Below are 143,236 nucleotides of genomic sequence, written 5' to 3'. Positions count from 1 at the left end.
GATTTGGTTAGAATTTCTTTCAGCCTGGTGTTGGTAGTTCACACCTGTAATCCTAGCTACTTAGGAGACTGAGATCTGAGTATCACAGTTCGAAGTCAGCCTGGGCAGGAAAGACTAAGATTCTTACCTTACACACAAAAACAGCCTCTCTCTCTCTCTCTCTCTCTCTCTCTCTCTTTCTCACTCTTTTTTTTCTTCCCCTTCCTTCACCCCCTCCTTTCCTCCTTGCTAGGGATTGAATCCACAACCTTATAAACACTAAAACTCTACCATGAGCTACATCCTTAGCTCCTGGCAGTTTAATCTTGGCCAAGCTTTTGCTGTGGATGAGTGAATAAGGGGGTGAATGGGGTGATGGCCTCAGGAAGAAAATTCTGTCTTCAGAACCCTTTTCTGGATCATATGAGGTAGAGACGGGGCCTGTAGAGCTTTGTATGTCAGTCTGCCCAGGTGTGCCTATCAGACATAACTTAAAGATGTGTTTTTATACCTTCCTTCCTCTTACCCACAGTAAAGGCTGTTTTAAAAAGTCTTCTTATGGGATAGGAATATGGCTTAGTGGTAGAGTGTTTGCCTTGCATGCATAAAGCCCTGGGTTCGATTCCTCAGCACCACATAACACAGGAAAAGCCAGAAGTGGCACTGTGGCTCAAGTGGTAGAGTGCTAGCCTTGAGCAAAAGAAGCCAGGGATAGTACCCAGGCCTTAAGTCTAAGCCCCAGGACTGGAAAAAAAAAAAAGTCTTATATACATGGGAGAAAGTGAGACAAAAAGAAAACAGGTGAAAGTCCTTCATTTAATTCTTTATAGTCTCCATATTTTTTCCAGGTACAGAGGAAGCATATACTCTATGATCATGTTTTGGACTGTAATCATAATTCTGTCACTTATGCTTACTTTTTCTTCTTTTTTATTTTTACCAGTCATGGGGTTTGAACTTAGGGCCTGGGCACTGTTCTTGAGCTTTTTTTGCTCAAGGCTAGCATTTTACCACTTGAGCTGCAGTGTCACTTGCAGTTTCTTCTGTGTATGTGGTGCTGAGGAATTGAACCCAGGGCTTCATGCATGCTAGGCATGGACTCTACCGCTAAGCCACATTCCCAGCCCCTTGCTTGGCATTCTTGCTCACAGCTAGTACTTTACCACTTGAGCCACCCCTTTAGCCAAGCTTTTTTTTTTCCTTTGCTGTTTAATTGAATATGGAGCCTCATGCACTTTTCTGCCTGGGCTGGCTTTGAACTGAGATCCTCTAGGTCTGAGCTTCCTGAGTAGCTAGGATTACAGACGTGAGCCACTGGTGTCTGATTTGTATGGAGTTTCTTGAAGACAGGACTATTGTTTAGCCTTTTTTTTCCAACCAGAGGCAAGAGAGACAGAAGGGAAAGACATGTTAAAACTGATAGCCACCACTGTTTCCTGGCATGAGCTGAATGCTGGGCTCTCAGCTAAGCCTTTCCACATGTTACTTCATTCAATCCCTAACATCCAGGTATGAGACAGGCTTTACTATGAATCCTAATGGGAAATGAGGTGCAGAGGCTTGAAAATCCAAGGGTACAGTAATTGGTAAGTGATGATTCCTGATCTGTCCTGTGCCAAATCATTTGCTGTCAATGATGAGTAAGTGGTGTGTTGTTATATGTCTCAGGGAGAAAGTTCTACCTTTAGATTCTCCTCTGTGTATGCTGAGTTCTCTCTTGACAGGGTTTACAGTGCTTGGAGTTCACATGAACAGAGGAAAGGGACTCAGGTGAGGGCTTCCCCCGCCCCCCTTCCTTTGGCCAGTTGTGGGGCTTGAACTCAGGGCCTGGGCGCTGTCCCTCAGCTCTTTTGCTCAATGCTAGCGCTCTACCACTTTCAACCATAGTGCCACTTCCGCTTTTCTGGTGGTTATTTGGAGATAAGATCTCCAGGGGCTTCTTTTTTTTTTTTTTCTCCTGCACTGGCTTTGAACTGCGATCCTCAGCTCTCAGTCTCCTGAGTAGCTAGGAGTACAGGCGCAAGCCATGGGCGCCCAGCTGAGAGGGCCTTTCTGTGCTTGCAGAAATCCTGTGGCCACATTTCCTTCTCATAGGGAGAAGCATTTTTGACTGGCCTATTTTAAAAATAAGCCACAATTTGTTAGGCCCTTGAGGACTAGCCCAGGCATTTCAGGACAGAGATTTGCCTGTCCACAGCACAGGAAATTAATCAGAACCCCAAAGCCCTTCTCCTCTTCCCACAGGCTGGCCGCTTTGCTGCAGTTCTCTTGGAGGCCAGCGGAGATGCCAAGGGCAGCTCAACACAGATCCATCTCTCTGTAAGGAAAGAGAGGAGGAAGGCACACGGCAGAAATGGGTCAGCTTTGCCGCAAAGAACTTGCAGGCAGAACTCGCAGCTGAACTCGCAGCTGTCTCCAACTTGGAGGGGTGCCTCGTGACAGGGATGCCCTGGGGCCTTGGACTTGACTGCAGAATCCACCTGGGGTCTGGAATTGAGAGTGCTGGTTCTTGTTTCAATGGCAATGCTTTGCAGGGCCATTTTCAGGGCCTTCTCCTAAGGTCCTTAATGTTTGCCGCTGTGAAATAACTGGGAGGATTATCACAGGATTATTGTGTGGTGTTAGGAGCAGGAAATAGGTTCAACAGTACAATGTTGAAGATAAGAATGACAACCACATTGCTTGTGAAACACTGGGCCTGGTGAGTTCCATACAAGAGTACATGTAATTGTGAAACAAACACTACAAGGACCATATTATTATCCAAGTTTTATAGAGGAGGAGACTGAGGCTCAAGGAGAATTAGTAGTAGGTAGAACATGGGTCTTTTGGTATCAGAACTTGAGCTCTACACAGTGGGTATGTTCTAGCCATCAGAAAGTGCTAGGAAGCTTTTTTTTTTTTTTGGTGCCAATCCTGGGGCTTGAACTCAGACCCTTATGCTCTAGTTCAGCTTTTTGCCTCAAGACTAGTGCTCTTATCACTTGAGCCATCTCCAGTTTTAGCTTTGTGTTGGTTAATTGGATCTAAGAGTATTCAGATTTTTCTGCCTAGCTGATTTTTTCTTTTGGTGAGGGGAGTGGGGAAGGCAGTCCTGAGGCTTGAACTCAGGATCTGGGCATTGTCCATAAGCTCCGCCCCACATTGGCGTCATTGCCACACCCCATTGCAGAGTGTAAAAAAGGATCCTGCCCCAGGTTGAGGGGACTAGAACCGCCACTGGAGGCAGCTGGGGTATATAAGAGGGTGGGATTTCCAGAGAAGGGGAAGAGAGATGGGGAGGCCTGCTGAGAGCCGAGGCTGGAGGAGACCTGGAGGCCCGAGGAGAGCAGACAGAGGAGCAGAGCAGAGCCAAGCCCAGAAGAGCCTGAGGCCTGTGGAGGGGCCCAGAGCCTGAGACCTGTGGGAAAGTCCAAAGCCTGGTGCCTGGCGAGGCCAGAGCAGACGCAGAGAGCCCAGTGGACACAGAGCAGAGTGGAGCGGAGACAGAGTCTGAGGCCTGCGGTGGAGCTAAGAGCCTGAGGCTTGTGGAGAGGTTTGAAGTCTGATGTCTGAGGAGAGGCCCTAAGGCCTGCTGCCGAGAGGTCTTAAGGCCTGTGGGTAGCCGTGAGGCCATAGAGGTGAGGCCTGCAGGAAGGAGGAATAGAAAGAAGCTCCCTCCTTTGGAGGTTTGGGAGTTTGAAGGTTAAGGATTTTGGAGGTTCGGCGGTCAGGTCAGGTCTCAGTTCTAGGTGTCTAGCCCGGGACAGGCCAGCATTTGGAGGTGGAGGGCTGTTTTGGTTCTGCATTTTAGGTAGTAAATAAAACCCTTGCCCACCTTAGGTTGTGCCTCCATGGATTATTCTTGCCCGCAGAATACAACAGGCTAGTGCTCTACCACTTGAGCCATAGTTCCACCTCTGGCTTTTTTGGTGCTTAAGAATCTCATGGACTTTTCTGTGTGGGGTGGCTTCAAACTGAGATCCCAAGCTCTCAGCTTCTTGAGTAGTTAGGATTAAAAGGGCAAGCCACTGGTGACCAGCTTTTTTTCCCCCAATATTTTTATTGTTATTATAAAGGTGATGTACAGGAGGTTTACAGTTACATAAGTTTTTCTTTTTTAGTTACAAAACCCCCAACAACACATAGTCTTACTATATATATATAGGCCAGACTGGCCTAGAACTCACTATGTAACCAGCTGGCTAGCCTGCAACTCTAGATCCTCCTGTCTCCGCCTCCTGAGTGCTGGGATTACAGGTGTGCATAACCCTGTCAGGCTGGAGGTCATCTTGATGCAAGTTGTAATATGTCTACTATAATACCATTTTTTCGACTCAGTGCTCCTGGGCATTGAGAACAGGCAGGTTGGCTTTTGGCTAGGAAGCCTTGTGCATGGAGATGAGAGCAAGGGAAGAGCATGAGCCAAAGGGGCAGATGTGGGAAAGCAGTGGGTGTCCTGAGGAAAAGTTTGGATAAACTTTAGAGCATGTGTATACGAAGGTAGGAAGTGATCATACCAGGCCAGGGCTTTGGCCTTTGTTCCATAGGCAATAAAGAGCTTGCACAAGAGATGTCTCAAGAGACCAACCATGCTGCTGCAGTCTGAAAGGAAGCAGCCCTTAGCCCATCTGTGTCCCGGCTTGTGGATACTGCTGGATGCCAGCGCGTGGGAGGGCATCCGCAGGGAAAGTGTGTCAGACTGTGGCCTGTACTGTGAGGTGTGGGTCTTTTGCTCTGGTTCTCTCAAAGCCTTTCTTTTTCTCCTTATTGGGCCCTAATAGGCCCATAGCACGAATGTCATAACTCACTGGTGGTGGTGGGGCTTTTGAGATAATCTGGCCATTGCACTTTTCATTTTAAAGAAAGTGAAAGTGGGGACATAATTGGGAAATGTCTTTCCTAAGATATTATATGACAAATTAACAGAAGGGCTGAGGACTGGAACTCATGTCTTCTAATTCCAAGTCAAGAGTTACTTCTACACATTTGCTGAGTATTTGTTAAGTGATACCACGTGGTGAATTCAGGAAGTCTTTCTTGCCTTCTCCTTTGATTTCCCACGGCGCCTGCACTAGGCCTTGGTGATCTAGCTGGGGATGCAATAAAAACTTGAGTTCAAACCTTGGGCCTGGGGAGGGCGGAGAAAAGACGCAAGGGGCGGAGCCTGAAGACCAACCACGCCCACGTTCACAAGCCCCGCCTGTCGGAACGCTGACGCAACATTAGCCCCGCCCCTCATTGTCAGTCCCGGGGAGCCGGAGGAGGCGCCGGCCGCTGGGAGCCGAGCGCCGGATCCTGAGGCGGCTGGAGCGCGGGCCGGAGCCGCCAAGGTGAGGGCGGGGTGGGGGGGGTCCTCGAGGGGACGGCGGGGGTGCGGCGTGGAGTCCGGGGCGGGGGCGAGGAGGGCGGCCGGCCCGCGGAGGCATCGGGGCAGCCGGGGGCGGCGGGGCAGAACCGGCGGGCACAGCCGGGAGGGATGGGTTGTGAGGCGGAGGAGAGTTTGGGTGGTTTTGGGGAGACGAGCTCAGGAGGGGCGGCTTGTTTTTGGGGGGGTCGAGACCTTGGGAGTGTTTTGGAGTTGAGAGGACACGCTGAGGAGATTCTTCGCTCCGGAGGGGGAGGGACGGCGCTGAGGAGGCGCCCCGGTGGGAGCGCGGTCCAGCGGGGAGGGTCGGGGCCGCGGCGCCGGGCGGCGCTTCCGGGGGGCGGGGGTCCACGGGGCGCGGGCCGGTGGGGGCGGGGCGCGCGGGCGGCCGGGCGCGCGGGGGGCCGGGCCGGGGAGGGGGCTGCGCGGGGCCCGCGGGCACCGGGAGGAAGGAAGTGATCATACAGGAAGAGCCGGAGCCGGGAGCCGGGAACGGGAGGCGGCGGCGGCCGGCGTGCGGGAGCCGGCTCGGAGCGCGGGGCTGGGGTGCGGGGCGCGGGGCGGCGGGCTGAGGAAGGGGGGGCGGCTCGGCAGCTGTCGGGTCTCGCCGGCCCGCGTCTCGGGCGCTGCGGATTTCGCAGCCTGACCGGCGGGCCGGGAAGGAATTCGAGGCATTCGCTTTGTTTAAGTTGCCCGTAGACAGTCCTGAGGACTAATTAATGGTGGAATCTGCAGGGGGACACGCGGGCGAGCCCCCCGCCCCCCGCCGCCGCCGCCGCCTCGAACTTTCCGCAGCGCCGCCGGCCGCCCTGCGCACCCCGCCCCGCCGCCGGGCGGGTGAGGGAGCCATGGCTTCCCGAAGCGCAGGAATGAAGTGCGGTTTTTCAGGGGCCGGTGGCCTTTGGCTGCCGAGGCCTGGCGTGCGGGGAAACCGGAGTCCCGGCGGGTTGTCGGGCTGGGCTGTGCCGCCCGGTGCAGACCTCGGAGCGGCCTGCGGTTTGTGTTAATTACCTCGGAGGAGGCTCTGCGAGCCTGGAAAGACCGCGTTGCTCCGGAGCATCTGTTTCTTCATCACGTCAGCCCCTTTCCTAACGCCGCGGAGCTTGTCGTGGCTTGTTTCGGAAATGCCGAGGCCAGTGCTCACACTGCAGGGTGGGAGAAGGGGAGAGCGAGTGGGCACTCCTGACCGCCCCCCCCCCCCCATCTCTGCAGTGCTTTTTTGCGGAAGGCCGGACGGAGACTGCTTGCAGATTTTCGGTCGCACCTTCACTGACTTGGGAATGACCTTGGGGAAAGGATTGTGTTTCGGAGCGCCTCGTGGTGGCTTATCTGTAGATTGAGGAGAGAATACTCTGGACTGCCCTGCCTTTTTGGGTTATTGTGTGTGTGTGGGGGGGGGTGGTGGAGTTTGTTCAGGATATTTCTTTTACCTACTGCTGTGGTTCTGGCCTAAGCTACTGGACCGGTGACTGAGCCGGGAAGAATTCAGATCACCTAGGAAGATTTAACCACTCCAGATTAAGGGAGGGAGGGGTTTGGATTTTTTAGGAGGATATTTCCTGTCAGAGAATCTGTACAGTATGTTCCAGATTGCCTTCTGTCACTTTGTGTGCCTCTGTGGTGGCATTCGTGTGGTTAAATTGAATAACTCCATAGAAAATTCTTCTCTTGTTAGAAATAATTGTTTTGCTCAGAATTCCCCGTGGGACAGATTAAGGTTTTGCTCAGTTTACTCAGAAGAATTTTCCAGGTTTCTAAAATTAAATCACTTTTCTAAACATAGTAACTCAGATTGAAAAACTGGAAATAGTGGAACGTGGAGGGAATGGATTGGAGTATGAATGAGGCAGCAGTTAGAGATTCAGTGTTGAGGAGCAGTTAATAATATGGGTTGTTAATTAGGCTTCTTTGATTACTTTTTTATTTTAGTAATTTGATACCAAGAGAGAACCATTGTTGAATTGCCTACGGTCCACCCAATACTGCTAGGCGGTGGATGTGTGTGGGTTCCTAGGGCTTGAATTTAAGGTGTGGGCACTGTTTTGAGCTTTTTTTGCCCAAGGCTAGTGTCTAGCACTTGAGCCATAACTCCACTTTTGGCTTGGTGGTTAGTTGGAGATGAGTCTCATGGATTTTTCTGCCAGGGCTGTCATTGAGCCGAGATCCTCAGATCTCAGCCTCCTGAGTAGCTAGGATTACATGAGCACCTAGCTGGTGGATATCTTAAACTGAAGGTCAGAAGCTAAAAGACAAATACAACCAAAAGAAAGTGGAGCTGGTCTGTCTGGCGCCAGTGTCACACACCTGTAATCCTAGCTACTCAGGAGGCTGAGATTTTAGGATTGAAGTTCGAAGCCAATCCCCAGCAGAAAAGTCCCTGAGACACTTATTTCCATTTTGCCACCAAAAAGTTGGAAATGGAACTGTGGCTTTAAGTGGTAGAAGACTAACCTTGAGCTGGAAAAGCTTAGGGACAGTGCCCAAGCCCTGAGTTCAAGCCCCAGAACTGGCATTAGAAAAAAGAAAGAGGGCTAGGTTGTAGCCTAGAGGCAAAGTGGTTGCCTAGCAAATGCAGTGTCCTGGGTTCAATTCTTGGTACCAAAAAAGAAAAGACAAAAAAAAAAACAAACCCAAACAAACAAAAAGCTCTTTAAAGAAAACCAGAAGTGGAAAGTGGTGGACCTCTAGAGAACACCTAGCCCCCGAGTTCAAGTCTGTTTTGAAGGTCCACAATTACTTTACACAGTGCATGCTGCCTTGAGAACCAGGAAACCTAGTTTCTAAGGCCCTTGATTCAGTCCCTGGGTTGGTCTTTTTGGACCCTAGAGTAAATTATTGAAGTTTATTTCATGATAGTTTTGCCTTCTGAGAGTAACATTCTTCTTAGGCTTTTGAGGTGTTCTAGTTTTCTGGTAGACATACAAGGATTGGTCAAGGTATATCCTTTCATGAAATAGGTGTTTAATTCTTTGCTTATGTTAGAAGGATTTATATTAAAATAAAGAGGACCAAGATCATGTATTTCATAGAAAGAGGGTAGGTAGCTAGTGATCCTTCCACTGTAGAGGCCATCATTAAAGTATCACTCATGATCAGAAACTGAACCATTTTTCATGTAACAGTATTTTGGGACAGTGCCAACTCACAGTAAAGCACCAGATAGCCCAGGCTGAAAGATTTGCTATAAATTTAGATACACATATCAAGTGGCTAGTAAATGCTGAATGAGTATATGTATGCATTATTTGGATATAATTTGTTTTTATTTTATTATTATTATTTTTTGCCAGTCCTGGGCCTTGGACTCAAGGCCTGAGCACTGTCTCTGGCTTCCTTTTGCTCAAGGCTAGCACTCTGCCACTTGAGCCACAGCGCCACTTCTGGCCACTTCCATATATGTGGTACTGGGGAATCGAACCCAGGGCTTTGTGCATGCTAGGCACTCTACCGCTAAGCCACATTCCCAGTCCAAAGTCTTAAGCTCTTATAGGCTTTTTCTTGCTCACAGTTGGCTTTCCATCACTTGAACCTTGCTTTCTGTCAGCTTTCTTTTTCTGGTTGACAAAGAATCTTGAGGGTCTTTCTGCTCTTGCTGGTTATGACTCTATCTATCTAGATCATGGTGCCTGAACTCTGTGCCAGGGCGTTGACCCTGAGCTCTTCAGCTCAAGGCTAGCACTCTACCACTTGCCACAGCACCACTTTCCATTTTCTGGTGGTTAATTGGAGACAAGAGTCTCACACACTTTTCCTGCCTGGGTTGGCTTTGAACCTGGCTCCTCAGATCTCAGCCTCCTGAGTAGCTAGGATAACAGACATGAGCCACTAGTACCTGGCTCTTTATTCTTTTAAATTGTTTCTTTTGGGGAATAGGTAGCAGAATGTTAGGAGGGGTCTGGGAATATGGCCTAGTGGCAAGAGCGTTTGCCTCATATACATGAAGCCCTGGGTTCGATTCCTCAGCACCACATATGTAGAAAATGGCCAGAAGTGGCGCTGTGGCTCCTTGAGCAAAAAGAAGCCAGGGACAATGCTCAGGCCCTGAGTCCAAGGCCCAGGACTGGCAAAAAAAACAAAACAAAACAACAAAGACAGAATGATAGGAGGTTCCAGTGCTCTTCTGTAGCATCTTTTTTCTGTATATGTGGTGCTGAGGAATCGAACCCAGGGCTTCATGTATACGAGGAGAGCACTTTACCACTAGGCCATATTCCCATCCTCTTCTGTAACATCAATGGACACTGGAGACTCAATGTGCCAACTTTGTAAGAAACAAGGGAAATTTAGATATTTCATGGTGAAGTGAATTAGGAGAGGGAGAAGCACTTGTGTCATCAAGGGAAAGATAAGTTTGTGAGGAAGTACATTTTAGTTACTTTTAGGCCATAGGATATATGTTTTTGAGGAAAAATTACCAAAGATATATTAAGGAGTTGAACTTCTTTTTGTTTTCATTTCTTTCTTTTTTTTCCCCCCAGTCCTGGAGCTTGAACTCAGGGTCTGAGCACTGTCCCTGGCTTCTTTGTGCTTGCCACAGTACCACTTCCTGGCTTTTTCTGTTTATGTGGTTCTAAGGTATCAGACCCAGGACTTCATGCATGCTAGGGAAGCATTCTATTGCTAAGCTACATTCCCAGCCCCTTTTGTTTTCATTTCTAATGGTAGTTCCTACTTAAGAAGTTATGTGTTATGATTAACATAACATGTCCAAATAATACTTAAAGGTGGGGATGCTGTAAAATGGTTGAAAGTCTTGGTCTACCACCTGTGGTGAAATATCCTTAATGTTAATCTCTGTGTTGTTTTAGCTAACATTCCATAGAAGGAAGAATGTATTAGGTAGAATTTGTGGCTTTCTGAGAGAACACAAGATTATTTTCTTCCTTTTTCTAATTTCTTTAGTCTCTGAACCTGACCCATTTGCTTTAGTTCAAAGTCTCTATTTCTGACTTAGGAAATGCTTGAAACTTCAGCTATTGAGTTTCTAAAAGCCCCATTTCTACTTCTTTGTTTTTCTTCTTTCTATTTGTTTTATTTCTCTATATATGCTTCCTCTCCCATCTACAAATATGAATTCTTGTTTTTATCAAGGGTTGGCTCTTCATATACCATTATAGGAGAGAATAATTAAATTAAAATACCCTCAAGACTACTTACTCAACATTTTGAGTTACTGTAGGGAGAAAATAATAACTCTGTGAGATAGTCATTATCCTTACTTTATCCATGAGGGAGTTGAGCTCATAGCAGTTATTGCCAGTGCTAGTGAGGGGCAGATTATTAGAGCTTAACTAGGTTGATACTCAAATTTTAAGTTATTTATTTATTTATTTATTTTTGTGGTTGTGTGGCTTGAACTCAAGGCCTGGGCCCGCCGCCCCTGAGTTCTTTTGCTCAAGGCTAGCATTCTGCCACTTTGAGCCACAGTGACATTCTATTTTTCTGGTGGTTAATTGGATATAGGAGTCTCATGGCCTTTTCTGCCCGGGCTGGCTTTGAACTGTGACCCTCAGAACTCAGCCTCCTTAGTAGTTAGGATTACAGGTGTGAGCCAACAGCACCTGGCTTTATTTTCTACTTTTTGCTTTACTGTGGTAAGGTGTTGGGATCAAGATTTTATTTTATTTTACTTTATTATTATTATTATTTTTTGGCCAGTCCTGGGCCTTGGACTCAGGGCCTGAGCACTGTCCCTGGCTTCTTCCCGCTCAAGGCTAGCACTCTGCCACCTGAGCCACAGCGCCCCTTCTGGCTGTTTTCCATATATGTGGTGCTGGGGAATCGAACTGAGAGCTTCATGTGTAGGAGGCAGGCACTCTTGCCACTAGGCCATATTCCCAGCCGGGATCAAGATTTTAAATACTAAAGTTTGAGCTGCAATGTAACAGCATTGCTAACCTTTATAAAAATTGTAGTTTTCATCTATTCCTTTGGTTGTTTTTTATTTTTGTTGGTGATATTGGGGCTTGAACTGAGGGTCTCATGCCATGGCTGGTACTCTACCAATTGAGCCATCCACTCAGCCTGGCTTTTTGCTGGTTGATGGAGATAGAATCTCAAACTTTTCTGCTCGGACTGGCTTTGAACTATGGTCCTCCAGATCTCAGTTTCCTGGGTAGCTAGAATTACAGGTGTGAGCCACTAGTACCTATTTTATATTGTATCTAAAAGCTTCCATCAGGTTAGTTTGTTCCCTGGAGCCCTTTTATTTGTATGTGTCCCTATATTCCTGTTTTAGTTGGACAGTCATTTTGAGAATGTGTGTTATTAGAAACTTAAATAAAACTTTAAAAATTACTATACCTAGCCTGGGAATGTGGCCTAGTGATAGACTGCTTGTCTAGCATGCATGAAGCCCTGGGTTCAATTCCTCAGTACCACCTAAACAGAAAAAGCTGGATGTGGTGCTGTGGCTCAAGTGGTAGAGTACTAGCCTTGAGCACAGAGAGGCTCAGGGATAGAGCCCAGGCTCTGAGTTAAAGCCCTAGGACCAGCAAAAAAATAAAAAAAAGAAATAAGTTACTATGGGGCTGGGGATATGGCCTAGTGGCAAGAGTGCTTGCTTCGTATACATGAAGCCCTGGGTTTGAGTCTCCAGCACCACATACATATACAGAAAACGGCCAGAAGTGGCGCTGTGGCTCAAGTGGCAGAGTGTTAGCCTTGAGCAAAAAGAAGCCAGGGATAGTGCTCAGGCCCTGAGTCCAAGTCCCAGGACTGGCCAAAAAAAAAAAAAAAAATTACTATGCCTTTTTAAAGTGTGTGTGTGTGTGTGTGTATGTAAGTAAAAGTATACATATCCTTTGCACTGTTCTTGAGCTTTTTTTGCTCAAGGCTAATACTCTACCACTTGAGCCACAAGTTCACTTCTGGCTTTTTGTGGTTAATTGGAGATAAAAGTCTCATGGATTTTTCTACCTGGACCTGGCTTTGAACTCGCTCCTCAAATTGCTGCTTCCTAAGTAGCTAGGATTACAAGTGTGAGCCACTGCTACCCAATCTTGAAGTTTTAAATATTGAATAATTTAGCCTTATTACGAAACTGTATGCTGGGTGCTGGTAGCCTACACCTGTAATTCTAGCTACTCAAGAGGCTGAGATTTAGTGTAGAGTGACTAAGAAGTCTGTTTTACTTCTAATTTATGTGAGAATTGCTGTGTAGTTTACTGAGATTAGTCTGGGCTGAAGTTGGTGAGGGCTCCAGGGAGGCAGTTTGACTGGAATTTTTATTTATTTGTTTCATTTATTATTATTTTTTTGGCCAGTCCTGGGCCTTGGACTCAGGGCCTGAGCACTGTCCCTGGCTTCCTTTTGCTCAAGGCTAGCACTCTGTCACTTGAGCCACAGCGCCACTTCTGGCCGTTTTCTATATATGTGGTGCTGGGGAATTGAACCCAGGGCTTCATGTATATGAGGCAAGCACTCTTGCCACTAGGCCATATCCCCAGCCCCTGACTGGAATTTTTTGTTACTTGTTTTTCTGTTTCTAGGGATTGAACTCTGGGCCTGGGCACTGTCCCTGAGCTCCTTTTTGCAAGGCTAGTGCTGTACTACTTGATCCACAGCACCACTTCTGGCTTTTTCTGTGATTAATTGGAGATGAGAATCTCACAGAGTTTCCTGCTTGGGTTGGCTTGAACTGCTATCCTCAGATGTCACCCTCCTGAGTAGCTAGGATTACAGGAGTGAGCGACCAGTCTAGCCACCTCGGCTAGACTGGAGTTTTACAGTGATGGGTCAGTAGGATTTGAATAGGTAGAAAGAGGACTAGTTTTCCAGGGTAGGGCAAAACAAGGCCAAAGATACTGTGATTGGAGTAAACTTTGATTGATTGGACATGTGTATACTTGTCTGCTTAGGTTATAGACTGGGAGGAGTTAAGACTAATGAGTAATGTTCAGTCAGAATATGAACAGCATCAATAGTCACGCTTGAGAATTGATCTGGCCAACTTTTGGGAACCAGTGAAAGTTTACAAATTCGGCAGTGACTTGATATACTTGGAATCATAAACTGATTGATCAGCTGGAAATCAGTACATTATTGGAAAGGAAGGTAAATGTTTCATTTTATCTGGGCTTTCGTGGCTCATGCCTGTAATCTTCACTACTCAGGAGGCTGGGATCTGAAGATCATGGTTCAAAGCCAGCCTAGGCAGGAAAGCCCATGAGACTCTTATCTCCAACACAGAAAATCACCAAAAAGTAGGGCTGTGGCTCACGTGGTAGGATGTTAGCCTTGAGCAAAATAGTTCCAGGATAGTGCCAGGGTGAGTTCAAGCCCTAGGATTGGCACAAAACTTTTTTTTTTTTTTTTCATTTTAGAAGCTCTTATGATCAGGGCATGAATTTAGGAATTGAAGTGAGAAAAAGATATATTGGAGAGGCTTTGAGAAAGGAAGAGATAGGATATGACGATGACAGAGAAAGTAAAAAATCAAGGTAACTACAAATATGAGCTTGATAGAACTGAGAAATACTTGCATTAGTTAACTAAAGTCAGAGAAGGAAGGGTAGGACATAGTATTATTTTACATCTCTGTGCATTTTATTTTCCTTATATATAGGCTTGCTATATATCTCATGCTGGCCTTCAACTCAGTAGGTAGGTTAGACTGGACTCAAAACTTGTGATCCTCCAACCTCAGCCTCCTAGGTTTAAAATGCTGTGGTTACAGGTGTGCATCACCACACTGTGTGCTTCTGTATTTTGTTTTATAACTCCATGTATTTGAATGGTGATGAGATTCTCTGAAATTGGTCTGGATCTTTTGGAAGTACTTGGAAAAAATAGTACATTTTCAACCACTAAACATTGTGTAAGTTTAGGTATGGAAATTGTACCTAATCAGTACCATCATTGTTAAGTAGATTAATTGTCAAATGGAGAGGAATTTTTGGGATGCATTTGTTACATTAGGATTTTTTTTATTGTGGCATAACAGAATTTATATTAACTGTAGTAGTAGTAATCTGTGGTTCAACTTGGTGGCTTAGTTTATGAGTATTAGTTAAAATAATTTTCTGTCTACTATGAGTAAACAATTACTGTAGACAGTAACACTGTGTATAGGTGGGTACTTGGACATGTATTAACACTTGAACCTTTATTATTCCAGCTTTATAGATAAAATGGGGCTAATAGAGGCTTAAGAAACAACTGCCCCCTGTGAAATAGGTAATATTAATTCAGCTTTATAGACAAAGTGGAGCTCATAGAGACTAAAGAAATGTCTTTGGGGGGACTGGTAGAGTTAGAATTTTCAGTTGCTTCCCAAAGCATGTTTTTTTATGTTACTCTTTCTTTGGGTTAGGCAGCACAAGATTAAGAATAAGAATGGGTCAGTAATTCATGTTGAAGTGCTATCCAAATATTTACTAGTGTTGCCCTATGCTTGTCCAGTCTATCTGTGTGTGAAAAGGGGACTTAAAAGACCAACTATGATTTTAGCTCTAGTTCTAGTCATATGGCATTCATTTATCTTTTGGATAATGTCCCTTCTGTCCTTTGAGAACTCTTAACAAATCCCTATTAAAAACAAATGTCCAATTCAAAAAACAAACAAACTGTTGACACAGTTCAGCAAATTCATTTTTGGCAAATGAAATTAAAGAATGTTTCAGGGGCTGGGGATATGGCCTAGTGGCAAGAGAGCTCGCCTCGTATACATGAAGCCCAGGGTTCAATTCCCAGCACCACATATACAGAAAATGGTCAGAAGTGGCGCTGTGGCTCAAGTGGCAGAGTGCTAGCCTTGAGCAAAAAGAAGCCAGAGACAGTGCTCAGGCCCTGAGTCCAAGGCCCAGGACTGGCAAAAAAAAAAAAAAAAAAAAAGAATGTTTCAGGGTGAAGCTTCTGGGAAAGTAGATTTTTGAAGATCATTCCAGTTAAAAATGGTGGGCTGGTTATTGGTGAAGCCTTTTTTTGTACTGAGGCTTGGAAACTCAGGATCTCCTGCCCTCACAGGTTTTTCATTCAAGGATTGTGCTCTACCACTTGAGCTCAGCCACCACTTCCTTTTTTTGTTGTTGTTGTTCATGGGGCTTGAACTCAGGGCCTGTTCGCTGTCCCTGAGCTTTTTTGCTCAAGGCTAGTGCTCTACCCCTTTGAGCCACAGTTCCACTTCCATTTTCCCCCCCCTCTAGTGATTAATTGGATATACAAGTCTCGGACTTTCCTGCTGCTGGGTTGGCTTTGAACCTTGATCCTTAGATCTTAGCCTCCTGAGTAGTTAGGATTGCAGGTGGGAGCCACCAGCCTCCTAGCACATCCAGGTGGTTGTTGTTGTTTATTCTGGAGATAAGAATCAAGAATTTGTCTATCTTGGCTGGCTTTGAACCTCTGTCTTCAGATTGCAGTACTTAGCATGTTTTTTTTTTTTTGTTTTTTTTGTTTTTGTTTTTTGGGTATGTCCCTGTTGTTCCTTCACCTTGTCCTCTGCGGCCATGTGGTCTTTAGCGTACCTACTCTTCTTCCTTCATCTTTGCCGCTGATAATTACTTCAAAGTTCTCCCTACTGTTATTGCCTCAGTATTATAAAGGTCAGCCCCACCTCCTTCTACTTCATTCTTGATGTTCCTTTACCAGCCATTTGTACTGTGTCTGGTAGGACCTGTGTTCAAGTGTGAGCAAAGTCCTAGGTTGTTAATCTTCCAATACCCTTTATCTCCCAATCCATAACTGAAAGTAAGACTTATTTAGTAATGAATACTATTACTCTATTTTTGCAGAATACTCTGCAACGCCTCAGGCAAGGAAGGGAGCAATCATTTTTTTCTGTTTTTTTTTTTTAATTTTTTTTTTTTTTTTTTTTTTTTTTTTTTTTTTTTTTTTGGCCAGTCCTGGGGCTTGGACTCAGGGCCTGAGCACTGTCCCTGGCTTCTTTGTGCTCAAGGCTAGCACTCTGCCACTTGAGCCACAGCACCACTTCTGGCCGTTTTCTGTATATGTGGTGCTGGGGAATTGAACCCAGGGCCTCATGTATACGAGGCAAGCACTCTTGCCACTAGGCCATATCCCCAGCCCCTTTTTTTTTTTTTTTTTTTTTAATTTTTTATTGTCCCCCTGGACTATTGTTTTTGTCTTCTTTTTGGGCCACTCCCAGGGCTTGAACTTGGGGCCTGGGCACTGTTCTTGAACCTTTTTGCTTAAAGCTAGTGCTCTACTACTTGACACCCACCTCCATTTCCAGCTTTGTAATGATTAATTGGAACTAAGACTAATTGACTTTCTTGCCTAAGCTGGCTTTGAAATGCAGTCCTTAGATCTCAGCCTCCTTCTGCATAGCTAGGATTTATAGGTATGAGCCACCGGCATCTGGTTCTCTGGCTGTTTTTGTCTTTTTTGCATCTAGGTTTTCAGAGTCCTTATCATCTGCTCTCTTTCCATATTTATTGCTTCGGTGACTTCCAGAGTCTACATGGATTAGTTTTCTTTTTAGCATTCCCTAGTTTTTACTTTGCCTAGTACTTCACTAGGATTTCTGACAGGGTCTCACTCTGTAGTTCAGTTTGGCTTCAAATTTGGAAAAACCTTACTGCTTTAGCCTTCCTAGTTCCAAGTTTACAGGTGTGTGCCACTATGTCTAGTTAGCACTTCACTCTTTATCACTCTTATCTGAGTCTTCCCTCTTTGAGACCTTCCTTTCAGGCTGCTAACTCACTGAAGTCTCTTAAAATAAGTCAATAAAAACCATTGTCGGTTGTGGGGCTTGAACTCAAGGCTGGGGCGCTGTTCCTGAGCTCTTCCGCTCAAGGCTGTGGCTCCACCACTTTGAGCTACAGCTCTACTTCCGGTTTTTTAGTGGTTAATTGGAGAATGTCACGGGAACTTGTCTGATCTAGCTGGCTTTGAATGGCGATGCTCAGATATCAGCCTCTTGAGTAGCTATGATTACAGGCGTGAGCCACAGGCACCTGCCTCATTCTGCCCTTAAGAGTACTTTATATACAGCTTTCCTTTTACTCTATCATTTCTCTTGTTAGTATAAATGTACTTTCAGAAGATCCAATGCAGCATGTAACCAGGTGTTTTTCATGGCTTTTGTCTTTCTTAATCTTCTGCTATATTTGAGCTGTCCATCCTCTGTTCTTTGACTAGGCTAAGATAAAAACATGGGTTTGGCATCTAGCCTGGCAAGGTCATTCTGTGTGGTACTTGACTGGCAGTTGGACTCTGGTCTTCCTCTTGTGGCTTATTCTGTCCAGAAGATGGGGGGGTGAAGTGGGTTGGCACTGTGCATCTTACAGGGCTCTGTACCTTGTGGACTTAAGTAAATAATTGATTTGACTTGCCAGTCTTCCTGCTCTTTCTGTTTCTCTTTCATCCTGTTGTAGCTTGAGTATATAAGTAGATGGCCTGCTTCTGATCTTGACTGTGATTAAAACTATAATATAAACAATAATTTTATGTCTTTGTCAGAGCAGATTTTTTGAAAGAGTGATAATGGATTGAATCCTTTGGTTAAAAAACCCCCCAAAATAATACTAATGAATGGCCCAAGGAAAAAAAATATGTTATCTTGTTTTAGTTTGATTTTCACGGGCTACTTTCAGAAGAAAACAACATATCTGATTCTGTCACAGCAAAAATAATTACAATGAGCATTTCAGTGTCAAGGACTTTTCTAGCTTATTTCTAGAGTGTGATAGCAACAGTGTCCTGTGACAGTTCCTTGGTGGAGTCTGTTAAGATATTGACCTGATAAGGTTGGAGGTGTGGCTCAGGTGGTACAGCACCAGCCAGAGAGTGAAAGCAAGTTAAGTGTCAGATACTAAGTTTGAGTCCCCCATCCTGGACCAAAAAAAAGAAAAAAAGATTTTGACCTGAATTTGCTCAGGCCATTTCAGTTGTAGAGATAGCTGGGATGTATTGTAAACAAATGTGGATTAGACTTATACAAATTGAGTGAGATGACATGGGTTTTCAGTTCCTAGTACTGTCCTTCCTCAAAATGTTTGAGATGACATGAAAAATGACTTGTTTAGGGGGAGGAGGGGTGTGCTGGTCCTGGGTCTTGAACTCAAGGCCTAGGCACTATCCCTGAGTTATTTATTTATTTATTTTTAGCACTCTACCACTTGAGCCACCTCGAGCTGTGTGTGTGTGTGTGTGTGTGTGTGTGTGTGTGTGTGTGTGTGTGTGTGTTTAATTGGAGATAAGAATCTTATGGACTTTTCCTGCCCAGTCCAGCTTTGGATTACAATCCTCAGATCTCAGCCTCCTGAATAGCTACTATTAACAGGCATGAACCATGGGTGGCTGGCTTGAGTAAAGCAATTCTTTCTTTCTTTCTTGCTTGCTTGCTTGCTTGCTTGCTTGCCAGCTTGCCAGCCAGTTCTGGGCCTTGGACTCAGGGCCTGAGCACTGCCCCTGGCCTCTTTTTGCTCAAGGCTAGTACTCTGCCACTTGAGCCACAGCGCCACTTCTGGCCATTTTCTATATATGTGGTGCTTGGGAATTGAACCCAGGGCTTCATGTATATGAGGCAAGCACTCTTGCCACTAGGCCTTATTCCCAGCCTGTAAAGCAATTTTTGATTATTGATTTGTTAAAGGATCTTTGAAGACTTGCTTCCTGATGTCTTCCTTAGAGATTTGAATCATTCTCTGTCTTCACATATTCCTGGTCTAGTTAAGAGATTACTCAGTTCAGAGAGGGTAAAGAACTTTGGACTCAATATCATTGCTTGCCTATATGAACTGCATTTCACTCTACCCTTTCAGCTTGAGATTGGATTAAATATAGAATTTTTAAAAATGCAACTATTTGTACTAAGAGGTGAACTTGCAATATTATCATTACCTGGAAGATACTACATAGCTATAGGCTTATAGTGGTAGAACTTAAAGATACTTGTTGACTCAGTGGCAATGTTAAGTGTATTATAAAATTATTGGAAAAATATATTAGAAATATAGCTAGGTATAATGGTGCATAATCCCAGTATCCAGGAGGCTAAGGCTGGAGGATTGTGAGTTTAAGGCCATTCTGGTTTCTATAACAAATTCTAGGTCAGCCTAGACTGAATGGTGAAACTCCTGTCTCAAGAAAAAGGCCAGATGCCTGTGGCTCATGCTTGTAATCCTAGCTATTCAAGAGGCTGAGATCTGAAGACCAGTGTTTGAAGCTAGCCTGGGCAGAAAACTTTGTGAGACTCTTTATTTCTAATTAACTAGCAAAAATCCAGAAGTGGAATGTGGCTCAAGTGTCAAAGCACCAGCCTTGAGCAAAAAAGCCAAGTGAGAGCATGGACAGGCCAAGTTCAAGCCCCAGTATAGCATTTGCACCAATAAACATTTGCATAATATGATGTATTACAATTAATATTTGTGAACTGGTGGGGTGACTTCGAGTATTTGCCTAGCAAGAGTTAGGGCTCTGAGTTCAATTCTCAGCACTTCTTTCTCCCTCACAAAAACTAGAAAACATTGCCAAAAGAGCACAGATAGTAAAATGTGTAACCTAATGGATATGTAGCCCAGTTTCAAGATTACATGATTGCTTTGGAACAAAACTTTCTAGGTGTTTGTTTATGTGGAAAATGGGTGAAATGGCAAAGACTGAAACTAAAAATATTTACTCTGTGCTTACTATGTGCATTGCTTCTGTAAATTATGGCATTGGAAAGCCTGAAGAGTTTGTGAGCAGTAGTAACCTTGTATTGGCCCTAGCATTTCTCCAGTGAGAGTCCCCTTATGTCTAATATATTTTAGGAAGAGTTTCCTCAGAAAATGTGTTGAGATTGTGAGCATAAAGCATATTAGGTGAGATTGAATGATTGAGGCTAGCAATGTGTTTTAGTGGACAAGAGCTTTAGTAGTAGTGGCAGCCTTGGATTTAATCCCAGTTCTGCTTTTTCATACAAATATAACATTGAGAAAATTGCTTAGTTTCCTTGAACCCCTGTTTTCTATCTGTAAAACAAAGATACCGATAATACCTAGTTCTTAGGGCTATTGGGAGGATTAAGTACAATAATAAATTTATAATACTTTACGGGCTACATGGATGTAGTCTTGTGAGCTGTTTTTAACCTCTCTGAAGTTGAAATTCTTATTAAAATTGGGATATTTGTATTTATCTCTGATTTATTATAAAAGTTAAATGAGGATAGATGAGTGGACAGTTCTTTGTACAAGTTTTTATTTGGTGCTCCATTTTTATGGTAAAGAATATATGAAAAAAACCCAGCTGATGTAAATACTTTAAGATAGTAGTTCTTTGGAAGAAATATATGGAAAAGCTACCTGAGTCATACCACACCAGTTACTACTAGTTACCAAATGGAAACTTTGATGCTTTTACTCTGTGTTGATATTTTTCTATTTCCAACTTAGGGATCACTCTGGAGTCTCTGTATGTGTATAAAAAAGAGCCAGATGTGATAGTGTGTGCCTGTAATTCCAGCTACTCAAGAGTGAGGTGGGAGGGTCACTTGAGCTCAGTCAGGAGTTTAAGAGCAACCTGGCAATATTATTACAAGAGTCTATTGAAAAGAAAAAAAAATGTATACACATCTGTGATAAAATTGGAGGGGTTTGAATATAGGGCCTAGAATGTGAAAGGTAGGTCTTTTATCACTTGAACTGCATCGCCAGACTAATAAATTCCCCTCCCTCCCCCACCCTAGGGCTTAAATTCTGGGCCTGTGCACTGTCCCTGAGCTTTTGTGCTGAAGGCTAGCATTCTACTACTTGAGCCACAGCTCCACTTCTGGATTTGTGGTTAGGGGTAAGAGTCTCATAACTTTTCAACTTGGGCTGGCTTCAAACCACAGATCCTCAGATCTCAGCCTACTGAGTAGCTAGGTCTAGTTCAGTACAAGCACCTATACCTGCACCCGGCCCAATTAGTTCACTTTAAAGATGCAATTCTATGAGTGAGTGTGTGTGTGTGTGTGTGTGTGTATATATGTGTATATGTGTTTGTTTGCTTGTGCATGTGTGCATAGCCAGTACTGAGGCTTGAACTGAGGGCGTTGGACTCTTGCTCAAAACCTCTGCTTTTGCAGGGAAATGGATGGAACTAGAACAAATCATGTTAAGTGAGGTAAACCAAGCTCAGAGAGACAAATGGTGTATGTTCTCCCTGGTATGCGGAGGCTAGATCTAAAATGCAATGGGACAGAGCTGGGAATGTGGCCTAGTGGTAGAGTGCTTGCCCAGCATGCATGAAGCCCTGGGTTTGATTCCTCAGCACTACATTAAAAAAAAAAAAAAAAAAGCCAGAAGTGGTGCTGTGGCTCAGAGTGGTAGAGTGCTAGCCTTGAGCAAAAGAAGCTCAGTGACAGTGCCTAGGCCCTGAGTTCAAGCCCCAGAAATGACAAAAACAAAAAGCAATTGGACATGACAAAATACACAAAATTCTAGATACTCATATACAGAGAGGCCAAAAGAGGATAGTCTTAGAAGAAAATCACAAAGATGCAATACCCAGGCACCTCTTCATATGTATATAAAATAATACACATACTGAAACAAACTCCATAGATATGGAAACAAAGGACTTTTTTCTTGTTTTTCCTCTATCAGATGACTCTGTTCTTTACCTTTCATGTGCACATCTGTGAGAAGGTGGAGGGATAGGGCACAGAATCAGAGGGAAAAGGGCGAAAAAGTGCAGCATTGGAGCTCATTGGACATTGATGAAAGTGAACTATGAGACTTGTGGGTGAAGATGAGAGAGGGAGGGAATGGGGGAGAATGAGGGAACAGCTGATACTATGCGAAAGGAAATGTACTTATTACCTGACATATGTGAAGGTAAGCCTGCTGTATATCACCTCTAAAACAATAATGGGGCTGGGAATGTGGCTTAGTGGTAGAGTGCTTGCCTAGCATGCATGAAGCCTGGGTTCCATTCCTCAGTTCCCCATAAACAGAAAGGAAAAAACAAAAAAACAGCAGTGAAGTATATTAGAAAAAAACAACAACTCTACTTTTTTCTACTGATGGCTGGAACTTTACCACTTGAGCCATATCTCCAGTTCTAGCTTTTGCTGATTAATTGGAGATAAGAGTCTCTTGGATCTGTCTACCTGGGATGGCTTTGAACCTTAATTTTCAGATCTCATCCCCCTGAGTAGCTAGGATTATAGAGTGATTTACTGATGCTCGAATCCAGTGGTCTTTTAAAATATATTTGCAGGGTTATATAGAGTGTGATGGTTGTACAATATTGACTGCTCATACCCATTAGCAGTCAGTCTCTGTTTTTCTCTACTTCTGACTGACCCCTGGCAAGCCTCTGCCACATACTCCATGTGGCAGGCTCTGCCTATTCCTGAGACTCTCAGAGAATAGTGACACAAAGGCTCTATCTCCCTGGATCTCACCTGCTGTGAACATCTCTCCTTAGCCCCTGTGGTTTGTATTTGTGTCAGAGGGAGTGAGTTGAGCATCCAGGGAGATACACAAGGAGAGATGAAAATAGTGACTAGTTCACAGTATATCAGGTCAGATGGTTCACACATGATGGGGTCATGAGATAAGCAGATATGTCAAGTCACAGATGTGGATCATGAAAGATAGACAGGGTGGCAGAGTTGAGGAAGCCTGAATCCAAGACCCTGAGGGCTCCAGGGCCTTATTTTTCCATATCATTATAACACCTGTCTTTTAATCACACTGCTGGGTGTGAAGTTGGTTTTGGTTTGCTTTCATCTGTGGCTAAGATATTGAGCACATTTTTGTGTTTTGTCTTGTGGGTTTTGTTTGCTGTTTGAGTCAGGGTTTTGCCATCCTCCTACCTTTTCTCCTGAGTCATCTGGGATTCCAGGTATGAACCACCACTTCTGGCCCTCATTTATTTTGGAATTTTCCAAAACTCAACAGTTGCATCAGTGGCAATATGAGCATCCACAGCCCTTTAGATCAGTCAGTCGTTCTTGAAAGATCATCTGTGGATTCATGGGGGTGGGGTGGGGTGTCCTGAGAACCCTGTAAGGGATCAAAACAATTTCAGTTAATACCAGGACATCATTTGTATCTCCTCTGTGGTAACATTATACTAATGATACAAAAACCGTCAATGGTAGTTCAAGCTGCTGGTGCCTTAACATGAATTGTAGAAGCAATACTAAATTGTATTGGTAGTAATTATACTCGTGCAGTAGATAAAACAAATACTACATTAAAATGATAAATGTGGAAGCAGATGTAAGAGTGCAACGTAGATGCTAGAGAGGCTTGTGGATCTGTAGTAAGACTAGTAAATAAATCTTCCATTACTTTTTTGAAAATAGTTTTATTGTTGTTATTGTTCATGGGACTTGAACTCAAGGCCTGGGCACTGTCCCTGAGCTCTTTTGCTCAAGGCTAGAGCTCTACCACTTTGAGCCACAGCGCCACTTCAGTTTTCTGGTGGTTAATTGGAGGAGGTAAGAGTCTCATGGACTTTCCTGTCCCGGCTGGCTTTGAACTGTGATCCTCAGAGCTCAGCTTCCTGAGTAGCTGGGATACAGGTGTTGAGCCACCTGTGCCTGGCTGAAAATAGTATTATTATTTTTATTTTTGGCCAGTCCTGGGGCTTGAACTCAGGGCCTAAGCATTGTTCCTGGCTTCTTTTTGCTCAAGGTTAGCACTCTACCACTTAAGCCTTAGTGCCACTTCCGGCCTTTTCTGTTTATGTGGTGCGGAGGAATCGAACCCAGGGCTTTATGCATGCTAGGCAAGCACTCTGCTGGTAAGCCACATTCCCAGCCCCGAAAATAATATTTTTCAATTAAAAATTATAACATTAACAGTGGGTTCATTGCTATTCTAAAATCCACATATTAAAATTTTTGTTTTAAATTTCTTCTAATTTTATTATTATTAAATAGTTGTACAAAAGAGTTACAATTCCATAAATCAGGTTATACATACAATGTTTTTGTTTTTTTCTTTTTTGGTTAATGTCATCTCTTCCTTCCTTCTCTCCCATTTTCCCCACACTCAAGTTATCTAGTTCAATTTTTACATAATGCACGTTGGCTGTGATGACTATTTATTCACCTCTCCTCTCTCTATTCATGTCCCTCCCCTTTTTCCCCTTGCAACATGTTTCACATCCTGGTTTAATTTTTTTTTACAGTAAATATAGATAGATATATCTTATTATTATAACCCAAAGTCTTTTAGGTTTTTACTAATGTTTTACCAATGTTAAGTGCTGCAATCCAAAAAGATTGTCTATGTCCCAGACTGTCTTCCAATTTACTGTGTATCCTCAGCTGGTCTTGAATTTGCCATTCTCCTGCTTAGCTTTCTGATCACTGGGATTATATACATGTACAAACATTCCTGGCTTGTTATGTCACTAAATGAAGAGTAGGAGTCAAAAACTTTTAAAATAATGAGTCCAGACAGTTCATATTTTTGGCTTTGTGGACCACACTGTCTCTTGTGAAGAAAAAGCAGTCATAAATAATACATAAATAAATGGACATGACTGTGTTCTAATAAAAGCTTTAGTTTTCAGACCCTTAATCTAGAATAACCTACTCAAACTTTCGTGTGTGTGTGTGTGTATGTGTGTATGTATGACTGCCATAACATTTTCCTTTTGAAGAGTCTAGGCCAGTTACAGTCCCATAAGTTGGGTTTGTTTGTTCCCTTGTGCCTAGATTCAGGGTAAATGTTTTTGGCACAAAATAGTACATCGATGATGCTAAGTGTTTCCCTTGTGTTGTTTTCGAAGGCATGTTGATGGTAAGTTTATCTTTCTATTGTAAAGTTACTTCCTCTCCCTTGTCAGAATCTGTGGGATGACTTTGAGAGAATGAATATCCTGTTCTCTAACCAAATGTTTTCAGTATCCAGCAATGATCTTTGCCTGAGTCAGTGACTATATTTGTAGCTTTGGTCAAAGTTTGTTTTTTTTTAATGCCAGTCCTGGGGCTTGAACTCAGGGCCTGAGCACTGTCACTGGCTTCTTTTTGCTCAAGGCCAACATTTTACCACTTGAGCCACAACACCTCTTCTGGCTTTTTTCTATCTATATGGTGCTGAGGAACCAAACCCAGACCAGAGCTTCATGTATATGAGGCAAGCACTCTACCACTAGGCCATATTCCTAGCCCCTGGTTAAAGTTTTTTTTTTTTTTTTAATAAATTTATTTTTATTTATTTTGCCAGTCCTGGGGCTTGGACTCAGGGCCTGAGCACTGTCCCTGGCTTCTTTTTGCTCAAGGCTAGCACTCTGCCACTTGAGCCCCAGCGCCACTTCTGGCCGTTTTCTGTATATGTGGTGCTAGGGAATTGAACCCAGGGCTTCTTCATGTATGGGAGGCAAGCACTCTTGCCACTAGGCCATAGTCCCAGCCCCTGGTTAAAGTTTTTAACATCCATTTAAGTAACAACAGCAATAATTAACAATCCTCATGATCTTAGAGAGGCCTTTCTATATACATTGTCATAATGATTCTGTGGTTTTTAGTTTCTTGTTATAGATTTCTTTCTATTGAGACCGAAAGATTAGAAAAGGCTGAAAGATTGAGTTTGCATGTATTGTGCTGACATACTTGTACTTTAGAAGCAATGTTAAAAAACATAGTCCCTGGCCTGGGAATATGGCCTAGTGGCAAAAGTGCTTGGCTCCTATAGTGAAGCCCTGGGTTTGATTCCTCAGCACCACATATATAGAAAGGGCCAGAAGTGGTGCTATGGCTCAAGTGGTAGAGTGCTAACCTTGAGCAAAAAGAAGCCAGGGACAGTGCTCAGGCCCTGAGTCCAAGCTCCAGGACTGGCAAAACAAAAACAAAAACATAGTGCCTTTCTCCTCTGAGCCCAAGGCTGTTTAAGAAGAGACCTAGTTGGTCACTGTGACTCAAAACTGTAATCCTAGCTACTTGAGAGGTGGAGGTGGGAGATAGCAATTTGATGTTAGTTTGGGCCTAAAAGTTCATGACACTCTCCATCTCAACCTGTGGCTCGGTATGGTGTGTACCTGTCAGCCCATCTCCATTGGAAGCACAGTGGCTGGGCACAGTAGCACATGCCTGGCCTCTCCAATGATACAGGAAGCACAAGTACGGGTATTGTAGGCTGAGCATTTTGCAGATAACCAATTAAAAAAACCACTAGAAGTGTAGCTGAAGTGGTGGGGTGCCTGTCCTGCAACAGTTGTAAGGCCTTGAGTTCAATCCCCAGTACTGCCAAAATGAAAACTAGAAAGGATTTGGCCTAGGATGGACTGTTTTGTCTTTGGTAGTTTTTTCCTGTTACTATTTCTGAGTATTATTGGTTAATGAGGTTCAGTTTCTGGATTAATTTTGGTTTGATTTACTTGTTAAACCTACAATTGAAAGTCACCCAAGTAGTTACAGTTAGAAAAATACATTAAATAATCCTTTTAAGTGAAGCCTTTTCCTTTACCAACTTCTAATGAAAAAATTTAAATATAGAAAAGTTGATTGACTAGTATATTATTTATACTTTCACTTGGATTTTGTAATTGTCTTATATTTAGGTAGCTATTTTTGTTTTTTCTTTGTCAGCCATGGGGCTTGAACTCAGGGCCTGGGCGCTGTCCCTGAGCTTCTTTTGCTAGCGCTCTACCACTTTGAGCCACATTACCACGTCCAGTTTTCTCATGGTTAATTGGATATCAAAGTCTCACAAACTTTCCTGCCTGGGCTGGCTTTGAACTGCAATCCCCAGATCTCAGCCTCCTGTGTAGTTAGGATGACAGGCATGAGCCATTGACTCATAGACCTAGGTATCTATTGTATTATTAAGTAGTTAAATGAAGATATTTCAATTCCATAAGTCAAGTTATGAGTACAGTGTATCTTGATCATTGTTCTCCCTCATTTTTCTCTCTTCCATTTCTACCCTTAAGTTTGTAGTTCAATTTTTATATAATATAATGACTGCATTTGCTGACCTTCTTTCTTCTATTCCTGTGCCTTCCACCCAAACATGTAGCTACATGTAGATAGCTATTATTAGCTGTATATGTATGTATATGTGTATATATATATATAAATTTTCTTTTTCAGGTGAGGGATGTAGCTGAGTGGTAGAATGCTTGCGTAGCATGTGCTCTGAGACTTTCAGCACTGGGAGAAAAAGGAAATTTATTTTTTCTTCTAAACTATATGATAAGCTACAGATGTGTAACCTCAGGAGGACAATGTACTACCTAACTACTGTAGTATTACCACACCGGAAAAGATTGTTTCTTTTCAGTCCCTAATCACATGCCTCCAGATTTCTCAGGAATGTCTTATAGTTTTTGAGAAATATTCTCTGAAAGCACAATAATAGGGGAGAGATTGACATACAATTGGACAATAAAGTTCTCTGTGTGGTCTCCACATAGAAAATAACTACTATGTTTATATGGTGCCCTGCAGGTCCGGTTGTAACTGGTTGTGTTTCATTGGTTAATAAAATGAAATCACCAGACTGGGATGGGGGAGGAGGGAGATCAGGAATTCTTTTCTTTTATTTTTTTTTTTGCCAGTATCAGAGTTTGAACTCGAGCCTTACTTGTTTTGTTGACACTGTACCATTTGAGCCTTGTCTCCAGGCTTGCTTTTTGCTGGTTATTTTGGAGATGGGGTCTTGTGGACTTTTCTGCCCAGACTGGCTTTGAACCTTGACTGCTCCATGGGTCTCAGCCTCCTGAGTAGCTAAGGTGACAGTTGTGAGTCACCAGTGTCTGGCCAGAAAAGAATTTCTTGTTTTTGATTAATTATGGAGCTTTTTGGAATGTTAGTGATGAGGGCTGGTTGTAGTTCACTGGTAGGTACAAGGTTTGTCTAGCAAAGAGAAGCTGTTTTTTTTTTTTTTTTGCCAGTCCTGGGCCTTGGGCTCAGGGCCTGAGCACTGTCCCTGGCTTCTTTTTGCTCAAGGCTAGCACTCCACCACTTGAGCCACAGCGCCACTTCTGGCCATTTTCTTTTTTTTTTTTTTTTTGTCAGTCCTGGGCCGTGAACTCAGGGCCTGAGCACTGTCCCTGGCTTCTTTTTTGCTCAAGGCTAGCACTCTGCCACTTGAGCCACAGCGCCACTTCTGGCCATTTTCTGTATATGTGGTGCTGAGGAATCCAACCCAGGGCCTCATGTATACGAGGCAAGCACTCTTGCCACTAGGCCATATTCACAGCCCCTAGGTTTGTCTAGCACGTAAGGCCCTGGGTTTGATTCCCATCACCATTATAAATGAAAAAAGAACAAAAAGAAACTTACTATTAGTGGTGAGTGTGATAATGAAAAAGTAAGAAACTAGGAGGACACCTGGCTCCTGATAGTTCTTTAGAGAATATGTGTTGATCTAAAGATGTGACTAGAGATACTTATCTGAAAAGAGTATTTCTCTTACTAGTTGAAAATTTATCTGAGGATTCCAGTATATTTAGTGTTGTAGGTGATGTGGAAAACAAAAATAGAAAATATGTAATGTTCTTGAGAACTTAAGTATTAGCCAAGAGGGAACAGACTCATTCTGGTTTTGGTTAGTATTTACTGCCTTTTTTTTTGTGGGCCTGAAAGTATTCTGGGCAGTAAGATACAGTCAGTGGTAAGTAACCCTGACCAAACTTTTTGCCTTCAGAATGGAGTGTATGCATTAGTTTGGAGAAAATTTCCAATTGTTTTGGATACACTACAAAAAATCGCTTTGATACAGTGGAATAATGGGAGGAAAGGAATGCAGCTTTATTCTGTGGACCAGGTAAGGCATTTCTAGGGAGTTATATTTGGCATGTGATCTGAATTACAAGGAGGTAGTGGCAGCCCTAGGGAGATCTGGGGAAAGATGGAGGAAAGCCAGTAGCAGGAAGATCCTCAGATAGAGCCGGCATGTATAAAGGACCAGAAGGCTAGTGTGTAAGGAGCAGAGATGAGGAAGGATCAAAGAGGGTGATAGAAGATTGTGATAGGTTAAGAGGTAGGAGAGGATTTAGTAGAGGCCTTTTCATTTATTTATTTATTTGTTTGTTTGTTTGTTTGTTTATTTAGTCGGTCTTGGGGCTTGAACTCTGGGCCTGGGTGCTACCCCTGAGCTCTTCAGCTCAAGGCTAGTGCTTTACTACTTGAGCCACAGTGCCACTTCCAGTTTTCTGGTGGGTAATTGGAGTCTCATGGAGTTTCCTGCCCAGGCTGGCTTTGAACTTCGATCCTCAGATCTCAGCTTGCTGAATAGCTAATTACAGGCGTGAGCCCCTGGCTTCTGGCTAGTAGAGTTATTATTTTAAATGATGGGAAACCACTGAGGAATACAAATTGTACTCCATAAAAATCACTGAAGGAAGGATTCAGGCTATTGATGAGAGTGTTTGTGTCTGTCCTTTCTCTCTTTTCCTTTCCCTCTCATTTATCTAATATACTGTCTATCCTATCTATTTTAGACAAGGTCTTGCTATATAGCTCAATCTACCATAGAACTTGAGGTTTTCCTGCTTCAGCCTCCCAAATTCTGGGATTAGATGTATGTGCCACCATGTGGTTAAGAAATGACTTAAGGGGCTGGGAATGTGGCCTAGTGGTAGAGTGCTTGCCAAGCACGCATGGAGTTCTGGGTTCGATTCCTCAGTACCACATACACAGAAAAGGCCAGAAAGTAGCACTGTGGCTCAAGTAGTAGAGTGCTAGCCGTGAGCAAAAGAAGCTCAGGGATAGTGTCCAGGTCCTGAATTCAAGCCCCAGGACTGTCAAAAAAAGAAAAAAAAAAAAAAAGAAATGACTTAAACTTCCACTGGTTGAGAGATTTGCAAGCCAGCTTGAGCTACATAGTAAACGATGCCCCCCACCTTCCCCCCCAAAAGAAACCAAACAAATCCCACAAAATAAACAATGAAAAATCATTAACTTGGTTGAGTCCTTTCCTTTCTTTCCTTTTTCCCCCCCCCTAAATCTTTGCTGGGTAATCATTTTATTTTTTGCAGTATTACACTGGTGGGAATACTAAGGAATGTCTTATTTTACATATTTTCAGGTGTTCTGATATTCTGTTGGGGGGTAGGCAGTAGAGGGAGGGGAGAGGGCTAACAGGGTGAATGAGGATGAATATGGCCCGTGTAATTCATTTGCATGAAAAAAAACCCAATGAAACCTGCTGGATTGTTTTAAGAGGGGGGAGTAATTGGATGGTAGAGAGTAATGGAGGGGTGATGTTGATCAGGGTATGTTGTCTACATGTGTGGAAATGTCACAGTGAAATCCTCCTTGCACAACTAATGTATGCTAATAAAAATGTCAAAATAAGCTGAAAAAGTTCTGTGTTGTAAAAGCCATAAATATAATAAAACACGCACACACCAGGTGTTCACAAGTGTACTAAATAAAAGAGGGGCATGTGTTTGGTAGGCTATCCTTATCTGCTAAATGGTACTAGGTATTCAACAATGGAAAGTTAATAAGCAGTGGGAATGGAAGGGTTCCAGAAAGAAGAGATAGTACTGATTTCTTTCTTAGATTTGATGAGATGGAGAATGGCATCCCAGGCAGGAGAAGTGTCTGAACAAAGGTTTGGTGTGAAGGAATTTGTCCTTGGGAAATAATGAGTAGATAGATCTGTCCTAGGTAGGAAAAAGATATTGCCCAACATGCCCAGAATTAAGTGAGAGACTAAGGAATTTTAACTTTGTAGCTGTTGACACTTTTTTTTTTGCCAGTTCTGGGGCTCAAACTCAGGGCTTGAACCCAGGGCTTCATGCATACTAGGCAAGCACTATACCACTAAGCCACATTTCCAGTCCCAAGACACTTCTTCTTCTTTTTTTTTTTTTTTTGCCAGTCCTGGGCTTGGATTCAGGGCCTGAGCACTGACCCTGGCTTTTTTGCTCAAGGCTGGCATTCTACGTCTTTTTTTTTTTATTATAAATTTTATTGACAAGGTGATGTACAGAGGGGGTACAGTTACATAATAAGGTAGTGAGTACATTTCTTTTCATATGTTACACCCACCCTCATTTTTCTTTCCCTTCCCTAGTTCAGATAAGCATATATACAATATCCAGTTGGCACTCTACCTCTTGAGCCACAGTGCCACTTCCAGCCTTTTCTGTTTATATGGTGCTGAGGAATTGAACCCAGAGCTTCGTGCATGTTAGGCAAGCACTCTACCACTAAGCCATATTCCCAGCCCTTAGGACACTTTTTTTTTTTTGGCCAGTCCTGGGCCTTGGACTCAGGGCCTGAGCACTGTCCCTGGCTTCCTTTTGCTCAAGGCTAGCACTCTGCCACTTGAGCCACAGCACCACTTCTGGCCGTTTTCTGTATATGTGGTGCTGGGGAATTGAACCCAGGGCCTCATGTATACGAAGCAAGCTCTCTTGCCACTAGGCCATATCCCCAGCCCCCCTAGGACACTTCTTGATACTTCATTTTCTTTTTCTTTTTTGTCAGTCATGGGGCTTGAATGTGGGGCCTGGGTGCTGTCCCTGAGCTTTTACGTTTCATTAAGGCTAGTGCTTAGAGACACAACTCCACTTCTGGTTTTCTGGTGGTAATTGGAGTGGAGGTAAGAGTCTCATGGACCTTCCTACCCAGGCTGACTTTGAACTGCAGTCTTCAGATCTCAGCCTCCTGAGTAGCTAGGGTTACAGGTGTGAGGAACAGGTACCTGGTTTTATACTTCTTATTTATGTTAATCCTTTGTGTACTAACTTTGTTTATTCAGCTATTATTACCTACTGTGTGCACTCAAATTCTAATTCTTTTTTTTTGTAATTTATTAATTAAATTTTTTTTGACAAGGTGTTGTGCAAAAAGGGTACAGTTACATAGTAGGGCAGTGTGTACATTTCTTGTGATTTCTTACACCCTATTTTTCTTTCCCTTTTCTAGGTCAGGTAGACATATATATATATATATAATACCATATATATAATACACAATGTACCAAGAACATATACAGTAGCCACATGGCCCACGCCAAAGAAAATTCGCCTAGGGCTTTACATGTAATGTCGACATTAGACAATATGTCGACAATAGTCTTATATGAACGTACAATACATAGCTTTTGAGCTATTGTATTCCACTGAGATGTCAATTTTTGACCTTTATATGTTGAGTAGTTGTTTGGTTTTGGTTACATAATGTTGGGTCACTGACCCAATCCTGTGGGAAATACCATTTGACAAGAAGTTTTTGGTTTCACAGACCTGGTCTCTACTGCCTCCCCATCACCCCATCTTAACAGTCATATATCAGGGAGATCATGCCCCTTTGTTTTCTGTGTTCTAGGCTTGTCTCGCTCAACATTATTTGTTCAAGTTCTGACCAGTTCCCTGCGAATAACAATATTTCACCATTCCTAATTGCTATGTAGTATTCCATTGTGTATAGGTACCATATTTTTTTGATCCATTCATCTGTGGAGGGGCATCTGGGCTGATTCCATATTTTGGCTATTGTGAATTGTGCAGCGATAAACATGGAAGTGCAAATGTCTTTTTGATATCTTGGGACCTGCTGTTCAGGATAGATGCCTAGGAGTGGTATGGCTGGGTCATAGGGTAGGTCTATATTGAGCTTTTTTTTCCCCCCCAGATATATTGAGCTTTTTGAGAAACCTCCATACTGTTCTCCAAAGTGGTTGTACTAATTTGCACTCCCACCAACAATGGAGAAGGGTTCCTTTTTCCCCTCACCCCCTCCAGCATTTGTTGTTGCCTGAGTTCAGAGTATAGGCCATCGAATTCTAATTCTTAACAACTTGATTACTTGCAGATGTAAAATTCAAATTGTGCAAATAGTGTATATATAAATGTAGTAACAGATGTGAAAAATAAAGGAAGCGGGGGCCGATCTTTCCTTAGGAAAGTTTGGTGAAGGGTAATTTGCTGAATAGTTGGAAGGTTTAGTTGTTGATGGGTTAGAGGAAATAATGAATTATAAGAAAGCTGAGTTGTTAAAATCTGTTACAAAACTCTGAAGCATGTTATCATCTTTATAATCTGAATTTTATTAGGGCAAGGGTCATTCATGACCATGGAGTCTATGAGACTCCATTGGAGATAGGATCTTATTGGGCTGGCTTTGAACCTTGATTCTCTAGGGCCCAACCTCCTAACTAATTAGTATTACAGGCATGAGCCATTAGAGGCTGGCTGAATGAGGAGATTTTTAGATTACTTGGTCATTATTTAGAGTACAATTATGTAATATAATCCTAGTAAATCCCGAACAGTTTTTCTTTCACCTACCCCCTGCTGTAATTTTTTTTTATTCCATGCTAATCTAATCGTCATTCTATGTATTCTATGGCATTTAATTAGAACTGATGCTGTCTTTTAAGATGATTGAGTCTTTATATTCTGCCTAACTTTTAAAAATTTATAGAAGACTAACTCCCAGCATATTAATTGGCTTCCCTAATCATATTTATAAGCTTTTTCCCTAAGAAAGAGAGCTGTTATAGCTGTAAGAAATCATCTAGAGGGCTGGGGATATAGCCTAGTGGCAAGAGTGCCTGCCTCGGATACCCGAGGCCCTAGGTTCGATTCCCCAGCACCACATATACAGAAAACGGCCAGAAGCGGCGCTATGGCTCAAGTGGCGGAGTGCTAGCCTTGAGCGGGAAGAAGCCAGGGACAGTGCTTAGGCCCTGAGTCCAAGGCCCAGGACTGGCCAAAAAAAAAAAAAAAGAAATCATCTAGAGCGGTTGCTGGTCCCTCAGGCCTTGTAATGCCAGTTACTTAGGAGGCTGAGATTTGAGGATCTTGATTAGAAGCCAATCTGAAATGGAAAATTCATGAGACTCTTATCTCCGGAAGTGGAGTTGTGGCTCAAGTGGTAGAGCGCTAGCCTTGTGCACAAAAGCTCAGGGACAAAATTCATTCCATCAAATGGAAACAAGGTTTTGTATTTGTTGTTTTCTTTGTCATATCTGTCTTTAGGAGGGTAAGAGGGAAGCACAGAAATAGAGGGACAAAGGGTAAACAAACACAGCATTGGTACTCACTAGCCTCTATGTTGAAAATGATCTATACAACTTATGGATGGGGATGGGAAGGAAAAACTGGGAGAGAGTAAGGGAAGGGATGACATTGTCCAAAAAGAAATGTACTTGTTACCTGACTTATGTAACTGTATCCCCTCTGTGACATCACCTTTATTATATAATTTTTAAAAGTTTGCTTTATATATTGAAAAAGAAGAGAAAAATAGCTAGGTTCTGGGTTTAGGCCTTGGGATTGATGTATACACACTAGCGCGTGCACACACGCACACACACACACACATACGTAGATAAGTGCCATAGCATGAAAGTAGAGAGAGTTATTTAAATATAGAGTAAGGAGCCCAGACCCCATCATCTGCCTTCCTTGGTATGTGGTGAGGATATTGCTATAATCCTTCTCAAAACCAATAGCACATTATTGAGGTATATATTCCAGGTCTCTGCTATTGAGAATAGTGTAGTTGGAGAGATGGCCCTTAGACACAAAAAGGTAGACCACGTCCTTTCTTAAGAATAAACTAACTGGAATTGAAGATGTTTGTTTCAGTGCTTCAGATCCAGTGAGTCTTTTTTTTTTTTTTTTTTTTTGGCCAGTCGTGGGCCTTGGACTCAGGGCCCGAGCACTGTCCCTGGCTTCTTTTTGCTCAAGGCTAGCACTCTACCACTTGAGCCACAGTGCCACCTCTGGCCATTTTCTATATATGTGGTACTGGGGAATCGAACCCAGGGCTTCATGTATATGAGGCAAACGCTCTTGCCACTAGGCCATATTCCCAGCCCCAGATCCACTCAGTCTTTTGATAATGCTGGCAATGATACCATAAGGGTCTGTGTCACTGCTTTTATCTTGCCATTAGTGCACACTAGTAATTATTTTTGTTTAATACTTACAGGGTCTATTACACTTGAACTTTAGGGCACCATTAGATAGGGAACCAAGTACATTTAATCCTATTTCAAGCTGGAACTTAGAGGTTAGTAACTTAAACTCAAGTTTTCCTTCACATCTGCCTTAGTGCACAAAATTAGACCGCTTCTTATGACTTTACCTGCTTTATATCTAGATTTCCAACTGGTGTGGTGGTGGTGGGGTATATTTTGTATCTCAACACACTTGTGTGGGAGTATGGGGTGGCAACATAGCAAGAGATTCTGTCTCATAAAACACATAAAAATAAAACCAGGGAAACAAACCTCTCCCAGTAATTCCCCCAAACTCCCAGAGTAATGAATTGTGTTAGGCTGAATATTTATACATATTAATATATATAAAACATATAAATATTTAGTTAGCTAAGCTGACTTCATTTATAAAAGTATGTATTACATATATTCACCTAAAATTTTATATACATTCCTGAAAAGGCTATTACTATTTTTACTGTTTAAAAGGAGCTAAATGAATTAGAATTTACTTTTGTTTCTGGAACTAAAATTGAAATTAAAGAATTTGATTCTTTAGTTTATGTGTATTTGAGGGGTAAGGAAGGAGCACAAATGGAGGGACAAAGTAAACAAGTGCAGCGGTGGTTACTTACTGTTGAAAATGAACTATACAACTTGTGAGTGGGGTCAAGAGGGAAAAATCTGGCAAAGCCAGGGAAAAAAAGCCATTGTCCAAAAAGAAATGCACTCATCACTTGCATAACTGTAACTCCTCTGTTCATCAGCTTTATAATAACAGTAAAAAAAATTTTTAAAAAAAGGACTAGATGCATGAGTTTGCATTAAAATGCCATATTCAGCCAGGCACTGGTGGCTGCTCATGCCTGTAATTCCAGCTACTCAGGAGGCTGAGATCTGAGGATCATAGTTCGGAGCCAGCCCAGGCAGGAAAGCCCATGAGACTCTTATTTCTAATAAAATACGCAGGAAAAAGCTGGAAGCAGCGCTGTGGCTCCGGTGGTAGAGAGCTAGCCTTGAGCACAAAGAGGCTCAGGGAGAGCGGCCAGGCCCTGATGGCCCTGAGTTCAAGTCCCAGGACTGGAAAAAACAAAATAAATACAATACCACATTCAACTCTCATTCTTTGTGCCAGGAATAGTGAAGAGATTGAGAGATGGGGGGTTGCTTAGAAGTAAGAATTTTGAAGTCAAGTTGATCTGAATACATACCACAGCCTTGTTACTTATTAGTTGCAAATTGTTAGACCTTGGAGCTTTAGTTTACTAATCTCTAAAATTAGTATCATGATTTATATATATTATATGAATTGTTTTGACAAATAGAGTAAAAGACAGAAAAACAGTATAGTATACACTATTTAAGATATTACTAATCATAGGTCTGTTAGCTGAGTATTGACAGGAAATGTCTTATTACAGAATAGAATGGAGTGATTTTTGCCACACTATGCTGTGTTCTGTTTTGGTTGAAACTTGTAGCTCTTCTTTGTGGTCTTCCTACTGTTAGGAAGCCATGTCATTTCTATGGAGTATAAGTCATTGGGAAACTTGCAGACGAAACCTTAACTTTAAGGTTTTGTTGAAATTGAGCTAGAGTAGTGAAAGTATGGTGCAGGGCACTGTTTTGATGTTGTACCTATGTCCAGTTTCCTCAGTGATGTAGCCATTAGAAGCAAGAATGGCCACACAGGGCAAAAAGTCCAGCAGGCAAATGAGTGAAGCCAGTAATCTACAAGAGATGAAAGATACAAATATATATGACATGTACTTACATAAAACATTTATACACTATATATTTATAAATATACACCTATATATAAAAATACATAGTGTATGTGTGTGTATATGTGTGTATTTTTCCTGAAGTAGTGCCGTATTCATTTGTAAAACTATGTAGAGAACCTGTTACAGGCACTGTTTGAGATTCTAGGAATATAGAATTCATGGTGGGTTATAGAGTTGCATTCTAGTAAGGGAGGTGAATACATACAAAACATAATAAGCCTCAGAAAATGCACAGAAACATGAAGAGAAATAAGCAAGTATCAAGTTAGGAGAAGAAGTGTCTGTCTGATTGTTTTCGGAAAAGTCTCACTAACCAAGGCTGAAGCTGGCTACAAATTCATGGTCCTCTTGTCTCAGCTTCATGAGTACTGGGATTACCTGTGTATGTGCCACCACTCCTGGTTAGAGTCCTTATTTTAAATTGGATCTTACTTTGAATAGGATGATATGGAAGTCTTCACTAAGATATAGCAAGCAAACAACCCAGAATGAAGGCAAGGAATGTGACCCTTAAAGAAAAGGAATCTAAGCAGGTGGTGTGTTTCAGTCATCATTTAGAAAGGCTCTTAGTGTGAGGGAGCAGGCTTCAGAAGTTACTTTTACCTTAGGAGGGCTAGTCCCTTGTTAAATCATTGAAACTAGCCATATTCTCAAAAATGTCTATGTAAAGGGAAAGTGGATTTGGTGTCGTTGCAAGTCACCCTATATGCTGTGGAACACACGCACTTTAAATTATAGGCTATACCTCTCCAGGATATTCGGATGTCCAGGGTATCTAGTGAATTTTGCCCCTTTGGTTTTTAAGTCTTTTGACTAGCAGAATGCAAATGCAAAACTATTGGATTGACCACAGAGCCACTTAATAAGACTGTTGGAAGACAGTAGCCTGGGAGCCTGCAATTTGAACAAGAACCCAGGTAATTCTGTATCTGTACTGAGGTTTGAAAATTGCCACTTGTAATCTTGTTGATTGAAATCATCTTTACCCCAGGCTTAGTGGGAGGGCAGGCAAGTACCTGCTTATTTAAGACTCATTATTTTTGCGTAATTTACATTAGAGCTTGTATTAACTTTGCATTGATTTAACTTGGCTTTAATCTCTGGTATGCTTGTATCCTTTATTTTAAGGAGTGTTGATGCGATAGCAGAAAACAAAGTCTTCATCTTTCTTGTGTTTTCACCATCAGCCACATCACTAGGAAATAACAGCCTCAGAATAGAGAAGTCTGAATTGGCTCTAGACTGATAAACTTGCTCCTGTTCACATTGAGCACTTGTGTTTTCTGTTCATTTCTAATTATTTATTTGTGATTATTAAGACAATATGCATATACATAATATGTACCTATAACGTGCAAATACCTTAGTAAGAGAGAAAGACATGAGGTTGCTGAGAAAGTAATAGTAGACACTTAAGAATTATTAAATTTGGGGCTGGGGATATAGCCTAGTGGCAAGAGTGCCTGCCTCGGATACACGAGGCCCTAGGTTCGATTCCCCAGCACCACATATACAGAAAACGGCCAGAAGCGGCGCTGTGGCTCAAGTGGCAGAGTGCTAGCCTTGAGCGGGAAGAAGCCAAGGACAGTGCTCAGGCCCTGAGTCCAAGGCCCAGGACTGGCCAAAAAAAAAAAAAAAAAAAAAAAAAAAAGAATTATTAAATTCGGTTTCAAGGTAAGAGAGGGAAACAGTCATCAAAGTTAAATTTAAACAATCTGTGTGTACTGGTCAAACCAGATCCTTAAAAGCATCATAGGCAACCAACGTATTAGTGGGCACATTGTTGAAGAAACTATGCCCCAGCTTTCACTTTAATGTTTCTGTCAGGTTGTAAGAGCTGAGAAAGAAGCTTTTCTGCTATTGTGGTCAACCTCAAGACTTTATACTTAGCCTTTTGTGTAGTGCTAAGGCTTCTGTTGAAATTGGGCTTTTTAGCATCAGTGAAAGCATATACTTTTTATTCTATCAAAGAAACTAGGATTTAGAGAAGTAAAATTGTATTTCCCTGACTAGAGTTAGAAGTCAGGTAATGTGGCTTCCTTCAGTGGAGTCATCCAGGCTTGTCATTAAAAAAAAAAAAAAAAGTGTTCTGCCAGGTGCAGGTGGCTCACGCCTGTAATCCTAGCTACTCAGGAGGGCTGAGATCTGAGGATCGTGGTTCGGAGCTTGCCCAGGCAAGCTCTAATTAACCACCAGTAAACTGGAAGTGGCCCTGGGGCCCAAAGTAGTAGAGTGCTAGCCTTGAGTTGAAGAGCTCAGGGAGAGTGCCCAGGCCCAGAGTTCAAGCCCCAAGACTGGCCCTGCGCCCGCACCCACCTTCCCCCCCCCCCCCCCGTCCAGTGTCCCTTTCCCCCAAAAGATCTGGTTTTGTTTTAAAGTTGCTGTTAGGTGTTCGTTTTTTTTTTTTTTTTCCTGTTTAGTGATTGGAGAGCCCATTGAAGTATGAGTGGAAGTTTATATCTTCTTAATAAAAATTAAATGATATTTAAGAGAGAAGAGCTCCTTAAATTAAGGCATGTGAGTAGCAACTGGTTTTGAGTCTCATTACAAAAATAGTAGAGCTCCCAAAGGGTGGGCGTCTTTGCCTAGCACCATATACTATATTTATATTCTTTTGCTTGTTACCATTTCCTGTATTTACTTTCTTTCACTCTTTGCTCTGCTACTTGATCCCACAAACTTGTGAAAAAGATAACGGTGTAGCATAAGATGCTTGAGTTTGCAGCAGGCTGGACATTAGCCTCAGCTTTGCTTTAAGCCTCTGTTTCCTCTCTGGGACTTATTTTCTCCATCTTTAAAATGAAAGGATGGACTGGAAAATTGTTTACCAAGGATCTCTTCAGCTGGGATATTGCTTGAGTGTGAATCTAAGGTTTTGGTACTGTTTGATGCTGTTGCACAGCATAGCTTCTGTTTTAGATCTTTACCACAGTGCTTCTTGGATGGACTTAAGCCACGTTTTTATTTTAGGAGAAATGTTTCTGAGACTATAGATTTTCTAGATAACTTTTTTTTTTAAGAGTTACATAAGGAGCTGGTGCCAGTGGTTACTCAGGAATCTGAGCTAGGAGGATGGCATAGCAGTTTGAAGTCAGCTGAGGCAGGAAAGTCTGTGAATCCCTTATTTCCAATTAACCAGCAAAAAGTCAGAAGTGGAACTGTGGTTTATTTAAGTGGTAGAGCACTAGCCTTGAACACAAAACAGAAGCTCAATGACAGTGCCCAGGCCTTGAGTTCAAGTTACAGGACCAAAAAAAAAAGTTGTGAAACGTAAGAGTTAGGGAAGGGTACTTGAATCTGTAGGAAGTAATTAATGTGTATCCCAAGTGAATGTTCTGGAATAACAAATACCTGTTGGAGCCTTAAAGGTGGCATTTTTTCTGATTCTATTGCAAAGAACAAGGAAGTTCAAAGTCCATATTTTTTGCTTTGGGAAGAGGAATGCTGGCTTAACCCCAGGCCTGAGAGCTGGAGGAGCCATCTGGGACAGTTTTCTAGCTTTCTCAAAACTCAATTATTAGTGGTATGAATTGAGTTTTTCTCTTAGCTCTGAAAAGCTGCAATTTGACTTCTTTGGCTTTAAACTATGGGAGTTTATTTCCCCTGTAAAAAGTCACCAGCCCAAGGATAGCTTCATGATTCTTAGAGAGTCCTCAGGGCAGGCTGGATGTCTATGTTCTAAAGTGGTAAAAGCACAATCTGGCTCTGTACTGGACACCATTTGGTCTTAGTCTGTATTCTTCTAGGTGGGTGGGGCTCTTTCCATTCCTGCCTGAATGAAAAGCATTTAGCTGACTTCCTGATCATCATGCCCTATCTTGTCTTTCATTTTTTTCTTTGCTTTTTCATTATCCTTTGCTGCAGCTCACCTCTTGAAGTTGTGACTCTTACACAGGCAGGAGCCAAGGAGCTCTGTATATGCTTGTTTATTGGAAGAGAAACTCTAAACGCATGAGTTAGGAAAGGAGTTTGGATCTCTTTCTCTGTTTACAGGCTGAAGTTAGGATGAGAAGAGGGGAAGACAGGGAGGTACGGAGACGTTGATATAATAAGATACTCTAGACTAGATGAAGGGCTTGAGTAAATAGAATTTTAGGCTGCTGACAGTGCAGAAATACTTAAGGAATGCACCAGTTTTGATAATAGGTTATTTTTAGTTTTCAGAAAAAGAGTGGTTTCATCATCATACTGGAATCTTGCAGTCATGTTTGTAACCTAAACTAATCGGCTTAGGCTGTGCCAGAAAAGTGTCAGGTGGCATGCTTATTTCCTCCTAACTTTTAGTACTGTTTGGCTTAACTCCTGCAATCCTGACGCTGGTGGGAGGAGTGGGTGACGGGTGAGCTGCTGCTGGTTGAGATGCCTGAGGAGGAAATTTGCATGTCAGCATTCACTTGGGCTGTAGATGTACTCCTTAAAACCAGAGTGTGTCTTGTACACCACAAGCATGACTTTTGGTGAAACTTCCTTAGAACCTGATTTGCTGTTTTCCCAGTTAACTTGACGTTTGCTGCCCATCTCTAGGCTTTTAGACTTTTTTGTTGTTAGGGAGGTACTAGGACTTGAACTTCGGCCTTGCTAGGTGTAGGCAAGTACTTTACTTACTACTTGAGCCATGCCTTTGTCATTAGTGGTTTTTGTAAGGTCCACCCCCATGCAGATGCCCTTACCTGTGTAAGTCTGCACCCAGTACCTGAAGTTACCTAGGTAACTGGCACACCTGGAGGCAGTTACCTCCTTTTCTCAGATCCAGTCCACCTGGTCATGTCTCCCACCTTTTCCTATATTATCTGGCTCAACACAGTCCCCACTCTCTTTCCTTTTCTCTCTTACTCTGTCTTTCTGCCTTTCTCTTTCTCTTTTTCCTCCCCCTTTGAATCCCTGCACCTCCATCTTGTGGTGTGGGCTGGTAGTTTGCTTTCTCCCCAATAAACTCCTTTCTCCTGATCCATGTGGTGGGTTTCCTTTCTGGCGAACCTTACAGTTTTTAGTAGACATTAAGCTGTTTTTCATGCAGCACATCTTTATTGAGTGCTATTAAAATGTCCTTTGGATTTGTTTCTTAGAGATTCTAAATTTTATGCATGTTATACCACTGAAGAAATACCAACCTACCTACCTACCTGTCTGTCCTGGAGTTTGAACTCATGGCCTGGGTGCCATCTCTGAGCTTTTGTGCTCAAGACTAGTAGTACTCTAAAATAAAAATAGGTAGTAAGGGGTTGGGAATGTGGCTTAGTAGTAGAGTGCTTGCCTAGCATGCATGAAGCCCTGGGTTTGAATCCTCAGCACCACATAAACAAAAGGCCCAAAGTGGCTCTGTGGCTATAGAGGTAGAGTGCCAGCCTTGAGCAAAAGAAGCCAGGGACAGTGCCCAGGCCCTGAGTCCCAAGCCGTAGGACTGGGGGGAAAAAGGAAGTAAGAAAAAAAGTACACAACGAGGTTAGCTGTGCATTACTGAATACCGAAATGCTGGGGGCTATTGCTCTTTGGCCACTAGTTTACAACTTTTTTCTGGAAAATATTTTACTCTAATATCTTTTTTTTTTTGGCCAGTCCTAGGCCGTGAACTCAGGGCCTGAGCACTGTCCCTGGCTTCTTTTTTGCTCAAGGCTAGCACTCTGCCACTTGAGCCACAGCGCCACTTCTGGCCATTTTCTGTATATGGTGCTGAGGAATCGAACCCAGGGCCTCATGTATACGAGGCAAGCACTCTTGCCACTAGGCCATATTCCCAGCCCCTTACTCTAATATCTTTAACTTCATAATCAAAGATGTAGGCCAGAAGTTTGAGTATGGCTATTCATAACTATTTTTTCTCATCCTCCTTTCCTTCTTCCACTCCTCCCTACCCCTCCTCCCCTTCCCTTCTCTCCCTTTTCTCTTGCCCAGGTTGGTCCTGAACTCCTGGTTTCAGATTATCCTCTTGCCTTGGCCTCCTGAGTAGCTGGGATTGCAGGCATGTGTCACCATGCTTGTGGAAGACCATTCTCAAAGAAGGGGTGGGGGTAGGGGTTAGGATTTGAATATTGTATGGCTAATTGAAACTATCATGATTGATTAGAACATGGGCATCTTTTATAGAAGTGGGATATTGCAGTGGAAATGGTAGTATTTCCCTAGCAAGTATAAGAACTGGTTAGTAAGTTCTCAGTTATTTCCCTATCAGTTTCACTTTATTATGTGACTTTTCTCCTTTAGGAAGAATTTTGAGGGCTGAGGATAGAGATCAGTTCCCCCCTCCCCCCCACACCAACTGAGCCTACCAACACTCTGGGATCAGTCTTCTTTATTTTCCCCCACCCATAAAAGAACTACTAACAGGAACTTCAAAAGTTTGTTCTTCAATTTAAGAATTAGACTAAAGGAAATAACTAGGTATGGTTCCTTTCCTGTTAAAATTTCTTGCTTTGTGTGTAGACCATGACATTTTAAAGATAGGTGAACAAGATTGCAAAATAGGTCATCCTCATCAACTCAGAAGTTTAAAGAATTAAGAAATTAAGCTGTCTTAGGCACCAGTGGTTCATGCTTGTAATCCTAGCTATTTAGGAAGTGGAGATCCAGAGGATTGCTGTTCAAAGCAGAAAAGTACCTAAGCCTTAACCAGCAAAAAGCAGGGCTGGAAGTATGTCTCAAGTGGTAGGTAGAGTGCCACCTGAAGACAGCTCTGAGTTCAAATTCCAGCACCAATTAAAAGAAAAAAGCAGCTATATATAGCATTTGGAGAAAACGTTAAAATATTTATTTAGGCAAGGGGTTTTAGTGTCCTGAGCCAGGCCATAATAAAGTATAACAAGTGATAGTTTGTTGAAGTTCCACGTACTAGGAAGCTGTAGAATGATTCCATCTGGTTTGTGAGGCAGGTAGCCACTCTCCATTCTATATAGCTACTAGGGCCACATTGTCCAAACACTTTTTTTTTTGGCCAGTCCTGGGCCTTGGACTCAGGGCCTGAGCACTGTCCCTGGCTTCTTCCCGCTCAAGGCTAGCACTCTGCCACTTGAGCCACAGCGCCACTTCTGGCCGTTTTCTGTATATGTGGTGCTGGGGAATCGAACCTAGGGCCTCGTGTATCTGAGGCAGGCACTCTTGCCACTAGGCTATATCCCCAGCCCCCAAACACTTATTTTAACTTACCACATGTAAGTTCTCAGCAGTCATGTGGGAAAATGTTGATGCTGGTTACCAGCATAAACTGTAGTGGTATATCAAGTTTAGGAAACCAGGAGAAGGGCAGAGTTGCTGTGTAGCATAAGCTTTGGGATCTCAGATAATCAGAATTGGAAAACACTTGGGCCCTCAAATTTTACCCAGCCTCTCCTCCATTCTACGTGTGTGTGTGTGTGTGTGTGTGTGTGTGTGTGTGTGTGTGTGTTATTGGTGGTATGGTGATTTGAAGTAGGGACTCAGATTGCTAGGCGAAGTGCTCTACAACTTGAGCCATGACTGCTGTCTGGTCTTTCTTTTTTGGGGGGGGCACTACATTATCATTATTATTTTTTTTCCCAGAAAGGATCTTGTGTTTTTGCCCAAGTAGGCTTCAGACTATAATCCCAACACATATGGGAGGTTATAGGTGAGAGGATGACAGTCCTGCCACACCCAGCTTATTTGTTGAGATGAGGTCTCAAGAAACTTTTGCTTGGGCTGGCCTCAAACTGTAATGCTTCAGGTCTCTACTTTCTGAGTAGCTGGCATTACAGGCTTGAGCTACTGCACTTGGTTCCCATTTTTCTTCTTGAAGAACCCTCATGCACCCAGTTTCTCACAATTAGAGACTCATGACCAGTTTTCCTTCTTTTTACTCCCATACATGTAACTCTACCCCTTATCTTCCTCCCCCCGAACCTAGAGCTGCATGCATTCATTCCATCACTGAGCTCTGCCCCCAAAGTCTCACCTTGTATTTTCAAGCAAAATTCTAATACTCTATAATTTATGTATTAGTACATGGGTATGTGTGTATCTGTAGATACACATACATTCTAAGGACTCTTAAGGACCCTCCCAGTATTTAAAAAATAATAAAACTCTATCAATTTAATATATCAGAATGAATAAGAATCCATCAATATCATTAAATGTCAAGTTATTTAAATGTCCTTCCTTCTTCCCTCCCCTCCCTCCCTCCCTCCTCTCCCTCCCTCCCCCCTCCCTTCCCTCTTTCCCTTCCCTCCCTTCCTTTTTTGCCAGTCCTGGGGCTAGGACTCCGGGCCTGAGCACTGTCCCTGGCTTCCTTTTGCTCAAGGCTAGCACTCTGCCACTTGAGCCACAGGGCCACTTCTGGTTGTTTTCTATATATGTGGTGCTGAGGAATCAAACCTAGGGCTTCATGTATACGAGGCAAGTACTCTTGCAGCCTCCTAAACGTTTTTCTGGAGTAAAAATTTTATGGTTTGAATTAGAATCTAAGGTTCACACATTGTGATTGGTTGGTAGGTTTCTTTAGCCATAGGCCCTTTTCCCATTTTTCTCATTTCTCTCCCCTTCTCTCTGTTGCTATTTTCTCTTTTCTTTTTGTACTGGGGTTTGAACTTGGGACTTGGTCAGTATCTCTGAGTTTTTATGCTTAAGGCTAGCACTCTACTACCACTTGAGACACAGCTCCACTTTTGGCTCTTCAGTGGTTAATTGGTGATTGGAGTTTCATGGACTTTTCCTGCTGGGGCAGGCTTTGAACTGTAATCCTCATTTCTCAGCCTCTTGAGTAGGTATGATTACAGGCATGAGCCAGTGATGCCTGGCTCTGTGTGTGTGTGTGTGTGTGTGTGTGTGTGTGTGTGTGTGTGTGTGTGTGTGTGTGTGTGTGTGTGTGCGCGCGCCAGTACTGGGAATTGAACTCAGGGACCAGGTGCTATCCCTGAGCAGAGTTCTTTTGCTCAAGGCTAGCACTCTACCACTTGAGTCACAGCTCCACTTCAGCTTTTTCTGAGTAGTTTATTCAAGATAAGAGTCTCATAGACTTTCCTGCCTGAGCTGACTTTGAACCATGATTCTCAGATCTTAGCCTCCTTGAGTAACTAGGATTGTAGTACAGGTATGAGCCACCACTTCTCTTTAAAAAGAAAAAAATTTTCTTAACATTTCTTAGCTATCGTTATGTAGTAAAATTTCATAGCTTTGTAAAAAGATAAAAAATTATATCACTTTTTTCTGTAAGCTAGAACCTGGGCCTGTAGCTCAAACTTGTAATCCTAGCTACTTGGGAGGCAGAGGTGTAAAGACAGTGGTTTGAGGCCAGCCTGGACCTGTTAAAAAGCAGTTTTTTCTATGACACATTAGTAAATGTTATGTTCATGTATGTCAGCAACAGAATTTAGTTGTCAAGAATCAGGAAGAGGAGCTGGGAATATGGCCTAGTGGCAAGAGTGCTTGCCTCTTACACATGAAGCTCTCGGTTCGATTCCCCAGCACCACATATATAGAAAATGGCCAGAAGGGGCGCTGTGGCTCAGGTGGCAGAGTGCTCGCCTTGAGCGGGAAGAAGCCAGGGACAGTGCTCAGGCCCTGAGTCCAAGGCCCAGGACTGGCAAAAAAAAAAAAAAAAAAAAAAAAAAAAAAAAAAAAAAGAATCAGGGAGAATGGGTTGACTATTTCCAGACTTTGATTAAGAATGACCCAGTCTTTGGGTTCTTACAAGTTATTACTATGGCCATGGTAGGTAAGCCCAGAGCTCAGACCCCAGGACAACCACTGCCAAAATAATAGTAATAGTGATGATAATAATGTATTGATTATATATGTTATACTTTGCTAGGCTTTTGGAAGTACAAAAGGAGTACAAAAGAATAAAATTACGGGGGCTGGGGATATGGCCTAGTGGCAAGAGCGCTTGCCTCGTATACTTGAAGCCCTGGGTTCGATTCCCCAGCACCACATATACAGAAAATGGCCAGAAGTGGCGCTGTGACTCAAGTGGCAGAGTGCTAGCCTTGAGCAAAAAAGAAGCCAGGGACAGTGCTCAGGCCTTGAGCCCAAGGCCCAGGACTGGCAAAAAAAAAAAAAAAAGAATAAGATTACGTTAAAGCCCTAAGCGAATTTTCTTGGGCTTGGCCACGTGGCAACTGTATATGTTCTTGATAAATTGTATATTGTATATATGTCTACCTGACCTAGAGAAGGGAAAGAAAAACAGGGCATAAGATATCACAAGAAATGTATACACTGCCCTACTATGTAACTGTACCCTTTTTGTACAACACCTTGTCAAAAAATTTGTGTTCAATAAATAAATAAATTAAAAAAAGAATAAGATTACATTTTTTGTGGTATGGACACTAAGTACAAAAATGAGAAATTAGCATTAGCATTGCAGCTACTAAATGTTGACTCTCCCAGACCCCTCACCTCTGCTCATAGACATTTTCCTTAGGTGAACTCAGTCCACCTCATTGGTGTTAGTAACCATTAACTATGGACATGACGCATACACATTTACATCTCTAGCTTACATCACTCTTGTGGACTGTAGACCCATCTAACTTATTGTCAGGCAGGCACTGTTCTTGGTACTTGGGATAGAAGGATGAGCTAGAGAGAAGTGGAAATAAGGGGAGAGGCAATAATAAAGAAATAAAATATCAGATAGGGGTAAGTGCTAAAGAGAGCATAAACCACGGTGATATATTAGAGGTTGAGAACAACTTGTTTGTTGATCCAAGCTTTATTAAGTTGGTAAAATTTATGCTGACCTTTGACCAAGAGGAGTCAGCTGCACAAAGGGATGAGGGATCAGCTAGTGGGAAGGCCATAGGGCTGGAGTGAATTCAGGATGTATGCATTTTATATCAAGGACCTACAGGTGGTGTTCTGTGTGCTTGGTAGGATGTTTACTTGTGCTGGTGTGAGTAATCAGTATCCTCACTGGTCTAGATCTTGGTCCAGTTCGCTGGTCGTGTGTTTAGATGCTGCAGCTGTCAGCAAGCCACACAAAATCTAGATGTTTACTCTTATCTCACATGATAACAGTGTATGAGCCAATGAGACAATGCATATACAGATGAGAGGGAATTGGACCCACAGTGTGTCCCTTTCCGTCTGTCCATCTGTTCGTGGCTTAGACTGGACTGGGGCAGAGAAGTCTTGAAACCGGAAGTGAGCTGTGGCTCACAGTGATAGAGCTCTAGTCTAAAGCCACAGGTCTTTTTTTTTTTTTTTTTTTTTTGGTGTGCCAGTCCTGGGGCTTGAACTGAGGGCCTGAGCACTGTCCCTGGCTTCTTTTTGCTCAAGGCTAGCACTCTACTTCTTGAGCCACAGCCCCCACTTCCAGCCTTTTCTGTGTATGTGGTGCTGAGGAATCCAACCCAGGGATTCATGCATGTGAGGCAAGCACTCTTACCTCTAGGCCACATTCCCAGCCCCAAGCCACAGGTCTTTAAAGCCCATGACTAACAACAACAACAACAACAACAAAAAAAAGGATTTTAAATTTATTCATTATGACTGTGAATGTGGCCCAGCATGCACAAAGCCCTGGGTTCAATTCCTCAGTGCCACAGAAAAAGCTAGAAGTGGAGCTGTGGCTCTAGAGGTAGAGAGCTAGCCTTGAGCAAAAAGAAGCTCAAGGATAGTGCCCAGGCCCTGAGTTCAAGCCCCAAGACTGGCAAAAAAAAAAGTTCGTCACTGTTATCTTTTTCTTTCTCCCTCTAAGTAGTTCCTTCATTTGATTCATATTCTGTGTTTATATATGTGTGTGTGTGTGTGTGTGTGTGTGTGTGTGTATGAAAGCCCATGAATATGTATGTCTTTTGGATCTAGCTTCCACATATGAGTGAAAACACTTTTTTTTTGGTCAGTCCTGGGCCTTGAACTCAGGGCCTGAGCACTGTCCCTGGCTTCCTTTTGCTCAAGGCTAGCACTCTGCTGCTATGCCACATTCCCAGCCCCACATTTTGGTTTTACTTTTTTTTTTTTTTGCCAGTCCTGGAGACTGAACTCAGGACCCGGTCCCTGTTCTTGAGCTTCTTTTGCTCTAGGCTAGCACTCTACCACTTGAGACATAGCATCATCTCTGGCCTTTTCTGTTTATGTGGTACTGAGGAATCGAACCCAGGGCTTCGTGCATGCTAGGCAAACACTCTGCCACTCAGCCACATTTGCAGCCCTGTTTTTCTTTTTTTTTTTTTTTAGCTTAGCTTGTCTCAGAACGATGTCCTCCAATTGCATCTTCTTCCCTGCAAATGAGACCATTTCTGTGTGTGTGTGTGTGTGTGTGTGTGTGTGTGTGTAATAGTATGTATTCACATCATATCTTCTTTATTTGTTGGGCAAGTTCTCTGCTCCCATCATGTGTTGTGAATAGTGCTGCAGTGAACACAGGAATACGGTGTCTTCCCAGTGTACCCAGTGTATTGATTTACTCTTCTGGAATCTGTGCCCAACACAGCTTTGGTGGGGAAAGTCTACTTTTTTTTTTTTTTTTTGACAGTCCTGGGCCTTGAACTCAGGGCCTGAGCACTGTCCCTGGCTTCTTTTTGCTCAAGGCTAGCACTCTGCCACTTGAGCCACAGCGCCACTTCTGACCATTTTCTACATATGTGGTGCTGGGGAATTGAACCCAGGGCTTCATGTATATGAGGCAAGCACTCTTGCCAGTAGGCCATATTCCCAGCCCTACTTTTAATCTTTTGATGAACTGCAATACTGATTTCCATAGTGGTTTCTCTGGTTTATAGTCTTACTGACAGTGTATGAGGGTATGTTAATTTCCCCCTAACTCTTCGCCAGCTGTTTTTATTTCCTTATTTCCTTTGGGGCTGTCATTCTTACTGGAGTGACATGGAAACTCAGTGTGGTATTGACTAGCATTTCCTCCCCCCCTCCCTTTCTCTTTTTTTGGTTGTAGGGCTTGAATTCAGGGCCTAGGTGCTATTCTTGATTTTTTTTTTTTTCAAGGCTAGGTTAAGGTCACAGAAAGAAAGTGTGATAGGCTGTGTTCATCTTGGATCTACCACAAAGGAATTTAATTAAGCAGGTAGGGGAAAATTGTTATGACCACTGTTGTCACTGAGATTTTTACCAGTAAACAGTCCACTTATCTCATGTTTGTTTCTTGAGATTCGAGAGAGATTGACTGCCAACTTGGAATGAGAAAGAAATAGAGATAAAAGCTTGCTGGGAGGAGAGTGGAAAGGTTTTCTTATACAGCAGGGCAAAGTGGAAAGATGGGCAAGGTAAGCTTTGCCTCGTAACTAACTGTCTTCTCAGCCTCGGGCCTGGAGTGTTGGCCATTCCAATGCTATGATTACAGGTGTGTATCATCACTGTCCTTAGCTTTGTCCAACTTTCTTAAAACAAGTGAACAACTAACAATTTTAGACATGTGGTTCTATTGCTAACCCTCATAATCATGGGCTAATTGCAAGGAAGCCTAGTTTGAATTACAGACTATTTGTTAGAAGAAAAAGCAGAGCCAATTTTGGTGGTTCTTTGAAAGAAGATGGCCACTTCTCAATTAAATAATACTGATCTCATTTGTCTTATCAATTATTTAACAGTAAGTGATCCCCAAATGCATGAAATTCTTAATCTTTTTCTAGTTGCCCTCCTCCCCTTTTCCACCAGTTATGGATGGGGCTTGACTCCAGGGTCTTCGCACTGGCCCTGATGTCTTTTTTGCTCAAGGTTAGTAGCACTCTTCTACTTTGACCCACAGTGTCACTTCCAGTTTTCTGGTGGTTAATTGGAAATGAAAGTCTCATGGACTTTCCTGCCCCAGCTGGCTTTATTTAAACTGTGATCCACAGATCTCAGACTCCTTAGTAGCAAGGATTAAAGGTGTGAATCATCAGTGCCTGACTTTGTTTTTTGTTGTTTTTTTTTTGGCCAGTCCTGGGGCTTGGACTCAGGGCCTGAGCACTGTCCCTGGCTTCCTTTTGCTCAAGGCTAGCACTCTACCACTTGAGCCACAGCGCCACTTCTGGCCATTTTCTGTATATGTGGTGCTGGGGAATCGAACCCAGGGCCTCATGTATACGAGGCAGGCACTCTTGCCACTAGGCCATATCCCCAGCCCAGTGCCTGGCTTTTTTTTTTTGGCCAGTCCTGGGCCTTGAACTCAGGGCCTGAGCACTGTCCCTGGCTTCTTCCCGCTCAAGGCTAGCACTCTGCCACTTGAGCCACAGCGCCGCTTCTGGCCGTTTTCTGTATATGTGGTGCTGGGGAATCGAACCTCGTGTATCCGAGGCAGGCACTCTTGCCACTAGGCTATATCCCCAGCCCAAGTGCCTGGCTTTTTGTTTGTTTTTAGCAGTATTTTTTTTTTAAACTTTACTTTTTTGGTCCTAGGGATTGAACCCAGGATGTTGTACTTGCTAGGCAAGTGCTTTGCCACTGAGCTACATCCCAGCCTTTGTTCTAATTTTAGAATTGTTTTCACTCTTAGTTCTGTAGCAAGGTACAAAAGAGGCTGATGTACAGAAATGAAGTTGCGAGTCCTATGCTATTTCCAGCTTTCAAAAGGGTCTACAAGTCTCTTCATTATTTTGCTCATGTACCATAGAGGGATAAGCATTTCTATCTTCTCATCTCAGGGATTAAATTTAAAAAATTATCCTGGAAGAGTCAGAAGCACTTTCAAATAAGTATTTTAGTAGTCCTCTGTCATGGAAATCACTGCTATTAACTAACTTCTTTTGATGTGGGAAGGCCAATGCTCTACCACTTGAGCCACAGCTCCACTTGTGGTTTTTTGGTGTTTAATTGGAGATAAGAGTCTCAGGGACTTTCCTTCCCTGGCTGGCTTTGAACTTTGATCCTCAGATCTCAGCCTCCTGGGTAACTAGGATTACAGGCATGAGCCGCCAGCACCTGACCTTAGGGTTTGATTTTTAATTAGAACTTCAGTGGACTCCTTAGACCAGAGCTCCCAAAATAGTGTGGGAGTTATCCCACACCAGTCTTGTCTTTCAGTTTCAAACTTCTCTCCCAAATCTGCCTTTTATTCATTTCAGATAGTTGAGTTTTTTAATTTTATTTTATCCAGTTTATTCATTCTGGAAGTATTTTGGGAACAGAAGGACACAACCATGCCTGTGTATTAACATCTTAGTCGCTGCAGGCAAGTGTTCTCTCTGGGGCTTTCCTTCCTCGGGAAGCAAGAAGTTGGAATCTGTATCTCTAAGGGTTTTTTCAGCTCTGCTTTTAGACACATATACTCACCACCACTCACCACCAACAGTGACAGTCAAGCAGCACCAGAAGAGATGACTGAGGGAAGTGGTATAGGTGGGAAGTGCTATGAAGGGGCTGAGAGCTTGATAGTATCTGCAGTTATCCTTTAGTTTCTGACCCCCACAAAGGCCAGTACACTGAAGATTCAAGAAAGAAATGGCTTTCAGAAGCAAGGGGAAGGAATTCCTTTTTGCTTCCTACCCTTAGAAATTAAGGAGACAATGTAGACAGTTGAAAACAACTCAGGACTGGGAAGGGTTGCAAAGGCCTTCAATCTCAGCACTCAGGAGGCTGAGGCAAGAGGGTCTTTTTGTTTTGGCCAGTCCTGGGCATTGGACTCAGGGGGCCTGAGCACTGTCCCTGGCTTCTTTTTGCTCAAGGCTAGCACTCTGCCACTTGAGCCACAGTGTCACTGCTGGGGAATCGAACCCAGGGCTTCATGTATATGAGGCAAGCACTCTTGCCACTAGGCCATATTCCCAGCCCGGCAAAAAGGTGTTGAAAACAACCCAGTGAGACTCTTGTCCAAAGTAAAAAAGAAAAGATCATCTGGAGTTCTTGTTTGACTTTTGGCACTGCATTTCATCCTATTTTGAAAAGAAAAAGGCCTTAGCAACATGTCAGCAGATTTGGTGGTGGGTCGTGGGTGCTGCGCCTGTTGGAGGGGCATAGCTGCCACCATTACGTCAATAGAGACTTCAGTGGAGATAGACTAGACTCTGTTTTTTTAAAAAGCTGGCAGAGCAGAAACTTTATGACATGCCTCAGATACAAGTGTAGTAGATTCACATAGCCCAAGATTTACATAGCCATTTGTTAGATCTCTAAGAAGACAATAAAAGGAGAGTCAGCATTGTAAAGGAGCCTTTCCAGACATTGTTTTACATCCTGACTGCTGATGACTAAGCTGTAAGATCTTGGGAAAAACCACTTGGCTGGGAATGTGGCCTAGTGGTAGAGAGCTTGCCTAGCATGCATGAAGCCTTGGGTTTGATTCCTTAGTACCACATAAACAGAGAAAGCTGGAAGTGGCGCTGTGGCTCAAGTGGCAGAGTGCTAGCTAGCCTTGAGCAAAAAGAAGCCAGGTACAGTGCTCAGGCCCTGAGTTCAAGCCCCAGGACTGGCCAAAAAAAAAAAAAGTTATATAATTGTTTGAAAGAACTAAGAGAAGGGCTGGGGATATAGCCTAGTGGCAAGAGTGCCTGCCTCGGATACATGAGGCCCTAGGTTCGATTCCCCAGCACCACATATACAGAAAACGGCCAGAAGCGGCGCTGTGGCTCAAGTGGCAGAGTGCTAGCCTTGAGCGGGAAGAAGCCAGGGACCAGTGCTCAGGCCCTGAGTCCAAGGCCCAGGACTGGCCAAAAAAAAAGAAAAAAAAAGAAAGAACTAAGAGAAAGTTTATTACTGGATTGTGAGGGTGGAGGGTGCTTGAAATTTCCAAGCTTCCATGTCTTTTCTTCCCCACTTGGACTTTTGAAATTTAAGTTTTTTTTTTTTTTTTTTTTTTTTTTTTTTTTTTTGCCAGTACTGGGCCTTGGACTCAGGGCCTGAGCACTGTCCCTGGCTTCTTCCCGCTCAAGGCTAGCACTCTGCCACTTGAGCCACAGCGCCGCTTCTGGCCGTTTTCTGTATATGTGGTGCTGGGGAATCAAACCTAGGGCCTCGTGTATCCGAGGCAGGCACTCTTGCCACTAGGCTATATCCCCAGCCCTGTTTTTTTTTTTTTTTAATAGTACTGGGGCTTGCACTCAGGGTTTCACAGAAATGTCCCTTGCCTTTTTTGCTCAAGGCTAGCCCTCTACTACTACTTGACCCACACCTCTACATTTGTCTTTTTTGGTGGCTAATTGGAGATGAGTCTCAAGGACTTTTCTGCCTGGGGTAACATTGAACTGCGATCTTCAGATCTCAGCCTCCTGACTAGTATGAGCCACTGGCATCAGACTGAAATTTAGATTCTTCATCTATAAAACCCTTACATTATGTATTATGTACCTGGGTAGATATTTTACAGATTTGCACGTATATATTATGTATATATATATTTAAAATTAATGTTGTTTGTTTGTTTGTTTTTTTTTTTTGGTGCCAGTCCTGGGGCTTGACTCAGAGCCTGGGCACTGTCCCTGAACCTTTTTACTTAAGGATCATGCTCTATCACTTGAGCCACAGCTCTACTTCTGCCTTTCTGCTAGCTAATTGAAGATAAGTTTCACAGTCTCGCTTGCCTGGGCTGGCTTTGAACCATGATCTTCAGATCTCAGCCTCCACAGTAGTCAGGATTATAGCTGCGTGTCACTGGCACCAGATCTGACTCTCTGTGTATCTGTTCTCTATAAACCTATTTTTCTAGACTGTGGTAACTTTAGTAGAATTCCAGTTGTATCCCTGAGTGATTGTTTGACTCAGCTTCAGTTTTCTTCCTTAAAATAAGAGCACTTACCGAGTTCGTTTCTGAGGTGCTTTTTGGCTTCAAGATACCATATCAGTGTTTGGACTACTGGGGAATATGTGTCCTAATTTAAGGAAAGAATTTCTGGGACCCTGTCATCTGGTAGGGAAGGGGACATCTCTTGGAGCTTCTGTCAGATCCACACTTTGTCTCTTCATTGTATGAGAAGGAAGGCTTTGGTGTGATTCATACTTTACCTGTCTGTTTATTGCTTTTTGTCTTCTGTGTAGGTCAGAGACAACTGCTATAGAAAGATAGTGACTGTTTCTAAGACAACAAACATTGGGGGACCAGGTTGAAGGACTGACAGAGAGCGTCCAACCACCTAAATGGTAAGTCTGCTGCCTGTTGTCCTCCTCCCCCTCCCCCGCCATCTGCACACTAGGGTTGGTGGGTTGGTGGGTATCTACAGCATTTATAATACCCTGGTGCTGCAAGGGTATCTACAGCATTTATAATACCCTGGTGCTGCAAGGGAAGGAGAAAGCTACTAGGTAAGTACTTCATACCTTTGTCAGCCTATATGGTTCTGATATGGGTAAAAATTCTTTTTTTTTTTTTTTTGGCCAGTCCTGGGCCTTGGACTCAGGGCCTGAGCACTGTCCCTGGCTTCCTTTTGCTCAAGGCTAGCACTCTGCCACTTGAGTCACAGCGCCACTTCTGGCCATTTTCTGTATATGTGGTGCTGGGGAATCGAACCCAGGGCTTCATGTATACGAGGCAAGCACTCTTGCCACTAGGCCATATCCCCAGCCCGGTAAAAATTCTTTATATGAAGTTGGTGACCTTGGGCTTAAACCACTTACTGAGTATTTAGAGTATGTCAGACAACAGGCCTCTTTGACATACCTTTACCTCGCCCTTAGTGTTTACTGCAGTCCTACAAAGTCTGGGCTGTTATTATAACCACGAGGGGGCGACATTAGAGAGGTTAAATAACTCCTCCAAGTTCATACATGTATGAGAGATAAAACGAGGTTTCACACCTAGGTTCATTACCACTATGATATTTTCCTGTGAGAAAGGTATATTTTTTGTTGAGATAGTGACTGACAACCTTTGGGAAGCCTTTGTTTTTGGCGGGGGTGGTACTAGGGTTTGGAGTCAAGGTTGTATGCTTGTTAGGCAGGTGGTCTACCATGTGAGCCATACTTCCAGGCCTTTTATGGATAAGGATTCAGGTTTTTGCACATGGCTGATTCTCCAATTATGCCACCTGTGTCCTAGGATTAAAGATGTGTGCCACAACACCACTCTTATTGGTTGAGGTGATATCTTGCTAACTTATTGCCCTCATGGACCTTGAACCTGATCCTCTGAATCTCTACCTCTCAAGTAATAAAAGAAACTTGCCTGGCTCTGGTGGCTCAGGCTTGTCATCCTAGCTACTCAGGAGGCTGATATCTGGGGATTGTGGTTGGAAGCCAGCCTGGGCAGGGAAGTCCATGAGGCTTATCTCTGATTAAGCACCGAAATCCAGAAGGGGGCCTATGGCTCAAGTAGTAGAGTGCTAGTCTCGAGCAAAAAAGCTTGGGGACAGTGCTTAGGTTTTGTGTGCACAGATGTACACACGTAGATACACAGTGATCAGCCAGTTCCTTTTGTTAGCCCTAGGATTTTTGTGTGCCCATTACTTTATTGACAGGGCATCAGAGAGCACTAGTGGTATAGGAACCAGAGAAATGAGAACGAATGTGGCCAGTGGCCAAGGAGATCTAGGGGGTTGAGTTATTAGATACTGGGAGGAAAGGTAGACCTTTCAGTCTGTTCATTCCACCTCGGAAAGGGGTAGTTAGAAACTATAGGTACTCTTGAGGGTGTGGGAAACTTCCTGGAGTAATTTCCAGTCTCAGGTTATGAAATTAGTTTCTTTTTCCTTTTTTTTTTTGCTGCTGGTACTGGGGCTTTAACTTAGAGACTCATACTCTTTAGCTCCACGCTCCACTCCCCTCACCCACAGCTGGTGCTCTTTTATCACTTGAGCCATAGCTCCACTTCCAGCTTTTTGCTGATTAATTGAGATAGAGTCTCATGGACTTTCCTGCCCAGGCTGACTTCAAACTACACTCCTCAGATCTCAGACGCCTGAGTTGCCAAGGATTATAGGTGTGAGCCATTAGCACTCAGCCTAAAATTAATTTCTGATTGGGTAAAGTCAGTTATTTGGTATCATGTTATTCACGTCCCAGTGCCTTTTCATATAGTTGATGAAATTTGGGGGAGGGGAATAGTTTTATCAGCAAAACTTGTTAAACCTATTTATAGATAGAACGTATTTTATACACTGGGACTGGTGTTCTGATGACAAAAACCTGAACACTTACTATATGCCTGGCCACACTTCTTAGAGCTTAGTGTCAGGATTAAATAAAATAGAAAAAGCCTTGGCTGTCCAGGATTCTATTTTGATGGATAGAAACAGATTAAGTGTGTGTGTGTGTGTGTGTGTGTGTGTGTGTGTGTGTGTGTGTGAGTGTAAATGATCTCTGCCAGATGATATGTGCTAAGAAGGAAATAACGGGATATTTGGTTAGCGTGATGGGACACTGAGCGCTTGCTGCTTTTATATAAGGTGGTCAGAAAAGCCTCTGAAGATGGGACACTCTAAGTTGTATTTTTATTGTTATTGCCATTTTTTTGTGTGTGCCAGTACTGGGGCTTGAACTCAGAGCCTGAGTGCTGTTCCTTGGTTTTAGTTTTTTCCCTCAAGGCCAGCACTCCTGGCTTTTTGCTGGGTAATTGTACAGTGTGAAGTTGGATCAGTGGTCCCTCTAAAAATCCTTTCCAACCTGAAGAATCTCTGAATGCTAGAGGGCTACTCACCCTAAGGTTTGAATGTGTGTGTCTGTAGAACATGAACTTGTGATTCTCAAGAAAAGCTACTTCCAGCTTTTTGGTGGTTAATTGGAGATGAGTCTCACAGACTTTCCTGCATGGGCTGACTTTGAACCCTGGCACTATCTACTCATTTTTATGGCCCCCTCTAAGCCCTGTGTATAAATTGGCAAGGTTTTTACTGTACCATTAGGCAAAAGGCAAGATTTTGTATGTGACAATCAGTTGAGGTGAATTGGAACAATGGAAATAAGCTTCTTGCAAAAATGTGTAAACAGATCCCAGGTGCTGGTAGCTCACTCCTGTAATTATAACTACTGAGGAGCCTGAGATCTGAGGATCACGGTTCAAAGCCATTTGGGGCAAGGAGGTCTGTAAGCCTCATCTCCAATTAACCACCCAAAAGCTGGAAGTAGAGCTATGGCACTCAGGTGGTAGATAGAACACTAGCCTTAGCCTTGAGCAAAACAGCTCAAGAGACAGCACCCAGGCCCCAAGTTCAAGCTCCAGCCAGTATGGGTGCCCGCGCATAGGCGTGTATGTCTGCACACAGTTACATTGTAAACAGATATAGCTCATGTCTTTATTGTCCTAATTCAGTTATTCAGGGGGCTGAGATCTGAGGATCTTGGTTCAAAGCCAATCTAGGCAGACAAATCTGAGACTGTTGTCTCCAATTAACCGGCAGAAACTAGAAGTGGAGGTGTGGCACAAGTGGTAGAGCACCAGCCTTGAGGGGAAAAAAAACAAATGAGAGCATGGAGCCCTGAGTTCAAGCCTACTACCATCACCTAAAATAAAAAACAAAGTAGAAAACAAAAACAGGGCTCCTCAAACCTCCATTTTTGGAGAATGAGGACCCATGTAGGCTGGGGGAAAAAAGACAGGAGGCTAAGAGCAACAAAGACAAGAGTGAAAGAAAATGAACCTAGAGAAGCTGTGATGGGGCTTGGGGGAAGGGCTAGAGCTGAGCTGAGGGGAACTGGGGAGCCTTTGCATTGCCTAAATTCCTGAGCCTTCCCATTTAATAAGAACTGGACACGGGCTCCCCCTAGCGGTTCTGGGCTTGAAGTACAGCAAATGGCTTATTCCCTTGTGGTTGGAGAGGATTGGCATTTGGTATCTCAGGTCCCTCTTTCAGTTGGTTTATTTTGCTTTAGGCTTTCTCAGAGAGATTATTGTTAGAGTCAGTTCTTCTCTCAGTGTTTGTTTTTCTCTTATGTATTCCTTTCCTTCTTTCTCCTAGTTTTGAACTTAATCCTGCCATGCCATCCTTACTGTTGCTATCATCTTGTGGGTCAGTGCTCCTAATGTCTCAATGGCATTCTCCTTTTCACCCTTTCCCTTTCCTTTGTCTTGCTATGTACCCCAGATAGGCCTTGGATTCCCAATCCTCCTATCTCTGCTTCTGATCATTTACATAACAAGGTGGATATTGGTTGATTGATTGATTGGTGCTGGTAATGAGGCCTTGTGCTCTTGACTGACTTTTCTTATTCATGGATGGTGCTGTACCATTGAGCCCCATTTCTACTTCTTTCTTCTTCTTCTTTTTTTTTTTTTTTGTGGCCAGTCCTGGGGCTTGAACTCAGGGCCTGAGCACTGTCCCTGGCTTCTTTTTGCTCAAGGCTAGCACTCTGCTACTTGAGCCACAGCGCCACTTCTGGCCATTTTCTATATATATGGTGCTGGGGAATCGAACCCAGGGCTTCATGTATACGAGGCAAGCACTCTTGCTACTAGGCCATATTCCCAGCCCTTCTGACTTTCTTTTGCTGGTTAATTGGAGACAAAAGTCTATTGGATTTGTCTGCCTACGCTGGCTTTGACCAGGCTGCTTACTTAGATCATAGCCTCCTGAGGAGCTATGATTATAAACAGGTACCAGCCACTTTTGCCCAGCAGTTTGTATTACTTTTTTTTTTTTTTTTTTTGCCAGTCCTGGGCCTTGGACTCAGGGCCTGAGCACTGTCCCTGGCTTCCTTTTTGCTCAAGGCTAGCACTCTGCCACTTGAGCCACAGCGCCGCTTCTGGCCGTTTTCTGTATATGTGGTGCTGGGGAATCGAACCTAGGGCCTTGTGTATCCAAGGCAGGCACTCTTGCCACTAGGCTATATCCCCAGCCCCAGTTTGTATTACTTTTAAAGTCATAATAGCTCACAGCTACAACTTTTTCCTTATACTGATATATACTAATCTAAGGATTTTTTTTGGGGGGGGGGTTGTGGGGTTTGAATTCTGGGCCTGGGCACTGTTCAGCTCCAGGCTAGCACTCTATCACTTGAGCCACAGTGCCACTTCCTGTTTTCTGGTGGCTAATTGGAGATAAGCGTCTCATGGTCTTTCCTGCCTGGGCTGGCTTTGAACCTTGATCCTCAGATCTCAGCCTCCTGAGTAGCTAGGACTACAGACAGGTGTGAGCCATTGGCACCTGGCTGATCTCAGGATTCTTCAGGGCTTTGCTCTCAAGAGCTTTTCCACATTCTCTCAGAACATTGCTGGGAGAAATATAGTAGGTGCATGTCATCCTCATTTTGCAAGTAAGTAAAACAAGCTCAGTTGGCTGGATTTATTACGGAAAAGTTAATGACTCTTGAGACTGCAGGAGGCAGGTGGCTAAGACTTACCCACTGCCATGGGAATTGGAACTTCTTTTCACCTCTTTCCTTTTTTGCCAGTGTGATATTGGTATCAGCTCGACCTCAAGGACCTGTGATTTTGTGCTGGTTTAGTTAAGCTCACTCAGTCAACAAGCTTGAGCAGCTTGTTATGTTCTTGGCACAAGGGTTACAGATGAGAGCCGAAGTGCAGATTTGAGATTTGCTCACTGACATGGCTTCTGCTTTTCCTCTCTAGACTGATAATGGTCTCCAGTTGTCAAAGAAGCTTGTGGATGCTAGGAGAAAGGTAACTGTTTCTCAGCCCTCAAGTGTGCCTGGATTCCCCCTGGAGCCCGCAGTGGCTGGTAGTAGACATGGCGGAGTTTGCGAGCTACAAGGATTCTGCTTCCAGCCGCCATTTGCGGTTTAAGTTACAAAGCCTAAGCCGCCGCCTGGATGAGTTGGAAGAAGCCACCAAAAACCTCCAGAAAGCGGAGGATGAGCTTCTGGACCTCCAGGACAAGGTGATCCAGGCGGAAGGCAGCAACTCCAGCATGCTGGCTGAGATCGAGGTCCTGCGCCAGCGCGTGCTGAAGATCGAAGGGAAAGATGAGGAGATCAAGAGAGCAGAGGACCTGTGCCATGTGATGAAGGAGAAGCTGGAGGAGGAGGAGAACCTCACCCGGGAGCTGAAAGCTGAGATTGAGCGGCTGCAGAAACGAATGGCCGAGTTGGAGAAGCTGGAGGAGGCCTTCAGCAGGAGCAAGAATGACTGCACCCAGCTTTGTCTGAGCCTCAACGAGGAGAGAAACCTGACCAAGAAAATCTCCTCGGAGCTGGAAATGCTCAGAGTCAAGGTGAAAGAACTGGAATCTTCCGAGGACCGCCTGGCTAAAACTGAGCAGAGCTTGGTGTCAGAGTTAGAAAAACTGAAATCGTTAACTCTGAACTTTGTAAGTGAGAGAAAGTACTTGAGTGAAAAAGAGAAAGAAAACGAGAGGTTGATAAAAGAGCTCACTCAGAAACTGGAGCAGAATAAGAAGCTGACCCGCGAGTACACGCGGAACGCCTCCCATCTTCTCGACAGGAACGACCTGCGGATCGAGGACGGCATCGCGGCCGCTCTGGCCGGCAAGGAGTCCAGAAGGAAGGGCGCGCTCGACTACCTGAAGCAGGTGGAGAACGAAGCGAGAAACAAAACGGAAAACGAGAAGAACCGCAATCAGGAAGACAACAAAGTCAAAGACCTGAACCAGGAGATCGAGAAACTCAAGACCCAAATGAAACATTTTGAATCTTTGGAGGAAGAGCTGAAGAAAATGAGGGCCAGAAATAATGACCTTCAGGATAATTTCCTAAGTGAACAAAATAAAAACAAGCTCTTAGCCAGCCAACTGGAAGAGATAAAGCTCCAAATCCAGAAGCAGAAGGAGTTAGAGAACGGGGAGGTGGAGGGGGAAGAGGCGTTCGTGGCCAGCAAAGGCCGGCACGAGAGGACGAAGCCGAGGGGCCCCCGGGGCGAGGCGCCCGCGCCCCGGCATGTGGCTCGCGAGCTGTCCCCCCAGCACAAGCGGGAAAGGCTCCGAAACGACTTTGCCCTCAACAACGAAAACTACTCTTTGAGCAGCAGGCAGGCTTCCTCTCCCAGCCTGGCCAGCAGGAGGGCAGCCAAAGCTTCCAGCGCAGCGGCGGACAGCGGGACCTCGGAGACCAAGAGGCCCGAGGACCGGGGCGAGGGGAGGAAGGCCCGGGAGCAGCCGCCCGTGCTGAGCCGCTACCCGCCCGCCGCTCAGGAGCACGGGAAGGCTTGGAAGGGAACGTCCAAGCCAGGGACTGAAAGCGGAGCGAAGGGGAAAGTAGAGAAGGCAACGCGGACGTTCAGCGACTCCACTCATGCATCCGTTCCCAGTGACGCTTCCGGTAGAGCTGAGAAGGCCCCGGATGCCGCGAGCGAGCACTTGGGCAAGAGGGCCCCGGCGCTGGGCAGCGGAAGCCAGGTGCCCCCGGCCTCAGGCACCGGCTGTGCCAAGACTGCCGGCGGGCTGGCCTCCTCGCGGAGATCCTCCTCGGAAGGGCTGGCCAAGGGCAAAAAGGCTGCCAATGGTCTGGAGGCGGATGCTGGGTTCCCCAGTGCCAAAGCCCCCATTTTAGCCAAGTACCCTTACACCTCCAGGAGCCAGGAGAGTGTCGTGCAGGGCCTCTTGGCCGCGCACAGGGACGGCACCGAGCAGCCGGTCGCCGGGGCAGAGGACGGCAGCGGCGAGCTCGAAGCTCTGCGGTGTCGCGTCGTCAAGTGCTGCGGCCGAGTGAAGCCAGACTCAGACGACGATCTGGACACGACATCTCTGGTCACCGCCAAGCTGGTCAATACGACCATCACTCCGGAGCCGGAGCCCAAACCCACGCCCACCTCCCGAGACAAGGCCAGAGCCCGCGGGGGCGCCAGGGCCCTGCTCTTTGAGAACGAACACAATGCTGGGACAGAAAATGAACCTGTGAAGCCCGTCAGGGCCTCCACCAATGCCACGGAATTCCCGGACACCAATGGGGCCGGGGGCAAGAGCCAAAGGCCCTTTAGCCCCCGAGAGGCCTTGCGGTCCCAAGCGGTCATCAAGCCCGTTATCATTGATAAGGACGTGAAAAAGATCATGGGAGGATCGGGAGCAGAGGCCGTGTTGGAGAAACAGAAACCCAACTCCAAGTCCGCGTCCAACACGGTGACCAGCAGCATCACCATTTACCCCTCCGACGGCAGCCCTCGGGCCGGCCCCGGGGAGGCACACCGGGACAGGCACACGGCCACCAGCAACATCCAGCTGGGGCCCCCAGACCTGGCCTCCGGCAGCAACCACGTGAGCTCCCCATTCGAGCTCTCCCTTCACAAACACGACCTCACCTTGCAGCTCGCCGAAGCCGAAAGAGCAGGAGATGGCGCCGCAAAGACAAGGCCAGAAACGGTGGTGTCTCGGAGCAGCATTCTGATCAAGCCCTCGGATCCGGTGGAGAGAAACAGCCATAGCTCCCCTGCGGAGACAATCAGGTGGAAAAGCCATAGCGCCCCCTCGGAGGGGGGCTCCGCGGACACCAGGCACGTGACCGTGCGCAGTGCCTGGAAGAGCAAGCACGACCCCAAGTCCTCAGAAGATGCCTCGCCTCGACGAGGGAGAAACATGGAGTCTCCCAATGCCTACACCCAGAGGTCGTCCACAGACTTCTCCGAACTGGAGCCGCCCCAGGCCGCCCTGTCCGAGCAGGGCTTGCGGAGGGTGGGAAACGCGGGCGATGCCCTCGAGGTCTCCTCCAGAAGGACCCAGAGTAGCCTGACTGTGTCAGAGGTGCTCACCCGGCGGAACCGGGCTGGAGACGCATTCACGGCCGGGGCCTGGAGCCACCTGGCAGGCAAGGTGAGTCTCCCTCCTCCCCGCCCTCCCCGTCCCCCTCCACTGGTCTTGGGAGACTAGGACGGGGAAACTGCCCACCGGGCAGCGCTCGGCAGACATGGCGGCTTCCGTAGAGAGAGCACGGACTTGCTCAGCTCCCGCATCCAGCGTGTCCTGTCCACGCTCTCCTGCATGAAGGCGAGAGTGGGCTGTGGGCCCGGGTGGGAAGCCAAGACCAGACAGGAGCAAGTTCTTGCTGCGGGGTGGGGGGAGGAGGAGAGCAGGCCTCCCCCTTCCTGCTTTGTCAGCTAGCACCCAGGCATCCCGGGCCTGCCCGGCCGCTGTCGACCCGGTGCGGTCCTGTCACAGGGTGTGGTGTGGTTCACCACAGGACAGGAATCCAGAGACAGATGTGAGAACGTTGTCTGCAGAGATCAGGGGAGGGGGTGTCTCAGATGCGTACCCCCTTTCTTTGAGAAGGCAGGTAGGTGCTGGGGGTTCCCTGAAACACCTGTGTGTCTCCATAGGCACGAAATTAGCACTTGGCTCCATGCACTGTCTTGCTCAGGCCCTCCAGCAGCATCGTGCAGGTGTTATCCCATTCTTCACGTACAGAAAGGGTTAAATCCTTACCCCTTACAGTAAGCTGAGATTTGAATGCGGGGTTCCGGTCTACTTCCCACCTTCCTAGCTAGTCTGTCTTCTTCGTTCTTATTCTTTGCCCTACGTTTGCTTTGAGAAGTCAGAGAACATTAAAAAGTAGTGCTAGCTGGGTGCCAGTGGCTCAGGCCTGTGATCCTGGCTACTCAGGAGGCTGCGATCTGAGGATCACCATTGGAAGCCAGCCAGGGGCAGGAAAGTCCTGGAGACTCTCCTCTCCAATTAACCACCAGAAAACCGGAAGTGGCGCCGTGGCTCAAAGTGGTAGAGCGCTAGCCTTGAGCAAAAGAGCTCAGGGACAGTGCCGGGGCCCAGAGTTCAGGCCCCATGACCAAAAATAAAAAAGGCGCTGCAGGAGGAGAGTAGGGAAGAAAGATGGGGTTTGGGGCTCCGGGAGCTTTGGGTGGCAGAAAGGGTGAGGGGCAGCCACGTGTTGCTAGGTGGGAAGAAGAGCGGCCACTCTAGTGTGTTTTCTCCCGCCCTGTACGCGGGAAGGGACTCTCACTGCACGCACAGAACTTGGGGGCTGCTGGCCGCTACCCAGGGGAACCATCCCGCACCCCTGAGACACAGCGCAAGCCTTCTTGTCCACTGGGCCCCTCTCTGATTTCCAAAGCATTTCGTGGGTGCTGACTTGTTATTTGCAGTTAGGCTGGGGTCTCCCAGTGCCAGGGCGGAGGGGCCCCTGGCGTTGGGGGGTGTCTTCCTTCCACTGGACTGCCTCGCCTGCTGACTGCTCTCACTCTCGCTGTCGGTACAGGAGGAAGGTGAGGATTGCACGCTCGGTGTCTGCAGGCGAGCGCACAACTCCCGGGAGCAGCCCGAACTGCCTGGGAAGCAGGGGCTGCCTGAGCCCGGCCGCCCGCGGCCCGAGGAGCGACTGCGGCCAGCCAGGCCTTGCGCCGAGGAGAACTGAGGCTGCGCGCTGCCCTCGCTCCTGCTGCTCAGCTCTCCCGCCTTCTGCCCGGGGAAGGATCGGGAGCAGTTCACCGGCCACACAGGGCCCTGGCTGGGAGACTGGGGGAAAGCTGGGCTGTGGCCCAGGTCGTTTGTGCCATTTGTCTGGAGAGGATGAGAGACTACAAACCGGACTCGCCATGCCCAGCCTTCCCCAGTGCACGAGTCCCCCCGCCCGTCCCCAAGGAGCGTGGACCCCCGGCTCCACACGGAGCTGTAGAAACCCTCCACCGTGGAAGCGCCCAGGCCCCGGTCTGCTCCCTGGTGGCTTCTGCGTCATGGAGCAGCCCGGGTGGCCCAGCAATTCTGTCTCCTCCCCACATCCACTTGCTCCTTGTTTGCCCCGGGGGTTCAGCTACCCGCTCCCAGTTCCCAGCCATCCGCTCCAGATATGGGGCGTCCATTCCTTCCCCCTTTAACTTCCTTTCCTCAGACTTGGAAAGCAGCAGGGGTCCGTGCTGCCAGGGTTTACAAGAGCACCCTTAGGTGGAAGCTCCTCAACCTCCGCCCCTGGGTGACCCGTGCTGGGGCCGGGGTTTGGGGGTGGGGGGGGGCAGAGCACGCAGACGCCCAATGGAATAACACCATCGTTCCCCCCCGGCCCTGTCACCTTCCTAAGGCGCCGGAAGTGCGCGCGCCCCTGCGGCTCCCTGGGCGTCAGTAATGCTGCTGGCCTCGCCTGCGCGCGCTCCTGTGGCTAGACTTCATCGCTCCCACGCTGGGGAACCCCTAGACTAAGCTGGGCCTCACCCCGCATCCTCTGCCTTCTAGAAGTGGCCAGCAAGGAGGAAAGCAAACAGGAAGAAGTGAATTCCCTTGAGCCACTCCACAAGCAATAGTTCCAAGAAAGGCATGGCCCGCCCCTCCCGTGTCCTCCCCTGGAGGAGGCCTTGCACTTTACCCACCCCGCGGCCCCTCGTGTCTGCAGGTAGACTGAGGCTGACCTCACTGGAGGACGGGCAGAAGCTGCCCGTTGAGGGCCTCGGATTTGTACAGTTTAGGAAGCCACGTAGAAATAGTGTCCACCACATGGGGAAGTGAAAGAACATTGTGTTCTTGGCACAGCTTTTCCATAGCACACTCCATTCAGGAAGGGAACCCCCGGGCACCCCACGGGCGGCGGCCTTGCTTCCCCTGTGCTGTGACCATTGGTAAGTGGTCTTGGGGGCACCCCAGTGCCTGCTCTGTCACGTGAGTTCCTCGACAGCCTCTAAAGACAATCCCTCAGGTTCTCCGTTCTGCCATTCAGTGTGATGGGCCGCCTCCTTTAGGGGGGCTCCCAGGGGTTGGTGTTTGGGCAGCATCTTCCCTCCTGTCCTCGCCTTTCCGGGCCTTACATTTTCTCCTTTTCCCATGTTTCTCACCCTCACAGCACAAGGACGAGCCCGAGAGGCTCCCCAGGCCTCCGTTGGGAGTCTGTGACAGGATTGGGGGCCTCCGCAGGCCTCCGTTGGGGGTCTGTGACGGGATTGGGGGCCTCCGCAGGCCTGTGTGGCACCACCAGCCTTGCACAGCGCCACGCGCACCTCAGGCTGGCACTGCCGCTCAGCCTGCACGGCTCCTGCTCCTGGGCCTCTGCTGCGAGATTCCTGCTCACAGGAAGGCTCAGAACTTCCTCAGGACCGGAAGGCCGCTCCCTCCCGAGGTCAGAGGTCAGGGCCTGAGGGTGGCCGCCACCTTTGTCTGCCTCCAGGCCTTTCCTTCAGGGACGGAATGTCACCCTCCGATGTCTGTCTTCTAAAGCTTTGCCAATCCTCCCGAAGGCATTGTCGCAGGACTTGCCTTTCCTCACTTTACTCATGGACAATTGAGGACGATGCTTTCACAATCTTTCTGCTGTTTCTTCTGGAATGCTGGCCAGAAACTTGCTCACAAAATGCTGCAAATGTTCACAGCCCCCCTCACACCCCCCCATATTCTCTCTCACTATAGTTGGCAACCCTGAGAGTTCAAAGGAAGTGGAGCTCTGTGGGTGGTCAACTGAAGATATAGGAAGCTAGGTCTGTGGGCCTGAGAAGATCTCCCCAATCGCTTTCGTCTCTGGGTGTCGGAGCCCTAGAATCTGGTGCTGTAGTTCCTGGTGCCAAAGTCTGGATCTTTACACATTTCAGCAGCACCAACGATATCTGTCACTCTTCACATGTTCTGTGGACAAGGGGCAGCTGAAATCTGAGTGCAATAGGGTTTGATTGTAACAGTTACTTCAGGTTAAATATTTGTCTCTAATCTGCACACGTTTTAGAACCGCTGTAAAATAGATTTTTATTTTTAAATGTCCTCAGCATTGCAGAGAATAACTTTACTCACAAGTGAAGGCTGGAGGTTCAGTTCCTCTGGGCTTCAATTAGCTGGCTAGAGGCTGGCTCTAATTCCAAAGTTAGATGGCACATCTCAGAAAAGCAGCCAAGGTGTGTCCATTTGGACCCCCGCCTCATCAGGGATCCTGGAGGAAGCCTCGAAGTACAGGGAGACCTAGGGATAGACTAGTTGTCTAATGAAGCCAAATATTTCCATGGTCCCAGCCAAGAAACCCATGTTTCTGACAGCTGCTTCTCTCCTGCAGCCTGTGCCAGCAGGCGTGCCACTGTGGGAGCCCCCCCCAGCGAAGCCGGGGAGCCCTGACCTACACAGCTGCTTGGCTAGAAGTATTATGTGGAGGGCCACCTGGCATGGTCTCTTGCCATTCTGGTTCTAAAACAACCAGAGAAGGTTATAAGGGTGGTAGGCGAAGCTGTGATGGGCTTTGCGTTTGAATGGCAGTGAATCACTCAACGGGTTAAAGGAATGCTTGGGGCCAAGGGCTTTCAGCTCGTTGCAGGCAAGCTTGCACACCTGTCATGGCCTTGTGTGCGTTGGAGATGGCCCCTAGTGTTTGTTCCTGGCATCCTGGGGCCGATTTAGTTCTTTAGATTGAGAGGGTCAGTGCCAAGTGCTGTGGTTTCCCAGTAAAGGAGTAAGGACGGGAGGCTGGGTCCTCGCTCCCTTTGTTGGTATGGTTTCCTTTGTTGTGACTAAAAGACTGCATTGGAAGAGCTGCTTTTAGGGATTATCTTTTGAATACCCACCCCAAGTGGGGGACACGCCTCAACCAAGACCACAGGAAAGGGGCCCTATTTTCCTGCTGCTTCACAGCTCAGAATGGAATGTATTTTTAAGAGAATAAAGTCTATTTTTTTGTATTTTAAAGATTGGGAGGGCTAGGAAGATAGCCCTCAAATAATCTGTTATGCATTCTAGGCCCCTTTGTCGGGTCTCAGGCTCTTCCACCATGCCTGCTTGCTCGGGCAGGCGCTCAGGCCTCTCCATATACCCCTTGGAGTCGAGGTGCAGCAGCTTCTACATTCCTGCTCTAAACACGGGACCAAGGAGGCCAGAACCTGCCTCTGGAAGCCGGGGCGACGCCACGAACAGTGGCTCAGGGTTCCTTGGGTGCATGTGTATAGTTGAAGCTGCCTGTCTGCATGTATCCTTCGGCTCTAATGCTCTCTGTTGGCTCTGCAGCACATTATGTAACCAATAAAGCTCCCTCCTTTCCACATGGTGTCAGTGATGCCAGTTTTGTTATCTCTGCATTGGTAATAGCTGGTATATTTCACTATTTTAGTTAAAATACTTAGCCAGTTGATGTTGCAAGGACTAGAAATGTTAGTCAAGAGGATTTACATATAACTGCCAGTGAGAATAAAAATCCTTTAGAATGAAGTATTTGCTACAGTTTTTTTTCCAGTTTTGTTATTGTCATCTCTCAAGCTGCCTGTACAACTTATTTAAAAACAAACAAAAATGCCTAAAACCACCAGCAGCTGACAATACAGTAACCTATATAGGTAACAATATACAATGGCAGAGGAGATTGAGATCTAGGCTGTACTCCAAAGCATTTTCCAGTATGTGTATCCCCACCTATTAGTCAAACTTTTTTCAGTTTGTGTACGTGTGCACCAGTCCTAGGGCTTGAACTGAAGGCACTGTCCCTGAGCTTTTGTGCAGGCTAATGCTTTACCACTTGATCCACAGCTCCACTTCCAGCTCTTTGGTGCTTAAATGGAATTATAACTCTTAGGGACTTTGCTGCCTAGGTTTGCTTTGAACTGGCTTTGACCCTGAGCTCAATAGCTATGATTACAGGACTGAGCCACTAGTGCCTGGCAGTGTTTTTAGTGCTGTCATTCCAGGAATAAAAGTCCTCCTGTCAGATCTCGCAATCTTTGGTGGGGGGGGGGGGAAGGGAGGGAATCCCTGGAAGTGTGGCTCACCAAACAGTGGAGGGCCTGCTGAACAATTGTGGCACTGAGTTTAAACACCAGTAACCTCTCAGCAGTGTGATTATAAGGAAGAATTGGGTAATTAAAATGTAGGCTACCAATAGTTTGCTAGGAGCCCTTAGAAGGAGCACTATTCCTGATGTAGAGATGTTTTTACCATACAGAGCAAAGGGCATGAGATGGGACATTATTTTAGATTATCTAGGTTGGCCTTTAATCACAAGTGGCCTTGGAGACAAGTCTGACTAAATGGGAAGGCACATCAGAAGAGTTGAATGGGTTCTTTTTCCAGAGCCTCTTCAACAGAAGCAGCCCCCCAGACCCATTTAGATTGGCTATCAAAAATTCCCAAGGGGAGGCTGGGTGCCAGTGGCTCACACCTGTAATCCTACCTACTCAGGAAGCTGAGATTTGAGGACTGCAGTTTGAAGGCAGCCCAGCCAAAAAGTCTGTGTGCCTCATCTCCAATTAACTACAACAGCTCAAGTGGTAGAGTGCTAGTCTTGAGCACAAAAGCTCAGGGACGGTACCCAGGCACAGGTGCCCAGAAAGCAAAAACCTCTAAGGGGCAGAGTATGACGAGGTGATTGCTAGCATAAAGACTAACCAACTTCACATCACAGGCTTATGGGAATTGGCCATAAGTTACCTGAGTCCTCAGTTCTTAAGTACTACATCCCAAATCTTTTTTTTTTTTTTTTTTTTTTTTTGGCCAGTCCTGGGGCTTGGACTCAGGGCCTGAGCACTGTCCTGGCTTCTTTTTGTTCAAGGCTAGCACTCGGCCACTTGAGCCACAGCGCCACTTCTGGCCGTTTTCTGGATATGTGGTGGTGAGAAATTGAACCCAGGGCTTCGTGTATATGAGGCAAGCACTCTTGCCACTAGGCCATATCCCCAGCCCTACATCCCAGATCTTAAAATCTTATGCTGATTCACCAGAATTGCAAGGTGAGCATGGGTCTATAGGGAGTAAAGGCAGGGTGGTCTGACAGAGGCCTGACTTTGTCCAGAACTTTGTTTTGTGGATCATGGAGTTTGAACTTGGGGCCTGGGTGCTGTCCTGTGCTCTTTTGCTCAAGGCTAGCATGATACCTGTTTGAGTCACAGTGCCATTTCTGGTGGTTAACTGGATCTCACAAACTTTCCTGCCCAGGCTGGTTTTGACCATGATCCTTGGATCTCAAGTGTCCCAAATAGAATTAGAGGTGTAAGACACCAGTGTCCAGCTTGAGGAGTTTTATCTTGAAAACTCCAAGGTTTCCAGGTACATTCCTGGCACACGTCAATCTCAGCGGAAAAGTCAAGCAAGGGAGTCTTAGAGCTATGCTCCTACTCTTTTTTTTTTTGTTGTAGGGCTTAATTCTGGGCCTAGGCGCTGCCCCTGAGCTCTTCAACTCAAGGCTAGTGCTCTACCACTTTGCGCCACAGCGCCACTTCCTGTTTTCTGGTGGTTCATTGGAGATAAAAGTCTTACAGACTTTCCTGCCTTGGCTGGCTTTGAACGATGACCCTCAGATGTCAGCCTCTTGAGTAGCTAGGACCACAGGCCTGAGCCACCAGCCTGGCCTTTTTTTGGGTAAGGTTTCCTAATTTAAACATGGAGAAAATGTGCATATTATTATTGTTATGAGGTAAAACTTGCATTCTCAAAGAAGTAACCACTCAACCCAAAGAAAACAAGACAAATTTATATGAAGTTTTATTCTCAAAATATATATTAAAAAAAACATAAACAGAACCAACCAAACATCAGGAGACTAAGATATCTTAAAGAATTTGCTTGTCTCTATAAACACAATTCCAAATGAATGGACACGTTCTTCCCTGTGCTGCCCATCCAAGGAGCCTGTCGGCTGCTGGTGAGCCCCAGGTCCGGGCAGATTCTGGGGGTCTAGCATTGCTAGGAGTTCTGCTGCCTCCTTGCAGCTCAGCGGCCTCACATGCTGGGGGACTGCTGGGCAGGGACGCCTGGTGTGGCCTGGCGAGGCAGGGTGTACATGGCTCCCAGAAACTGGTCTGCAATCCTTCCTGCTTCTCGAAGCCCACTCAGGAGAGCACCGTGGACTGTGGCTGGGTAGTTCCGGATTGTATGTTCTCCCGCAAAGAAGAGTCGTGGGATTGGCTGTATCAGGAAATAGATGGAAAGCAGCAGGTGGATGGGTTTTCTGCAGTAGTGGGATTGCTCATCCTCCAGCTTGACCACCTGAGCCGCCCTCCGCTCATTCTTGGGTTTAAGTCACCAATTCCTATGGACTCAAGGGCTCCGCCCTCACATTACTGTTCCTGCATTCTACCAACATCTTGCCAGAAAGCATTTTCCTCAAGTTCACAGTAAAAAGGAGACAATGAACAGCCTAGCTCAGTTGGGGAAGTGCACCAGTGCCTCTTCAGCAGTTTACTGATCTCAATTCACACTGTGGGCCTTACTGGCTGGCGGTGGGGGGAGTACTGTGCCTACCTGTTCACCCCTTGGGTGTGGAGGAACCCTGACTGCATTTTGGCAGAGTCTAGATGAAGACCCGGGCAGCCCCTTGGGGGTGCGCCCTGCAGGTGGGCCTCTAGCAATTCTGAGCCACTACAAAAAGACTTTTCTTTAGGTAAAAAATTAAGTTACTGACTTGAATTTAGACTGGCTAGATTCACAAAGCCCAACTAGAACATAAATATGGCTCCTGGTTTGTCTGAGAAATCTAATGATAGAATGACCAAATCTATTTTTTTGGCCAGTCCTGGGGCTTGGACTCAGGGCCTGAGCACTGTCCCTGGCTTCTTTTTGCTCAAGGCTAGCACTCTGCCGCTTGAGCCACAGCGCCACTTCTGGCCATTTTCTGTATATGTGGTGGTCGGTAATTGAACCCAGGGCCTCATGTATACGAGACAAGCACTCTTGCCACTAGGCCATATCCCCAGCCCCACTAGAATGACCAAATCTTAAAACAGATTTCCAAACAGGCCTAGACGGTTTCTGGTTTCTTACCTGTGGGGCACCTGGAATTGAGGGACCAGGAGTGATTGGCTGGGCCATTAAATCATAGTCATTTCCCGATGATCCCGCAGCTACATAGGAATAGGAGCCCCGGGCCCAGGGGTCAGCGCGCCAACGAGACACCACAGTTTCCTTGGGCTAAAGGAAAGACCAGGAATGAAGTCATTACTGACACCAGGGCAGGTGAGGGGCAGACAGAGCGACCTGGGAGGCACGTGATAGATGCCACTTAACCACACACTGAGCCAAGAAAGACCAGACACCCTCGGGCCTCCTTGTATATGAACCTAGAGATACAGCAAGCTTGACCTTTATTATCCTATAAATTCACATGGAACCTTCATGTCTCCTTCCAAGGCTAGACGACTTAAAAAAATCTGAGATTCTCTTCAGAGCCACTAAAAGGACGGGTAACTTGCCAAGTGCAGCTCACAATGGTCCAGCTCCTGTCTGGAGGGTTTTATTCCCACTTGCTGGGTACTGGGTTTGACCTCGAGGTCTCGTGGGCACTCTGCTGTGCCCATGCCCTGCCCTGTTTTGCTTTTTCAGGTAGGCTCACTTTTTTTGGCCTGGAGCCAGCCTGGGACCACGTATCCTTCATATCCTCCTGCCTTCGCCTCCCCAGCAGTCGGGACGACAGGCATGCGCCACATGCTGGAGGGGACGAGTTCTAAACATGAGAATTCAATACACCCAGCACGAACTCAGGCTGCAAGCATGTCAAATAAGCCACACACTGGTTTAGTAGGAAGCCAGATTCCTGCTTGTGCCCCACCTTACCTGGGGCACGGCACTGCTACCAAAAATCCCTTTGAGAATGGCCAGGCACCGGCCAACAATCACATCATCGCTTATGTTCTCCATGATGCCTGCAGCTTCTCCCGCCACCAGGGCTAACAGGATGGGAGCTGGGGAGACAAAGGATGAGCCAGAGTTTTTCTCCAGATTTTCAGAACCCACTGAGCCACAGTTCCGTCCTGTGAAACCTAACATGGGGGAAACAGTTTCTGAACTCTCCCAGGAACAGGCCTTGCTGACCAGTCCAGGGCATGCTCCGCTGTGAACGCTCTTCATCCACCTCAGGCAGGAGTGATGGAGGCGGCGGAGCTAAGGCGGGTCAGCGACTCAGCCTTGCTGTCCCGTCCAGGGCACACCCAGGCTGGGGCCTGGCGCTGAAGGGTGCGCCCTGGGCGGCGTCCAGGTCACGTTCTTTTCTTGGAGTGAGGTGGAATGTAGAATTAAGAACAGTCCAATGACAAAAGGATAACTGAACAGGACAAGGATGCGAAACTACAATTGGAAGGGAAGTGATTGAAAGTTCCAGGGCAAGTGACAGTCTGAGAACGAGAATACCCCCACTTCTAGAAAGCGTCCCTCAGCCTGTCCCTCCCAGTGGATGTGACTGTGTGTGTGTGCTCTAGATACTACAAAGGGATTTTAGAAGTTGCATTGAGTTAATGAAAAATTAAGATATACATACTTGAGAAAATCCTACTCCTCTTACATTTCTATAAGGATAATGCAAACTAGGAAGTGGTTACCTTTGTACAAGTTCCAGAAGAGAAAGAGTTCGCCCCTGCTGGCGGTTGTGCTGCCAACATGCCCGAACAGATTAACACTAGGGTCCCAGAACACTCGGTCAAAACACAGCACCACCTGTCGTGAGAAGGGAGGGCGTGAGCGGTGCGGGGTGTCCTAATGCGGCTCCTTGGACTGCTACCACCCCCAACTGACTTCTTGAAACAGCCAGAAATTGGTCTAGTGAATATATTCTTTGGGATGACATTTTTGGCTCTCATTTGGTAGGTTTGGGTTTTTTTTTTTTGGCCAGTCCTGGGCCTTGGACTCAGGGCCTGAGCACTGTCCCTGGCTTCCTTTTGCTCAAGGCTAGCACTCTGCCACTTGAGCCACAGCGCCGCTTCTGGCCGTTTTCTGTATATGTGGTGCTGGGGAATCGAACCTAGGGCCTCGTGTATCCGAGGCAGGCACTCTTGCCACTAGGCTATATCCCCAGCCCAGGTTTGGTTTTTTTGAAGTGAACATGTGTGGAGCATCCGAACTGCTAGGCCTATGCCTGGGATCCTGGATGGCTGAGAGCACAGGCCAGCGCAGCTGCATGAAGGCCAGGCTGGGTCTGCGGGTGAGGAGGGCACGGGGGGGGGGGGGGGGGTAAGGAAGAGGTAGAGCACGTCACCTTGTTCAGGTTGCCAAATCCCATTCTTTGGACTGCAGACGTTTTCCACTCAGGAAGAGGTGGCACAAACTGAACGGCTGGTGGCTGCTGCTTCAACACCCCCAGGGGGAGGGTACAGAGAACTGCGTCGCACTTATAAATAAAGGTTTGACTGGTGGAGCGCGTATTCACAGCGATCACTTCACAGCCTGGAGAGGGTGGTGGGAAGACACTTGATTATTGGTGCTGACGTGGAATGAAGGGCAGAGAGCACTGAGTGCACTAAGTCGACAGGAATTTCTTCTAGTAGTTTATGCCTGGCTGTCTGAGTGAGGTACTATTTCCCTTTCAGGTAAGAAAACATCTGGGCGCTCACACCTGTTATCCTAGCTACTCAGGAAGCTGAGATCTGAGAATCATGGTTTGAAGCCAGCCTGGGCAGGAAAGTCTGTGAGACTTATCTCTAAGCACCCAAAAGCTGGAAGTGGAGCTGTGGCTCAAGTGTTGGCCTTGAGCACAAAAGCTCAGGGGCAGTGCGTAAAAGCCCTGAGTTTAAGCCTCAGGACTGGCCCTGCAAAAAAAAAAAAAAAAAAAAAAAAGTCCCCAGGAGAACTGAGTGTAAGGCTACACAAGTTATAATGCCAGGGACAAAGGCCATAGTGTGCTAAGTCCTTGCTGCTCGCCAAGTGTTAGGTAACTTAGAGCAACATCAAGAGTGAAGTGCCCCAGCCAGAGCCTCCCCACAGACTAGCTGCTCAGGGATGACATGAACAGGTCCTGAGGCCTGGCGCAGACCACACAGCACGGCCTCCTTAAGAATGCACCACGGGGCTGAGCTGTCAGAGTGAGCTCAAGGCCTCAGAAGTGAAGACACTGACTTCATCACAAACGAATGCTTACCTAGCTGTATACATCTAACACACTACCAAACTACTTGGAGATGTGTGTGGGCTCAGTACATGGCCATTTCTGGTGGCTGCAGACTTGGGGACATGACCCGGTTATCCTCACTGTTCTCCACTGCCTGCTAAGGGCGGAAGACCAACACCATCAGCCAGGAGCTGCCTTGCTGAGAAAAGGAAATGGCAAACGGTTTCGGTGGTGGCGGCAACTCTACAGAAGGGGCTGCGGAATCCAGGTTGGCACCCCTGCCTCCATGCCTGGCAGCCCGAGCCTCAGCGGGGGAGGCGACCAGCCGTCCTCATGCATCGACCTCCCACATTCAACACTGTCAGCTCGAGTGAGCGGACCACAGCTCCTCTGCACTACTGAGCATGGCAATGAGGATGGAGCTATCCCGATGGGAAGCATGGGACAAGGCTGCCTTGAATCAACTGGAGCAGTCAACTAGGAACCAGCCTAAAGTGTCCCTTTGAAGAAAAGCCCAGAACAGGCAAAGAATCAGGGGTGGCCCAACTGGAGTGCAAGGACCTTACCTCCTGGGATTTGAGTATTACTTAGCAAAATTAGATCCATACCTACTGGCTGTTACTTTAACCCTATACTACTATACACACAAGCTGAAAGCACTAAGGCCTTAATTTTTTCATTTATAAAACCTCCATGAGCCCAATCTTTTTACTTAGGAGCTACGCTTTATCTAATGCATGACAAGGAACTATTCCTCAAAGTCTTGCTGCAGCCTTACTGAAGAAAAGGCCAGAGTGTCAGGGGAGGGGCTCTGCCTTACCTGTGCAGTGTTCACATACCTGAAGCGGTGTAGCGCACCTGTCGAACTGCTGTATTCAGCTTAATATCTAGGCCTTCAGCCAAAGCCACAGGCACACACGAATACCCATTCCTCACTGTCAGGTGGCTGCCAGTAAATTCAAAGTCGTCATCCTAAAGAAAGAAAAGGGTCCATTGCCACACTCACCTATGCAGTCTGCACTGAGCTGGAAAAACATAAGCTTAGCCGGGCGCCGTGGTGACTCACGCCTGCACTCAGAGCTTTTCAGATGACATGAGGATTGGAGTTTGAGGACAGCCTGAACACAAGTTTCAAGACCTCCTTCTCGGGCCACAGTTGGATATGGTGGCATTCACCCAATCAATCCCAGGTACAATAGGAAAAGTTGCTTATTTTTATAAGCATAAAAGAGGCACACATCTGGATGGGAGGCAAGACCTTTTCTCAAAAATAATCGGTTGACAGGCCTGGGTGGCTCAACCCTATATCCTAGCTAGAAACTTAGGAGGCCGAACTCGAGAGGGTCTCAGTTTGAAGCCAGCCTGCAAAGTATGACAGGTTCTAACTTTCAAATAACTTGCAAAAGAGAAGGGCTAGAAATGCAGACTGAATTTAAATTCCAATAATGGCCTGAAACCAAAAATGAATAATAATCAGTGCAAAAAAAAAAAAAGAAAGCTAACAGTGTGGTTCCACAGTAGAATGAACTGACTGGGAAGTTTGAGGCCTTGAGTTCAAACATTAATTCTACCAAACAAAACAAAAAGCAAACCCCAAGCTTGTAGAAAGCAATAAAAAGAATTCTCATTCACAATTCAACTCCTCCTCTATGGGAAGTGGGATTATCAAGGACTTTTGTTTTCCCGGAAGCGTTCATCAGCACAGTACCACATAAATCCGTGCTGCTTAAGGGAGGGGTATGGAAACATGGATGGTCAGAAAGCATTAAGACATTTGTTACAATAGCAGATCCACTGTCCTAATTACATTTCATTTACCTAAGAGCAACATCTGTTTTTATTCTTTAAACTTACAGATTCTGAAGTTGAAGAAAATTTCCAAAATTAAAGTTGGCTCAACTAGGTGAAAGCAACCCAGGATTACGAAGGGAGGCCAAAGATAAGTAACATTTGGGCTGGAAATTAAGAATCCCTCTCCCCCGCAATCATCTTAATTCATTTCAATTTACTGTACATTTTTCTATAAAGAAACTTTTTTTTTCCCCCTAGTACCAGGAGTTTCATCTCAGGGTCTTACAGCTGTCTCGGTTGTAACTCTACCACTTGAACCACACCCTAACCCAGCAAGAAAATTTTTGTATTATATAAATATAACAAATAACTTGTGGCCAGAATTTAAAGGATTTAATGAGCTCTTTACAGATTAAATTGTTTTTCTTTTTTGGAGCCTGTATTGGAGCTTGAACTTAGGGCCTTGCATTCTTGCTTGGCCTTTTCTGCTCAAGGCTGGCACTCTACTACTTGACCTATACCTCCACTCCAGTTTTGTTTTGGTTTTTTTGTTTTTTTGGCCAGTCCTGGGTTTGGACTCAAGGCCTGAGCACTGTCCCTGGCTTGTTTTTGCTCAAGGCCAGCACTCTGCCACTTGAGCCACAGCGCCACTTCTGGCCATTTTCTGTATACGTGGTGCTGGAATTGAACCTAGGACCTCCTGTATACGAGGCGAGCACTCTTGCCACTAGGCCATATCCCCAGCCCTCCACTCCAGTTTTAACAGTCTATTGGATTGTCTACTTAGGCTGGCTTTGAACTTCAATTCTCAGATCTGTCTATAGAGTAGGATTACAGGCCTGAGTCACTGGTGCCCAGCTACAACTAGATTTTTTTTTTTTAATTGGCAGAAGTGTGAAGAGACATTTTCATATCCACAAGATCCCATAAGACCAGTGAGCATATAGGAGAGGAGTCCAGCACCCCACCAGAAAGACGTACGCCCTGCTCCACCTGCTGGCATGGCTAACATTTTACTACCATGTTTTGGTGGGGAAGTGAAGCAAATGAATGCAATTTAAAATCTGCTTTCCATAAAATCTAGCAATTCTACTCCAAGGTATTCACACAAGGCATAAACATTCTAGTAACGTCATTACTAGCTAAAAAACCAGAAACAACTGTTTATCCATTTGCTTATCCATTTGTATGGATAAGCAATCTACAACACACTGACATTATACACGCTTTGTGCTGAGTGGGCCAGTCACACGCAGAAGGCTACATACTGTATAGTTCAACCAATAATGAAACTGCAGAATGAACAAAATTATTGTGCTAGGAGCCAAAGCTCGAGGGGTTCATTGCAAAGGAGAAAGAGAAAACTTAAGGATGATGGAAATGCTCTATTGTCCTGACTTCAGTAGTGACTCCTAAGTTTGGCAAATCATTTGTCTACTTAAAATGGGTAAGTTTCTTATATACAGTGGACAGTATCTTCTAACAACATGCACACACACACACACACACACACACGAGTTTCTCTTAAAAGCTCTCTCAGGTGTGTGTAAATGGTAAGTGATAAAGGCATTTTACCTGATCCCAATGTTTGAGGGAGAGGGTAGAAAGAGGTGTGGCATTAGCAAATTCAAGATTTGCAAAATGCCAATCAAGTATTTGTCTGTCTCTTGATGAGAGATACACATCACTGAAAAAATAAGAACAAGAAAGTACAGGGTTAACAAAAAGCATTACTGCTATTGTCAATGAGCTGGAACACTGGAATAAGTCAGGCATGAGGACTGTGCCTCATGTGGAAACACCAGAAGTCACAAAGTAGACGAATACCGTTTCCTGCCTAGCGCCGAGGGCAGTGCTAATCTCACCTCAGTCAGGAAAACAAATTATAGTTGGGGCTTCACTTGTTGGAAAATAAAAAGTTTCTGTGAAATTCTCTCTTCTATTTCGTTTTATTTGATAGTTCTGGGGCTTGATCTTGGGGCTGGGGAACGCAAGGCTAGTGGCTCTACCAATTCTGAGCACAGCACCACTTCCTGTCTTCTATTTTAAGTAAAGCATGGATTTAATTATGAGGGGGAACAGTGTCTCTGATGACACAATGAAGGACAGGCACACACAGAACATCTGTTACCTCCTGAACTCCAATGAACATAATGTGTTTCCAGTCCTAAAAATTAGGATTATGTATGTATGTATGTATGTATGTATGTATGTATGTATGTATGTATTTATTTGCCAGTCCTGGGGCTTGAAGTCAGGGCCTGAGCACTGTCCCTGGCTTCTTTATGCTCAAGGCTAGCACTCTGCCACTTGAGCTATATAGCGCCAATTCTGGCCTTTTCTATATATGTGGTGCTGAGGAATCGAACCCAAATAATTTAAAGATACTCACAGAATATAAATAAAAGCTGTGTTTTATAATTTTCCATTTAAATTTAACACAAAAAGAACAAAGCTATCTCTCTGGTTTTCCATACCTTGGGGGATTAGCTTCCAATTCTTGAAGTTTTTCTTCTAGCTTTCCTTGTGTTTCAGCTAATTCATCATACTCCTGGTAAGATTTTAAAAATTAAGAGAATTTATTCCATAAGATGCAATGATCTGTGCAGCTTATTTATTATCTAGAGCAGGGATTCCTATCCTGGGGACAGACAAGCTACAAGCCTGGCTAAGGTGCGGGAGGAGGGAGATTCTAGAATACAAGGATGAAATTAAAGCTGACACATACTCAAAGTACAGATAAAAAATAACTACCATTTGTATGAGGATTTATCATGGCTCAAGTGCTAGAATAAGCACGCAGAGACAGAATTTTATTTAAGCTTCACAACTAGTTTACAAGTTAGGATTTATCAATGCCTAACTTGTGATGGAGACACAAATTAGGGATTGAAGCTAGCTCTGCGCGCCTATGGTTATGTGGCACCTGTGACTGGCTGGTACCAGGCCCTCTGAGCTTCCCCCATCTGTGCTGTAGGCACGTGTCACAACCCACCTTGCACAGGGCAGTCAGGTCCCGGTGCTTGCTTTTCACTAGGAACTCGGCAGTGATATCTCTGGGAGGCTTCACTTCAGAGGCTTCTTTATATTGCTGATGGAGCTCTTTAATTTTCTCTTTCAAATTTACCATCTAAGAGGGAAAAGTACAAATTTACTATTCCAAATTGCAATGGAATTCTATCCCCAAATAACACATACCCTTGTCTTTGGCTCCTGCTCTAAATTACTGGGTGAAGTCCTTGGAAAGCTCAAATACCTTCTCTGCATTAGGGCACTTGAGAAACAAGAATGAAGCACTTGTGAAAGGGCAAGAATATTCATTTTTTAAAAAAGTACTGGTGAGTCTATGAGTTGTTTGCCACAAGAGCTGCCTTCTTCTCCGACTCCTGCTGCTATGTTCTGGTTTACCACGGGCCAGGAACAATGGGCTGAAATCTCTGAAACTAGACATTCTGTGAGGCTTTGATGTCCAAACAGGGCGCTGAAGCCAACGTGTAATGATGGCATGGCAAGTCAAACTCAATCATCCGAGCCAAACCAGGAAGCTGTGACAAGACTGGGGAACCACAGAGGTAATGTGGAGAGGCAAAGAGGTTTAGCCACATCACCTATCAAACACGTCTCTTTTTTCCGTGCATGTGCGTGTGCGTGCATGCGTACGTGCGTGCGTGCGTGCGTGCGTGTGTGTCCCCTGGGGTTTGAACTCAGAGCCTGCGCACTATCTTTGACCTTTTTGGTGGTTCACTGGAGATAAGTCTCATGGACTTTTCTGCGTGGGTTGGCTCTGAACCTCAAACTTCAGATCTCAGCCTCCTGTGTAGATAAGATCACAGGTGTGAGCCACTGGGGCCCAGCTCACACATTGTTTTTTAATGTGGAAAATAAAAAGTATTTAAATAGGGTTGGGGTTTTTTTTGGTTGCAGGGCTTGAACTCAGGACCTAGGTCCTGTCCCTGAGTTCTTTTTGCTCAAGGCTAGTGCTCTACCACATTAAGCTTCAGCGCCACTGGCTGGCTTGGAACCATGATCCTCAGATCTCAGCCTCTTGAATAGGATTATATGAGCCACTGGTGCCCAGCTAGAATTAATTTTGAAGAATTAAACAGAAACTTCTTTTGAGAAGCTTCTGTTTTCCCCAGGCACGTGTCCCACCAGTTGGTGGTCCTCTACCCCTTCCTCACTGATTCGCCACCACAGGCCCTGCAGGAGGCGAGCTGCACCTTCTACTTGGCCGGGTAAGGAGAGGAGAGAGCGAGAGAGCAAGGCAAGAGCCCCTCACAAGGCACACCCAGGGATTGCAGCAAGTCCTCTGAACTACTCTCTAGCCTCTCCACCCTAACCTGGGGTTGTGGTAGAGAAGGGTCAGCTGGGAAATGGAGGTGGTACTGTTGAAAAATAGTTACCATTTTCATGAGAAATAATTATGGGAAAAGCTGGCTCTGGTTTGTTAGTCTGCATTATTGAGTACTTGGCCCCAATACAAGTGATCTTCATCCAACCCTAGGACTCTGAAGACTGTGATGAGTGCTAAACAGATGGAGGAAAGATCAATTTCCTCTAGCAACACTGGCTATTATGTTAAGTACAATTAGACCCAGGTATGCAGTCCTCATGGAGACAAATACAAGCCATGCTTTTAACATTTCTAAATGAGACTTTCCCTCCTATTCGAAGTCTCTTTAGCTATGAAGAAAAAATATATCAAATTGCACCTTATTAAGAAGTTCTTTCAGCTCTTCCTGAGTTTTCACTATCTTCTTCCAGTGTTCAATCTGCTCATCTTTGACATGCTTTTCTTGTAGCCTACAAGACAACATGCACTCCAGCTGGAGTCATTTTTGCAGCTAACACATTTAAGGGCATCAAGGCACAAAGGAGCATGGAGAACAAGGAAGTTAGCTGGTGACAAACTGTTCTCTAGGCTATGTTAAATACATTAATAATGCCATAAATGCAGTGCATTTTAGAACTCAGAGGGACTATAAAGAACTCTGTAATTACATTAAATGCATCTCCTTTTTAAACGCATTTCCTTTTTAAGCATTTTCACGCGAAAATAAGTAGAAACTAGTTCAAACAAGGTTTATTGAAAACAAAATAGTAAATCTGTAAATGGATTTCACTACATAATGAGCAAAGAGTACTTACTGAATGACAACTTCCAGTGCCTGGCCCAAGGACACAGGTTTATTATTGAGGACATTGAAGTCTAGCTGATGACTAAGGTAAGATGTGGCTTCTAGCAACCGGTTAAATTCTTGCTCTACCATTTCATCTTTCTCTTTAGGAACCTGAAAATCCAAGTATAGCAGAGTTGGTCCTTATAAAACTAAACACAGCCATCCATGAAGACACGAATGCTTTGCGGTTTTAAGAAGTCAAAATATGCATCTCAGAGGGAAAACCTTTGAGGACAATGATTTGGTTTTCCTTTCTATGAAGTGGTTAAGTCCATTTAAATGAGATATGGAATGTTCTAGCCGATTCCTCCCTCTTCTCCCACAGAGCTGAGGCTCCACCTGTGGTAACAGCCACACGATTTACACTGGCGCTAACTGAAGCTACATGGAGCACGAGGTGTACTGAGCCGACATGCACTGAGCTGAGCTGACATGCAAACACACACTAGAGAAGTCCCAGAGAACAAAAACTTCGCTCACATACCTGAGGACCTGCGGAATAAGGACAGGATAGGAAAAGAAGAAGCCCAAGTGAGTGGCTCCCCTCAAAGATGATAAGAGTTTCAAGAGGAAGGAAGTTCAGAGCAACACCTTTGTGTGTACCAAGATGCTATTCTTTGGCAGAGTAGCTTTTTCTGGCACTGATAACTTGAACATCAAAGTTCTTGGACTATAAGTAACTGAGGTACCAGAAAGGAAATCAAGACCTAGGCCAGACTGTGCCTTACCTTCCTCTACCATCTGTTAGTTGACACCACCCCTCAGCTACTACTTACTCTAAGGCCTCAAAGCAATCTGCAGTCTTATGCTGAATCCATGTCAGCAGTGAGGGAAGGAAAATGCAGGCCTCAAGAAAGCATCAATTTCTGTAAGATGGGAAATGACTGGGAAGCAAGATTCAAAAAACATGGAATTTCACTTTGCAATCATCATAAAATCAGTGGCAAGGAAGCAAAACACTAATCTGGATGAGGAGCAACCTTTTGTGATGAGAGGAAACTACCTGCTGACAAGATCATCACAGCAAGATTCAGCCCCCGCCTCCCCCCGCTCTATTTTTGTCCTTGCAACTGAACAGATGAAAAGAACTATCCTGTCCCTCACCTGTCACACGGTAAGTCTAGGAGATGAGCTGTGTGTGCAACCCGAAATGCAAAGACAAAGGGAAGAGGGCCTCAGTTTGAAAGACTAAATCCACATGAGAGAAAATGCTATCACTGTGAATGAGAGAATCACCTTTACCCTTAAGAAAATCTAAACTCCCAGGACCTTTGTGATTTATGTGGAGAGCTAAGGCAGAGAATCAGACTTTGGATTCCCAGTGCTATTTATATTAGAGCAATCCACTGTGGGCCTATCCATTCCACTCCACGGCTGGGGATGTTGTCCCTGTGACTCTGAGTGCACGTACAGGAGCTGGTGAAAGAGGCCCTGCCAGGAATCTCACTCACTGTCTCACCACTTCCTCAATGACTGGACAGATATAACCTGAAAAACAGATTCTGCTCAGAAATTCCCAACTTCCAGGGCAACTCCTGCATTGGCTCTACAAAAATCCATGTTGTTATATGATCCTAACTGAAGTGTAAGACTGCTTTTCCTGGAACACAGAAGTGTGCTTTCTGTCGGTGGCCTCTAGAATATACAGAGAGAGGGCGCTAGAGCAGCATGAGGGCCTGGACGCCTGCCTGCCTCCACTGCAGAGCAGAATGTGCCAGCACGCCAAGATCCAGGCGGGCCCGATTAAAGCTCTTCCAGTGCCAACTGGACTGCTTGTTTCAGACAAGCTTTAATCTCTGAGGTGAGGACGACAGTTGCATGGGGGCGTCCATACTAAGAGGTATGCAGCACTCAAGCCTCAATAACTGGGGTCTAGGGTGTGTGGTAGAGGAATATTTAAAGGGACACTGTCAAGGTTACAGGGACCAAATTGACCTTTGTTTCTTCCCTCTATTTTCTAAGCAGCCTGATGGATTCATTACACTTTCCCCTTTCCCGCCCACACTCCCCACAAAAAAAAACAACTGACGTTTTACATGCGCTTTCAATGACAAAAACTCTGATGGCACCAGCCCAACATATAGGCGCAACTCTACAACAACAAACCAGTGTGAATGTGGGATGGAAGGGATCTTTGAAAGGAAACTGTGTCAAGCTTTGAATGGGTTATTGTAAACAGTGAGGAGAAAATGATTTGGAAAATTATGAAAAAAATACCTTGACAGTGTCCTTTTAACCAGTGCAGCAGAGAGAGAAATAAACTGTAAATAACAGCCCAACAGCCACGTCAAGTTTAGTTTTGTATGACAGCAGTAAAATCAAGGCTTTAAACACATAGCATGACAGAAGCATTCTGTAGCTTAGAAGCTGCAACCACAGACTGTACAGACCAAAACAGGGAAGTTGAAGCGTAGAAATGGCCAAAAGAAATGCAGTTCAAAAAGGTGGGATGGGAGGGGTGTCAGGAAGCAGTGTGGAACAAAGCAAAACTCAATAAAAGAATGGAAAAACACAGAACAGTAACAAAAAAATCAAACAGAACTCAAAAGGAGGTGCCTCGATTGGCTGCCGACACCAGGACAGGGCTGCATCTCCACGCCCTCTCACACCAAGGCTCCGCTTTGCCTGGCTGTGCGGGTCAATCAGGAGCCTGGCCCCAGACGGTTTTGCCTAGATAAGCAACTACGGGGATGTTAGCTTCCAATCCTGATTCTTCTTCCATCAACTTGAAAATTTTAATTCAAAATTAAAGGAATATTTAGAAAATGACAGGTAACTTACTTCTTCAATAATGACCGAGAGAGACACCCAACATGTGTTTTCAAATATGTTTAAAGCTTGAGTCCATCTCTAAAAATCATCGACTTGACATGTCCAGACACTGAAAAGAACTCAAGCAAATGACTGCTACTGTGTGTGTTTCGGGTCATGTCTTCAGCCTGGTCAGAACCCTTGGATTCTGTTATTTCTCCATATAGTTGAACGACTTTAGGGAACTGAAATACTGGTAAATCTCTGAACCCAGTTGGAATTGTTTTCATTTTACTCTACTTTACACTAGTCCTTATATTGCATCCTGAGCAAAGACCTCCATAAACCATGAAAACCATGAGAAGGACCCCAATCCAGGCTAGAGGGCAGGCGGATTCCACATTCCAACACAATAGTACGCAAGAGCAAATTAGGAGTACTTTTTGGGAAAGTATCAATAATACAGAGCTGTCTATCAGAGAAGCAAACAAAAACACTATTACTTTAACTAGATTCTGATTATGACTTTTCAAAGCCATTTATTTCTCTATGAAAGTGCCAGGTAAAAATAGGACCTTTATAATTTTTATTTATTTATTTTGCCAGTCCTGGGGCTTGAACTCAAGGCCTGAGCACTGTCCCTGGCTTCTTTTTGCTCAAGGCTAGCACTCTTGATACTTGAGCCACAGTGCCCCTTCTGGCTTTTTCTATATACGTGGTGCTGAGGAATTGAACCCAGGGCTTCATGTATACGAGGCAAGCACTCTACCACTAGGCCACATTCCCAGCCCTACAATTTTTTTTGTGTGGTATTATAATAAAACATTTTTTTTGGAGACAGGGTCTTATCATATATATTAGAATTATAGGCATGTACTACCAACCTGAGCTGTACCTTTCAAATTCTGAGGTCTGACGAATCTCATTGTTTCTACATGGGTTCAATTCTGTTTTGTTCCTGGAGACTGTATGAAGCATCCCTGAGCATGATCACAGGAGGACAAGCCTATGTGTCTAGTCCACGTACAATGAGTTTAGGGAAAGCCAAACAACCTTCTGGATATGGCACCAAACACCTCAGAAAGCAATCTCTAAAGAAGGAGAGCTCTGCACAAGCTCTGTAATCTTCAAACGCATAGGCATCTATCTTATTTCAGAAACTCAGCAGCTGAGATTTACATACAGCACTGTGCCAGGTACAGAAAACTCTAAGACAGACTGAGAAACTCTTAAGAATTACACTTTGAAAAATGTGATAAGGGCCAAACCTTGCTATAAAAGGCCCATTAACCTCCTCCTTGCTCCCTACTGCTATCTATCACATTGAACTGAGCACTTCTAGAGTTATGGTGATGGAGAACATCTGACTAGTCCCTCTGGTAAGACCCAGTGGGACTCCCACACACCAAGGGAAATGAGATACAGCTATAATTCCAACAAGACAAGTATATCTGTAATCCTAAAAAATACAATATGGTTATTATAAATGGAGACTGTTGTCTTATCACCTTAGAACGGAATTGTTTTTTAGCATATTTATTGGGGTGGGTGAAGAGGTGCAAACATGCCTAAGTAATTTAACTCTGGCAGAGTTAATTATAGAGTAGAGGTGCTCAGCACATTTTTGTTGTTGTTGTTAAATGAATACGTGTAGTTCAGGGAAGTATTATTACAGTATTATACATAAAAAAGGTAAAATTATTTTGGAACTTAAGATCATTACAAAAAGGCAAGAGATTTTTATTTTTTGCCAGGCCTGGGGCTTGAACTCAGGGCCTGGGCACTGTCCCTGAGCTTCTCTTGCTCAGGGCTAGCACTCTACCACTTGTGCCAAGCACCACTTCTGGCTTTTTCTGTTTATGTGGTACTGAGGAACTGAACCCAGGGCTTCATGTATGCTAGATGTATGTTAGGCAAGCATTCTACCACTAAGCCCTATTTTCAGAGATCTTTTACATTTGAAAACAGCCAAAAAGCTGGGCACCCAGTGGCTCACCCTCATAATCCTAGCAACTCAGGAGAGGCTGAGATCTGAGGGTCACTGTTCAAAGCCAACGCTGGCAGAAAAGTCCACAAGACTCGTACCTCCAAATAACTATCAGAAAAAAATAAGAAGTGGTGCTGTGGTTCAAAGTGGTAGAATGCTAGCCTTGAACTGAAAAGCTCAGGGACAGTGACTAGTCACAGAGTTCAATCTCCATGGCAGATAAAAAAAAGAAAGAAAAATAAACAACTGCTCTACATTTAGAAAAGTCTAAAGAAAATAATGGTGTCTCAGTGACAATTACTAGCATAGCTACCAGCTGGGGTTGGTAAAATTTCTGCAAATACAAACTTGTGACTTTCAGGCAGGCCTACAAAATGAGGGCTTTGGTAGTCTAAGCCAATCAAACAGTGGCTAAACTAGACACTGCCCTAGACCATCCACAGTTATGTCACTGTCACACTGACTGTAACAAGCTCCTATACCTTTGACCAACAGAGCCTTACTACCTATGCATCTATCTTCATAAGTACGACTATGTGGCTATTTATTAGCCCATCAAAACTTGAGCCTACAAACACAAAGTCATGAGAAGCATGTGAAGCTAAAGCACACAATGGAAGCACAACACAAAGAAATGAAGAATTACATTTAAATTTCAGAGGTCTCTTGGAGTGGTCACAATAAGTAACCAAATAAAAAGATTACCTATCTAGTTAGCCTTCATTACAAGTCTAAAGATAAATACCTAAGTGGACATGTAAATTTGCACATATGCTATGATTCTTTCCTACATAGCTTTGGGTTAGGAAACCCAGAAAAATGTCATACCATTTCTCAGTTTTTGTAATTTTTACGTTCATCAGTCACATATTGCTGACAAATTTTCAACTGAAACAAAGAAATTTTGAAAACCTTTGTTCAGCTTCAACTTACAGCTTGTCCATTGGCTTCATAAAGTGGGCATTTTTGCTTGATCTTCGCTAGTTCCATATTAACTTGCTTGCTGACTACAGCCATGGGATTCCCACCTATAAAAAATTCAATTAAGTTCAGCTTACCCATGAGAAGGACATTTTCAAAGTAAAAGTATCTTTACTCAGGATAAAAAATGCTTATTTGAGTGTAATGGCACCTATCTGTAATCCCAGCATTCCAGAGGCTCAAGCAAGAACATTAAGAGTTTAAGGCCAGGGCTGGGGATATAGCCTAGTGGCAAGAGTGCCTGCCTCGGATACACAAGGCCCTAGGTTCGATTCCCCAGCACCACATATACAGAAAACGGCCAGAAGCGGCGCTGTGGCTCAAGTGGCAGAGTGCTAGCCTTGAGCGGGAAGAAGCCAGGGACAGTGCTCAGGCCCTGAGTCCAAGGCCCAGGACTGGCCAAAAAAAAAAAAAAAGAGTTTAAGGCCAGTCTGTGCTAGATAGCAAGTTCAAAGCCAGCCTAAGCTATCTTGAAAAACCCAAGTGTAGGGGATATAGCTCACTGATATAGTAAGTGCCTAGGATGTGAAAGGCACTAGTTCAAGTTTAGCCCAATTTAGGATATGTGGAATTATAGCAACATATAAGCCAAAAAAAGACACGTAATCCCATAAAGTTACAGAGTCCATAAAGTAACAGATTACATACACAAAAGAATTACAGACCATGTGTTGTCTTCATCTTTTCATTTTAGCGATATAGTGTAGGCATCATTTCATGTTACTATGGACTTCATAATTCTTACTGGCTTATGGGTGTCATGTACAATAATTTAATCTTTAAATCTGTGGTTTTGAATGTTCTACCATTATAAACAGAGCCATATCAGAAATGCATTTCCTATAGAAGTTCTCAGAACAATTTCCTACAACTGGAAAAGGATACCTGTGGTCAAAAGATGCATATGATTTAAATTTTACACGGGGTGAGTACTTGGCCATTTACAGTGTTCTAACAGAAAAAAATTACCTGCTGTGGTTTGACCACTCAAAACTCATGCCTGAGTTTAGTCCCCAGTGTAATATACTTAACTAAGGAAGTAGACAATTAAACTCATTAGAAGAAGGTGAGAATTGGATCAAGCCACTAGGGTGAATTTTCATGATTAAATCTGGTGAATTTATTAGATAAAAGCAATCAGAAGTGCACTGTCATGTGATGACACCTCAGGTCTCTGTCTGAAAGGCCTTCACCAGGCATACCTTGGACCATAAGTGTGAGTCAAAATTGATCCCTTTTCTTTTCTTTTTGCTAGTCCTTTGGGCCTTTGCTCTGTCCCTGAGCTTCCTTTTTGCTCAAGGCTAGCACTCTACCACTTGAGCCACAGTGCAACTTCTGCTTTTTCTCAGTAGTTTACTGGAGATTAAGAATCTCATGGACTTTCCTGCCCAAGGTGGCTTCAAACCACAATCCTCAGGTCTCAGCCTCCTGAGACCTAGGGTTACAGGTATGAGTCACGAGTCACCTGTCCCCAGGGATCATTTTTCTTCATGATTCTCACAACCCTGGTCCTACATTATTGTCCAATGAAAATAAGAGTAACAAAACCCTAATCGGTATTTTAAAAACTGTACTTAATAGCTCTAAAATTAAAATTAAACTTAATCTTAGGAGTTTCAGTCCATACGCACTGACCCATAAAGCTAAAACCTTACTTACCAAGACCTGTTACTACCATGGCTCCAAGATCAGCTACATAGTTTCCTTTGCGAAATGTAGCAACTCGACCTCCAACTCGATCCTGTTTTTTAAGAAACGGAATAGCTAAAGTCATCAATTCTCTTTTTTTGTTGCAGATACTGAAGCTTCCACTCAGGGGTTAGATGCTGTCCCTGAGCTTTTTTGCTCAAGGCTAGCACTCTACCACTTGAGCCAGTTCCACCTCTGATTCTTGGTGGCTAACTGGAGAGAAGAATCTCATGGACTTTTCTGCTCAGGCTGGCTTCCAATAGCAATCCTCAGATCTCAGCCTCCACAGTAGCTAGGATCACAGGCATGAGCTCCATCAGCCCCAGGCTCATCAATTCTATTTTAACTATAATACCTCTGGCATACTTTCCTAACTTAAAAAGAAAGGCTGGTCTGCAGTTTATATGGAGTGCAATCAACAGTACTGTGGACACATCAATTCTATTTTAACTGTAATACCTCTGGCATACTTTCCTAACTTAAAAAGAAAGGCTGGTCTGCAGTTTATATGGAGTGCAATCAACAGTACTGTGGACACCATATGCAAATAAACATTAACCAGAACTGAGGGTAAGAAAAGTAACAAAATGTAAGAGGTAGACATTAACAGCCACAGGTATATGTAAGTGAAAGGTACTGGTATCTCTCTACCCCCCTATCCTCCTATCAATACACACACACACACACACACACACGCATGCGCGCACTGCTCAAGGGCCACCTTTGGGAGAAATACATGTTCACAAATTCCAATGCTAAAAACCAACTTTCTAGCACTATGGTTTAACTCTTGTCCCTAATCACTGCCATTGGCTGTGCAATTTTTGGTTTGTTCTGAAATAGGGTGAGACCCCCCAAGGAGCTTTTTAATTAAATTTGAAAAATCATTCATAACTTTTTCACCATGTACCCTAATGTGATGCTCACTTTTCCACTTTGTGCCATCACCTTTTTATGCTTATATTTCCGTTGCTCTCTCTGACTAATAATTAAGGGAGCCCCAGTTTCATCAGGGCCTACAAGATCACTACTTTTGTTTAACTATTGAGCATGGACTATGACCCACCACTGAGAAGAACTGCCACCTACAAGAAGTAGGTCCCCTATTTAAGAGCTGCCTTGCAAGAAATAATGAACTGAAAATATCCACCCAAAACATATACTGAAACCTTACAAACTATAAATCATCAATAACAACTTATCAAAACATTATTGTCTAAAATGCTTTTATCCAGAGAATGGCATGGTGTTGTCGAGTACTAAGAACACTTTCCCAGCAAGTATGAACCCCCAGCACTGAGCCCCTTTTCCAAGAAAAATCTTCATCCATGACAGATAAAGTCTGTAAAACCAAAGTAAATCCTTTACCCTGGCTTCCAGGAGTGTGACATCCATTCCAAAGCTTTGCAGTTGTCGAGCTGCGGCCAAGCCAGACACCCCAGAGCCTATAATAATTACTTTGCCTGTCTTTTTAGCTACAAGGAAAAATAAACAACCAAACATTATTATAATATCTGGCTATCGTTTTTCTCTTTTTACTCATGAAATTTTCTTAGTATAACATCTTAAAAGTAAGCAGTTTAGTTGTTTATAAAATACCTAAATGTATAAAGTTTAATTTGATATTGAATGTTTATAAATCAAATATATTATCTAGAGAATTAGTTTCTCCTGACTTTAGTCATGAAAGTGATGGTAATGTTACAAACAAATGAACTGTTTAATTCAGAGCTATACTAGGACATATTCTGAGTGAAAGCTATTTCCTTTAAGGTTTACTTTTATTTCTTAAATTAGAATTCCATTCTTTGTGTAGGTATGCTGGTATTGGGGCTTGAACTCATGGCCTGGGTGCTGTCCTTTAGCTTTATTTGCTTAAGACTACTGCTCTATAACTTGAGCCACGGTTTTACTCCTGGCTTTTTGGTGGTTAATTGGAGATAAGAATTTCAGAGATTTGTTTGTCCAGACTGGCTTCAAACCTGGATTCTCAGATCCTGAGTAGCTAGGTTTATAGGTCACTGGCACCCAGAGAATATTCCTGTTTGAAGAATCAATTCTTAGACCCTCTGGTAGATATTATTCAAACACTATGAACAAGACAACTAGTACTTTAAAAAAAAAAAAAAAAGGCAACTGTGACAGAAAAACCTCAAACTTCTTACCTGCCTAACTGACATCTTTCCTTTGTGTGTTTGTGTGTGAAGTGGATAGGGAGCGTATGTGCCAGTTCTGGGGCTTGAACTCAGAGCCTGGGCATTGTCCCTGAACTTGTGTTCAAGGATGGTGCTCTACCATTTGAGCCATAGCTCCACTTCTGAAATTTTTTCATTTTGTTTTGTTTTTTGCCAGTCCTGGGGCTTGAACTCAGGGCCTGAGCACTGTCCCTGGCTTCTTTTTGCTCAAGGCTAGCACCCTACCACTTGACCCACAGTGTTACTTCTGGCTTTTTATAAATATGTGGTGCTGAGGAATTGAACCCAGGGCTTCATGTAGATGAGGCAAGCACTTTACCACTAGGCCATATTCCCAGCCTCCACTTTTGAAATTTTTGTGGTTAACTAGAGACAGGTTTCAAGGAGACTGAGTACCTGTGGCTCACACCTGTAATCCTAGCTACTCAGGAGACTTGAGATCTGAGGATCGTGGTTCAAAGATTGTCCAGGGCAGCAAAGTCCATGAGATTCCTATCTCCAATTAACCACCAGAAAACTGGAAGTGATATGATACTGTAGCTCAAAGTGGTTTAGGGCTAGCCTTGAGCAAAAAGAGCCCAAAGACATGGGCTGGAAATGTGGCTTGGTGGTACAGTGCTTGCCTAGCATGTAGGAAGCCCTAGGTTCGATTCCTCAGAACCACATAAACAGAAAAGGCTGGAAGTGGCACTGTGGCTCAAGTGGTAGAGGGCTAGCCTTGAGTAAAAGAAGCCAGGGACAGTGCTCAGGCCCTGAGTTCAAGCCCTAGGACTGGCAAAAATAAAAAATAAAAATAAAAAAGACCTCAAAGACAGCACCCAGTCCCCGAGTTCAAGTCCCACAACCAACAACAAAGTTTCAAGGATGTGTCTGCTTTGGGCTGGTTTTAAACTGTGATCTTTAGATCTCAGCCTCCTGAGTAGCTAGGATTATAGGTGTGAGCCACTGACACCCAGCTGACTTCTTCCATTCTTTTTTTTTTTTTGCCAGTCCTGGAGCTTGAACTCAGGGCCTGAGCACTGTCCCTGGCTTCTTTTTGCTCAAGGCTAGCACTCTGCCACTTGAGCCACAGCGCCACTTCTGGCCATTTTCTATATATGTGGTGCTGGGGAATCGAACCCAGGGCTTCATGTATACGAGGCAAGCACTCTTGCCACTAGGCCACATTCCCAGCCCGACTTCTTTCCATTCTTAACAAACTTATTTTAATCATAAAAAAAGAAAATCTTCCCTAGGTATCTACCAAACCAGAAATTAAGGAAAGCAAACCTTTATATTCAATTTATTTATTTTCTACTAGTGCGGTTTGAATTCAGGGCCTCATCATGATTGCTCAGCTTTCTAGTTCATGGCTGTATTCTACCACTTGAGCTATGCCTCCATCCCGGCACTGTTCTGGTTAACTGGAGTCTTTTCAAACTATTCTGCCCAAGCTGGCACTGAATTTCTATCTTCTAGATCTCAGCCTCCTGAATAGCTAGGATATGAGTATGAACCTAGGTGCTGAGCTTAAGCATTTTATATACAACAAAGAGAATATTGTGACCAAATATAGACTTAGAAATAAAAAAGAAATGTTAACAGTATTACACAGTCCTATAATCATAACTTAAAACCACTAAGTTTACTATTCAGACAGGTCCTTACTTGGAAGGGGTTTTATCCTCTTATAGATGCCAAAGTTGATGAGGCCATGACGTTCTAAGTAGCTGTGAACTCGATGGACAAGTACAGTATCGCCTACAGAATAAATTCAAACACATGATTTATATTTCCAGCAGTTTAAACAGAAAAACCTTCTCTCTTCTTTCCCCATTGTGCAGCACTTTAAAAATACCTTTGTTTTTCTGTGTGTGTGTGTTTCTGTGTGCACGTGCGCCCATGCGTGCACAGTGCTCACTAGTCCTGGGGCTTGAACTCAGGGCTTGAGTGCTGTGTCTGATGAGCTTTTTTGCTCAAGACTGGTACTCTACCACTTCAGCCATAGCTCTGCTTTCCCACTTCTTGTTGGTTAAGCGGAGATAAGAGTCTCACAGACTTTCCTTCCTGGGCTGGCTTCAAACCACAATCCTCAGATCTCAGGAAATAGCTAGGATTACAGGTGTGAGCCACCAGTGCCTGGCTCAGTTCTTTTCATTTTTTCATTTTTTTCATTTGCTTTGCTTAACACAAGGTAATATAGAAAGTAAACATGAATTTAAAAAATATTCATTTTCAATGAACTAGGAGGCTTCTAAAAGGAAATACCAATTTTTACAATCTGACCCCAAACTAATCTTATTGAACATACTTACTGTTATAAGGAGCTTCTAATTGTTGAAGAGTAGCCTCAAATGTCAGCTGTATCTTTGGATTATCCAACCACAACTGCAACTATATTTAAATGATATAAATGACATAAATTGTATTAAAACAAACAGACATATGCCATCTGACCACCTCTTAAATCATGTTTTTAATTTTAAGAACCCAAATACAGGTTTTATTATCACATAAACAGTAAGGATTAAATTCCTAACAAGGAAACCAATGTAACACAAGACTGTCAAATGAGTGAATTAATGAAGAAGCTGGAGGATATTTGTCCCAATAAAGAACAATGCCTAGTAATTTGCTGAGGTCATATAGTCATTAGGAAACAACTAGGGCTTATACCCAGGGTCACAAGACCCCAGAGGTAGTACTAAGTAGATAAAAAACCACAAAATCCATCAGGCATTATTAGTGGCCCACACCTATAACCCTAGCTATTCAGTAGACTGAGATCTGAGAATCCCAGTTCAAAGCCAGCATAAGCAGACAGATCCTTAAGATTCCTAGCCCCAATTAACCATCAAAAAGCTTGAAATAGCCCAGGCACTAATAGCTCAAGCCTGTAATCCTAGCTACTTAGGAGGCTGAGATCTGAGGATTATGGTTCAAAGCCAACCTAAGCAGAAAAGTCCACATGAGACTCTTTTCTCCAATTAACCACTCAAAAACTGAAGTGAGGGGCTAGGAATGTAGCTTAGTGGTAGAGTGCTTGCCTAGCATGCATGAAGCCCTGAGTTCGATTCCTCAGCACCACATACACAAAAAAGGCCAGAAGTGGCGCTGTGGCTCAAGTGGCAGAAGCTAGCCCTGAGCAAGAAGAAGCCAGGGACAGTGCTCAGTTTAGGCCCCAGGACTGGCAAAGCAAACAACCAAAAACAAAAACTGGAAGTGGAGCTGTGACTCAAAAGTGGTAGAGTACTAACCTTGAGCAAAAATGCTCCAGAGATGAAGAGGCTGAGTTTAAGCCTCACAACTAACAACAACAAAAGCCAGAAGTGACTTGATGCTGGCAGCTCAGGCCCACACACAATGAATATACTTCTAAGACAACCAACAAACAATGTAAAAAAATAAGCAGCATGTTGAGGGAAAATATGCTAAACAGTGCCCTAGAGGAAAAGAGCAAAGAAAAGAAAGGACCTCAACTTGGATCAAAATCAATTTAGATCAGATTTGTTACCTGAAGAAACACATCATATTAACAAGGACAAACCCAAGCTTAGGGTGATAGGACAGAAAAAAGATCTTCCAAGAAAATGGGCCTGAAAGCAGACAGGAGTACCATACTTACACCTGATATAGTAGGCTTAAAGCTAAAATTGGTCCAAAGAGACAAAGATGATAAAGATAAATATAAAGATAATAAAGAGAATGATCCATTAAGAGGAAATTACAGTTGTAAATATATATGCACCAAATAGTGGCACACCTAGGTTCATCAGACAAATACTTCAGACTAACAAGTGCCGATAGACTCCAACACAGTAACAATAGGAAACTTCAACTCAGCTTTCTTATCAAAATATCATCCAAACAAAGAAAATCAATAAGTTAGCTTGTAATCCTAGCTACTCAGGAGGCTGAGATCTGAGGATGATGGTTTAAAGTCAACCTGGGCAGGAAAGTCTGTGAGACTCTCATCTCCAATTAACCACTCAAACTGCAGATGTGGTGCTATGGCTCCAGTGGTAGAGCCTTGAGCACAAAGAGGCTCCGACACAGAGCCCAGGCTTTGAGTTCAAGTTCCACAACTGATGGGATGGGAGGGGAGGGGGAGATGAGGGGAGGGGAGAGAGGAAGGAGAGAGAATGACAAAAGAAAAAAGAAAGAATTAAACAGCACCATTGACAAAATAAAATGAACAGCTCTACAAAGTATTTCCCTTAAGTAGCAGAATACACATTCTTCTCAGCAGCCCATGGAACTTTCTCCAAAGTAGATCATAGGCTAGAACATTTGGCAATTCTGACAAAATATAAGAAAACCGAAATGACTCCTTGTATTTTGTCACATCATAATAAAATTAAACTAGAGATCACAGGCAAAAGAGACTACAGAAATTGTTCAAATGCATTGTGACTGAATACATTATTGGATAACATGTGGGTCAATGAATAAATGGAGAAAAAAAATTCCTGGAAACTAATGGCAAAAATTAAAAGACTGGGGCTGGTGATGTGGCCTAGTGGTAGAGTGCTTGCCTGGCATGCGTGAAGCCCTGAGTTTGATTCCTCAGCACCACATATACAGAAAAAGCTGGAAGTGGTGCGGTGGCTCAAGTGGTAGAGTGCTATCCTTGAACAAAAGCTCAGGGTCAGTGCTCAGGCCCTGATTCAAGCCCCAGGACTGGCAAAAAAATAATAATAATAAAAAAATTAAAAGACTTCCCACCAGAACCTGAGGTACAGCGAAGCCATACTGAGAGGAAAATTCATAGCCACTCGTGCCTACATCAACAAAACAGAAAATGCTTGAATAAATAACCTTATGGTGCAACTCAAACTTAGAGAAAAACAGGAACAAATCAAACAGAAATAATAGAAATAGTAAAAATTAGGACAAAAATTACTCAAATGGACATTAAAAGAACGACACAAAAAATGAAACAACATTGGTTCTTTGAAAAAATAAAAAAATTTAAAGAGATGGATATACCTTTAGTATACCAAAACTGAACTGAAGGGCTGGGAATATGGCCTACTGGCAAGAGTGCTTGCCTCATATACAAGAAGCCCTGGGTTCGATTCCTCAGCACCACAGATATAGAAAAGGCCAGAAGTGGCGCTGTGGCTCAAGTGGCAGAGCAAAAAGAAGCCAGGGACAGTGCTAAGGCCCCAACAAGCAAATAAATATAACTTGAAAAAAAAACAAACAACCCTGAAGATAGAGCTATAACGAACAATGAGATTGCAACAGTTTTAGGCTCCCAACAAAGCCAAAGGCTAGATTTGCAGGTGAGATCTAAAAGACCTTCAAAGAAGAGCAATATTCCTCAAACTCTTCCATGAAACAGAAACACTACTGAACCCATTCTAGAAAGCAAGAATTGCATTCATTCTAAAACCAGATGCAACAAAAAAGAATTATAAGCCAATCACATTGATAAGCATTTGTTGTAAAAATTCTCAACAAAATCCCCATAAGTAGAACTCAACACATCAAAAAGCTCATACACTATAATCAGTTGGTTTTACCCTAGGGATGTAAGAACTGTTGAACATACATAGATCAACAAATGTAATACATGGCACAAATAGGATGAACAACAACAAAAATCATAAGATCAAAGCAGAAAAAGCTTTTGACAAATCCTTTCATGATAAAAGCTCTGAAGAAACTACAAACTTGACGATACAGATGAGGAATCTACACCCAATATCACATTAAATGGGGAAAAAAGTCAGAAATTAGATAAGGATGTCCATTCTTATCCAACATATTACTAGAATTAACTAACAAGGGTAATAAGGCAGGACAAAGAGAAAGGATTCAAGTAAGGACAAAAGAAATCAACTTATCCCTACTGGCAGATGATATGATTTTATACTTAACAGACCCTATAATCGTCACCAAAATATCTAAAACTTTTGGAAACATATCAGGATACAAAGTTAATATTCAACCACCAGTAGTTTTTCTACATACCAACAATGAACAGGCTGAGAAATAAAAGCAGGGGAAAAAATTCCATTCACAATAACTGCCCAAACAATAAAATATGACCCATGAATAGGAATATATATGAATAAAAGGTATGAACCAAGGAAGTGAGAGATCTCTACAATGAAAACTATGTAACACTTTGAAGAAAAAAACTGAAAAAGACATCAGAAGATGAAAAGATATTTTATGCTTATGGTTAGCAGAATTGGTATCATGAAAATGGCCATACTGACAAAAGCAATGTACAAATTCAATGCAATAACCATCAAAATCCCTGTATCATTCCTCACAGAATTACAGAGTTCAACTGAAAGTTCATATGGAGGCATAAAAGACTTCAATTAGCAAAAGTTACTCTAAGTAAAAAAAAAAAAAAAAGTGCCTCCAGAGATGTCACAATACTAGATTTTAAAGCTACAGTAACAAAAAGTTTGGTATTGGCACAAATACAGACCTAAAGACCAACAGAACAGTATAAAAGACCCAGGAATAAAAACCACACACCTACAGCTAGCTAATTTTTGTCAAAAGAGCCAAAAACATATGGACTCTTTAACAAAGAGTGTTGGGAAAACTGGGTGTCTAGCTATAAGAGGAGGTTGTGTCTGGACTTCTCTCACCCCATACAAAAATCAATTCCCAATTGAATCAAAGAGCTTGAAGTGCCAAATGCCAGTGTTTCATGCCTATAATCCTAACTACTCAGGAGTATGAGATCTGGGGGCTGGGAATATGGCCTAGTGGTAAAGTGTTCTCCTCATATACAGGAAGCCCTGGCTTTGATTCCTCAGCACCACATATATAGAAAAAGCCAGAAGTGGTGCTGTGGCTCAAGTGGTAGAGTGCTAGCCTTGAGCAAAAAGAAGCCAGGGACAGTGCTCAGGCCCTGAGTTCAAGTCCCAGGACTGGCAACAAAAACAAAACCAAACAAAGGAGTATGAGATCTGAAGTCAGCCTGGGCAGGTTCCTGAGACTCTGATTTTCAATTAACCTCCAAAAATATGGAAGTAAAATTGTGGTTCAGCTTTAAAGGTTGTGGCCCAGCCTTGAGCAAAAAAGAGAAGGGACAGCACCCAGGCCTGGCACAAAAAAAACACAAAACAAACAAACAAAAAACCGGGGCTGGGGATATGGCCTAGTGGCAAGAGTGCCTGCTTCATATACATGAGGCCCTGGGTTCGATTCCCCAGCACCACATATACAGAAAATGGCCAGAAGTGGCACTGTGGCTCAAGTGGCAGAGTGCTAGCCTCGAGCAAAAAGAAGCCAGGGACAGTGCTCAGGCCCTGAGTCCAAGCCCCAGGACTGGCCAAAAACAAAACAAACAAAAACAAAAACAGCTCATAGACCGACCTGAAACTATAACCCTACTATGGAAAATGTAGGCTAACCTCTGGAAATTATAGGCACCAGTAAGTTTTTTGATTCTTTTTTTTTTTTTTTTTTGGCCAGTCCTGGGCCTTGGACTCAGGGCCTGAGCACTGTCCCTGGCTTCTTCCCGCTCAAGGCTAGCACTCTGCCACTTGAGCCACAGCGCCGCTTCTGGCCGTTTTCTGTATATGTGGTGCTGGGGAATCGAACCTAGGGCCTCGTGTATCCGAGGCAGGCACTCTTGCCACTAGGCTATATCCCCAGCCCACCAGTAAGTTTTTTGAACAGGACTCCAGATACCCAGAGATAGGAGCCAGAATTGACAAGTGGGATGGGATTATATTAAATTAGAAAGTTACTGTACAGCAAAACAATCACCAGAACCAAGACAACTCATGAAAGGAGAAAGTATAGGAGAGCTATTCAAGAGAAAAAGGATTAATACTCAGAATGCACAAAAAACTCAAACAGCAAAAACAAATACCCAACTAGTAAATGGACAAAAAACTGGACAGTTCTCACAAGTAAAATGGCTAATAGACACAGAGGGAAATGTTCAACATACTTTGCCATAAAGGAAATGTAAATCAAACCATACTAAGGGGCTGGGAATTTGGTTTAGTGGTAGAGTGCTTGCCTAGTATTATGAAGCCCCAGGACTGATTCCCCCCCACCAAAAAAAAGCAAATAGGGAGAACAAGGGGGTGTGTAAGAGAAAATGAGCTTCTTTAAAGTACATTATATGCATTTATGGAACTATCACACAAAACCCCTTTGTATAATTGATATATGCTAATAAAAATGGAAAAGAAAAGTATGGCACCCAGTCAGTAGGTTTCAACAGAAATTGTCTTTAAAGTGGGTTGTGTTATCAAATACAGGAAATTTAAATAAACCATATTTAATTTAAATCTTGGTGAAAATTAACAAACACTTCTCCATAGACAAGATTCTGATCAAGGAGTTAATTTGGTTAGATGTAAATAAACCAAATGGCAGAGATGTGAACAGATTCATATGGGTACTCCACTTCTCTTTGCGATCACTCTCAAGGGAAAATGGAATTCCTTATATATACACTGGGCCCAAATTCCTCAACTTTCACAGATGTCTTCCTCCTTCCATTTGATAAATCTCAGGTTAATCCTAAAGTTGTCATTTTTAAAACTAGAAAGCAAAAGATGAAGTCAGTTTAAGACTAGAGAACTAGCTGGGCAATCCCTAATCTCAAGAGGGAGGGGAGGGGATGGGAAAGAAGGGGCAGAGAAGGGAGTGGGGGTGGAGGAGGGACTAGGGAGGAGAGAGGAAAGCAGAGAAGATAAAGGAAAAAGAAAAGGAGAAAGGAAAATTCGTGGCTAAAAGCCACAAGTTTAACTTGGACCGGCCCTTTCCCAAATTTTTACTTTTGTCAATACTCAAATCCAATTAAGTTACACAAAAATTCCCTACAGATAAAACAAAACTTGAAAATTTCATCTAAAATTTTTTACTTAGTTCAAATGTCAACATGCTACACAAAGATGTTGATTCCACTATGAGACAAATCAACCTCCTAAATAAAGGCCATTCACTTTTTCACAAAAATTCACCCTATCATAGGGTTGGGAGTGTGGCTGAAATGATAGAACACTTGCCAACTGAGCATAGGCCTGAGTACTTCAAGATTCTTCTTTTCTATTTTTCCCCCATAGTCTCTGTAAATCATAAGCACTTTTCAATATCCAAATGAAAAGACTGGCATGCAGGGCCACTTACTGTGCGATTTCTGATGAACAGGAAAACCTTCTGGGTCTGCTGGGGCCCGCTGATGATGTCTGGGAAACATGCTGCTTCTTGAGAAGTCATCCGGTCATGAGGAAGTCGACTCTGGAAAGCTGCACCTTCCACACCTAGCAAAGAAAGCAGAGGACTGCTAGGAAAAGGAACGTGCATACAAGACTTGTCTTGTGCTTTGAAATAATTAAATATGAGTACCTGATACCTGTTTTACTTACACATAGTTGTTTCAATTGTTTTAAATTTGAAACACTTTAAATAGATAGAAGCAGTGATAATAGAAGTAAAATGAACAAAAAGGCTTTAGTAAGATTAGGAGAATAAAAATAACAAAACAACTAGACTAAATTTCAAAAGTGGCAGCTAAGCTGCTGAGAGGTCTGTTCCACATGGCAAACACCACCCAGGAAACAATAATGGTTAACAAGAGGTCAAGCAGAAAGGTTTAGTTCTAGCATGGGCTACACACTAAAACTGCTCTTAGAAACAAGGAGGCTATTCAGACACCAGCACATAAAAACTACTAGAAAACTCAGCTGGATGCCAGTGGTTCATGCCTGTAATCCTAGCTATTCAGCAGGCTGAGATCTGTGGATCATGGTTCAAAATCAGCCCAGGGCAGGAATGTCCATGAGACTCTTATCGCCAATTAACCACCAGGGCTGGGAATATGGCCTAGTGGCAAGAGTGCTTGCCACTTATTCATGAAGCCCTGGGTTCGATTCCTCAGCACCATATATATATAGAGAGAAAAGGCCAGACACAGTGGTGCTATGGCTCAAGTGACAGAGTGCTAGCCTTGAACAAAAAAAAAAAAAAAAAAAAAAAAAAGAAGCCAGGGACAGTGCTCAGGCCTTGAGTTCAAGCCCCAGGACTGGCAAAAAGAAAAACAAAAAACCCACAAAAACAAAACAAACAAATTACAAAAAACCCAGAAGTGGCACTGTGGCTAAAAGTGGTAGTATGCTAGCCTTGAGCAAAAAAGGGACAGTGCCTAGTCCCTAAGTTCAACCCCAACAAATGACAAAAACAAAACCAACAGCCCTCCCATTTATATTTAATGCAAACCTAAAATTAAAGAGTCAGGACAATTAATTATTCCTCAGGGGGAAAAGTAAAAAGAGACACTGCCAGGTACTGGTGGCTCATGCCTGTAATCTTAGCAGCTCAGGAGGCTGAGATCTAAGGATTGTGGTCTGAAGCCAGCCAAGGTAGGAGAATCTGTGAGACTCCTATCTCTAACCACCAAAAGAGCCAGAAGTGGAGCTGTGGCTCAAGTGGCAGAACATTAGCCTTAAAAAGAAAAGCTGAGGGACAGCGCCCAGGCCCTGAGGTCCAGCCCAAGGATGGGTGGGAGCTACTATCAGAGGCACTGGTTATTTCACTAAAAGTGAATTTTTTAGCTAGGCACCAGTGGCTCATGCCTATAGTCCTAGCCTTCAGGGAGCTAAGACCTGGAGAATCTCAGTGGCAGAAAAGTCCTTGAGACTCAGTCCTCAATTAAGCAAGAAAATGTTGGCCAGGAGGTAGTGCCAGCTGTGAGCACACCAACTGAGGCAGAGCTGAGGCCTCTGAGTTCAAACCCTGGTACCAGCAAAAAAAGAGAGCGACAGAGACAGAGAAAGACAGATACAGAGAGAGAGAGAGACAGACAGAGAGGCTGGACATTATGTTGAAAATGAACTATGCAACTTGGGGATGGCATGGAAAAACTGGGAGAGGGAGGGAAGAGGTGACACTGTCCAAAAAGAAATGTACTCTTTACATGACATATAACTGTAACCCATCTGTATATCACCTTTATAATAACAATCAAAAAAAATTTTAAAGGAGGAGGAAGAAGAACAAGAAAGGAGAAAGAATTTTAAAACTAAACATTGATGTTACTAGTCCCTTATCCCCAAATCTACATAAAACAAAACCCCAAAATGTCTCACATTATAAAGAACACTATTATCTAACAAGAACCTTGAGTACCTGGACCACATACCTTTTCAACTATAGCTCCTGTGTGTGCAATTAACATGAAAATTAATTATCTCCACTAAACTCCACTTCTCAGTGGGACATACACACATGACTATTAATTCCATCACTCAGGAAGCTGAGACAGTACATTTGAGACCATCCTGGGCTACAAAGCAAGTTCAAGGCCAGTCTACATTACACAGTGAGACCTGTCTCAAAAAGCCAAAACAAAACCAAAACTCCACTTCTCCCTGCCAAAAATAGTTGTCTTTCTTAAATATCTTATTTTCTAAATGTTTAGTAAGTGGTCACTTTATAAACTCTACTGCAAAATACTATTTTTCAATGACAGGAAGAAATATAAATTTTTTAAAAACCCATGTTATAAAGAATACTATTGTCATACTATTATTTCATACTACTTTGGTTCTTCATTGTAAGTGTTCTGAACAAAAATCATTCTACTACTCAGGAGGCTGAGACTTGAGGATCACGGTTCAAATCCAGCCTAAGTCCATGAGATTCATCTCCAATTAACCACCAGAAAACCAGAAGTGTGGGGGTGGTGGTGGCTCAAGTGACAGTATGCCTTAAGCGCACAAGGTCAGAGACAGTGTGTAGGCTCAATTCAAGCCCCAGGACCGACCCCCCTTCTCGCCCCCCCAAACACTCTAATACAGTTTAGTAACTGAGCATTTTGAGAATATTGACAATTAAGAAATGTTATTTATAGGTCATATGGCAATTTCAAAGTATCTTAATAAATCAGAAATTAAAAGTTTAGACAAATGCAAGAAAATAAAAGAAGTGTTTATACTTAGAATAATATTCTTTTCCATCTATATTTTCCACACAGCCTTCTTAAAAGAATTATTATTAAACAATGGTATTCATTTTTAAAATGAAAAATGGCCTCTAAAAATCAGTAATTATTTCTTTCCTTTGATGTTTGTAGATAGACTTATTCAAGGACTGAGAACCCTTATCAAATGCATACACAAAAACCTACAAGACAAAAAGTTAACCTCTTTCAATGAAACAAAAATATGTTAATTTGGAACCTAACCTAATTAGAAGTGAAGTCAACACGTTCTTTTATACCAAAGAAGTGCATACACAGTCCACTTTGCGTAATCCAGCTCCTCAGTACCACTTTTCACAGGAAAGCATCTTTAGAATGCAATTAATTTTAAAAGTGTCCTTGTTTATTTAAAGTACCAATAGTACATAAGATTCAGAAGCAGGGCCAGGCACTGGTGGCTCACACTCGTAATCCTAGCTACTCAGGAAACAGATCTGAGGATCGTGGTTTGAAGCCAGTCTGGGCAGGAAAGTCTGTCAGACTATCTGCAATTAACCACTCCCAAACCAGAAGTGGCACTGTAGTTCAAAGTGGTAGAGCACTATCCTTGAGTATGAAAGCTCAATAGCGCCCAAACCCTGAGTTCAATTCCCATGACTGACCAAAAAATAAAAAAAATAAAAAATCAGAATCTGTAGCTGGCTCAGGAATGTAGTTTTGCACATCATTGTTTGGGTGCACTTAATAGATCTGGACATTTAGAATGTTCCAAGAAGGTAGCCCCAAGGCTGCCTACATCAGTCTTAACTTCTGCTCAGTTCCTCCCTGTGCATGACTTCACATAGGCAGTTCCAGCATCACCTTCCAGAACATAATTATGCTAAAGCACATGGCTCTTTCTTACTGCCTCAAAACATTAACAACGATTAAGTGTTTAAGGGAATAATCTAGATTTGTTAAAAAATTAAAGGCATGGCTCAAGTTGTATAAAGCTCATGGAACAGGTGAGGTCATGAGATTAATCCTAGTGCTGCAAAATTTATACAAGAAGGGGAAAGAATAAGAGGGGAAAAGGGAAGTGAGACTATATAGGCCTTCCATTCATTCCATAAAATCATTTCCTGCTTCTGATAATAACACAGGCATATTGACTAGAATATGGTATAGAGATAGAAGTAAACACAGAAAACAAAGTCTTGTTTTCTTATCCTTCATTAAAAAAATAAATTAACTATAACTAGATTTGCAGCTAAAAAGTGAAAATAAAGCTTGATGGAAGCCTATAAGACTTAATTAAAATGAGTGAACAGAAGATGCATCCTATCATGTCCTAATAAGTTTCAAAACAGAAAGAATAAGGAATAGAAAGAACAGTGAAAAAGAAAAGTTGTTTCTTATACTTTTGATTTAAAACTGCATATGCCTGGTTTAAATTATTATCAGTAATAATCTATGGACTAAGAAGCAGATCCCTGGTTCTCAGCCTTCCACAACTGCTGGTTTATCCCTAGTCAAGTCATTAAATTTCTTCAGGCTTCTTTTGGGATCAAATTCATAAAATAGAGGAGACAGAATCCAATCTGTTCAAGGCAGGAAGCCAGCTAAAAAGATCACCTCAAGTTCCCTACTAACTCTGAGATTTAAGATCTACACATCAACTTGGGTTTTAAGTCAAGATCCCATGAAGGTAGAGTCATTGGCTTTTCATTGAAAGAGAAGAATGGTGATCATTTATAGACAGCTTCTACTTTGATTGTCTCACAAATGCCTGATGATGATCTAAAGAAAGAGGGTTCAGAACAGTCACTATCACTCACCCCCAACAAATGAAAACTCATGATGTACTAACAATTTCAATAGTACCATAATCCTAATAAGTCTGTCTTACTTTAGGCAATATACCATATCGCTTACTTAAGCAACAGAATTAGTGTCTCATTAAAAACAGAAGAACCAATCCTTAACAGTTGCAAGAGCTACCTATGCACTCTTAAAGCTTTATATGCATATATATACACACATATATATTTTTAATTTTTGCCAGTCCTGGGGCTTGAACTCAGGGCCTGGATGCTGTTCCTGAGACTCTCAATGCTCAAGGCTAGCGCTCTACCTCTTGAGCCACAGTGCCACTTTCGGCTTTTTCTGTTTATGTGATACTGAGGAATTGAACCCAGGGCTTCATGCATGCTAGACAAGCACTTTACCACTAAGTCACATTCCCAGTTCCATAGATATTATTTTTACAATGAGAATCAATTCCTCTAAGATAAATGTACTAATTTACGTTTACACCATTTAGAAGTCCACTTCTGCTACACCATTTAGAAGTCCACTTCTGCTGGGCCTGACAGCTCAAGCCTTAGTCCTGGCTACTCAGGAGGTTAAGATCTGAGGATCATGGTTTATAGCCAGTCAGGAAAGTCCAAGAGACTTGTATCTCAATGAACCACCCAAAAGCTGGAAGTAGAGCTGTGGCTTAAGCGGTAAAGTGCAAGCCTTGAGCAAGGAAAAAAAAACAAAAAGCTCAGGGACAATGCCCTGGCCCAGAGTTCAAGCCCCAGGAATGGTACCAATAAAGACAAAAAAGAAAAGTCCACTCTTAACATCTAGAGCCTTGTAACTACCAACTGTTGAACCGACATAGAAAGTAAAATACAGATACTCTCTGTATCTGCTATATATGCAAACTGCAACAGATTTGGTAGCCTGGAGTGATAGAACATGTTAGCATTCCCTCCAAATCAGGTCCTCAGCCCCTCCTCCCATTTCATTTCCCTAGGCAGCTTGTAGTCCTCAGCTGAATTAGCTGAATGTCTCCCACCCAGACCTGAACTCCTCCCTGCCCTAGAATTCTCCCTTGATTGGTCAGTCAGCATTCCCACTCTCTGCCCCAGACCCAGCTGAACAAACAGAGTACCTCCCTCCTCTAGCCCCAAAGGTACAAGGATTCACCTGATAGGGGTAGGTGCCACACTGCTCCCTCTCCCGTGGGGAAGATGGCCCCACTGATAAACCTCCTTATAAACCTCCTCTTGTATGTGACTATCTCCATGTGGTCCTCTGGATGGATGCCTACAGAACATGCTTGTAATTCTAGTTATGTGGGAAGTGGAGATCAGGAGGATCAAAGTTCAAGGTACGCCTGAGCAACAAGTTAGTGAAATTCTCATTATTTCAATCAGTAAACTCGGTCACTTAAGGGGGAGGTCATAGGTAGGAAGATCTTGTTCAGAGGCCAGTCCCAGGCAAAAACTTGAGACCCTGTTTGAAAAACAAGTAGAGCAAAAGGGGCGAGGGGTGTGGCTCAAGTGATAGGAGTGCCTGCCTTAGCCAAACTAGAGATCCCAAGTTCAATTTACCAAAAGTAAATAAATAAAAATAGATAAGTAATTTTAAAGTGGACTTAACTAAAACATGACAACCTTCAACAGCAAGGTAATACCTATTTCAGTTCTATGAAGATGTATTTATAAAGCAGCATTCAGCCCTGGAGCATAGAGAAACATCCTACAAAAGGCAATAGATGAAATCTAAACACGTTGCTTTGGATTCCTGCAAAATTCCTGTTTCCAGATGGTGGCTCCCTATGAACTTTTTACTTTTTCCTATTAGCAAAAACCTGAATTGTCTGTCTTGGAAAGTAAAAGAGTTTTGAATACACTTTTTTAAAAGCTAATTTTTACCCAAGAAATGTATTTCTCTATTTCCTTTTAAAGGCACACAATTCCTTCTTCTACTGCAACTACTGCTGGTGAGAAAAGTATCCACCATCTCCTCAAAAAAGTGAAGAAGAGTGGAGGGCTGAGATCGGCCTGAGGACTTCAACAGGTTTTGCTTGCTTTTGACTGGCTATACTCTCGCCTGCTAAACTACTCTGCCCTATGGGTTACATTTCCCCTGTGCTTCTGGCTAAGATGTGGATACCACAGCCAAAAAAAATTTGCAAGCATCAATCCCTGACTTGGCGGCTCTTGCTATTAAGTGGCAAGCATCTAATGCCACCCTCACCTGATGCTTGGCCGTCTCCATACCCTCCAGAACTGTCGTCTTGAAGTCCTCCTGCTTGCCCTGTGGAAGGAAAGAGGAGAACTCAGGGACCTTACTCCATAAATTAAGATAATATCTGGACATAAAGGCCTAATAGTTGGTGAGTTATGAATTCACCACCAACTAGTAAACCATAGAGAGTTCCTTCTTCTGGAATCAAGGCCCAACACACTGATTCTTGCTGAAAGACAGTGAAACAAAGCATATATTTCTAATCACTAAATTCCAGTTGTCAATCTTACTAATACTTATAATCTAGCTGGGGGAGGAGGGATAGTTTTCAAATGTCTTCTACTAACTATTGCTATGCTAAGAGTGGGTGTGATATGACTCTTAGAACCTGAAATTCCTACAGTTCAACATCAATTCATTATTTCTTTAACTTTGTATCTAAAAAGATAAATATAAGGCAATAAAAGACTGATAATTTTAATGAAAAAGTCTCCCCTTTCCTCAAAACAGGGAATATAATTTAAAAGATTCAGCTCCAAAAGTAGTTCCATTTGCTATACACGAAAAAAAAAACAACTAAAGGTTCACATGACGATATTTCCTTAGTAAAACCTTTAAGATGCACCCTAAGAACTCTCCAGTCAGATGCCAAGCACGTTTATGAGGGGAAGATCTTCCACTTCAAGCTAACCAGAAACCCTGCTAAGGAATTTTCCCTACTGATTCATTTGTAGAAGTAACTTTAAGGAAAAGAGTCAAAGCTTGAAAATTCAATCTAAAACAGTCAAGACAGCCTGTCTTCCAGACTCTTCCAAAATCCATCAATGACAGAGGTTCTTCAGCTTCCGGAAACCTGGTATACTTATAAAACAAGTGTGACCTTTGGAAGATACAAAAATACTATCTTCTAGTAATCTAAACCTGGGCACGCTTTATTAAACAGCTTATTTTCAAGTGTCTCAAATGGAAAGTGCTCTGACTATTCTACTATTTGCATTAAATGTAACAGGAAAGCCAACTAAAATAGCCCTCTTACTATTAAAATGTTCAGAGGCCTATGAGACTTTAAAGGAAAATCTTCATCCTGATGTTTACTAAGAATTTACATTTAAACAATGGTTTCTGACACTCTATACTTCAAGAGGAAAAAAATCACATTCTAAGATTATGTCACTATGTTCTTATCTAAATGGTCCTCTGAGGTATAATCAGACAAGGCACAATGTATTGTTTACAGCCCCTGGAAAATGGAATATAATCATGAGACAAGGTACAATTACTAAACCCAATCTGCAAACATCTTGAAAATACAGGTCCTACTGTTTAAATCACATGTAACTTATTCTTAGTAGATTGTGGATCTGTTAATTAAAAAGTGTCATAGAGTAAAAAAAAAAAAAAAAAAAAGTTACTACTGCTGCTTTAGTTTCAAACAGAACTGAAAGTATACCCAGAGCACTAAATCATATTGGGGGCAGGGAGGAGGCCACAATAGGAAAGCAAACACAGTTTTCAATATTTAAGCATTAACAATGACAGTCAATGATCTTGCTGCTGACATGAAAGAAAGTTAACAAGCTCTGCCATGGACGTATATTTATCCACAATTAAAACTTTTGAAGATGGGGGATAGTGGTTCATACCTATAATCCTAGCTACCTAAGGAGGCTGAGATCTGAGGCTCGTGGTTCAAAACCAGCTGGAAAGCCCTTGAGACTTTCTTATCTCCAATTAACCACCAGAAAACTGGAAAGTGGCACTGTGGCTCTAAGAGGTAGCATGCTAGCCTTGAGCAAAAGAGCTCAGGGGCAGCTCTCAGGTCCTGAATTCAAGCCTTATGACTACCATCACCAACAACAACAACAAAGAAAAACAAAACCACCAGTTTCTCATGCCTATAATCCTAGCTACTCTGGAGGCTGAGATATGAGGGTCTTGGTTCAAAGCCAGCCAGGGAAGGAAAGTCTGTGAGACTCTTATCTCTTATTAACAACCAGAAGTGAAATGGTGGCTCAAAGTGGTAGAGTACTAGCCTTGAACAAAAAAGCTCAGGGACAGTGTTCAGGCCAAGTTCAAGCCCCACAACCAACAACAAGAAGTATGGGAAAAATATACAAAGTGCTCAATACCTGGGAACATTTTTTTTAAAGGAAATCTCTCATAACACACACACACACACACACACACACACACACACACACACACACACACACACAATGAAGCTCCAAAGTATTATTTAAGCAAACAAAAGAGTGAAGCGAGCAGAAGGTAAATTCGCAAGAAATAACGGAAATGGAAAACAAACTGAAAAGTGCTAAAATTGACTTGTTGTAAGTGTAACTTTAGAAGTAAAAGCATGAATAAAATATTCTAACTATAAAATTTTCTCCAAAAAGCTGAAAAGGTTCTCTCTTCCCTCCTTCCCTCTCCCCTTCCTCACCCCTAGGCCCTCTCATGGCAAATGAGACATGAACTCAGGGCCCTACACTTGTGCTATAGCTCAAGACTAGGCTGGCTTCAAACCATGATCTTCCAATTTCAGCCTCCTGAGATCACAGACATGAATCACAAGTGCTTGGCTAATTTTTTTTCCCCTTTATTGATAGGGTCTCAGGCTGCCTTTCAATTCTCTTGCCTCAGTCTCCCGAGTACTGAGATTACAGGTGCATGAGATTACAGGTGTATACCATTACACCTGGCCAACCATTTTACTAATAATAGTACACAAATAAACATTTACAGCTAACGTTCCACTCTAGTGGCTTTGATTAAGAAATACACAGAATGCTTTATTCTTCTATTCCAGGCCTTTCCAGCATAGGACTCTGGATATAGACATGTTACAACAAGCCAGCACAACTAGAACCACTGACTTCCTTCTGTTTTCATGCCAACCTACCAACCAAACAAATAACCCTTAATCAACAGATCCTCCCCTCTTAAATTGAGACTCTCCCTCTCTTTTTTGGCCAGTCCTGGGGCTTGAACTCAGGTCCTGAGCACTGTCCCTAGCTTATTTTTGCTCAAGGCTAGCACTCTACCACTTGAGCCACAGTGCCACTTCTGGCCTTTTGTATATATGTGGTGCTGAGGAATTGAACCCAAGGCTTTATGTATGTGAGGCAAGCACTACCACTAGGCCACATTCCCAGCCCTAACTGGGACTCTTAATACAGGTTATTTTCACATATCTTCCCCAAGTTGAAAATCAAGTGTTTTGGTGTATTTTTTGCACTAGCCTATCAGTTGTCCTTCTTTAAATATGATTTCAGTTATAGTCACATCACTGAATATGTTATCATCTCTATCCAAACACTTAAAAGAACACTCCTCTAATATCTTACAAGATTGTAAGATATTATAATGTAGGCCAGGCGCTGGTAGCTCACACCTATAATCCTAGCTACTCAGGAAGCTGAGATCTGAGGATCATGGCTCAAAGCCAACCCAGGCAGAAAAAAAGGTAGAATGGTGGCTCAAAGTGGTAGAATGCTAGCCTTGAGCAAAAAACTCAGGGACAGTGCCCAAGCCCTGACTGAAGCCCCAGGACCAGCCTAACAATGTTTGAAAGTCTTATCTTGATTTCAAATACTTTTATCTGGCAAGAATGGAGGTGAAAAATCACTGGATATTTGTTCTTAGGAACATGAATTCACATTTTGACTTGTTTCTTAGAATCACATTCATACTGATAACTTTCATAAATATTTTCAGAAATTCTGATTCTTTTAGGAAGCAATATTTTTATAAGATCGATAATAAAGCCAAATTCACAGACTAGAAATGACTGTGGAGCCAGGAACTGATGGCTCACTTCTGTAATATCAGCTAGTCTAGAGGCATGATCTGAGAATCATGGTTCAAAGCTAGCTTGAGCAGGAAAGTCTCTAAGAATCTTACCTCCAATAAACTACCAAAAAGCCAGAACTGTGCCTCAAGTGGTAAAACAGTAGCCTTGAGCAAAAACAAACAAAAAAACCACACACAGGGATAGCACCCAGGCCTGAGTTCAAGCCCCAGTACAGAAGAAAGAAAAAAAAGCAGGAAGGAGAGAAAGGAAGAAAGAATGGAAGCAAGGGTGACTGTGAACCTATTTATCTCAAATTGAACTTGATAAACTAACAATGAGGACAACATTCCAGAAGTTGAAGTTATCTTTGGCCACGTAATCATCACTGTGTTAATAATAAATTGTTTCTGGTTTAACTTGATGTTTATTGGATACTTGCCCCCAAAACTGCCAAGCATAAATGCAAACACAGAACAGGTAACGTTCCCAAAGGATTTTTATCATCTATTTGGGGAAAGATGATAAAAGTCCAAGTCCACCAAAAAGGGTTGTTTATTTTTAGTGCTGGTCCTGGTGCTTGAACTCAGGTCAGGACCTGAGTGGGGTTTTTTTTTTCTTTCTTTCTTTCTTTTTTGCCAGTCCTAGGGCTTGGACTCAGGGCCTGAGCACTGTCCCTGGCTTCTTTTGGCTCAAGGCTAGCACTCTGCCACTTTAGCCACAGCACCACTTCTGGCCGTTTTCTGTGTATGTGGTGCTGAGGAATCGAGGGCTTCATGTATACAAGGCAAGCACTCACCACTAGGCCATATTCCTAGCCCTGACCTGAGTGTTTTTTGCTCAAGGCTAGCACTGTACCACTCGAACTGCTGCTCTACTTCCAGCTTTTTTTTTTTTTTTTTGGTAGTTAATTGGAGATAAGAGTCTCATAGTCTTTACTGCCTGGCTTGTCTTTGAACCTGATCCTCAGATCTCAGCCTCCTGAGTAGCTGGGATTACAGGTATGAGTCACCAAACAGTGCCCAGCTTGTGATGCTTTTTTAAGAAAATAAGCTAATATACACTTGAAGATGGGGAAGGTTTTTTGCACAAGTCTGGAAACATTTGGATAGACTAGTAAAATTAAATGACTGTTCTCCAAAGATAGTTGGAAATGAAGATATCAGAAGTATGGGTCTAAAAGACTTTAATATTGGGAACAGCAAAATAACTCAAGAGATGTTGAGGCAGTTATAAATATATGACTTAGGAGCATAAGGGAAGTCACAGCTGAAAAAAGGAATTGGTCAATAGAGACAAACTGACCACACCAGAGGCAGTAAAAAGTGAGAAAGGATTTATCACTAACTACTCTACTGCCACCTCATGCTGCTTACCTGTTCTCTTAAAAACACCATTCACGTAAACTTCCCTTAATATATGTATTTCCTTCAACCTTTCTGACTACAATCCTTGGCAGAATACGTGCTTTATACCCATAAGAAAGCTAAAACAAAGTAAAACAAAGCTAAAACGAAGTAAAACAAAGGCAGGAGCAAAAGCCTTAAGGACCGGTTCCTTTGCAGCATACATTAGAGGCCTTTTAACAGTGCTAAAGGTGATCCCTACTGTGCTAACAAAATTAATTCTAAGTGAAATGTGCTGGTTTCAACAAAAACAGCAATCCCAAGGCTAATTTAAAATACTGAAATAAACCTTAAGGTCTAGAACAGGCAAAATTGCTCTGCTTGAAGTAGAAGCCTGCCTGGAACAGTTACTGCACCATTGAAGTAGTGGCAGTGGGAAGTTTAGTAAGCTTACTTTTTTTTCCTGTTAGTCATGGGGTTTGAACTCAAGGCCTGGGAACTGTTCCTGGGTTTTCTCACTCAAAGCCAGAGCTCTCCCACCTGGAGCCATAGCTCCACTTCCGGTTTTCTAATGGTTTAACTGGAGATAAAGAGTCCCATTGACTTTTCTTCACTGGGTCATTTTTGAACCGTAATCCCCAGATCTCAGACCCCTGAATAGCTAGGATTACAGGCATGAGTCACCAGTCTCCTGATGCAAGCTTACTTTTTTTTTTAAATCCAAAGTGAAAGCTCTATGAACTAAAGAGAAAAGCAAATCTTTTAGGAGTGATGAAAAGACTTTGCATTTTCATGTGCTATTTACCTAGATCCATAGTAAGGATCCTGATCATTACTTACGTGGGTGCAAAGCACTGGTTCATATAGTACACCTCAAAACGTTCCAAATAAAGGCATAATTCAGATGCTGTGTTATGTTGCCCAGAGACCAAGATTAAGGTGGTCTGAGTGGTTAACTCAGTCTGGTCATTTAACTTGCTTTAAAGAAGATAATATTAAACTTTATTTTGGAGTTCCTATTAAAAGTACTATTGTTAAACAGTTCATACCTGGTATTAATGACAAGTTTCTAACAAGAGAATCCTTTTCCTCTGCTCAATGTGAGTTTCTCAGAATTCTGAATATTAGCTTCTTCCCAGATATGCAGTTTTCCTTCCACTGTAAGTAAACCTTAGGTTTAGAGTTATCTGAGGAAGCTATAACTTCATAGGCATCAATCATGTGCTCCACAAATAAAATATAAAAAGCAAAAAGAAAAAAACCCACAAAACCCTATCTTCAAAAGTTTAAAATTTGTGACCAGTAAATATGGCAAAAATGTTAGATTTTGATTATGTTATTAGTTTTTTGGGTTTTTTTTTGGTCAGTAGTGGGCTTGAACTCAGGGCCTGGGTGCTGTCCCTCAGCTCTTTCACTCAGGGCTACTACCACTTTGAGCCACAGCGCCACTTCCAATTTTCTGGATAAGAGTCTCCAGACTTTCCTGTTCAACCTGGCTTCAAACAGCAATCCTCAGATCTCAGCCTCCTGATAAGCCGGGATTACAGGTGTGAGCCACCAGCACCTGGCTTTATGTTATTCTTGTGGAGAGAAATACGTTTGTATTGGTACCAATTTGTATCTTTCCCGTGATTTAACATAAAAGATTAAATTCCAAAATTTAACTTAAAAATTTAGACAAAAACACACATACTGTCAACAATTCCAGGTGCTTAAATAATTTCAGAAGGACACATTATTGACTAATAATATTACTACTAGCACTTTCCAAGAATTTGCAAAAGTATATGTAGTTCAAAAAGTAACTGAATAAAACATCTAATCTTATTCCTGGTGTGTTTAATAAATACAATATGTTCATACACAAAGATGGAAATACTCACAGACAGATTATAGAACACAACATAACCAGATTAAATAAACGATAGTAGCAAAAAATAAGAATCTATGACATTATTTAAAAAACAAAGTTGCTCAACTAAACAAAATTTTCCTTAATAAAAAGCAAAATAATCAATAAATTTTACTCATACATTAAAAAGCTCAATCTCTCAAAAGACCAAGCATCTGATTCAACAGTTTTGCCAACCAAAAGCAGTAACAGTTAAAACCCAAAGAATCTAAAACTGATTCATTAAAAAGCCCAACATCACTCCTCTAAATCTGATGAAATGTTTCCCAAGTCCAATTTTGAACAAAAACTTTATTTTAAAACACTTAAGAGATCTATTTATTGTACAACATGGTGACTATGTTAGAATAACACATTGTATTTTTTTTTTTTTTTTTTTTGCCAGTCCTGGGCCTTGGACTCAGCCTGAACACTGTCCCTGGCTTATTTTTGCTCAAGGCTAGCACTCTACCACTTAAGCCATAGCGCCACTTCTGGCCATTTTCTATATACGTGGTGCTGGGGAATCGAACCAAGGGTTTCATGTATGTGAGGCAAGCGCTCTTGCCACTGGGCCATATTCCCAGCCCCACACATTGTATTCTTGAAAAGCACTCAAAGTAATATTAAGTATTTCCACCACAAAAATGATAACTATTGGAGATAATGCCTGTTAATTAGCTAGGTTTAGTCATCCAACAATACATATTACTTCAAAACAGGCTTACACAATAGATTCATATAACTGTTATCAAATACTTTAAATATTGAAAACTTCTGAATTTTCTCCCCACTTTGTAATCCAACTTTATTGCAGTTATCTTCACCACAATGTATAGCCAATTATTAACAACTGTGCCCTTCTGGACCAAATTCTTTGCAGCAGGGCCTAATCTTTGAACTCTTAAAATCCAGCACTATGCCAGCAATAAAGTGTTATAGCTGTACAACTTATGTGGGCAGAATAAAGTGAGTAAGGAACCTCATCTGGAAGAACCTTATTTTCTGATTGGACAATGACTATTTCCTTTTGAATGAAAACTTCCCTCCACATAACCAATCCCCTGCTTTGGCCCTTCCTCCCTCAAAGACCTAGAATTAAACAGAAATGTAATGCACAAAAGAGGTTCCCCTTTCTATTAAGTACGTATACATTTGTATCTCATGCCAGGAATTATGTAATCATAAGAGTAATCATAAGAGTGGGGAACTAGTATTTTGTAGTATATTTATCTTGATCCAGTTACAGATCTCTCAAAATACAAGAATTCTGAGTTGATCTAAATCACCTTTTTCACATTGTCGTATTATTTTCCTTAGCCTTCTAAGTAAGTTATTTTGGAACAAAATTCCAAATCAGAAATGTGAAATGATAATATTCAAGAAAAAGGAAAAAAAATCAAGAAAATTAATCCCAGGTCTGTTTTCTGAATGAGTATGCACTGTACTTATGATTAGTATTCAAATAATTTCGGGCACTTACTTCTCAGCAGATCTTACAGACAATCTGACAATCTATTAGGAATGAATCCCCCAGCCCCACCTCATAAATCTACATACAGGTCTTCTTCTGAGCAGTGAGGTGTAATAAAATCCTGTAATTTTTTCCTGTAGAGGTAATTTTCACCAAAATTGAAAGCTACCCCTCCTCTAACTCCACATGTAGGTGTAGAGAGAGACATCTGAGAATTGTTACACATAATTTAAAAAAAAAGACCCAAGCTTATTCACCTGAACTCTGACCATAACTACTCAGGTACTAGGCACTACCCCCCCATACCTGCTGCCAACTGCTGTCAATATGTTGGCTTTGCAGGGAAACCAAGGCACCTTGCAAGCAAAGAACCACACAAAATAAGGAGCTATAAACAGCATGGGTTCCTTTTTCTTTTAAAGTAAGGAAATCAAACCTCAGCTTTTCTCTTCATTATTTATGGATTCATATATTGAATAAGCAAATAAGCAATGATATAATAGGCAAATACAAACATTATAAGGATTTTAGATTTTTTAAGAGTAAATTCTTACTCATTAAGAGTATGGTTTTTTTTCCCAAAATTCAGAGCTATATTTCAACAAAATTTAATAAGGCACAATGTTTAATAAGGCAAAATTTACAGATTAGATAATACATGATTACACTGTTTTGATGCTTCTCTTCATTTTGAAAGAGAATTTAAAAGATCCTGTTTTTGTACTTTTACTGTACTGAATAACCAATTCAAATTTTTTTGGTCCTCAATCTTTTGTCATGTGAAAATCTTCATAACAACTCCTGTGATCAGCACCATCCCTGGCTTCTTCCCGCTCAACTAGCACTCTGCCACCTGAGTCACAGCGCCCCTTCTGGCCGTTTTCCATATATGTGGTGCTGGGGAATCGAACTGAGAGCTTCATGTGTAGGAGGTAATAAGCACTCTTGCCACTAGGCCATATTCCCAGCCCTTGTATCAATGGTTTTGTCAACTTATTAACAGCTTTTCTTTTCATCATATTTACACTCCTAAAGTTACCATGCTCAAGAAAAAGATAAACTCTAGAATAAATAGAAAAACTCTAATCCAAAAGAATACAAACAAGGATACAGGTGTCTTTCCCTACTCCATCAATAAAGTAATAATGTTAACAGCACAGAGCTGTCATTTGTCAGTAGTGAACCTATGTATCATACTTAATAAAGCCTCTGTGCTTCACTGAAAAAATGGCATATACAGGCAAACACACACAAATACAGACACACAGTTCTGATGATCTACTGAGAATTCCATTTACTTGAAGAAGCTTTTGAGAAAGGCATCCTAATAGCCTATTCCAAGTTTCCTTTTAGGGCTAGGAGTGTGGTTCAAGCAGGCACTGAATTCAAATCCCAACACTGCCTACCCCTCCAAAAAAATCAAATTTTCTTTGACTTATTTTAGAATACAAATGTCTCAGACAATATACAACAAAAGTATGTCTGACTCAAAATAAAATAAATCTTTCCAAAGCAGAGTTCTGCAATACAAGTCTGAGTCTTGGAAATATCAAGATTTTTATAGTAAATTTCAGTTTCTAAAATAGTAAGTCTGGGAAGTAATGCATGCTTTTGTAAGAAAATAAAAACTAAAGAATGACCTAAGATATATAGGATCCTGGAGGTGTGGCTCAAATGGCATAATACAAGCTTGAGGCCTTGAGTTTAATCCCTATTACTGTCAAAATTAAAAACAGTACATAGGATAACAAAAGGAATCAAAGTAACAGAAAAGCATTTTTCCAATAGAGGCTAATTCCATGGTGAGGAAATTATTCTAAACTAGTAAAGTACAACTGAATGTAATTTTATTATTTTAAAGATGCTCCACTGTTATATGACACTATTAATAACCAAACATAATCAACAGGCCATCACTGCTGTGCGTTAAGGGAGAGGAGAGTTTTCATTTTTCCAGAAAAGGTTCTAGGACACAAACAAAACCATCATTTGTTGAAAACAAATGTCAAGTGATACAGTAAACACAAAAATACATAGAAACTTTTACACAAAATAAGGTAGGTTATAAATACTTTAAAACTTCTTTCCAATAAAACAAACCAACCCAATCTGACAAACAAACAAAAATCTGTTTCTGTTAAAATAAATAAATAACACACAAAAAACACCTTTGGAGCCTGGCTGTATAAATCAGTGGTAAAGTACATGCTTAGCATGAAGAAAACCTGAGTTCCACCTCCAACAAGCTCCCCCCAAATATTAACTGATATTTGATATCAAATGATATTGAAAATATTTTTCCATTGGCTGACATCAACTAAACTCAATTACCAAAATAGTTGCATCTCCAATTCTCATCTTTACTCCTTCACCTCATCTCTTAATATCAGATTGATATTCTATAGCATATAACTATAACAGTTCAACCTTTTTTCTTTTTTTTTTTTTTTGCCAGTCCTAGAGTTTGAACTCAGGGTCTGAGCACTGTCCCTGGCTTCTTTTTGCTCAAGGCTAGTACTTAACCATTTGAGCCACAGCGCCACTTCTCGCTTTTTCTATATATGTGGTGCTGGGGAATCGAACCCAGGTCATGTACAGGAGGCAAGCACTCTACCACTGGGTCATATTCCCAGCCCTACAGTTCAACCTTTTTTATGTAACAGAACCTAAACTTAGTATGACAGTTCTTGTCTAGGATGCTAAAAAGTCCTGAGTTAGATTCCTAGCACTGCAAAAACCAGACTCTGCACCTGCTCAAATTCCTGACCAAGGATACCCATAATATGGTTTTCCAGCTTCCTTCTCTCCAGGCATCTCCTAGAGGAACTTCTCCAATCAAATTGTTTGACCCACTGACTTCACAAAACTTGTGCTTTCCTAATGAACAAAGTTGTTTCCTTCCTTTTCCTTTACTTTTTTTCTTTTTGTCACCCATAGGGCTTGAACTTAGGGCCTTGGGTGTTGTTCCTGAGTTCTTCAGATCAAGGCCCTCTACCATTTTGAGCCACAACTCCACTTCTGGTTTTCTGGTGATTAATTGGAGATAAGTCTCATAGACTTTCCTTGCCTGGACTAGCTTTGAACCGTGATCCTCAGATCTCAATCTCCTGAATAGCTAGGATTACAGGTGAAATGTCTGGCTTAAAGTTGTTTTCTCTTATTTAAAATTAAAACTTCAGAAAGCAAAGTAAAGTTTTCTAAAATTTAAAAATTAGTAAGGATGAAAAGTAGGCAAATGTTAGTTATGTACTTTTAAAATAAATTGACTTCTAGTCATTATATAGTGACTGAAATAAAAAGATTTAGTAAGGAAAACAAACATCTTCTCTCAGGATTTAATATACTTATTACAATTTTTTTGTGGTATATATGTCTCTGTGTGTGTATGCTGGTACTAGGCTTTGAACACCGGGCTTTGCATTCTTTCTCAAGTTTCTTCTTCCATCATTGCTGGTGCTCTTCCACTTTAGCTATGTTCCCACTTCCTAGTTCTTGCTGCTTTTAATTGGAGATAAAACTATCACAGACTTTTCTGCCTGGGCTGGCTTCAAACCATGATCTCAGATCTCAGCCTCCTAAGTAGCTAGAATTGCAGGTACAAGCCACTGGACGTAACTAATGCTCGGCTTTCTTGGTTAAGATGGGGATCTCACAAACTTTTTGTCTAGATGGCCTTGAGCTAAGATCCTCTAGATCTCTGCTTCTGTAATAGCTAGGATTATAGATGTGAGTTACTGGTGCCTGGCTGATTGTGGTATGTTAGAGGAAAAAGTACTTTTTCATAACCACAAATAATATACTGAAAAGTTATAGCTGTTATCAACACATCTCTAAGCACTGTAGATCCTCAACTTAGATAAAATTCCCCAAAATATATTAAGATAAACTATTTATACTGAAGCACTGGATTACTATAAAGCAGTGAGAAAAGGAGGGTTCCCCAAATCCTAAATCCCTTTGCTACAACACTTTGTATGGGAACAATGCCTGACATTTATGTAAAAAATAACATACCTCTTGGGGCTGGGAATGTGGCTTAGTGCTTGCCTAGCATGCATGAAGTCCTGGGTTCTATTCCCCAGTACTGCATAAACAGAAAAAGCCAGATGTGGTGCTGAGGCTCAAGTGGTAGAGTGCTAGTCTTGAGCAAAGGAAGCCCAGGGACAGAGCCTAGGCCCTGATTCAAGCCCCAGGACTGGCAAAAAAAAAAAAAACCCAAAAGACAAAAAAAAACCCAAACAAACAAAAAAAAAACTTCTTACACAAAAAAGAAAATACCCAAGCCAAAATGTGGTTTAAAATTTTCAGAGGATAGAGTTTATCAGCTTGTCGTGAGCAGAGAGATTTGGCCTCTAGGCAGGTAAGAGGTAAAGAAAATAGAAAAAAAAGCTCATCAGTTTAGTACCTATTCTATACCAATCACTTACTAATACTAACGACCACATTAAGAGAAGGTTTTTAAAGCAGCATCTGAGATATCAGATCATCACAGCCTAATACTTAGATGGCTCTTGACTGAGAAAAAGCAGTAGCATCTTAGGCTATAACAAATACCTTGTTAGCAGTTGCACAGCAAAGGCAGAAGAAAAAAAAACAGGTTGAGGTTTTTGAACAGTGTAGAAAAAAGGAATAGAGTCATAAAGGGAGGAGAGAAGGCATCACAGAAAGAAGGGAAGAGAACTAAATATAAGAGGAAAAAATCAACAACATGAGAGATAATGTTGAGATATAAAAAAGGTTAGGCTTGTGTTTAGACACTGGTCACTACTGAGCTGAGAAACCTAACAAGGACTTCCCTAAGAAATCTTTTTAAATTCTAGGAAAATCACTTCTTGAAAAATTTGTGGCACTTGGGATGAAGGCACCGAATCTAATCTTTCACTGTTTTCAAATAGTAGTCCTTTACTATATTTATATTTATTTCACTTTGTAAATTATATAAATTTTTAGAGTTTCAGCCAGAATTAAGCTCTAAAATACTAAATTAAAATACTGTTATGCTATAACAGATATGATCTGAAATAGGGATCTTGTTTTAAAAAATTATAGTGGTGACATAGATCAAGAAGCAATGCACTCATAACGTGTTTCTAGAATTGAAACCTCTTTGTACAACTATTTAATAAGATATAAGACCAAAAAGACTGGTGAGGTGAGTAGGCCCAGAGATAATGCAATACAAAAATGATTTCAAGGCTGGGGATGTGGCTTAGTCGTAGCGTGCTTGCCTAGCATGCACAAAGCCCTGGGTCCAATTCTTCAGCACCATAAACAGAAAAAGCCAGAAGTGGCACTGTGGCTCAAGTGGTAAAAAAATAAAATAAAATAAAAAAATGCCAGCCTCGAGCAAAAGAAGCTCAGGGACAGTGTCTAACCCTGAGTTCAAGCCTCAGGACTGGCCAAAATCCCACCCCCCCACCCCCCAAGGAGCCAAGCATGGTTGTGCCATGCCTATTATCCCAGCACTCCTGAAGTGAGAGCAGGAAAACCTCAAGTTCCAAGTTTCGAGATGAACATGAACTACAGAGACTATGCCTTTAAAGAGAAAGAAAGAAAGAAAGGCAGGGAGGGAGGACACAAAGTAAAAAAGTTAACAATATGTTATTAAGGGCAGGAAATAGAAAAATCCTAAGATTATGCTTTTGCTTGGTCTTAGGATAGGAATATTGAGTCCTTTAGTGCTATTTGTTGACTGAAACTAGTATTTTCCCACAGTATCAGGAAGTCTGTATAAGCTTAAAATTCTCTTCAATTTTTCATTATATATTTCCTTTGGAGAGCTGAAAAACAAAAGGTCTTTCCCTTTTGACTTCAGCATTTTTTGTTTAATAGGATTGGACATGGCTCAAGAAGTAGAGCAAATTGCATTCAGTCATAGTACCACTTTAAAATTTATTTTTGTAACTGTTCACCAGAAAAACGCTCTTCTCAAAATTGACCCATACCATAACGTTTTGTTTTTTTTTTTCAGAAAGTATCTAACTGCAAATGCATCATTTAACCCGAATAATTTGTAAATCATGTTTCCTTTAAATTGTGAGTCAGAATCATCACTGACAGAACTGGTTCTCTGGGTCTGAGGTTGTATGTTTTCTCTAATCATTGTCACTGCCCTTCCAGCCCCATCCTTTCCTCTGAGATATGTGCAGAAATACACACAAAAGTTGCCAATATGAATACACACACAGAGACACACAGGCAAGAGCCCCAACAGCAGAGCAGAAACCAAAGATGAAGATACAAATAACGCTGCAAAGTAGAATATCCACCTATTCTTATTTCTAGAATAAAAGAAGTCATGGTTGGTTTACTCTACTCACCAGATGGCTCTTCGGGCTCACTTTCATTTTCTTCCTCAGGTGGGGCTTGAGGTGGTGGTGGTGGGAGCTTCTTTTCCTTCTCTGCTTTGGCATTTCTCTCTTCTTCTGAATAATACTCATCTTCTGAGAGGTTGGCCAAACTCTCATCCATCTCTCTGTATTCTACCTATATGGAGATTATACCAGCAAATGTTATACATTGAACAACAAATGTTATACAATGAACATCTAAAATCAGAGACTCTATTTGGAACCACTAGTAAATATGAATAGCTAAGTTCAAATTTTAAAGGAAATATGCATGAAGCAAGGAACAAATTTATAATAGTTATTAAAGATCTAAAGTGTCTGTGACTCACAGACACTTATTAATCATAGGAACTCAGGAGTCTGAGATCTGAGGATCATAGTTTGAAACCAAGCTGGGCAAGAAAGTCTGTGAGACTCTTACCCCAATTAGCTACCAAAAGGCTAGTGGTAGAGTACCAGCCTTGAAGAAGCGTAGGAACAGCATCCAGTCCCCAAGTTCAAGCCCCATGACTGACACCTAAAATTAAAAAGCCTCATGGCTTTTTAATAATAATAAAATAATAATAATAATAATAATAATAATGCCTCATGGAACAATTCTGTGTCAGCTTAACTTCATCTATAATTTTTTTGAGGGGGGGTGTCAGTCATAGTGCTTGAACTCTGGGTGGTGTCCCTGAGCTCTGCAGCTCAAGGCTAATGCTCTACCACTTGAAGTCACAGTGTCACTTCCAGTTTTCTGGTGGCTAATTAGAGATAGGAGTCTCAGGGACTTTCCTGCCTGGGCTGACACTGAACTGTGATCCTCATACATCAGCCTCCTGAGTAGCCTAGATTACAGGTGTAAGGCACCAGTGCAGGGCTTAATCTATAATTTTTACATTATAGCACTGACTAATTTAAATCACTAGGTTTCTCTACAACTCCTAGTTGTTGAGCTGAATGTGGTAGTATATAAGTCTGAGCACTCAGGATGCAGAGGCAGGAAGATCTCAAGTTTTAGGCCAGCCTTCCTTATAAACCAAGGTCAAGGCCAGCCTGAGCTACAAAAGGAGATGTTGACTTAAAAACAAAGGGCTGACACAATATGGAAACAGCCCAGATGCCCCGCAATGGATGAGTGGATCCAAAAAATGTAATACTGCTGGGGATATGGCCTAGTGGCAAGAGTGCTTGCCTCGTATACACGAGGCCCTGGGTTCGATTCCCCAGCACCACATATACAGAAAATGGCCATAAGTGGCGCTGTGGTTCAAGTGGCAGAGTGCTAGCCTTGAGCAAGAAGAAGCCAGGGACAGTGCTCAGGCCCTGAGTCCAAGCCCCAGGACTGGCCAAAAAACAAAAAAAAAACAAAAAATGTAATACTTACACACAATGGAATTTTACACAGCCACTAGAAAGAATAAAATGGTATTTGCAGAGAAATGGATGGAACTAGAACAAATCCTGTTAAGCGAGGTAAGCCAAGCTCAGAGAGAAAAACGGGGCATGTTCTCTCTGATATATGGAGATTAGATCTAAAATGCATTGGGATATGATAAAGTATGCAGGATTCTAGATACATACAGTGAGACCAAGAGGATACGCTTAGGAGAGAAACACAAAGGTGCAATACCTAAATGCCTCTTCCTATTTATATAAAATAATATACATACTGAAAGGAACTCCAAGATATGAAAACAAAGACCTCTTTTTTTCCTTTGTTTAGTTTTTTGATGATTCTGTCTTTACCTTATATATAGTATATTCAAGTATACATCTTTGGAATGGTTGGAGGGAGGGTACAGACTTGAGGGAAATGGGTGAAAAAGTACAGCAGTGGTACTCACTGAACAGTGATGAAAGTGAACTATACAATTCATGAGTGGAGGCAGAAGGGAGAGAGTAAGGAAACAGAAGACACAGTACAAAAGGAAATGTACTCATTACTTGCCTCATGTCATTATAATCCCTTTGTACATCACCTCCATAATAATAAATTAATTTTTAAAAACAACAATCAAGGGCTGAGAATATAGTTTACCAGTAGTAACACTCAGCATACTCTGGGTTCAATTGTGAACATACATATTCATCCAAAATGCCAAGTTTGTCTAATGATAAGCCTGTGCTTTTCCATGGAAGGAAAAAAAAGACAAGTTGCAAATAACAGTCATCTCTCAAAGGTGGCTTACTGTTAGAGTGTTTGCCTAGCATGCATGAAGTCCTGGGTTCCACTCCTCTGTAGCACATAAACAGAAAAAGCTGTAATTGGTGCTGTGGCTCAAGTGGTAGAGTGCTAGCCTTGAGCAAAAGCAGATCAGGAACAGTGCTCAGGCCCTGAGTTCAAGCCCCCAGACTGGCAAAAAAAAAAAATTGTACCTAAGACAATTGATGATAAAGAATCCTTATCAGGCTGGGCACTGGCAGCTCATGCCTATGACCCTAGATACTTAGGAGGCTGAGATCTGAGGATCACAGTTCAAAGGCAGCCCAGGCAAGAAAGTATCCAATAAGAGACTCCGATAAACCACCAGAAAACCGGAAGTAGCACTGTGGCTCAAAGTGGTAGAGCACTAGACTTGAGCTGAAGAGCTCAGGGACAGCACTCAGGCCCAGAGTTCAAGTCCTGAGACCAACCAAAAACAAAAACAAAAAAGGATCCTTATCATAACAAATTAAATGATATGGAAATTTAGACTTCAGGTCTTACTAATAATTTACACTCTAGTTATAAAGAAGACTATAATAAGACTGCCCTGCCCGGCACCGGTGGCTCATGCCTGTAATCCTAGCTACTCAGGAGGCTGAGATCTCAGGATCACGGTTCAAAGTCAGCCTGGGCAGGGAAATTTATGAGACTTTTATCTCTAATTGACCCCCAGAAAACCAGAAGTGGCGCTGTGGTTCAAGTGGCAGAACACTACTAGCCTTGAGCTGAAGAGCAGAGGGACAGTGCCCAGGCCCAGAGTTCAAGCTCCATAACCAACAACAACAAAAAAGAAGACGAAGACTATGAGATCTTCCCTATTCTACCAATGACTCTGGTCACAAAGATTTTAACAAGAGTATGAGGTAGCAAATGCTTGTAATCCTAGCTACTCAGGAGGCTGAGATCAGAGGATGGCAGTTCAAAGCCAGCTGGGGTAGAAAAATCCATGAGAATCTTATCTCCAACTACCAAAAAGCCAGAAGTGGAACTGTGACTTAAGTGGTAGAGTGCCAGCTTAGAGTGAAAATGCTAAGGAACAGTGCCCTGGCCTGCAACTCAAGCCCCATAGAGGCACAAAATAAAACTATATAGATAGATAGATAGATGTAGACACAGACACAGACACACACACTCACACACATCTGCTATACAAATCTTAGAACTCTTGAAGCAAGGCCCGTTTACACTGGCCTCAGCTTGATTTTCAATCTTTATACGGCTATTCTCCAGGAGAAGGGAACCCTTCTGCCCAGGCAATTTGCATACTGATAACATCAGTGGAGGCCATACAAAATTATCAATACAGGCCCACATCTTAGGTAGTCCTCAAGAAGCTTGTGTGTCTGTCCAAAGTATTTTGAGAGCCTTGAGGGCTGGAAACTCCCCATCCTTGCTAGCCACTGAGATGTGTTTCCACTGTGACCCCATATGGGTGGGTATGTTTTTCTGGCTCCTTGCTTTCTAGTTGCTCCCCCAAAATAAACACATTGCTCATCTGTCTTTTGAAAAGTTTAGAGCAAAGCCAGGTGTGGGGGCTCATGATCATGGCAAGATCATGGTTCAAAGCCAGTTGGGGCAGGAAAGTTGACAAGGTTCTTATCTACAATTCATACACACACACACACACACACACACACACACACACACACACACACACACACACACTATGGCTCAAGTAGCAAAAAAGCTCAAGGTCCTAAGTCAAGCTCAGGGATTGAAAAAAAAATAACTAAAATTAAAAAAAAAAAAAAACTTTTGCACTTATACCTATAGATCTAGTTACTCAGGAAGCTGAGATCCAGAGGTTCAAAGCCACCCTATGTAGAAAAGTCTTTGGGACTTGGTCTTAAAAATTAATCGGCAAAATGGACGAGTTTTTTTTCTTTCTTTTTGTTTTGTCTTATTTGCTCATTTATCTGTCCTTGGGAGGGTGGGGTGGCACAGAAATGGAGGGACAAAGGGTGAATAAATCCAACAGTGGTACTCACTAGGCACTGCTGAAAAATGAACTATAAAATTTGTGGGTCAGAAGGGAAAAACTGGGTTAGGGAAGGGTTGCCCCAAAAGAAATGCACCCATTACCTGACTTATGTAGCTATAACCCCTGTGTATATCACCTTTACAATAACAATTTTTAAAAAGTAGGAAAAAAAAAACTAATCAGCAAAAGCAGGCTTGGAAAAAGCGATGGGGCACCAGCTCCTCCAAAGCAAGCTGAGCCAGCTAAGCTGAGCTAGCATGAAACCCTGAGTTCAAACCCCACTATCCTCCCCACCCTTCCCCCCAAATTAAAAACTTTGTTACCATAACTTACAACATTTTTGGGGGTGCCAGTCCTAGGGTTTGAATTCAAAGCCTGGGTGCTATCCCTGCGCTTTTCTTGCTTAAGGTTAGTGCTCTACCACTTGAGCTATAGTTCCACTACTGGCTTCTTGGTGGTTAATTAAAGATCAGCCTCATGGACTTTCCTGCCCAAGCTGGCTTTGAATAGTGATCCTCAGATCTCAGCCCCTTCAGTAGCTAGGATTATACAGGGGTGAGCCATCAGCACCAGGCTTGCAAAACAATTCTTTTTTTTTTTTTTTTGGCCAGTCCTGGGGCTTGGACTCAGGGCCTGAGCACTGTCCCTGGCTTCTTTTTGCTCAAGGCTAGCACTCTGCCACTTGAGCCACAGCGCCACTTCTGGCCATTTCCTGTATATGTGGTGCTGGGGAATCGAACCCAGGGCCTCATGTATATGAGGCAGGCACTCTTGCCACTAGGCTATATCCCCAGCCCTGCAAAACAATTCTTAAAAGCCTATTTAGGGAGGTTGGTGGGGGGGGGGGGGCAAGAGTAGGAAAGCCAGTTCTAGAGCTTGAACTCAGGGTCTGATGCTGGCCCTTCTAACTCTTTAGTGGTTAATTGGAAATAAAAGTCTCAGACTTCTCTGCCCAAGCTGGCTTCAAATTGCAACACTCAAATCTCAGCCTCCATAGTAGCTAGAATTTTAGGGCACCCATCAGGAAAAAATTAATTTTGTTTTAACTTGGATTTTCTTCCTTTATTAGTTTACAATAGACTGCTCTGAAAAGACATTGTTTAAAAAAATAATGTTGGGCTGGGGATATGGCCTAGTGGCAAGAGTGCTTGCCTTGTATACATGAGGCCCTGGGTTTGATTCCCCAGCACCACATATACAGAAAACGGCCAGAAGTGGCGCTGTGGCTCAAGTGGCAGAGTGCTAGCCTTGAGCAAGAAGCCAGGGACAGTCCAAGGCCCAGGACTGGCCAATAAGTAAATAAATAAATAATGTTATTATTATTAAGATGTTATATACATGGATTACTATTTCATAAGCCAAGTAATGACTCCATTTCCTTTTGGACAACATCTCCTCTTCCTTTGCTAGCCCCCAGTTTTCCCCAACCATCCCTGCCCACAAGTTGCATTTTCCATAGTATCTACTGAGTAGCATGACTACATTTGTTCACTCTTCCTCCCTCCATTTCTGCATCCCCGCTTTGCCCTCTCAAAAAGCAGCAAAAACAAAATGCCTAAAAGCAAAAACAAATGACATCTCCACCCTAGGGTTTTGTGTTTTTTTTTAAAGAAAAAAAGAGACAAGAATTAACAGATGCTGGGGCTGGGGATATGGCCCAGTGGCAAGAGTGCTTGCCTCGTATACATGAGGCCCTGGGTTCAATTCCCCAGCAGCACATATACCAAAAATGGCCAGAAGTGGCGCTGTGACTCAAGTAGCAGAGTGCTAGCCTTGAGCAAAAAGCTAGGGACAGTGCTCAGGCCCTGAGTCCAAGCCCCAGGACTGGCCAAAAAAAAAAAAGAATTAACAGATGCTCAACATCATTAGTCACTAGGGAAGTGTAAATTTCACTATGATGAGATACCTCAATATCTACTAGTTATAGCCATAGTAAGACAAAAAGAGAATACCAAGGAGAGCCAGGATAGCCAGGATATGGAGAAATTAGAACTCTTATACCCTGGTGGTGAAAAATGTAAATTCTTGTGCAGCTGCTATTGCAGCTTCAGCAAGCAAAATCCAATTACCATTACGACTTAGCATTTCTACTTCTAGATATTACGGACAAGAGAAATGAGAAGCATTGGTTCACATACAAAATGTCCATCAAGGGGGCTGGGAATATGGCCTAGTGGTAAAGTGCTCGCCTCCTATACATGAAGCCCTGGGTTCTATTCCTCAGCACCACATATATAGAAAAAAGCTGGAAGTGGCACTGTGGCTCAAGTGGTAGAGTGCTAGCCTTGAGCAAAAAGAAGCCAGGGACAGTGCTCAGGCCCTGAGTCCATGCCCCAGGACTGGCAACAAAAACAAAACAAAACAAAATGTCCATCAATGTACTTATCCACATTATGCACAATAGTCAAAGGTGAAAACCCAAATGTCTATCAAATGGCTAAACAAAAGGATAAATTCCATACAATACAGTTATTATCTAGCCATAAGAGCTATCAAGTATTGAACTATATGATTAAACCTTACATGATTTCACATAAAATATCAGCATAAGGGCTGGGAATATGGCCTAGTAGTAAAGTGCTTGCCTCATATACATGAAGCCCTGGGTTTGATTCCCCAGCACCACATATATAGAAAAAGCTGGAAGTGGCGCTGTGGCTCAAGTGGTAGAGTGCTAGCCTTGAGCAAAAAGAAGCCAGGGACAGAGCTCAGGCCTTGAGTTCAAACCCCAGGACTGGCAGAAAACAACACAGTAGCAAAATATCAGCATAAGCCGGACACTTGGTGGCTCTTGCCTGTAATCCTAGCTACTCAGGAGGCTGAGATAGGAAGCCTGTGGTTCAAAGCCAGCCAGGGCTTAAAGTACCTCACTCGGAAGAAAGTAGATCTGTGACTCAAGAGAGGTAGAGCACCAGCCTTTGGCAAGAGCTCAGGGACAGCACCCAAGCCCTGAATTCAAGCCCCACAACCAACAACAAATTCAGAATAGACAAATTCACTAAAGTGAAAGGGAGTACCACTGGGGGAGGGGAGATAATGAAAACATTCTAAAATCGTACTGCTGATTTGTACATCCTTATGCTTAAAATCAATGAATCATACTTGAAAATGGTGACATTTATCCGATGTGAATTATCCCAAGTGTTTTTTAGAAAGTACCACATGGTTTCTAGCCACCCTTTCTAATGCAATAGTAAAATAAAATCCTACCGGGCTTGTGTTCTCTATTTCATTCGGAGGGTTGAGGTCACCAACCTCTGTGCTTTTTGGTAAAGGCCCCGAAAAGTCTATCAATATTTTCCCAAAGGCTTCTCAAGCAGACAGTTCACACTGAGGGCTCGGTCTCAGTAACACTCATCTTAAGAAGCATTTCATCCCAGTAACTTGGTATTTGTGCTTAAAAATCATACACAGCAGCCAGAGTCTGTCTATGGTGTGTGCACCAATCCTTCCAAGCTACCATTTTCCCAGCTGCTCCAGCGGATGAGGTGGGAGGATTTGAGACCAGCCAGGGGAAACATGCAACCTGACATTAAAAACATAGAACCACAGATAATTTTGTACATATCAATTATATAATTCGCACCACTTTACTTAGGACATTCTTCATGTATTTTATCTTCCTGTGTTGAGAATGGAACTCAGGACAGCTCCAATCTACTTAGAAATGTATTATTCTTACATTAATTTTCTTTCAGTCAGAATATGAACTCTCCAGGTAAAGCTCAAGCCAGCAGGCTAATCCGGCCCCGCCCTAGTGCCCAGAAGAGTTAGTCCCATGTGACCCTTTGTTGTGGGAGAGGATGCCCTCTCCATCACAAATGTAGGGGGTTCACGTACTGGTTCCGCTGCTTACTTAAGCAAGTGCCTTTAGTTGTCTAAACTGTGTGCCTCATCCCTAATATAGGGCTAACAATACCTGCCCGTGTGTTCAGCGAGAGGAACGTTTCGGCGATGCTCTGAACGAACATCAGGCACACGGAAGAAAAGTGATTGTCGTTATGTTCTGTCTGGTGCCAAGTCTTTTTTTTTTCTTCCCATAGATTTGTATTGTGATTAATACGGATATTTGCCCTTGTTCACTGGCTTTCTCAAAAGACCACTGGGAGGGCGAAAACGAAGACACAAACACCTGGCTTACAGCACGCATTTAATGATGGTGATCATCTGTACGCGCTGAATAATCGGACAGAGGAGGAGGAGAAACCGTAGTAGTTCTCTTTCTTTCCTGTACCCTGTCTAGCGCGATTTCTTTAGCAACCACCAAGGAGCCGCCATCCAGCTCTCCAACGCTTCAAACCGGTGAACAACAGCCGCGTCCCCATCCCCAGCAGCGACTCCACGTCGGGAAGCCATTTTCCCCCGGCCAGAAGATGCAAGGTGCTCGGGACTCCGTGACAACCCCGTCCCCGCCCGCCATCTCCCCCCCCCCAGCCCGGTCCCCGCGGCCGCCGGTCCAAGCACAAAGGAGACCCTCCCCCGGCCCCCGCCCCAGCCGTCGGGCAGGCGTCCCGGCGGCCGCGCGCCCGCTGGAGAGGCGGGCGGGACCCCGGGCCGCGCTGCCGAACAGGGGTCGGGCCTCACCTTCGCCCGCTTGCGCCGGCTGGTCCGCCGCCCCTCCTGAGTCTCCGCTATTCCCGTCTCCATGGGGGTCGCGGAGCCCGGCACCACCGCGGGCCCGGCCTGGGGCCCCGCAGACCCCGGAGGCTCGGCCAGGCCCCCGGGGGGCGAGGCCCGCGGAGGCTCCTTCTTGCGCGGAGTGCGCTCCCCGACGGCGCCCGGCCCGACCTCGGCGGGGCCTGCCAGGCCCGCGGGCGGCGCGGCCGCCTCAGAGCCGTTCTCGGCGCCGCCCGCCGTCCCGGGGCCGGAATCGGTCCCGGCCGCCGCCGCAGCCGCCGCCGCCGCCGCGGCCGCCGCCTTCTTCCCCGACAACATCTCGGGCCGCCTGGCCGCCGCCGGCCGCAGGGGCCGCTCGGTCTGCCGCTCCGTGGGTCCCGAGCCTCCTCGCCTCACCGTCCGCGCGAAACCAGCTGCTGCCGCCGCCGCTCACGCACCCGCCGTGCGCGCTCCCGCCGCGTGGAGACAAAAAAGGGCCCGAGCCGCCCGCAGGCCCCGCCCCCCGTACCATGGAGCTGCATCCCGGCGGCTAGAGCGGCTGGGTGCGGGCCTCGAGCGCCCCCGCTCGGCCGGGGAGGCGGCCGCGGCGCCCGGCGGGCTCTCGGGGGCGCGGGGGCGGGGCTCCACCTCCCTCGCGCGTTCCTCGCGCCCTCACGCGCGCGTCCCTGCCACCGGTGTAGCCGCGCCTACGACGGGACCAGCGGCTGAGGTCCTCGGCTTTCAAAGGCCCTGCGGTCACTGGGGAAAACTAGAACGAGCGCGCATGAAATGGAGAAAAGTGAGGAAATTCAGGTCTGAGTTCGAGTGAAACTGATGTCCTCCGAGCCTTTGTTGATGTAGGCCCTCCTGTGTGGACCCTCCCCCAGGCCCTCCCGCCAGCCTATCCCTTCCCCCTTCCACGCTCCGCGTCCATTCCCCGCCCCCCCCCACGCCATCCCATCTCCCGACCCGCCCCCTGTCCCATCCCACCCCCATCCCTTGCGATCCCTCCCCTCCCCCTCCCAATCCCATCTTCCCGGCCCATCCCAACCCCCCCACCCCTCCCACGCCCCCACCTCCCACATAACGACCCCTCCCAGACCCGGTCCTGGAACCAGATCCTGTGGTCTTCCAATTTATTTCCGATTATGTCACAGATCTCCACACGCCCCCGTGTCTCTCTCCTCCATGTATCTATTAAAAAACAACTGACAAACCCACAGTGATTGTGCTGACACTAAGCTCAAGAACCGGTCAGACGGCTCTGAGGGGAGGACAGCAAGTCCGGCTGGCTTGGGACCGGGCCGGTTGGCTGCAAAAGAGCAGGAGGGAAACGGAACAAAACGTCTTCCTCACGAAGCAAGCCTCTCCCACTTGAGCCAGGCACTTGGTTCCGGAGGACATTTTTATAAATTGTTTGGGATGATGGTCCTAAGGGTGAAAATAAATATTCACAGGAGTCGAAGGCAGGGGAATCCTGAGTTCCAGACGGGTCTGGGCAAAGAGCCAGATCTAGTGTCAAAACAAAATACAAACAAAAGGAAGGGTTGGAGGTAAGTGGCAGAAGTAGAAAGGAGATGAGGGTTAATCAATCCCTAGGTTCAATTTCTAGTACACCAGAGGAAAAACAAAAAAGCAAGCAAGAAAAGGGTTGCACAACTAAGTCCAGGAAGAAAAAAAGCCTACAAGATAAAGAAATTGTAACCTAGGCAATATATGTCTCAGCTATGAACTCTATTCACATGGCTGTAATAAACATAATTCTCAAATATTGTTTTAATCAGTAATTATTATTGAGAGAACAGAGAAAAGAGTTTATGGGCAAGGGCTGATGGATTTGAGGGAGGGCTGATGGGATGGGAATGGAGGTGGTATTGGGAGCTAAATCCTCCATTATAAAAAGATTTTGTCAAAGTAAGTCAGGAAATAACATCATAAACATGCTTTTATTAAACAACTTCCTCTTCTCCCTTCCCTACAGCCCCTGTCAGCCACCCTTCACTTTCTGCCTTCATAAATTTGATTCCTGTAGCTACCTCAGATAAGTAGAATCATATAGTTGTCTTTCTGTAACTGGCATATTTCACTAAGAATATCTCTAACAGGCCATGATTCCCTTCCTCTTTAAGGCTGGGTAATGTTCCATGGTGTGTATAAACTACATATGGGTTTTTTGGTTTTTTTTGCTTGTTTGTCAGTTGTAGGGCTTAAACTCAGGGCCTGGGCACTGTCCCTGAGTTCTTTTGCTCAAGGCTAGCACTCTACCACAGTGCCACTTATGTTTTTTGAGTGGTTAATTGAGGATAAGAGTATCATAGGGACGTTTCTGCCCAGGCTGGCTTCAAACCGCGATCCTCAGATCTCAGCCTCTTGAGTAGCTAGAACTACAGGCATGAGCCACCAGCACCCAGCTAAACTACATATTTTTAACCTACTCATCTACTGGACACTTGGCTACTGTAAATGCTGCTGTGAACATGACACACGAATATCTCCAGAACCTGCTTTCAATTCTAAAACTGGAATACCTTCATCACTTATCACATGAGTCAAAAAAATTACCTTCCTTTAAACTTTAGGGCTTAAAGTCTTGGTGACCAATAGACAGGCTTGTTAGGTGTCTGTGAAAGTTCACACAATAATCTTTGTGCCTATGTCCAAGTTTTGGATCACTTTTTCTTGCCGATACCCCCACTGTTAGTAGGTGCTCCGTATCATTGGCCATCTTGCTCCCAGTGGTGAGACCCTGAAGTACTGAATGCGTAAAATATCACTAAGACCTGCATCACCTAGCTGTTGTGAGGACATCGTGAGGTGATAATGGGAAACTGCCTGGCACTTTGTCACACAGTGGGTGTTTGAAGACACAGTAGTTAATATTATTGTTACACGGAAGCTGGGTGGAAGAGGAGGCAACTCAGAGTGGGTGGCCGTGACTTCTGTCATGGAAGGGACTGAGGCAGGATCCTGGGGCCTGTCCTCCTCCATACCACAATGTTGGGGGAACTAATACTTCTTTTTAGGAGTTTCCATGGGATTCTTGCTTCCTCAGGCACCATAGGGGCAGTAGTGGCCTGGCTGATTAGCTATAAGCCAGTCTTGTTTGGGTTCCTACTCTTTCTGTTGTTGCTTAGCAACTGGCTTGTCAGACATGAATTCACACCCCAGGCCTCTGAACCCCATCCCCAGACGGTAAGTAAGAGGGGGCTGTTTCATCCGGGAGTTACAGAATATTCACCGCTAGACTGGAGGTGAGGGATTGCTGAGAAGGTATCAGGCTAATGTGGCAGGAGTGAGGAATTCAGGGCTCTGGTCTCAGTTTTTGCTTTGTGGCTTCCCCTTGGGAGATGGCAGATGAGTCATTTCCTTCTCCAAGGTCTCAGTTGCCTTAGTTGTAAAATAAGGGCCATCCTTTCACCTGGGACCAGGTTCAGGAGCCAGAACGTTCTTGGTCTCATCCCAGAATTTAAGGACAGACAGTGAAGCTGGAAGCAGATGCAGGTCTGTTAATGCAAAGCAAAGCAAACGCACAGCCAGCATGTGGGGTAGTGGGTAAGTTCAAGAAGGAGCTGCACTGGGGTCCCAAGACCTTCGGCTTTATTGGGGGGGGGGGGTCTGTGGATATGGGAGTGGTCAATCCTGAAAACTAGGTTTATGTGTCACTAACTTCGGCAGACTGGGTCATGTGTGACCCACGCCTTGTGTGTGTCTGGTGGGGAAATCCCTGGCTTTGGAAGGTTAGAGCTGAGCAGGCTTTGGGCAGGAAGGGCCGTGTTGTATGTCATGAATCATTCCTTTAACAGCAGCAGTCGGGGCTATGATTCCCTATCAGTATCCAAGCTGTGTTCTTAGCCATCAGGATTCTTAACTCCCCACCTAACTCCTCTATCAATACGCCCTCAAAGCAGGTTGGCCTTCCAGTCGTGTCAGGGGCTACCAGGCGGGGGGGGGGGGGGGGGGGGGGGGGAGGGGCTTCCTTAGCACATATTTCTTGCTGTGCCGGCTGCTGGCCCTCCCTCTGGTGTCTGCTGGGTGGTGTCTGAAGCTGAGGTGGAAAGGAGCCAGGGGCAGCAGCTGGACAGGCCCTGGATGTGGATGGCGCTCATCAGGAGGGACTGGTTGAAAGCTATGGACACCATCATTTGTAGATGAAAAACCATTTTTTTTTAATGACACAGCTCCATTTCTGGCTTTTTGGTGGTTAATTGGAAATAAGAGTCTCACAGATTTTCCTGCCTGGGCTAAGATCCTCAGATCTCAGCCTCTTCAATAGCTAGGATTACAGGTGTGAGCCACCAGCATCTGGGTAAATTCTATTTTGGGGGGGGAGGCGGGGGGAGCGGTTCAGGGGCTTGAACTCAGGCCTGGGCACTGTGCCTGAGCTGCTTTTGTTCAAGGCTAGCACTCTACCACTTGAGCCACAGCGCCACTTCCTGCTTTTCCTGTTTAAGTGGTACTGAGGAATCAAACCCAGGGCTTCATGCATGCTAGGCAAGCACAATATTCCCAACCGAAATCCTAATTCTTTAATGCTAAAAATGTCACCCATCTTATTTAGTTCTGCTCTGCACCTGGAACAAAGAAGGAAGAAGAAAAGAAGCAAGGAAAAGAGGTGAGTGCAGCAGCTCCATACTCTGGGACTTCCTGTGTCTGGCACCCCGACCACTCTATTCCAACAAAGAGAAGCCACCTTCCTTAAAGGACAGTCACTGGCCACCTTGCCACAGTCTGGAGGAGCTGGTGACTAAGTCTGGTGACTCAGCCCTACTTCTGAGACCACTTGAAACCCTTTACTATCTAGGAGTCCAGCAACCAGACAACAGTGAGACCAACAGTGCCAATGAGAGAGCAGGATCTCAGTTCATGACAAGCAGTCGCCCCTTTGAGGATCAAAACATAGATCTTTAAGAATTACTCTTACCTAGGTTCCAGTTCACACCTGTAATCTTAGCAGCTTAGAAGGCTGAGACATGTAGGATGGAAGTTTGAAGCTAGCCCAGGCAGAAAAGTGTGTGACTCTGTTTGCAATCCATCAGCAAAATGCTGGCCTAGAGGTACAGCTCATGTAGGAAAGCACCAGCCATAAGCAAGAAAGTTGAGCAAGAAGAGCATAAGGCTCAAGCCCTTGTAACATCATGCACACACATTCACGTGTGCATGCACATGCACACACACACACACACAGAATCTCTAGGGCTGGAAATTTAACTTAACTAGTAGTATACTTTCCTGAGTACAAGGACCCAAGTACCCAAGTTCAAACCCCAGTGCTAACCCCAACCCCACCAAAATCTCTTTGTATTTAAAATGATTTGAATCATAATTTCCACGGTTATAGCAACTTTTATTAGATAAACATTTTTCTTTTTTTCAGCGATATTGGGGTTGGACCCACGGCTTCACTCTCCCTTTCCTGCTCAAGGCTGGTGCTCTACCACTTGGGCCAGGTAGAGCCTTTTCCTGGTTATTTGGAAATAAGTCTCACAGATTTCTTTGCCAGACTGGCTTTAAACCTTGATCCTTAGATCTTATCCTCCTTAGTAGCTAGGATTACAGGCATGAACCAGCGGGGCCTGATTTCGAGAAACATTACTCTCTAGGGGACTCTGCTACTTGAGCTATCCCCCCAACCATTTTTTGGTTAGCTATTTTTAAAGAAGGGTTTGTATTTTTGTTAGAGTTCAGCCTTGGACCACCATCCTCCTGTTTACGCCTGCCGCCTCGCTCCCTGGGGGCTTGCTAACTCTTCCCCCCCTGGGCTGGCTGTGAGCCTCCATCCTCCCCATCTCCGCTTCCCAAGAGGATGATATTGCAGGTGTGAGCCAATGCACCCCACTCACAAGGTAGATTTGATAAGAAAAGGGTCCAGGGTGAGAGTAAAATGTAAAAGACAGTCCCCCAATATTGGTAAGGAATCAAGTAGGCTTACCAGAATCAAAGGAGAATAAAACGACTTGCTCCTTAACCATCTGACTTGGCTCACCCAAATATGTGAACCACTTCACATTGCCAGATCTGGAGGATGCGAAGTTCTTGGTCTCATCCAAGAAAGAACTCAAGGACAGACACACTGGAGGCTGCAGCAGAAAGTCTATTAATGCAAAGCCCAACACAGTGCACCCACCAGAGGAGGGGGAGCTTCAAGAGGGAGCTGCGCTGCAAGTCCCAAGACTTGCTTGGGGACGTGGGGTGGGCGGGCATGGAGGTTGTCAGTCCTGAACACTGGGTGGACGTGTCATTAAGTTCTGTGGCCTGGGCTGTGCACCATCAGCTCCTCCAACAGGTTGGGGGGGGGAGGGGCATCATGGTTGCAAGGGCTTCGTTTGAGGAAGAGCCTGTTATGTATCTCAGATCATTCCTTCAATGTCAGCAGTCTATGATGTACTTCCTTATCATCTCCGCATCAGGTTTCCTCGCTCCCCATCTAGGTCCTGTGTCAATCCCACCCGGTACTTCAAGTTTGATGTCAACATGTTTCAACAGCGAGTGGCAGTATCAGTAAATAGATGATACTAGAAACTTCTCCACATAATTATGGCTCTAAAATACAGCGAGGAAGACAGCAGAAAGGCACATAGGTTATGCCAATGTGTCAGTCAGCTTTCTGTTACTGGGACAGATGCCTGAAACAATCAGAAGGAGAAAAGGTGTATTTTGGATAACAGTTTTGGAGATTCTAGTCCATGATTATGTAGACTCATTGCTTTGAAATTCTAGTGGAGCAGGGGTGGGGGGCTTGGGGAATATATTATTACATAGGGAAGCAAAAACAACTCACCTCATGACAGGAAATGAAAAGGTCAAAGTCCCACAGTCCCCTGAGAGTATGTCTCCAGTCACACAAAGACCTCCATCATCTCCAGCAGCACCATGGTTGGAGGATCATGTCTCTCTGAGTCAGAGACATGAGAAGACATTCCTAGCTGAACGAAAGCAGATAGTAACCTAACGTTTAAAAGCATGCAAAGCCTTTAGTGTTCACGCAGGCATCTATGGAGTGAAAGCACTGCAAGACGAGCTGCCTTAGCCTTGGCACTCTGCTGACTGCAGTAATTCTTTGTTTTGAGGGCATCCTGCATTCTGCCCTCTGTACCAACCCACTCCGTCCCCTGGCTTGCAAAAAACCAAAGACATCTCCAGGCACTGCCACAAAGTTTCCCAGGGAGGACAGCAGCCTTCCCTGAAATAAAATTTCCCATGGAAGAAATAGTACAAAGTCAGTACTGAAGCAAGGAGAGGAGACATGAGGGGAGGGATCAGCAGGGACCCCAGGGACGTGGGTGACAGTTCACTTCCACCTGCGTGAGAACACAGGAATTGGTTACGCTCTTCTTATATATGTTGGACTGTTCCATTTTAAAATATTTTCCCGGGCTGGGATGTAGCTCAGTGGCAAAGCGCTTGCCTAGCAAGTGCAACGTCCTGGGTTCGATCCCCAGTACCAAAAAAGAAAACACACACACACACACACACACACACACACACACACACACACAAAATACAGTTAAAATATTTTCCCTCTCAGAAGTTTCTAACTGGATCAAAACAGAAAACTAGCATGGCTGTTCACTCGGGGGAAGGGGGAGAGGAAGGTTAGTGAGGGTCACAGAGACCTAGCTGTCGCAAGACCACAGAGGTTGTGTAGTTTGAAGTCGCAATGGCCTGACAAAATGCTCACAGAGGAGCAGCGCAAAAGCAAAGTTTTAGAGACAGATATATCCAGGCTAAGGGCTTTGTATTCTCTATAAGTAGGTTATTCCTTTGAATCAGAGACAAGTGGATCCTGGGAGTTAGAGCCTTTGGACCGTAATTCTATTTATTTTAGCTTGGTGTTCCTGGGGATGGGAACTAGGGCCTCCTGCATGCTAGGCAAACTTCTACCAGTGAACTAGAGCCCCAGCCCTTGATTCTTTTTCTTTTGCTGGTCCTGGGTTTGAACTCAGGTCCTAAGCCTTGTCCCTGAGCTTTCTGGCTTTGGGGTGGTTAACTGGAGATAACAGTGTGTCAAGGACTTCCTGCCCAGACTGGCATCAAACCACCATCCTCAGATCTCAGCCTCCTGAGTAGCTAGGATTACAGGTGTGAGTCACCAGCGCCTGGTGGTACCTCTTGAGCCTTTCACAAACTGTGTGGCAAAGATGCTCTCCTTGCCTAGTAGGTGTGAGCACTGATTAATAGTTAAGAAAATGGTATGGAGCCAGGCACTGTGGCACATACCTGTAATCCCAGAACTCAAGAGGTTGAGGCATGAGGATCAAGAGTTCAAAGCTGACTTGGGCTAGATGGTGAGACCCAGTCTAAATAAATAATATAAAAATTAGTAATAAGTAAAAGAAAGTAGAACAGGTGTTTGGGGCAGGAAGATGTTACCATTACTAACCAACTTTGCTCTTTTTCCTGGTGGGGAGCTCAGGAGGGGGAACAGAAACCAACAGTCTCCGAAACCAACCCCAACAACCGAGCTATGAGCATGAAAGATATCGAGAAAATACATGCCTGCTTTGCCCTCCAGGACAAGATCCTCCAACGCCTGGTGTTCAGCGAGATGAAGCTGAAGGTCTTGGAAAGCCAGATGTTCCTCATGTGGAACAAGATCAATCACCAAGGGCGGTCTAGCAGACACTGGAATGGCCCCAGGAGAAAATACAGAACAAGGAGGCAGGAGTCCATTTTCTCTACCATCTCTGGTTGTACTTCCAGTTTTCCCACTGAATGAGACTCAAGTGGGCTACTCCTCTGCTGATGTTGTCTTGATTCCGTGCCTCCTCCTTGTGGTGGTTCCTATAACAAAATTTCTGAGACTGAGAACACGATGAAGAGGGTGATTTTGTTCACAATTCTGGGGACCCTGAATATAGTGGATAGAATCACATGGTGTGTGTGTGTGTGTGTGTGTGAGAGAGAGAGAGAGAGAGAGAGAGAGAGAGAGAGAGAGAGACAGACAGACAGAGACAAAGACACAGAAACATAAAGGCAAAGAGAGAGAAACAGACAAAAGCAAAGAAACAGAGCAACATCATATGATGAGACAGAGAGTCACACTCCTTTTGTAACAAACCCCTCAAGGTAACTGAACCAGTCCCCAGTCCCTGAGAGAAGCATTAGTCCCTGCAGATGCCAGTACCCTAATAACCTAGTCCCTCTCACTGGGCCCCACCTCTGACGGTACTATACCATGTCACAGGACTGGTGAACTGTTGGCAGACAAGCCATAGTGCTCAGTAAAATCCAGCCACGGTATGTTCTGGCCACACTGTCGAGGGCAGGAAGACCAGAGGCTGCCAGGTCACCTCTACCCACAGCGTAGCAGGTCAAACCCAACCCCCCAGGGCTCCGGAGTCTACTCCTAGGCCCCTTGCCAGCCTCACTCTACCCGTTCCTACCTCCTTTCTCTCCTCGGACTCAGAGCCCACAGCAAGCGCTACCAAGCATCGCTCTGACAATGGTTATCAGAATAAAACCCTCAGCCCTTCCTGGGGGTGTCCAGGCCTCCCATGACCTAAGGTCTTTTCTAGCCTGCCTTCCCCTTCATCATTCATCACACTCGAACTTCCAACTGTGGGAGAGGACGCCCAACACCAGACATGCGCGTGTCTGCCATGGCTGCGAACCGCCAGGCGGTGGCACTCAGCACCACCCCTTCAAATTCACCACCTGAAGGTGTCCCTAAGGGGAAACAAAAGATTTTCCTGTAAATGTTTTAATAAGTTAAAATATTGGCTGAAATTGGACACAACCTTAAAAATGATAGAAACAAGCCATGTTAAAGTTCCAACCAGTGGACCATTGAAGGACCAGAGCTGGTGAATTTGGGATTAAAAGATGCGTTAGCCAGGGCTGGGAATGTGGCTTAGTGGGAGAGTGCTTGCCTAGCATGCAGGAAGCCCTGGGTTCGATTCTTCGGCACCACATAAACAAACATACCCGGAAGTGGCTAGAGTGCTAGCTTTGAGCAAAAAAAATTCAGGGACAGTACCTAGGCCTCGAGTTCAAGCCCCAGGACTGTGCCCCCCCCCCCCAAAAAAAAAAAGAGTTGAAAGGCAGGCTGCCTCATGCTGAGATTCTCCAGGAGGAGAACCATCTTGCTGGCACTCCGTGTGGCCTGATGCCAGGCTGATGTTCTACAGGCAGTCACCCCTCAGCTCTCACCTCATGTTTCCGGGGGGTGGGGGTGGGAATCACTGGGGTTTGAAGTCAGAGCGTCCATGTTTTCTAGGTGTGTGCTCTACTGCTGAGCCATGCCTCCAGACCTGTTTTTCCACTTACTAAATATATAGGGTGTTACTGATAGCAGAGCAGACCACAGTCACAAGCATTTCTGTACCTTGGGCCTGCACAGCCATGTTCCCATTCTTGGCACGAATGGTGCTGAGCATGGCCCTCTGTCTCTCCAGGGCTAGTTCTGAGCTGTGCGTGCATCATTCCTTGTTTGGACATAACTCACGTGCACACAAACCTTTATGGTAGCCCCAGACCTTGGGCCAACACCATGTGATTACCTTTGCCCAGTGCCAGCAAGGCACTCCTGGGGACTCGCTGGTTTTCCTCTGAGAGCCCACAACTGTGCAGCCATGCCAGAGGAAACAACTGGGGGCCAGTCAGGGCACTGCTCCTGAATCCATGGCTACTGCTCCATAGCCCTGCACCTTGGGGCTGCAGGCTGACCAGCCAGCAGAGAAGCCATGCTGATCCCCAGTGGCTTCTGCTGGGGACAAGAAGCCCATGGAGCCATTGTAGGAACAGCCATGGAAGGTTACACAAAGGGCAAGTATGATTGTTCACCCAGAAAGAGGGTGGTTGGTCCCCCCACTCCCAGAGCTATAGCATTGGATGGTTTTGAGTCCTAAATGGAAAGCATTACCCCCCACCCCCGCTAAATGGGGGATTTCAAAAGAAATGCAGGCTAGAGATGAGATTTTATATGTGGACCTATGCTGCCACCTTGTGGCTGCCTTACTGTATGACATGCTGGTGGATTCTGGTCTGACTAAATTCAGAGCCTTAGGAGGGGGGAAAAAAAAAAGCTGGATCTGGCTGAGGGCTGGTGGTTCACACCTGTCATCCTACCTACTTTGGAGGCTGAGATCTGAGGACTGTAGTTTGAAGCCAGCCTGGGCAGAAAAGTCTGTGGGACTTTTATCTCCAATTACCCAAAAAGCCAGAAGTGGAACTACAGCTCAAGTGGTAGAGTATTAGCCTTGAGGAAAAAAGAAAAAGCTCAGAGACAGCACCCAAGCCCCAGGACTGACACAAAAAACAATTTTTAAAAACCCCACTCGCATCTGGAGCTAGAGCTAACACAAAGGAGGCGCTCTCAGCCGCTGGGGAGTGTCCTGTGGGCCTCTGAGTGGGTTAACTGATCCAGGCATTTAGCCTAGCTTTGAGACCTCACTTTGTGATACGGCAGATGCTGGGGTCTCAACGCCATCTTAGCACTTTCTGAGGACCTGGCTCCTCCGAGGATCAGCTCCCTTGGCTGTAAAATGGAACCTGCTCTGTGGGACTGCTGTGCAGAGAAAAGGCACGAGCACTGTCTGTGCCCGAGGTGGGCTGCCTAGCCCTCTGTGAGAAGCCAAGCGTCCCACCCCACCAAGGGAAAAGAGCTGGATCCCAGCTCTGTTGCCACCGCTGCACTTGCTTCGTGACCTTGGCAATCATCTCCCCTCTCAGCGACTCATTGTGAGGTGAAGTTGGGGGGGAAAAAATCTCTCAGACTTTTGACCCTGGAGATCCAGAAGATAAGGAAGGCTCACCTCGGGGCTGGGAATATGGCCTAGTGGCAAGAGTGCTTGCCTCGTATACATGAAGCCCTGGGTTCGATTCCTCAGCACCACATACATAGAAAAAGCCGGAAGTGACGCTGTGGCTCAAGTGGCAGAGTG

The 143,236-nt window shown here is 43.9% G+C and overlaps 3 protein-coding genes across 8 annotated transcripts; 2 read left to right on the top strand and 1 right to left on the bottom strand.

Moving 5' to 3' along the window:
* The first annotated feature begins 5,189 nt into the window (after positions 1–5,189).
* Positions 5,190–65,511, top strand: Luzp1 (leucine zipper protein 1). 5 transcript variants are annotated; one of them, XM_048350464.1, is made up of 6 exons: positions 27,938–28,067; positions 28,427–28,986; positions 37,445–37,447; positions 54,774–54,875; positions 60,235–63,382; positions 64,779–65,511. In XM_048350464.1, the coding sequence occupies exons 5-6, from the start codon at positions 60,353–60,355 to the stop codon at positions 64,932–64,934; spliced, it is 3,186 nt and encodes a 1,061-aa protein (XP_048206421.1). In that variant the 5' UTR covers positions 27,938–28,067; positions 28,427–28,986; positions 37,445–37,447; positions 54,774–54,875; positions 60,235–60,352; the 3' UTR covers positions 64,935–65,511. The 5 variants fall into 5 exon arrangements, with proteins under 5 accessions (XP_048206420.1, XP_048206423.1, XP_048206424.1 ...); XM_048350466.1 differs by lacking the exons at positions 27,938–28,067; positions 28,427–28,986; positions 37,445–37,447 and adding exons at positions 5,825–7,324; positions 13,893–14,003; XM_048350463.1 differs by lacking the exons at positions 27,938–28,067; positions 28,427–28,986; positions 37,445–37,447 and adding an exon at positions 5,190–5,291.
* A 5,411-nt stretch (positions 65,512–70,922) lies between these two features.
* Positions 70,923–131,801, bottom strand: Kdm1a (lysine demethylase 1A). 2 transcript variants are annotated; one of them, XM_048350469.1, is made up of 20 exons: positions 131,343–131,801; positions 122,557–122,722; positions 107,748–107,807; positions 100,946–101,079; positions 94,138–94,216; positions 93,491–93,583; positions 91,017–91,123; positions 89,619–89,700; positions 87,912–88,006; positions 82,209–82,351; positions 81,773–81,863; positions 80,056–80,190; positions 79,538–79,611; positions 78,636–78,747; positions 76,109–76,241; positions 74,421–74,608; positions 73,768–73,882; positions 73,007–73,134; positions 72,218–72,364; positions 70,923–71,362 (listed from the first exon to the last, which is right to left on the bottom strand). In XM_048350469.1, the coding sequence occupies exons 1-20, from the start codon at positions 131,691–131,693 to the stop codon at positions 71,177–71,179; spliced, it is 2,619 nt and encodes an 872-aa protein (XP_048206426.1). In that variant the 5' UTR covers positions 131,694–131,801; the 3' UTR covers positions 70,923–71,176. The 2 variants fall into 2 exon arrangements, with proteins under 2 accessions (XP_048206426.1, XP_048206427.1); XM_048350470.1 differs by lacking the exon at positions 107,748–107,807.
* A 2,547-nt stretch (positions 131,802–134,348) lies between these two features.
* Positions 134,349–140,070, top strand: Tex46 (testis expressed 46). The gene is made up of 2 exons (XM_048350472.1): positions 134,349–134,546; positions 139,768–140,070. The coding sequence occupies exons 1-2, from the start codon at positions 134,349–134,351 to the stop codon at positions 140,068–140,070; spliced, it is 501 nt and encodes a 166-aa protein (XP_048206429.1).
* The last annotated feature ends 3,166 nt before the right edge of the window (positions 140,071–143,236 follow it).

This window comes from Perognathus longimembris, chromosome 7 (assembly GCF_023159225.1).
Source record: "Perognathus longimembris pacificus isolate PPM17 chromosome 7, ASM2315922v1, whole genome shotgun sequence".
NCBI lineage: Eukaryota > Metazoa > Chordata > Mammalia > Rodentia > Heteromyidae > Perognathus > Perognathus longimembris.
Note: the sequence above shows the minus strand (reverse complement) of the source record. Positions and strands in the feature narration are given on the sequence as shown.

What these genes read in the sequence shown, in the direction of transcription:
- Tex46 (XM_048350472.1), top strand. Translation starts at nt 134,349, where the DNA reads ATGTTGGGGGAACTAATACTTCTTTTTAGGAGTTTCCATGGGATTCTT. An exon ending in CTGAACCCCATCCCCAGACG is followed by an intron (nt 134,547 to 139,767) that starts GTAAGTAAGAGG and finishes TGGGGAGCTCAG; the next exon opens with GAGGGGGAACAGAAACCAAC.
- Luzp1 (XM_048350463.1), top strand. Translation starts at nt 60,353, where the DNA reads ATGGCGGAGTTTGCGAGCTACAAGGATTCTGCTTCCAGCCGCCATTTG. An exon ending in GGAGCCACCTGGCAGGCAAG is followed by an intron (nt 63,383 to 64,778) that starts GTGAGTCTCCCT and finishes CTGTCGGTACAG; the next exon opens with GAGGAAGGTGAGGATTGCAC.
- Kdm1a (XM_048350469.1), bottom strand. Translation starts at nt 131,693, where the DNA reads ATGTTGTCGGGGAAGAAGGCGGCGGCCGCGGCGGCGGCGGCGGCTGCG. An exon ending in ATGAAGCCAATGGACAAGCT is followed by an intron (nt 82,352 to 87,911) that starts GTAAGTTGAAGC and finishes TTGGATTTTCAG; the next exon opens with GTTCCTAAAGAGAAAGATGA. An exon ending in CTTCTGGAACTTGTACAAAG is followed by an intron (nt 73,135 to 73,767) that starts GTAACCACTTCC and finishes TTGTCTCCCCAG; the next exon opens with CTCCCATCCTGTTAGCCCTG.